This window comes from Lytechinus variegatus, chromosome 10 (assembly GCF_018143015.1).
Source record: "Lytechinus variegatus isolate NC3 chromosome 10, Lvar_3.0, whole genome shotgun sequence".
Taxonomy (NCBI): domain Eukaryota; kingdom Metazoa; phylum Echinodermata; class Echinoidea; order Temnopleuroida; family Toxopneustidae; genus Lytechinus; species Lytechinus variegatus.
The window spans coordinates 4571457-4689352 of record NC_054749.1 but is presented as its reverse complement, the minus strand read 5'-3'; the positions used below and the strand labels follow the sequence as shown (position 1 = coordinate 4689352).

The following is a 117896-nucleotide window of genomic DNA, read 5'->3' as shown; positions in this document are numbered from 1 at the left end:
CTTCGTTCATTTGTCGTTATGCCGTTTTTGCCTCCCTTCTCTACCTCTCCCCGTCCATACTCCAGCTTGTTCTAAAGTCATCAGTCTCCCCCTCTCTTTCTTCCATTTCTACATCTCCTATTCCCGACTCTTTTTTTTCTTAACACCCTCTCTCTCACCATAAGCGCATAGGCGGCGGAAGCGGGGGGACATGCCCCCCCCCCTAAATTTGAGGCGGGGGAGGGGGGGGGACGGTCACCCCTAAATTTTTGTTGTAAACCTTTTTTCTTTTCTTTTCATTTTTCGCTTATCAATTTTGTTTCCTGCGTCCCCCCCTAAATTCAGGTGGACCTCCCTAAACGCCCCCCCCCCTTCTCTCTCACATACCCTCCTTCCCCCCCCCATTCCCTGCCACTGTATTGTCCTTTCCCATATAATAAATACACACTGGGTATATCATCCATTCCATCTCTTGATTTTACACATTTATAAAAATATATAGAATTACAAGTCTACTTGGCGTGTGTAAACAGGCCCTAGCACTCGACCCCCCCCTCCCAATCCCTAGGCCCTCCCAACACACATTCATGTACGTCCAGCCACACCGGCGAATCCGACTTCAAATCGACCAAAGGTATGTCATTGGTAATAGTGTACTAGCTTTGATCGGTCTGGAGCCGGTTTCGTTGGCATGACTGTAGCAAAAAAAATCAGGGCCTCGTAACCAGAGCTGCCAACCTGAAAAAGATCATTTCAGTATTTTCAAAGCTGAAAATCAGTATTTTGATGATGACATCAGTATTTTCAATGAAATACCATGAGACAACACATAAAACAAAAACTTTAGAAATCAGTATTTTGCATGAAACCATCAGTATTCTTATTTTTCAGTACTGAATACTGAAAATCCGTACTACTTGGCAGCTCGTAACGCAAACGTTAGCGACTACTAGTAATCGCTTTATTTGAAAGGCCAATCCTGATTGGTTCCCAGTCAGTCTGCTGAGCAAAATACACATGCAACGATTGTCTTGATTGGCCATTTCATTTAGCGATTAATCGCTGACCTTGGTGTTACGGGACCCAGATCCTACTCAGGGAAATGTTTTAAAAATAATAAGAAGTGAATTATTTTGAAAAAAATGAGACGAAATTTTGTTATTATTATTAGCTCAGTCATTTTATTTTGCCATTTTTGCACTGCAAGCATTACACAATTCAGTCATCACTGGAAACAATAGGAATCATAAGAAACAGTAGAATTGGGAAATATTACATCGAGCGTCAGGTTATGTTTCACATATAAAGAGAATTGCACTTCAAGTTTTCTTTTAGACTTTGTAACAACGTTGTTTTTCATATATAAATAGCCAAACAAACGAAAAAAACGTTATAATCATGTGATTACTTCAAGACATGCATACCACAAAATATTAATCTCGACAATACAAGAAAAAAGTGGAGAAAAAACTGAAAAATAATATTTTTGATAACGTCACTGTTCTGAGATCAGTACAAATATTTTGACCCATTTGTCGTGACATCTGCAAAGTTTGACTTCTGCACAAGAGCTTCATTTCAATGCCTGTTCACTGCAGCCAATTTCAATTTTCGTCATGATTATATAGCTTTTATTTTTAGATCATCAGCATACATCGAGTCTGATTAATGATCTTTGTTTCTATTTCATTTGTATCAATCCACGTTTGAAATTTTAAAAACACATTTCCTGAATATATCAACGATTAAGATGATTGTATTTGTTATAAATAGTCGAGGTAATACAGGAATAGACAGAATTATAATTGCATATCGCAAAATTCACAAAAGTGGATGGAATAGTTGTGGCATAGAATATACAGTACTAAAACGCACTTCAAGGCATTAATTGCAAGGTGAGAAAACCACCCATTGAAAATCTAAAGTAAACATGGTAACATAATGGCAACTGTTTCAAATGCAAAATGTGTTTATGAATACGTCCACCTGCGGGATGCTGGATGAACTATGGAATACAAGAACGACAGGTATATAAGTACTGGGAGTTGACGCACAGAGTGAAATGGAATTTATGAATGCCTTCAACCAAGTGGACTGTGAAATCATAGAGTGGTTTTTAATCAAATTTGATGTGGGTTGGTGGTGTGAGGGCGTCACTCGGTGATGGGGTCGGGGACGAGACGCAGGGGGGTTGCTGACTTGGGAGAAAAGTTCTGCAGTGCTGCAAAATATATGTGAACTCGTTCGGAATTGTGCCATCGCTGGAATACTGCAGTAATAATGAGTGTAGAGTATCGATATCCAGATGAAGAAAAAAACACTACAGCACAGCAAGCGGGAAATAAGTTGGATGGAATTCACTGATAGGCGGTTTTGTAGATACGGTAGATAGTTATTACAAAAATAGTTGATGCGTGTGGTCACAGAGCCAGCCTTAGTCCATAACACGACATCCAGTTTAATTGAGAAAAGCTGATCTCACTGTACATGATTAGTTATAAACTCTATTATATAAGCTTTCTCACATCAATCTATTTATATAGTATATAGGGTGACTTCACTAGCCAGCGTGAGATAAAATCTTTGATAGTTCTAACTTTCATGATTACTGTTTGACAAGCTGAAAAGGTTCTGTTCATGGAGATGGCATGGGGTTCTCTTGCCAAGGCATGGCGCCCTCTGCCAGCTGACCAAAGTCAAAAAGATCCCCGAAGGTACCGCTTTCGTCAAGGTTAATGTTCCTGGTTTCCGCCCAAGGATGGGCCTGTCTTTCGGTGAGGGATCCAGCCGGAGAGGGTGGCAGATCAAATGCAGCAAAGATATCCTCAAGCTGGACGTCAGCTGGGTGCAGATCAATCTCCTTGAGTTGCTCTTCGAACCAAACCGGACGAGGGATCTTCGTCCCGGTTATCGAAAGATCCAGGACACTGTCATTGATGTTGGTCTCATGCTCGGACGGAGGCGGTGTGTCCATTTCAAAGGAATCAGACGTGTCCGACTCCTGGCCATCAAGAATGTCCTCCGTCTTGATGCGTGTACCTTCGATCTCAATCTCGGATTCGAAGATGGAGTTCCAGCTGAAGTCTTCCTTGAGGATGCTGCTTGGCATGCTATCATCCAGAAGTGACGGCGGTTTGTAGCTCTGGGAGCGCACCACCTTCACCTTCTTCGACGACGAATGCGAGCCACCGTGTTCAGAGGCCGACCTCTTCTTTGGCATGGTCTGCTTGCGGCTGTGGTGTTTAGAGTCCTCAAAAGGAGGGCACTCGTCCTCGCTCTCCGGCTCTGTCTTAATTTTGATGGGGAGCTCCCGGAAGGAGGCATGCCGTCGCTTTTTGAAGACACCGTTCTCAAGTTCGTCGGCATGGGCGGGGTCGATGCGCCAGAAACCGCCTTTGCCCGGCTCGTCCTTCTTGCGTGGCACCTTCTGGAAGCACTTGTTGAGCGAGAGATTGTGACGAATGGAATTCTGGAGAAAAGATCAAAACAGAACAAGCACATGGTAAATATACTATTGAAATATCACTTGCAACTGATGTGGCTGTGGCACATAACATGAACAATGACGTTTCACTCAATAGCATTTTCAGAGCGAAGCTGTTACGTCTGGAAGAAGTGAACTTCTCCCTTTGGAGGGCTGTGTTCTATACAACAACAACAAAATAAGTGATCAGATTCACAATGGCCACACATAATTATTGGCGGTCATGATGGTCAAAATTGTATTGATATCTATATTTTGAAAATGAATTATTCAATTCAATTCACTATAAGACAACATTCAACATCTTTTTTTTCTAATCTTATGATTTAATGTCAGGTGATGATATTGATTTCATGGTTGCCGTGCATGGTTAAAATATTCATAGCTTCTCGGGTTCATGTTTCACCGTCATCATGGGAAGAGATATCCATCAATTTCAACACAAGAGTCTCCTATCTTGTATACATATTTGTTGACGAAAAGCTACAAATATGCACGCCTCAATCACAACGATTAAGAACGAACAACATGCTTCTTGGTCAATTCATACTCCATTATGCCCCCAGCACACGCCGAATACTTCTGGCATATTGACAAAGACCTCATAAAAGTATCGTAAAACGAAAGCTATCAAGCGCTGATATGACAAATGCCAAACAATAGTGAATGAAAAAAATCCTACTACCCAAAGGAAATACATACAGGTGATAAACAGGCATTGGTTTGTTTACAGCGGTTGCTAGGGCAACCTTAGAATGACTTGACAGTGATGGGGACATGTGGATCGACTACGTAGTGTGGGCACGCTTTAGTGGCGTACGTGACCCAATCCCCAAATACGGGTCATGTGATATTGTCTGGGGGATGGGAGGGGTGGAGGTCAGTGGGGAGGTGCTTGGGGTGGGGGTAACCAGTATAGAAGGTGGGACGCAATGAACGCACTCTGCATGGGGGCTGCGTCCTTTTCTCTAAAACCACCCAACTCTTGCCACAAAAACGATATCCTGCCACAAGGGGGGTAAATCTGCATTCAACCACACAAATACCAGGACCCCCAAAGCCATTGTCATCCCAAGGTTGCCCCATCTCTCTTTCATCCCCGTGATGACGTTGGTTTTGATCAAAATAATGATCATAATGTAAACAAAAAATTGCTGAATTGTTCAACTTGTCGATATAGTGCAGAGGTCACGGTTTGAAAAAAAATATTGATGGACCCCGGTAATATACACAGGCCTGAGTCACACGTAACCATTACAGTTGAGTTGGAGATTTATCCATTTTTACTAACGAAGACAGGAAATTAAACCTGACCCCGCCCCTCCTCCCCACACGCGACCAATTATGAACACACATTTTGATCATCTTTGGATGAAAATAAAATTCCGCGAGCTTATTGAGGAAGCATAAGTATTCTCCAATCAAGCGACCACTGCCCACTAGCCAAATAAATAGACCCTAGCCCGCGTCTTAATGAGAACTTGTCAACACTGGACGATATGATTCTATTCAGGGTTTGTTTGCAAGGAACACAGCTGATTTTTTGCCAATCATCCGGGCCAATCATCCACCAAGTGGATGAATAAATATTAATTTAGGGAGCATGATTAAATTATGCCTCCCCAATTTAGTCAGCTGATATGGATACCGTCCCCGGCATAGTTCGGGCATGGAGAGTTTTTAATTTGGTTGGATTACGAACAAGGCCTAAAATTGCAACACCATGGACACAGGAGGGGATGCAATATTTAGACTATTAGATGAAAGTGATATTGTCAGCATTCAATCAAATTTCATTTTACTATGCGGCGAGTGTCATGTACCATGTGACGAAGCAGAAGCCCAGGACAGTAACAGAATACAGACCAAAAGGTTCCATGTACTCCATCGTTCCTTTTTCACTTGATTTGCGAAATGTTTTATGATTGTGAAAAATATGAAGAAAAAAATGTTGTTGAGGCCTAATGCCTTGAAATTATTTCAGGGTGACTGATTTTTTTTTTCATTTGTATGCATTAAAAATGATGTAACACGTTTTATCCTAATCTATGAAATCATTTATCTTTCTTTTTCCTATACGATGCACTTATATGCAGACGCGAAAATTGTTTCCATGACAACAATCATTGAGATCGTGTTTCTCTCAACTTTTTATTTTTGTAATAAATATATAATTGTATCCGTAAATGACTGCGCTGTAGCATGTAAATAATGACTTAATGTCATTTCTTTCAGTAACCTGTATATACTTTTTTTCAAAAGTGCATAAAATAATGTCTTTCATATTCTGCCCAAAAGCACGTAATGTGGACTGACAGACAGGATGAAACCGATGAAACCATATGCCTATACTGTCATTGGAAACGACCACTGGCAGACGAGTCCCAATGGATTATAAGATAGAGTATATACTCATAAATCATCTCCGTATAGCGACGCAGAAACATCACAATAGAATCTCATCATCCAAGCAAAAAACGATGAATGTATCAGATAATGGCACAATCATTAAACTATGTTATACCACAGTAATCAAGTTAGCATTATATGGAGAAAAAAAACCGAAGGGAAGGAGGGGGAGAGCTAGGAGGGGGGGGGCTAGGCAGAGAGAAGAAGAAATATCCTAATAATAATATCGTAATAATAATTTAAAGAGCAAACATTCAAATCTGAATGAAAATTCCAAATAAAATTAATTGAATTCAAGGAAAGAGGAGAGAGGTGGGCATTTCCTAAATGATCCTATTAATGAGTGGATTACTGAATGAGAGTTACAAAATAATCGAATAAATTGGATTAAATGGAAAAGAGAAGGGTGGAACATTTTCCCACTTAATCCTTTTTTGAGTGAATTATCATATTAAAAATTGAAAAAAAGATTACTATATCGGTTAAAAAATAACTAGAAAGAAACACAACATCTCTCCCTTCTAGTGAGTACATTTGCTTCTCGTGATTGCATTGCAGGAGAGACGAGTAAAGTAAAAATCCTTTATACAACCTACCTAGAAACCTCCAACCATTGTGTGAAAAGCAAATTTGTATCATATTAATTTCACACACAATACTAAGCCGTGTACATAAGGATGATATTGCATTAAAGGGATCCCATACAAGTTATTTGATTAATTGCCTCAGTTTCCAGTTATTTTTCTGAGCCCTTTCGCCTTCGTTGCAATATTCCAAATTGACAATTTGTTAAAAATTCATCTAATCGAAGCACGTGAAGGTCATCGAGGGGCCTCCAATGTATATTAAATGAGTGATCCAAGAGCGACTACGTGCTTAAATTGTAGTGGAATTTGGGACACTTTATTATGATAAAATGTTGTTATCTTATTACATCATCGCTCAACACATATATAAATATCATTCAGCCCTCTCCATTTCTTGCACATTTACCCACCCCACCCCCCGCTCCCCTGGCGCACAGATGACCTATGGGTGGCCTACCCGCTTGGGGCAATGGACCCCCCCCCCTCCAAAAAAAGGGGAGGGAAAGACAAGAGGTGGAATACGATAGTATTTTCAGAATATCATGTCAAAGCTATCACAAGATTAATTTTTTTTAAATACGTCCATAACCCAACGTAACGTTTATCTTGGGTACATACAATAAAAACTCAATATAATTTTTAAAAAATATCATAAATATGGCATGACATTTTTTTTTAGTTTCAAATTTAATTTCCATACCTTCGACCTATCACCGGATATCAAATGCCAAAAACAGTACACGAGGCTGGCCTTCTATTTGCCTTTAGGAGGCCTTTGAATAAATAATGATCTAAAATTATATTTGCTCGGGCTCGGGGCTACATTATATCCTAAATAATATGATTGAAACAATTGGTTGCAAATGCAAGCTATGAGGGCAGACTAATCCAAGAAAGGCATAACAAAAGGAAAACAAAATGTTTGTCGTTGAGTGCACTGAATAATACATAAATTCCAAGAAAATTAAATAACATATCATTTTCAGAGAAATATCGAGGATATAGGCTTCACTGCCAACAATGAAAAATGTATGATTGATCCTGATCCTCTGTATGAGAAAAATCGTTTAAGTTTAGCAAACTTCAGATAACATCTCATACGGAATGACAAATTGTCTAGTTGACTTATTTTCCAGTGGCTGAACTATTTTCCAGTGGCTAAACGAGTTCTTTATCACTTGTAAAAATTACGTAATTATTTTGATATGTTTTCCAAATCAAGCCAATGTTATATCTTTAGGACGGTAGCAGTCACAAATTTGTCAACAGTGTTTAAAAGGACTGCGTACACCTTAAGACGTGTACACAGTAGCATTACAACAATCACAATAACATTGTACGGTGTCAAGCAATTTAACAAAAGAGTATCTTGGATCGATGGATGGAGAGGGCATTCCAATAGAGGTATGGCTCCTGATAACAATAGGCCTGGCCCTCCACGGACCATCAACCAATCAATAGGATCTACGCTAGTCCATTTAAACCCGACAAGACCAGGCCTTGGTCAAACAATAGAGCTTTCCCATCGACGCATCTTCTGTTCATAACAATGATGCAGCCTTTATTCGACGCATCTTCGTACATCGACAATCACCAAGAGTTTCTGTTTCAGCAATGTCTGCTTTTGTTATTTGCATTCGATGCAAAGCTTTTTCTTGTATTTCTGAAAGGCTCAATTGATGAAGTGAGTGTGTGTGTGTGAGGGGGAGGGGTACTTTTGGATGCTTCGTTGGGGTTCCAATTCGAGTTAGAACATGCCCATAGTGTTTTCTTTCTATTGACCGATATTTCCAGCCATCTCAAAGGATATTTCATCATGCACCATTACTGCAATGTAGTGTAAACACGGATTACCCAAAAGATTAAAGCCTTACAACTGTGCAAAACTCGTTATTTTCAGTAAGAAGACCCCATCTCTTTTCCTACACGCAATTACCGATGCGGGGATTGATGCAGCAAAAAGATGAATTTATCCTTTCCAAATGCACTGAAAAGGGCGAACCGTTGTTTCATTCCAAGTTCTTCCATTTCATTGGAAATTGGCATCATAATATTGCATTGGACTCCCCTAATCCATAAAACAATACCAATACACAACCTTTCCTTTTCAGGTATCACTCTTGTTATTACGAGACATTTATATTGATAGACCATTGGAAATAATCTAGATTCATAAATGCCGAGCATGCTCCTATTCACGGTATTTATTGCCCCTTTGTTTTCAAAATGTCAGGGATATTAATATTTCACGACACACTTACGAGTCCTTTATAACCACGCGCTCACTCTCTTGTGCATAATATATATACAAAATATTGAACATGCAATCAATAATTTTGTATTAATATAGACCCCCTTTTCAGCCATTGTCAAGTCCTTTCGATTCATAGTAAGGAATAGAATAGCGAATGATTTGCAATGAGAAGTGGTTCGAATCGATACAGGTTCGTATACAGAGCTAGTGTGAGCGAGATGACAAAGGATAACTTTGTGCCAGTCAATAATACATTGCTCATCAATTTCATCTCCGGCTACACCCTTCAGATCAACGTCAAAATTAATGAAGCTAAGGATTGCCTTTAACCTGATCGAAGCCCAACCATTTTTCCATGCTTCATCGGTGATCGAAATTCATCGGGTAAGTGAACACACTCACTCTAATTATATTTGTAAAAGACAATTTAAATCATATTAACAGTAATTGATATTGCACTAAATCATTAACCTGCCGGCAAAAAATGCTCCAAAATAGAATATTCACAATGGCCTGCATGTGCCACGATAGAATGATTTCTTTTTCCAGGAAGGATGATCATTTTGAAACCGATTTCAAACTCATTATATCAGACATATACCAGGGCCTTATTAATGTTCGCGCTCAAATTGAACTATAAATTCCACTGCTTTACAATGATATGTAATGGCCAAGCAAATATCTAGGTCAGTCCACGTCGAAGGTCAGTTTTAACAAAAAATGACCCCGAGCGCCTTTTATGGAATATAACTTCTATTTCCCTCGCCCGTTGCTTTCACCTGCCATCTCCAGTAATAGTGTTTGATAAATCATTATAGACTCCCATTTCTGACGTCAACTGTCATATTTTATTCACTTTTATTTCAAAGCCAGCCACCCCTGTAGCTATTTGAACTGTAGATGTGTGAGTACACAATGAGAGTCGTCCATTCCAAAAGCTTTTCGCTTCCGCACGAGAGCTTGAATTATAGATATGTATGTTTCTGTTGAAAAGCACCATAAAATTATTGCATCTATTGTCCAATATTGTGTACAAATGCAATTTCTTGTGACAATAAAAAATTTCCACTGATGAATATTTGTGAAAAAATTCTCATATTGAAACCAATATCCCCAATATCTGAAGAATATAACCTGCATGTCCAAACTTATATTCATTATTCATTAATGTAGGGCTACAAGTAAAACCTCTGATTATATGGTCAAGTAGTTTTATAGTTTTACAATGGAAGATTCAGTTGTAGTTTTTGGGCATACACGCAAGATTGACAGTAGGCCTACATCACACGATTAAACGGCACTCTCCAAGCAGAAATTCTCCCTGGTGACCTTAAAGTGACCTAAGACTGACCCACCATTGACCTTGAGCTGACCAGACCTTGATGGAAGGGTGGATGGATGGAGGTTGGTGTGGTATTACACCCTGGAGGCCCGAGACAGATAAACCCGCCATCAAAAGTCTGCATTCCTTGGCTGTGACCCCAAGAGGTCAAACTTGCCAGGGCTCACTGCAGGGGACTAGCGTGGCGGTTTCAGTCAGGCTTTTTGGAGTTAGCGGGTAAAAACCAAAAACTACAAGTTTTGCCACATCTTGATTTGTAGGAAGGGGGTTGATGGGGGGGGGCACGGAGTGACGGAGGTTCTCCCTTAAAGGAACTTTTCAAACTTTGTTCAGGATATATTATTTATCTCGTAGCTAATGCGGTACATGGTGTTCATAACCAAAATCTGAAATTGACCACCTTTCTTTCATTTTCAATGTACATGTGCCCCATCTTTCAACTCAACTCTACTATCTAGATACATCCTGTATGTCTATTATTCCCCTTCTTCTCCCGAATTCCTCCATCCACAGCCCGAATTCCAAGAAATTTTCAGGGTATTGACAAGATCAAGACAGTAATCATGAACTCCAGGATGTGTTTTGTTAAGCGGTTGAGTGGTATTTAAAAAATGCTATTCACACATGCATCAATGCTAAATACCAGTCTTCACAGAGGACAGAGTCCTTCTAGGTATATTTACGCTTGAGATTTAAGAGTTCAGATAACAAATGTGTTGTCTCAAGAGCTCCAAAGTCAAATGTAAAAAAAGACTCATCTAAATAAAGGACTCATTTGCCAAAGACTAAATAGATTAAGTCCTTTATTTGACTCTTTAAACCATAATTGAATACTATACCTCACAAATGAAATAGAACAAGCTTGTTCGGACGGGTTATTTTGTATGGACAAGACGCCAATGTTTAGGAATTTTGCGATCAATATTTCATAACTCCATTGAAAGAAAATCGAATATTAAAAAGATGTTGAAGTTGGAGAAAATCCAGAGCAGAACATGATGTTTTTATCTGCCTAATTGTCCGGGCATCGCCCCCTACCCATCCTATAAGAAATAAAAGAAACACTCTTTTCCACAATATTTACCTGCCAACTGGGGTCTGCAACTTGGTAGTACTTGAAGTTCTCCGTAATCCATTTGTAGATCGATGACAGAGTGATCTTGTGTTTCTTGGACTCCTTCATGGCCATCCATATCAGGGTGGAGTAGGAGTATGGAGGCTTAATGCTCGAGTTCGTCTTGTAGTCTGTCTTTTGGTCCAATTGGAGGTGACTTTGATGGAGATGGTGGTTGTGATGGAGATGGTTGAGTGACGACGAAACCTTCGAGATCTTGATCTCGGAATGCGAGTGCTTGTGAGAGTTCGAGCTTTTGACGACGCCATTGCCACCCTTGTGGATCTGCAGGGCACTCTTGATGCTGTTCTGGATGGAGAGCGGGGTGGGGCTACTGGGAGGGGTGGGATGCTGGATGCGCATGATGCGGAGGTTCTGCAGCCAGTTCAGACTCGTGAGACTGTCGTCGAGATTGTCTTCTTTGGGTTCTGTCTTTGGGGTTTCGACGGGCTGGCTCTTGGTGATCCAGTTTTGTTTGAATTTCACAGCAGCCTCCTTGGAGCTGAGCAAGGGGATGGTGATGGTTGCAACTTTGGCAGCCGCCATCTTGGATTGGGGCTGTGACCTCTTGTTGAAGCGAGTCGAACTATTTTCAATTTAATTCCAACAAATTCCTGTAAAAAATGAAAATAAAAGAAGAGAAATTTGATGAGTCACTTTATACAAATCAAGAATAAAGCAAATGTTTTACGAAAGTGAATTAATACTTAACCAAAGTTAGAATTCCGAGTTATGCCCCGTCGGCCCTTGAACAGCAACAATTAAGACGTTAAGATTTCAAAACTTTATATACCCCAACCTTGTGTTTGGTTGACTTAAAGAGGGAATAAATGTCAACATCATGAATATTGATGATCATTGATAAAAAATTGGATTTGATTTCAGAATGAAAATAAAATAAATTACTTAGATCAAAGACGGAGTTGAGTCATTCATTCAGAACAGAAACCCATGCCATCATGCCCATCATTGCCAACCAAATGCAAAGCTTGATGCGCGCACGTGTAGTTTGTTTACATTTTGAGCGCGTACGATAAAGCGGAAGTTTTTGCGCGTACACGCATTTTTTGCGCGAAGTACGCGCATGACAGGCCCCATATTAGGCCAGGCAGTGACGTCACAATGAAGCCAATGGAAACGGGGGCTTCCCCTAAAAATATAAATCACGAAATTATCCAGCTATCGACGAAACTTTTGACTTCTGTCATGGTTTAATGTGAAATTTAATATAAACTTTCAAACCCCACATATAAAGAAATAAAAGGGCAATACACATTAAATGTAGCTGAAAAACATCGATATCAATATAAAAATGGGTGGATTGATATTTAGTCTGAGAAACAATTGATTAAATAAGTAAACACATGTAAACAAAAATGAATATAAAATGTGTTAACGCATGTTGTGTGTCAATATAATAAATATTACATAAAAACACAGTCATAAAAGAACTCACCGAAATGAAGTAGAGTCAAGTGAAGTAATGAAATGAAATAGTTTCCTTTTATTGGTATGATACAAAAATCCAGGCACATTGACAGATGAGGAACGATGAATATAAAAAAAAAAAACTTGGTATCAAAACAACAACAACTTGTTATGATGGTTGCCCCGATGGTGCAACAGGTTGTATGGAATACAGGCGAGGCGAGTCTGTTGCACGTCAAGCTATGGCCAGAGAGAGACTTTACGAGAAGCGCCCTATTGCGAACGCAGACAGCTGATCGACTGAAGTCCGCCGGATCAAAATACACATCAACATGTGAATGAGCATCGCGTCGCCACGTAGCAACAGAGTAAATCGTGATCAACAACCGAAAGAGCGCTTCTGATTGGTCGGCTCGCCGTGGTATAGCACAGAATATGGCTTCGCTGGGTGGATCGCCTAGTCTTGCATGGGCAACCTCTACTCCTGAAAACAACGATAAACAAATCACTTTTCGCACGAAATAATGATGGATATAGTCAATTGAATGAGGTATCTCATATTTTCAGTATGATGAAACATTCATAATTTGATTAAAATCTAAGGTGGGATTAAAACCTCTGTTAGATATCTGACTGCGGTCAAATATTTGATGGAATCAGAGGGGTTTGAAAAAATAGAATAGCGTTGATGGTGGTTCACCGCATCTCAACCTGTACCGTATTTTATAGCACCGGGAGAGATAATTTCATATATAATATTACATTTTCGTCGAAACTACATCTCATCATCATCGCAGTATTTATACACTGAGGAGTGAAATTAAAATATTAATGCGATTTTTCGTAGGCTGTAGCTTTTAATGGTGAAAAAATTCCTCCTAATATTTTCATCTTCGAAAAGAAACTTGCTGACTCCGTTTGACAGATTTCACGCGAAGAACAAATCAAGGAAGTCCATAAGATCTGTGTTTGGTATAGGGCTACTTTAATTCGTGCATGCGGTGTAAATAGCAGCATGCTGATTCATTTGGACCTTGCTTTTTTATGAAAAAGGCGAACAAATAAAAGAAAATGCGGACCCTTAAGTCTATTTCAATTTTAAGATCAGGTGGCAGATATTCAGTTATTTCCTCTTGATATTAATGAGAAGATTTTATCGGCTCTTATCCTCTGGTATTTTGTCTGCGTTGAAGTATATTCTGGTTTGTCAGAATGCTAGAATGTGTGATAAAAAAAATATTGCGTTGATTGCTAAGGCAAATCGATCTATTTCGGAGGCCTATGTTCTACACGTTTTTTTTTAATAATATCACTATTTCAAATTCATTAACTGTGTTACTTCAATAGGCTCAACAATGATGCGTCTTTATAGAAGCAGAAATGCGATTATCATCATTTTATCATAACGGTTGTATCATCTAGTATCATTATTATTTTATCATCATTATTATTATTAATCATTATGATTATGACCACTATGATCATTATCATTATTATAATCATCGTCACTATTATTATCATTATTTCCACTTTGCATGAACTGTTTGTGGACCAAATTTTTCCTTTGACCAAGTAAATGAAAACGTATGAGCGGATGAAATAGAAATTTGACCAATTTGGCTTTAGATCGACTAATTAAGAATTAGACCATGTGGTTTTAGACCAGGTGTAGTGTAGACCAAAACGGCAATTAGAGCAAAATTGAAAGTAGACCAAATGCACGTTTTGCCATATGTGGTATTAGACTATCTGCGAATTAGACCAACATGGTAGTACGGACCATACGAATATAAACCAAGATTACCGGTTATACGTGTTTAATCCGTTATCTTATTCTGCACGATCTGCACCCATTCAGACTGAAAACTTTGACCTAATTAACAAACCAATATTACCTGCGTATACGTGTTACATCCGTCGTCGTCTTCTTCTTCACCCAGGCTCCTTTTGAGACCGATTACTCTGACCTTAATTATCATCGGTTGACTGACCTCACAGTCCCGGGTCAATGCCGGGGGTATTATCAATGTCAATCGATGCGATTCCTCTTATCCTTTCTCATCAGTGAATTGGCATTGTTCAATACTTTTAGCCAGGAATCCATCTCGATTGATTGGGTTTCGACAGGCAAATAAGAAGGTCAAGTTCGCGCAGGTATTAACTCTGGGATAGAGTACCCGGATGTAATGGTGTGCTGTTGAATTTTATCCTAAAACTAGGCTTCATTCCTTTCATAGATTTCGTTGTGCATGATTATACGGTCTCCTTCCTAACGTTTATTCATAAGTTAAAATGAAAATTCGAGAACTTCAAGGCACCATTTTCTACCACCACCCCTGCCCCTCGGATCATCCGCGGTTTCACTTCTATATGCACTTTTTATAGATTATTTTATCTCAATGAGATGTGAGCCTCAAGGTAAATTCAACTCCTCAAATCGTACAATAGTCAATTCATAGCCGGTGTATAGATGGGGGGGGGGCTTAATTGGGACCATGGCCCCCAAAAAGTGTCACCCCAAGAAAAAGGAATGAGAAAATCAAAGAGAAGCAAAACGGTAAAAGAGATTTAAATATGGTATTATTCTCTAAATTTATTATCTAAATCAAATATTTTGCTCGCTCGCTTCGCTTTCCCGTGACCTTTAAGAAATTTTGCTCCATACCTCATACACATTTTACTCATTACGCTACTGACATTTTATCCGGGCACTCATTCCTTTTCAATTTCCCAATGACTCCTCCCCAACATTAATGTGTAATTGATATTTTTTTAATACACTTTTTAGATTTCGGGAGATGAAACGATTTATAATAAAAGGCTCTTTCTGTCCGCCTTTTTCATATTAGGTAATCTCAATACTTAATATCAGACGATAAGGTGCTAACCATGTTCACAATACTTTAACACATCTTTAATTGGTAAAATAAAATAAAAAGTGGCGAGGAGATACAGCGTTTTGCACTCTTTAAAAAAAAACCGGGAGTCCCTTCTCGGACCTTGTAAGGCGTACTCCTCGAGGACTATTAACGACTACATACTTGCAACACGTCAATTTTAATTGCATAGTCTTTGATCCATGCAGGTGAGAAAATAAAGGATTAAAGAGCTTCTGAGGAAAATCAATGGCGTATTAATGAAAACTGACACCTTCTTCGAAATCAAAACATAATGTAACAATAACGGAGCCACTTAAAAGTTAAAACCTCTAAAATATAAAGGAGTCCACAGCGTGTTAACTTTAAATCTCTCCATTATCTTCATTCTTTTCGAACGTATAAAATAGAAGACAGGGCAGTGTCTGGATTTTTCCTTTTAAGCTCATATAGAAGGGCATTTTAATGGACACCCCGTTTCTTTTGGCTGGCTTCAACATAGCGGATCAAGTCAGCCTATTGATTATTAAATGATCTTGAACGTGTTGAAAATGCTTTTAAGTATATTGTTTAGAGGGATTTTCTGTCTCTCAATATGTTTCTCCTTACCCATCGACCTGTTGAGGTTAAGAAGAGGGTGTTATGAATGAGGGGATTAGTGACGTCCAGATTATTTCGTTTCATTTCGATTCAGACCAGTGAATTTGAACGGAGCTCTTTATCCATGATTCATGCATTTTTTTACACAAAGAAGAATGTTATGAAATTCATGATAAAGTGAAATGTACCAGATGGTGATTGGTGATGCTTGAGGCGGATCCGGATTGAAAGGGGAACTTGCCGCGCTCCCTTTTTACAGTTCCTTATTCTTGTTGCCTATCGTTTCTTGGGGTCAATAGCTTCTCTTGGCATTTAAGCTCTTTTTCTTATTTTTTTTTTCTTTTTTTTTGGGGGGGGGGGGCTCATCACTCGGCCTCCCCACTGAATCGATTGGCCACTTGGAGAAGCTTTGTCTGGGGCTCTTGACTCAATTCATCGTGTACTGACGGGATTTGGAGGCTATTTTTTGTATGTTTCTTTCTTTCTTAATTTGGAGCTTTGTCTTTACTCCATGTCTTGTTCAATTATCCAAATCATTGCCAAACCCCCTCCAAGTTGTATATATCGCCGTATAGTGGACAGAAAGGTCAGACAAAGAAATGGTCCATGTCCAAACTTCGAAGTGGATCTTTGGTAGAGGTATCCGTGGACCATGGTCCACCACATAGGATGTTTCTCTTGATCCTGCAGGTCCCAGGTAGGTTTAAACATGAAAACATCCCAAACGTCTACCGTCACATCGCCAGAACCAGGACGGACACCACATCTGTTATTGAACACACCATCAGGGGCGGCTTCACAGGTGGGGGCAGGGGGTGATCGCCCTGATTACTCGCCCCCCCCCCTGTGATTTTTTAGTATTCAAGAAAAAGGAGGAAATTCAGAGAGCAAGATATGAGCAGTGTGAGCCGTGTAACTATAAGACGCCTCACTGTGGAAGTCTTGCCCCCTATAACGAACAATTATTATTCTTGCGCTGCCCCCAGGCGCGGATCCAGGGGGGCACGTGTCCCCTTTTGAGAAGAAAAATTAAAATTTGTAATGTAAAAATGACATTGAAACCGAGATGTGTCCCCCTTTTGAAATTGAGGACCTATTTTTTAGCTTGTCAACATTTTCCTCCGAAATACTTGCCCCCCCCCCCTGATCACCATTATCACCTTTAACAATCCCCTTGCTCCCTACACTCATTCAAATCTAAAGTTAAGGTCATAATTATGCAAGGTAAACTTTCTGTGTTATAATCGTGTTCTATTCCCTTTCCACCATCGTCAACATTATTACCATCACCACCACCATCATCATCATCATCGTCGTCGTCATTATCTTCATTTTTCATTATCATTGTTTTTCTTCTTGATTACATATTATAGCAAGTGTTTGCTTTTTCATTTTCTTTCTTATGTATAATATATTTAATTGATACTTTCATAATTCATATAATAATAATAAAATGCAACATTTATATAGCGCTTAATACAAATGTTTCTAAGCGCTGCATACTATTACCCCGGCTTTAGCACGGCTACCTTAATCGGGCGCATCGAGCATTCCAAGGAATTTCTTCTTACCGGGTACCCATTTACTACACCTGGGTCGAGAGTGGCAAATGTAGATAAACGCCTTGCCGAAGGACGCTAGGACGCTAGTGCTGCGGTGGGATTTGAACCCCGGTCCTTGTGGTTCACAGTCCGGAGACTTATCCACTGAGCCACAACACATCCATTCTGCTCATGAGATGATTACATAATGAATATATATTTCGGTTTGTCATATTTTCAAGCATTTTTTTTGCTCACAATGGCAATCCATCTACTGCTACTGATTTTATTTTCAGTGATATATGCCTGATTTACTGTCAGTATGTTTGTTATATTTATGTTATACTGTATTTTTATGTCGAAGAAAAATAAGTCAAATAAAAAATCAAAATAAAAAACAAGTGAATCCACAAACTGTATTTTACCAATTCAAACATGTTTACGGATACTATAACAGTTGAATTCTCGATGGTTCCAAGAACACAATTATACGAAGAAAGATCGTCTGGTATCCTGTTTGTCACTACTCTGACATCATAGATTGATAGTCGTAAAAAGGTACTAAACAATACTTTCGGAAAGTATAGGCGAAATACATGAATAAGGATCAAGATAGCGCGGTTTGCTTAAGAGGCAATGACCTCTTAAATATTCTCGATCCGGTTGGGGGTGGGAAGGGGGCGGTCGCACCCATGGAAATATGGGGGGCGAACATAACGATTTGTGACCGAAAATGGCCTAGATGACGAAAGGGCGATCGATAATATTGACAACTTGAAATACGTATGATATGCAATGTATTTAAGTTTTAAACGACATTTGGAAAGTATTTAAAACCATAAAACTGGCACAGAGCTACTATATTGAAAAAACAAAATTGACAGTATTTCTGTCAAATTTTGTATTACGACCATGCGTTTTGTAGTAGGTCCGTGATGAACACTCCTACGATTTTTTTATGTAATTCTGCAGAAGCATTAGCGAGTTTTAGCAATTCTAACGGGGACGGATTCTACAGCGTAGTAAATCTATTGAAATGCCTGTCAAATTACAATGACCAGCTAAGAGGTCTTTGTCGAAAATTGATGAACCGGGACAGTTGATTGTCGTAAGTGACGAACAACAAATACAAATATGTCGTTTGTCCAGAGTGAGGCCTATACTGTTGTTTAGATTCACCGACTTTCGACAATGACTGCTTTGTCACGGAGGGCTTTCGACAATAAATTCTCTATGTTCCAGATAGCGTCTATGTGGCATCTGCGAAATTCCGAAAAATGGGTCATTACGTTCGATTCCACATCAAGCGTAAATCACAAATTAAGCGAAAGTCTTTTGATTAAATTGTAATTGGTTTGCACTCATTTACAACTTAATATTCTTGCAACGCTCCAGTAGTGCCCAAACTACCCAAAGGAGATAAGTGGTGGATCGAGGGTCTTAATTGCAGCCTACTCATGCCTTATGTACTGAAGGCCCTATCGCTCATAAAGTCCGAACATGTCCCTGAGTTGAAACAGCAAGTTTTGTATGGCTAGTCTTTGCGTGGAGACACACTTGTTGATCAAAGTTTCAATCAGGGTCTGTATCTGCAGACTAGATCTAAGGGGGAGGGGTTAGGGGTTTAACCCCCCCCCCCGGGCTCCCTAACGGGGTGTTGCAAGAAACTTGCGATCAATCGCAAGTCTATTTTCGTTCCCGAAGTCGCGCAAACAGAAAAGTGACATATCTATAGAGGGGGGGGGGGGGTGCTGTACCCACAAATGTAATAACGCCCACAAATGTAAGAACACTTTATCCACAAATGTAATTAAACTTTACCCACAAATGTAATAATTTCACCCTACAAATGTAATAATGCACTTTACCTACAAATGTAATAATTTTTGATCGCCCACAAATGTAATAATGACTTTACCCACAAATGTAATAAAATTGAAGGGATTTTCGGCGAATCCGTTCTAAACTTAAATCCTATAGTAATGCGTTCATATAGCACAAAAATGCAAAGTATTTTTTTCCAAAGTATTTCAAAGTTCTGCGCAAATCATTTTCACTAACTTTTCAAAAGTAAGTGGTGCTCACTCAAACGGAAATATTTTCCGACAGTTTTTATCGTCATTTGCTTAAATGGACCTGTACCAATGTTAAAATGTGGAAAAATCTTCAGGATATTACAAATGTATAATTTTACAGGATTTTAAGTGTAAACTTTTTTATACGCACTGTATAAAGAAAGATCATCTGGTATCCTGTTTGTCACAACTCTGACATCAAAGATTGATAGTCGTAAAAAGGTACTAAACAATATTTTCGGAAAGCATAGGCGAAATGCATGAACAAGGATCAAGATAGCGCGGTTCGCTTAAGGGGCAATGGCCTCTTAAATATTCTCGATCCAGGGGTGGGAAGGGGGTGATCGCACCCATGAAAATATGGAGGGGGCGAACATATCGATTTGTGACCGAAAATGGCCTAAATTACGAAAGGGCGGTCGATAATGTTGACAACTTGAAATACGTTTGATATGCAAATGTATTAAAAATGTTTTAAAAGACATTGGAAAGTATTTAAAACCATAAAACTGGCATAAAGCTACTATATTGAACAAACAAATTTGACAGTATTTCTGCGCGCACAATTTTGTATTACGACCATGACAGTGTTCTGTAGTAGGTCCTTGATGAAATACTCGTGAAGTTTTGGATACACTACGATTTTTTAAATGTAATTCTGCAGATGCTGAGACATTAGCGAGTTTTCGCAATTGAAACGGAAATGGATTCTACAACACAGTAAATCTATTGAAATGCCCGTCGAATTACAATGAACAGCTGAGAGGTCTTTGTCGAAAATTAGTGAACCTGGATAGCTGATTGTCGTAAGTGACGAACAAAAAGTGCAAATACATGTATTTCGTTTGTCCAGAGGCAGGACGACACTGTTGTTTTGATTCACCGACTTTCGACAATGACTGCTTTGTCACGAAGGGCTTTTTACAATAGATTCTCTTCCTTCCAGAAAGCGTGTGCGTAGCGTTGCGAAAACTTCCTATTAATGGGTTGTTACAAAAACATTAGGGCCTACGTTCAATTCCCTATTAAGCGTAAATCATAAATTAAGCGCAAGTCTTTTAATTAGATTGTAATTTGTTTGCAACTTAATTTTCTTGTAACGCTCCAGTAATGCTCAAACTACCAAAGGAGACCAGTGGCGGATCGAGGGGGGGTAGGAGTTTAACCCCCCACCTCGGGGTCCTAAGTCGCGCAAACAGAATAGTGACAAATCTACGGGAAATGGGGGGGGGATGGGGGAGGACGCAGCTCATCGTAATTGGGTCAAACCAACATGTGAAACCTCCCTCTTATAGCAAAAATTTATATCCGCCACTGGAGACATTCTGAAATATTGCATTCCGCATTGTCGTCTATATAATTTTCTGGTGATGGACCAAATGCATTGCATTTTATTTTCTCAAATGTAAATTCTTCTTGATTCAATCTTTTCGTTGATTTCATTTAATTCAAACTTTATTCGATTAATTACGTACAAAGATATGCGAGGCATATGACATGGCCATTTGACTCCCTCTTTCTATTCATCACAATTTCTTGTTAAATTTCCCGTGAACATGAGACATAATGATGATTTATTGCAAATTTATTGAAAATTTCTAATAATTTACTTTTTTCATATTCATTCTATAGTAAGTGATCTTGGTTTTAAATTGAAATTTCTTATGGCAGGGTAGGGTAAAGAAACACGACACATGGCAGTTAATGACTGCACAGGCAGGTATATATTAAAAAATAATCGTAGATCATTATTGAGGTTGACCTCTCGATGAGCTAAATGGACTGTCTATTGTGACGTTTCATCTTCTGCCATCCTACGTCACAATGGCCCCTGCAAACCAATCGATTTTAATCTCGACGGCCTTTTGATTTGGTAATTCCAGGCTCTTAATTATACTGTCTTGCTCAGTTTCAATTTGTGTAATAGAGCTACACGTTCTTTCCATTTATGGCTCGAAACTACAGGCTTTTCTTTTTTTTATTATTCAACTCCCATCACGTGAAGAAACATAATTATATAGGGCATATAACTGCCTAGTCCTTTGTATGAAATTGTCGCTCAGTTTTCATATTGAATGGGAATTGAATAACAATTCATTTAATTTAAGTTCGGAGCATACTTATTAGGGAATGAAAAGTATTTGACCGACGATAAATAAATGAAAAGAAAACTCACATTTCAAATATTTATTGTAAATAGGAATTTAATCTCACTGAATTAAACTATTTTTTCTTCAGATAAACAGATATGTTGAACTAAATATGGAAATAGCAAGACATATACACATATTATTTATTTAGGCTTTTGAATATGCACTGTCATCAGGAGGATTCTGAAAGCATGACAAAACAAAGGAGAGGAATTTTTGGAAATACAATAAATCAATAACGAAGATTCTATCAACTGCTTCAACTTCTAATCATATTTTGATCAGTTCTCCTTTTGAAAAGGAAATATTTCGAATGCATGACTGTAAAAAGGCACTATTGTGGTAATCGCACATTTTCCTGTTTAAAGACCATGGAAGACAAAATGAATAAAAAAAAGTATATCAACATACAACGTTGCCTCACTTGGAAACATAAACAATGATAATGAATCCAAACAAATTTTTATTAATCTATTTTACTGATCCAAATCGACAGAGATACACAATTTACACAATGCGAAAAACAATCTTTAAACATGTGATTTATCATGGTTTCACATGAGTATAGAATATTTAGGAAGAAACGCATTTCAAACATGCACCGTCTCACATTTACAAAGAATTGCGATTGACCAGAATATCCAAAATTGTGAAAAGCCAGCAACACCAACAATAATTTAAAATGCATGTCTGTTCCACATATTTTCTAGATATGATGTAAAGTTCATTTATTCAGTGATTTTGTTTTTTTGACAATTCAGTGTTGTCCCTCTTTGTCTACAAATTACATTGTGCAAATTTATGTTGCAAAATTATGGCAACATAATGGATTTCCACTTTAGTTGAAATTGATTGGATCAATCATATCTCTTTGTCTTAGGCATGGCAAGTGTCAGTTTGAGCAAGCTGAGACAGATCCTTTGTTCATCTTGCGTAGCTATTTCAGTATGACCAGTGGGCCCCATCCCTAATATACCCCTGAAAAAATTTGATATATACATATCGGACCCACAAAACAGTCAATTTATTGGTTAAAATCTACCAGAATTTGATTAATATTGCCAATTTGTATCGGTTAGACGCATTTTTACCAAAATATTTGTTAATTTGATTAATTTTTCATTGTATGCAGTAAAATATAAAGTGGACGGTCGTTTTATCTGAGGTTGTGGCCTGACAACATTCCATTCATTGCACAAGAAGTCGGGTCGTGTGGTCCAGTGGTTAGAGCATTTGGACTCATAATCGCAAGGTTGTGAGTTCGAATCCCCACGCTGCCATTATCTCCATTTTGTCTATAACAGCAGCCAGACGTAAAATGTTTCCTAAATAATTGGCTACTATATATACCAGCTTGGCGTTTACTCCTGTCGAGTTCCAACGGGAGTTAAACAGAAACAAACAAAAACAGAAAGTGTAACCTCTGAGTTATGTCCATGGCAATAGCGGTAAATCTCGGAAGGGTGCTTTTCCAATGTAGAAAATGTGAAAATGGCCATTTTTTTATAAATGTGATTTTATGTATGTTCATCCCCCAACACACACGCACTTTGAATGTCGTCCCGCGGCCCCTGTATACGGCGTGTATCCGAGTTTGTATCTGATTCCCGTCTGCAAGCCTCATCATAATATACCTAATATTCTGTTCGAAGCATACAAAAGAGCGACATCTACGGCATGCCAAGTTCCAATGATTGCAAAGATCTGCACCCCCCCCCCCAAAAAAAGGGAACTGATACAAGGCCATGATACAATGCGAATGCAATTCAAATATAGAGTGTATATCGTTGTTTATAGAAGTACTTTTATTTCAAGCTAAAAATCATGTGAAGAGTATGATAGCTATATAAACGCGCTGCGAATTTATACGGATCCGGGTGGAAATACGAGTTGAATCCGGATGGTAGGAGGATAGGAATGGCTGGAAATGCAAGGTTTGTTTTTGTTTAAATAGTAAACTTTAAGACTCCTGCCCCTGCCATGACATTTTTTGAGCCTCTTTGAGATAGCAACATAAAGATAATAAGTTTTGTTCGGAGCTGACGAAAAATTGCAAATCTTGATGTTGTTTGTCCAGACTCAAGGACACTGTCTTACAAAGAGTTGATCCAATGTACAATAAATAAAATTTGAAAACTGTTCTTTGTAAACATAAAGAAGCACACTGAATTTTCAAGAAAACCATGCATGTATAAATGTACATTAAAGTTAGAAAATATTTTGAACAAACATGCATTTAGAATGTTGGCGTTGCTTGCTTTATGTAGTTGTGGTTGATTGGACCAGTTGTAACTCTTTGTAAGATAGGGGCCCAGGGCACAGTATATCACAAAGCTTACCAATCACCGTCGAACATTCTTTTACGATTGATTGCATTGACTACAATGTATAATCCCGCGTGAAAATCAAGCTTACGATTAATCGCCAAACATTGTGTTACGGGACTCAGGACGAAACTGCTGTTTCGACAAAGACTTCTTGGTTGTTCATTGTAATAAACGGCATTTGACAATACATTTTCTATGTTCTTGGATCCGTCGTGGGTCGATCGTTAGAGCCAAAACCCCCTTATAAGATCCATTCAAATCATCTGATTGGCAACAGTTAAGAAATGAAACATTAATCTGTGGAAAAACTCTCGGATCGAAAGCTTCTTGATTATCTTGTCATTGCTGCAGATGAATCGTACAGGATCATCGTCAGACTGAATGTCCTCATTGCTATGGCATTTGCCCGACGTAGTTCCCCGGTATCATCGCCCGGTAGCCATTACACACCCCCTCCAACCATCCATCCTTGAAGTCATGAGTCAAGTACATGACGTCACCCTCCTCGAATGTCATCTCGTCCTCGTTCATCGCCGTGTAGTCAAAGAGCGCCACACCTGAAAAAAAAGGTAAAGACAATTAAAAAAAAAATCAGTAATTAGAATGTAAGAGTATCTGAACACTGACTTTATTGTTAAGAAATGTATCCTTGATTTCCGAATTCGATCGTAGAAAAATACAAGAAAATGTCAAACTCTACCGGATACTTATTTTGCACATGATGCGTATGCGAAAAATGCTATTGCACTCCGCCCCTCTTGGTTTTGATGACATGATTAAGCCAGGTACGTTTGTCCTGCGAAAAGAGCTGGGTGGCAAATCGTAGAGTCTTTTTATAATGTAAGACAATGGAGAGAGAGCCTGGGCTGAGGAGAAGGAGGAAAGCGGGAAGAAACGCTGACCCCCCCCCAAAAAAAAAAAAAAATAAATAAATAACTTGATAATGTAAGAGGTAAAGAGGGAAAATATTATTGTAGAAGAGAGAAACGGAAAATACATAAGATGTTCTTGGTGTAGATTAGGGTTAGGGAGAAGTGAAGATTTCTAATTAAAAAAACCCAAAGAAATAATGAAGAAAATTGGGAAAGAGGGAGAAGAGTGAGACAGACATATCAACGATACCTTTCCATAAGAACTCGGATGGCGCCCATTTCGGGGTTTCTTGGGAGATGAATACAGTCCTGTCTGCATTCAGTACTTCACCATCTGCCGAGCTAAAATCTGTAGCAGGGCCACGACCTAAGAGTACCATATAAGAATAAAATGTGAATTTGATTTGATTGATTTGATTTATTTATTTTCACATTCCAATAACAGAAGTATATACAAGTGTAATCATTTTAGTTGGCATAACATAACAATAAACTAATGACATAATTAATAACATATGCATAATATAAAATCTAATAATCTAATTAAAATTTATTCATACCTGATAAATTTCTTGTTTTAATTATTAAAATATAGCAGAAAAAAAAATATATATATATATATACATATCGACATAATACATCTTGAAATGTGGGAGACCTTCGTCTTAAGCTTAGAGCTTGAAATTGATAAAGGCCTCAAAAGGAAAGGGGGAGGAAAATCAGACAAACAGTGCAATAAAAGAGACTTATCTTTTATTGCACCAAATAATAGGAATATTATCAAAGAAGTAGATAGGGAAAGAAAAATTAAATTGAGGAAGTTATAATCATGTTGATAAAAATGAAAGTGCAAGTGTGCGAGAGTGCAGGTTCTAAAACAATTGATATTTTTCAGAACTCGTAAGGCTTTTTTTAGGGATAGGGCAAGCAAATCAAAATCGAGTTCGATCACGTTAGTGGCCTCGAGGTCTAGCGGTTCTGACCTTAGTCTTTCAATTAGAGTATCATGCATGGGCTCGAGCCAAGCTCTAGTTTCGTTTAAGAGCAAGAACTTGACCCACATTGTGCTGCACTTAACCCAGGTCAGGTGAATATGTCCCCGGTAAAAATAATTCATCGAATGCATTGAGTGCTGGAAGCGGCAGCTCGAGCTAAAATGACAGGGCGATAACAGGGTATTTTGAATGGGGGCTCCAAGACGACCTAAACGTGACATATTTTTCACATTGAATAACAAGTGTAATAAAAAATCACACAACTCAAGCCTCTCATTTCTTTGGTCTTTTTTCTGTTTTTTTTACCCAATCACCTCTTTTTCTTTTTACTACAGCTGAGTAGAATTTAAAAAAAATGTCATAGCATCGGTAACCCCTTGTAGCACCACCCCTGATAAACACATTCATGAACAAACTGAAAAAGTCAATGCGTGCTTTCTCTCAGACGGAAATTTGTGTGGGCAAAATAAGATCGACTCTTACCAACTGCTGTCGTAGATGGCGGTTGACTGTAGACTGCACGATTGTTGTTTGGCTCATCTCGTTTCTTGCTCGTTTCAAGGGTTTGATCTCCTCCAGCCTCCTTGCCCGATTCAAGCTTCACCAACCGTTGCTTGAGTTGATCTGCAAAGTTCATGGTTGCCTGGGCTGGTGGTTTCTTTTCCGCCGACGGGATGGATTGCTGTTGTTGACGGTTGCTACTGGATGGTGACTTTACACCACCAATGGGTGGCGGTGGAGGTGGTGGTGGTGGCGCTCCACCAATTATTGGTGGAGACGTTGGGCCATCGCTTGGTGTCGGAGCCGGAGCAGGAGGTGGGTAACTGGCACCTGATTCCGAGAAGTAGAGGGGGTTCGATGCCTCTGATGACATGATATGACCCGACGCTGATGGTGGTGCCGTTGGTGGTGCTTCTGATGGTGGCGGTGGTGGTCTACTGGTTGGTCGGGGAGATCGGCTGGCCTTCCGACTCAGCGTGGCCTTCCGCGTTTTACCGGGGCTCCTCGAGGACCTTTCGTCACCAGGAACGTTCAGCATATGGCTCGAATTATTAGCAGAACCTGAACTTGGTGAACGGGGAGATGGGGTTTGGGACAGCATCAGCGACGTTGGTCTCGGTGGCTGTTGTGACGCCAGCTTGATGTCTTGTTCTGCAGGATTCATACCCGAATCTTGGCCATCGGATACTTGGTGGGGAGATGGAGGGAAGGAAGATGGAGGTGGCGGTGGCGATGGTGGCGGAGGTAAACGATCAGAGTTGTCAGAATTAAAGCTGTTGTCCAGATACATCTCTTGGGTGAATACTGGCGGTTGCAGCGAGTTTGTGGAAGGTGTTGGCGATGGGATTGAAATTGGTGATCGTATGCTCTTTTTGGCCGAACTCTGAAATGAAAACAAAAACATAATCGTAACCAACCTTTATTTTAAATGTTTATTAAACATATCACTGTTAAAAGGAATCCCCTTGACATCCCAGTACCCTCCCCTCCCCCAAAAAAAATCTGATCGAAAAATAGAAAAAGCTCGATCGAAAGAAATCTATCAGCCCTTATCGTCACCTCTCCTTTTCTTCTTCTTCTTCTTTTTCTTCAACTTCTTCTTTTTCCCTCTTTCTTCTACTTTTTCCCATTTTCTTCTACTTCTTCAACTTCTCCTTTTTCTTCTTCTTTTTATCCTTCTTTTTTTTTCTTTTTCTTCTTCCTCTATTACGTCTATTTCTTGTTGTTCTTCTTGTTCTATTTCGTCTGCTCCTTCATCTCATCCTTTTCTTCTTGCTCTTTTGCCCCCGTCATGCCCGTTTTGTCCACTAAATGTGTCGTTCGCTCCTTTATTACCTTCTGTCTTAAGCTGTTCTTCCCCGATCCGACACTTGATACACTCCGCAACGAGCCCGATCTCGACCCCCTGGGTGACGAGGAAGGCTGCCCGAATTTCAAACCATGCCCGACGTCATCGAGGCTTCCGTAGTCGACTGGTGTGGACACGTATTTGACCACCTGTTTGAAAGACGGCGGGTTGTCAGGTTTGGTGAGCTTCCGGGTTCGGGTGTGGTCCTTCGGTGTCAACAGGGAGCTCCTGAAAGTCTGTCGAGCGATTCGCTCATTGTTTAAGTCTATTGCCTGAAAAGATAATTAGAAAAATGTTCATGAAACGTATTAAGTAAGCAGTATTATGACTGCTATTATGGCAACTTTTGTCTAATGACGACCTGTCAGATCTGACGGTTTTCATGAAATGGTCCCCGGATGTCCGGATCATTCCAGAGGCGTATCAGACAGTAAAATGCAGGACTCTATAGGGTTGAATGATTGATTGATTGATTTGATATGTCTATAGCCGTTTCTTGGTACTCTTCTCTGTGAGATCATCGGTTGCCGAAATGACGACATCTTTAGCCGGTTTCATAAAACTTGTTATGATAACATAAATAAATAATAGTTACAAGCTACTGAAAGCCTTCATTCTAAATGGCTGAGAGTAATTGTGCTATGGAAATTGTGCACTCTGTTATTATAACAAGTCTTTTTGAAACGGGCTCCACCGTTGTCAAGTCGATGGTACTTAAAATATTTGGTACATACCAGGTTGATTTGATTCATGTTCGAATCCATGTCGCCGATCTTAGTGGCCGTGCAATCTAGCATCTGAAGCATACTCGTCGCGAGGGTGTTTATCTGGTAGGCCACGCTGGCTAGTGACTGAGTCGTAAAGTTCTTCGTCTCCTGCAGAGCCACCTTTTTGTCCTTTGCCTGAAAAATTATATTTTAGAAGAAAGAGAATCAAAGTGCATGATGAGGCAGCCAAGAATGATATGAACTTTAAAAAAATATTTAGTGAGGTTTGCCTTCATCGAATTCTTAACGCTTGTAAAAAAAAGATAAAAGAGGCGTTTTGTGATTTTTTATTTAAGACTTGTCATTTGGCTAGTTGTCAATACGAAAACTATATTCCTTAATTTTGATTGGTTGAGAACATGGGCGGAAATCCCAGGGGACAGGGGGGACGTGTCCCCCCTACTCAAAATAGTAGGGGGACACAATATCAAATGTCCCCCCTACTATTTTTGGTCTTTGGTGATGCTAAGAAATATATCACTCAAAATGTGAATCAAACGTGCGTTTTCGGACGAGATGACCTTTTTTTTAATTTTATTTTTGCTTGTCAAATATATTTTCGTCGAAATGACAATAAATTTTAGGTAAGAGCCTTTTTTTTTGCTTCTCAAATTTTCCAGACCCTTGTCCCCCCTACCTTTTGGGAGATATTTCCGCCCCTGGTTGAGAAGCACAGGTGTCCCACTGTTACCATGGTAACTGTAGGATAATTAAAACTTGTCAATGCTGACAACTTTCTTGAAACGGTCTTCTGATGCTCATGTTCCAATCATTTATTAACGAGTCTTCATAAAGTCCCTGATTTGACAAGCTCAATAGTCAACCAATTTTGAAGAATGCTTCTAAAATTCTTCTTAGTTTTTTTTCTGCTGCTGTATATAAATGTTGCAAGTAAATGTTAATTTTCCTCATTAAAGGGTGTGTTTGGGGGTGTGAGATTTGGTTTTGACATACCTACATCAATCGCATATGATTATTTACGTCTGTGTTCGACCTCATCGATGTCATCATTCGAAAGACGTGACCAGGGCTCGAACTTCTTCATCAACTTGGGACTGCAGGCGTACTCCACAACTCCCAGGGTTGTTGCACTTGGACATTTTAGCCAGCGTTTATGACCGCGAATGGCACTCAATTTTTTTTATATCAAACATTCCATTCTTGATAAAGAATAACACTTTTTTAACAAGACAAAGTATCAAGGTTTCAGATTCTTAATATGAAGAATCGTTTGTATGGTAACGTAAGAAAATTAATGAGATCGAGAAACTGCGTATAATTCATTAAGGATATTCAGATGTCAAATCTGAGCATTGGACCATTAACAACATTAAGAAAATTCAAATTAAATATCAACGTTCTAAATTACACCGAGTGTTAAAGTCACGACAGCAACTTATGTAAATATAGACCTATAATATTTATAGGCTTAAGCAAAATTATATTTCAAATCAAACGCAATGTCACCTGACTTTATCTATCCAAAGCTCGTTCTTAGTAAACAAAAAAATTGTTGATATTAGATCACGATAAGAACCGTTGTAGCAATTAGGGGGACGAGAATTGCAAATATTATCTCCCTTATTTAACAGGTCATATACTTGTCGCATAGAAGGTGGTGATACTTCATGCCCTTTCAAAGTACTTGAGAAGTATAGGCTACTATGGATATTCGATTTATTATTTATTATTTTGATAAATAACTAAAAACACATCCTATTGCCATGATTCTTTCTTTCTGTATTTTTTTTTGCCATGTCTTGCTACTATTATACCGATGGAAAGCAAATTTCTTTGCGATTATGTTGCCAAGACAAATAAAATATCTTGTATTAGAAATTCAACGAAGCCTCCGGAAAGAATGTCTACATCTCACTTACCCCCCCCCCGCAAAAATAAATAAGTAAAAAAATGAAATAAATAAATAAACAAATAAATGAATAAATAAATGAATCAAATAAAAAAAATTATGAATAACACTGAAAATAAATAAATAGAATAAAAAATAAATAATAATAATAATAATAGAAATAAAAAACACCGGGCTACTTTCAATTTGGTTATACCACAAAGGCAACGCAAACATATTTTGATATCTGAAAAGGGGGGGGGGAGACAATTGATGACGTAATATTTCTTCTTCATTTAAATAATAGGAGAAATATAAAGTTACATGACCCAGATTCGTCTCATTGAGTAATCTGGGAATGTTATACTGCATAGCCAAACATTTTTTTTCGAAATTTCATCGTGGTCATGAATTATTGTGTGTATACTTCCTTATTTTTTGACATTTTCTTTAATCAAATTTTCCCTTACAATTTACCCTTTACATTTATTCCCAATATTTATTTCCATCCTGCTGATCTGCATCAATAAAATCTGTAATAAAATTGTAGATAAGGAAGAAATAAAATCATTCAACGTTCCATTTAGTATTAGAAAATAAATTGTATATCCCCCAAAGTTCACTTTGAAAAAAAAAACATGTTTGTTGTATATTCCGAGGCTGATTTCGATTGTAAAACATACATGTAGCTAGCTAATTATTTCCTTGTATGTGAGTTTATTACAGGGAGAGAAAAAGGAGAAACAAAGGTCAATCGTCTCAAAATGGTCATCTCTGAAATTAAAAAGAATTCACAATAATGCACAATGGCCTCTTACAATGACATATTATATGAGCCATAGATAGATTTTGAGGGGACATAGCGCGGCGTATGGGGCAAAATTTTAATCTAAGAAAGGTCTTTATATGGCATAGCGAGTGAGTGGAAATTTGCCTTATTAAAACGAAAATCTAATCATCATTACGATAAATTTTGACATATTTTATCATATAAATTTTTTGATATATTAAAACCCATAGGATCGTACTTCATCCTTTTCTTGTCCTTTTCTCCATCTTTTTATTTTATTCTTGGTCTTGGAACTTTTGGGGTCGGGTGCCCAAGTGATCTCTGATGACGAGAATCGAATTAAAACCTTTGTAACAAGAGTGTGTTTGGAGAAAGGCAATCTTTCAACCTTTGGACTAAGGTATATCACTTTGGAAATATGAGGGATTCGGCCATTCGGGGCATATAACTCTGAGAACGAAAACTTCAAGTATTTAGAGCTCACACCACCAGCAATCTAGTCGATACGTATCTCAATGATATACGATCATTATCATTGTTACATGGCGCATGTTTGGCGACAAGAGCTAACAAAATAACATCTTACCCTTACTACTTATATAGCGCCATATGTATATCATACAAGGGCGCCGGAAGCGGGGGGCACTTGCCCCCCCAAATAAAATTTTTGGGGGGCAAAACGAGATTTTGCCCCCCCCCCCCAATGTGCCCCCCTGAAAGAAGAAAAAGGATAAATTATTTAAGGACAAAAGCAAACGAAGGCACTTTTCTGCCTGAAAATTGTCATTTCCATTGTCAAATATGAAAAAAATTTGCCCCTGACGGGGCAAATACATTATCATAGTAAGCCTCGCGTCTTCGACGAACAGTTCCTCTGTGAAACATATCTTTAATAAGCCCCTTTTCCATCTTATTACAGTGTCATAACATGTAACCTTTTAATGAATACATTTCAGACTAAAAGCGAATGGCAAATTGATAGTGGTCCACCAATGATTAAGTTTATAACTCTATGAACATGATGAAGCTGGCTGTGTCGTCTAACAAACGCGCGGTCGCCCAGAAACGCTCAGACCGGACCCGATATCAATAACCCGCGTGAACAATAGTTACTCGAGCAACATATGGAATCTATGTCATAGCTCTCAAGCCCAGAAACCATAACATCTCGAGAAACTTGTTTCAATTATTTAATTTTCAACTAAATATACATTGAGTTAATAAAGTGCTAACAAGTCAGTGCCCTAAAGAAATTAAATACCAAGGTCATTTCAACTCAATATAGACATGTCATCAGAAAATTACACGCAGAATAATCATGTGTAGAGGATTATAATTTACGATTTGTGAAAATGTTGAATCCCACTCGAAAGCAACTTGAGATAATGTTAAGACATGAAAAAATAAATTCATCTGTGAAAGTGTCTTCTTGACCGGACTCATATTATCCGAGATATGAATAAAAATGTAAATAAAGAATATAAAAGAAAAAAATAAGCGTTACAATACTGCTCTACTATAAAAAAAATCTTAAGATATTTTCACAGCTCCGTATTTTCCTCTATTCCTTTTCATTGGCATGATTGGAAGGCGTTTTGTCTGATACAATTTCAGCTCATATGATATAGCACTTATGCATTTTAGATTCCAAAACTTCTTCCCATTACCTGTTACTAATCAGATCGAGATGGCAGCTATGTTCTCTGGTTCATCCCAGCTTTTGTTATTCATGGACGTTTACAAAAATATTAAAAAAAAAAACAATCCGGGAGTGGGTGGGGCTGCAAGACCTAAATTTTCGAAGAAACTTATGAGCGGGGGGTCGGGGAGCTTAAAAAATTTCTAGAATAAAATTGAAGGATTTCGTGCACACTTTTGGTGAATTTTGCCCTCTCGATCGGCGGCCCCCGGCTGCATACGGTCATGTTTGCCATCTTAAAGTCTTTAAAAGGCCTATATTACATTGGTTTGAAACAATTTCGTTTGCAATAAGGCTCGTAATTTGCTGGGACTGCGACCCTGATCATGAAGAAACACCAGTCTGGGTCAGAAGGGAGGAAAAAGAAGGAGCAAAAAGAACTCCAAGACTGTTCAATTCTCAATTAGAAATTTATTTTTGAATGCTCTTAGAAACGCAGCTTTTATACTCCATTTTTACACAAAGTCCTTACCGTGGGGGGGGGGGGAGGGTCCCACAGCCTCTCCTGCTCGATCGCTTCGGTATCTCACACTGTCAAAAATATTGTGCCCCTTCGGGATTTTGCCCCCCCAAAACTGAAAGTGTTCCGGCGTGCCTGATATCATATCATATTTGTTATAGTTTATTATAGCTGTAATATCTCATGCAAACTGTAGAAAACCTGATTTGTCGTTAGCTCGTGTTTGATTGGTTGCGGTGGCGTATCTAGGGGTTGGGGTAGGAGGGCGTGTGCCCTAGTCTGCTTTGCCCTCATTCGAGTTAAGGGTCTGAATGTGCAGTCTATAATGCCTCGTGTACTGCATGAATAGAAGGACCATGTGCTAGTCTTTGCATGGAGACCCACTCATTGATCAAGGTTTCATTCAGGGTCTGTGCCTGAAGACTACACGTGCCCCGGGCACCACCTTCAGGGGCATAATGCAGGAAAAATGAGCCCCATAATTACATCCAATAAGAAAAGGAAAAGAAAAACAAAGAAAAAAAGGGGAAACACCCGTAAAAAAATAACAAAAGTAACTGTCGGTGTAAAAAAAGGGGGGGGGGTGCCATTTCAGTGACAACCCCAAGGCCATCAGATGCTAAAAGGGCAGGGCCCTGAGAACGATTTTTTCACAGGGGGATGCTGGTTGGATGAAAAATATGAACTGAAAAAGGGTTTTTATTCCAAGATGAAGGTATTTGGGTCATTTTTTTTCTAGCATACCCACTCAAATTCCAGGGGGTGCTACCTATGGCGAATAACACCCCGCACCCCCGCTTCCCAGGACCATGTGGAAGAGGTGCACTTTTGGCACATGCCATGGACGCATATTTTTTCTCAATTACGTATTTTTCCCCCCATCATTAATCTCAAAGTCCTCAACATTCATGAAATTAATATTTGATTTTAGGGCGGAGTTCACCTATACGAGCAGTGTTATGTCTTGGTCTGATCCAGATGTAAAATGTAAACCCAATATTTTCCCACTATTAAAATATATTGAAATACGTCACAATAAATAATAAGTAAAATCTAAATGTCGGCATATTCAAATTATTTATTCCAAATTTTGAACAGCGGTTCCTGAAATACCTGTTTACCAAGTTTATTTTATAAAAAAAAATATTTAAAAAGTTTACCAAGTTTATATTATAGGAAATTACAAAATGTTATATTCTGAAATCGTTGATTTTTTTTGCATTTTTATTTATCCCGAATCACAAATGATTCCTTATACACATGATATATGTATACAACACAAGGGTAAAATAACCCAAAAAACAAACATGCAGCGTTGTGATTCATTGATTACTGTAAATAATTAACTAAGATTTAATAGATTGGTGTCGCTCATGCGTGGTTGTTTAATTTGCTGCTTTATGTGCCAATCTAATGTAATTAAAATGTGTGAGTAAACACTAAAGGTAAATCAATTCCAGACAAAGCTGGATACAAATCGTATAAATAATTGGTGTACAGGCATATTAGTGATTAGAGCACCGACATAAATCCAACACAACAAAACTGCGGTGTTAACCGGTGTACATAGAGGACCACACCAGTTAATTTATACCGGTGTTAAATTGGTGTGTTAGTTTTACACCTATAGGTGTTATTACAACACCTATGGTTGTTACATTTACACTCTTGGTGTTATGTTAAATCTCTAGGGTGTTATTTTAACACCTCAGGGTGTGGTCCTCTATTAACACCAATTGGTGTCAGTTTCAACACCACAGTTTTTACAGTGAAGTCAATGGTGGTTTATGCACCTCATTTCGCCTCTTTTCGTCAGGGCCGCGACCTGCCTGAAAATGCCCATCACTTTTCGAGAAAGAAGTAATAACCTTTCATAAATATGATTGGTAGCTGCAGCGATCGGGTCGTTTAGCTAGTAAGGATTCAAAAATTTCCCATTTAATCTCGATCGCCATGGCGATTGAATTAGCTCAAAATCTCGCTTGCTCATTCTTCTCTCTTGTTTTAAGTTTACTTCAATAGCAACATAATGTAACAAATTTTTCATGTTCACACTTCAATACTATATCACCATGACACATCAAAACTGTTGTATCCAATGCTGGTATTAATCAATCATTCTGAAGTTGTGCAATATTGCAAAGACAGCATGCTTAATAGCAGCTTATGCCTTAACATAAGTACTATATATCCATATCATCCAAACAAGCTTTTTACTTACTAGTAAATTAGTGGAGCCAATTGGTGATTGGGAAATGGGAATGGATGGCCTTTAAGGGACCCCCTAACTTTTATGGACAAATAACCACTATTTCTTTAGGAGCTATTCCCATATTATGTCCTAAATTCGGACCAGATATCAGTCGATTATAGTTATGATTATTATTATACTAGCGCCAGCTAATTATTGGCCAAATTGAGACCAATTGACCCTACAATAGGAACTCGACTGGTGTCTAATTTGGACCCATTGGACCTAGTGAAACCTATTGATACCAACTGAATCCAAATTGAAACCAATTATTGAAACCAATTGAATCCAAATTGAAACCAATTGAAAATCCAATGGGTATATTGGTCTTTAATTGGTCTCCAAATTGAATTCTAATGGGGCGAGTTGGCCAAATTGAGACCAATTGACCCTAAAGTAGGACCTCACTAGCTCTAATTTGGACCCATTAAACCTATTGAAACCCATTGATACCAATTAAATTCAAATTGAAACAATTGAATCCAATTGAAAATTCAATGGATGGGTTTCAATGGTAATTTTGTCCTGGGATACAGATGTTGCAAACTATGTCTTGTTTGCAATTTATTATATAGCATTCCCGCCGTGAGTATTTGGTGGTGGTTCATACCAGCTAAGGCACACATGTTGCATGGTATATACCACAATACAGGTTTAGATGTAGGCATATCTCTGTTGCTTAATGTCATCAATTATCCAATTATCGGTAGACCTTCGATGTATTGAATGAAGACATGGAAGAGAGAGGCCAGATATAGATAAAGAGGAAGGGGGGATGGAGAGCGAGAGACAGAGAGTCGCTGGGGTATACTCATCATGGTGATACGACCATAGATCTCTGTTAGCTCCATGATACGACTGTATCTTATATTCCAGGCCTTCCAGGTTATAGGAATTTTAAGCAGATGCCGGTATAGCTTCATAATACAGTCATACGTGTAGATTAAGTAAATCATATCATCGTATAATCGTGTAATTATATGTGTCATTGGCTTATGCCTGAATGAGGCAACTATAATTATGTTAGCACATGCACAACGTAATATATACACTCACCTTCACATAGTTGTCCTCGCAGTAGTTCGCTATCTGCTCCAAATTATCACAGTTCTCCAACAAAGTTTTCCTCCCGCTCTCAATCTCCTCTGCAAATGTCACCTCCATTATGTCTAGATCTATACTCAAACCAGTAGAAGAATTATTTTCGAACACTTAATACCCCCACGACGCCTCGCTGAAAATGGTGGAGATATTCCAAAGTTTCCCAAAATATATATATTGGTGTCAGGCGTCAGGCAGTGGTAGTCCCCGGGTGGTCTGTAGCTCAGCTCATCAGTGTTCCAAATTTTAAATCGAATAGGAGTCCTCATACGGGAATGATTTGGCTCCGAGTACTTCACTCTATGCAAGCAATGTCCAAAGTGCACAATTCAAAAGATTTGTTACAAAAATAAATCCAATTTCTAGAGTCTGGTGGTGGTGATGACTTTCAGTTTCTAGAGTGCGCGCTTAACTTAACCTCTCTCTCTCTCTTTCTCCACTTATTTGATGTTGTGTGCTGCCCTTGGTGGACCGGAGGATTGAATGAGCAATGGTGGTATTTGCTCGGGAAGAAAGGGCAATGTACACACTGGCACAAATACTTCAAATCCCATGACAAAGCACGGCAGGTGAACTCTACTCCTCGCGATCTCACGTGTGATAGACAGACAGCACGATTAAAGTTCTCCACCTTGCAAGTTGGAGTTCGCTTTAATAGTCGTCTTTTTTTCATTGAAGGTAGACAAAGAGGATTATAATGTCATTAAATTAGTTTAAGTTCCATCCAAATGGATGGCCGGGGGGTTGCCATGGAAATCTTTTGGCAAAATTATTATACGACTTGCCAGTTCCTATATGGGCATGATCGGTGAGACACACGTACCCCTCCCCGCCCCCTCCCTCCCTGAATGTGATGTTTCGAAATATATAAGCCGAGATATAAGCTTACCTGCATGGGCAGAGAGATGGATTGACACCAAGACCTATTCAAGAAGATATCACCTCTAATATCTCCTTGATTGTATCATCTTCATCTTCATATTTCCAGATACCTTTCTTCTATCTCAAATATATATTATAATTTGTCTACTAAATGTTTTGTATCATCTTTATATGTTAATTATCATTAATGTTTTGTATCGTAAATATTTGTTATATTTTATATAAAAAATGATTTGTATCAACATTTATGTCATTTCTGTTGGAAAAATTCTGAATCTGAATCTTCATCTATCTAATGCCAGACGTTTGACTGTAGACGTGTATTTGTTCAAATGATTTCCTCCTCCCTCGTACCCCTATGGAAGCTTAAAAGTGCCACCGAGATGTTGAGATAATTATCTCGGGAAGTCGACATCTTGATAGCAAAAGTTAAGATGACGAGATCCTGGATCTCATCATGTCAACATCTTTTAGAAGAGATGATGAGATGACAAGATCCCGGATCTCATCATGTCAACATCTTTTAGAAGAGATGTTGAGATGACAAGATCCCGGATCTCATCATGTTGACATCTTTTAGAAGAGATGATGAGATGACAAGATCCTGGATCTCATCATGTTGACATCTTTTGGAAGAGATGATGAGATTACAAGATCCCGGATCTCATCATGTTGACATCTTGTAGAAGAGATGATGAGATGACAAGATCCTGGATCTCATCATGTTGACATCTTGTAGAAGAGATGATGAGATGACAAGATCCTGGATCTCATCATGTTGACATCTTGTAGAAGAGATGATGAGATGACAAGATCCCGGATCTCATCATGTTGACATCTTGTAGAAGAGATGATGAGATGACAAGATCCTGGATCTCATCATGTTGACATCTTTTAGAAGAGATGATGAGATGACAAGATCCCGGATCTCATCATGTCGACATCTTTAGAAGAGATGATGAGATGACAAGATCCCGGATCTCGTCATGTCGACATCTTTTAGATGAGATAATCTGACAAGATGCTTGCACCTGCACGCATTAACACCGACAGGAATTTGGTTGATATTCGATTTTCGATATTCAAACTGTGAAGTTGGTTCGATATTCAAACGCGTGTCAGTGAATTTGGTTAATTTTCGATATTCAAAATTAGGGGCTTTCAAAGCTAAATAGGGGGTTTAACAGGTGCAGCACATCTCGGGCAACCATAAATACACTGGCTTGCCCTATTACGAGGACATTTAGGGGACAAGGTCAGTGAATAAAAGGGCATGAAATTTTTAATTTTTGATTTTTTTTTCGAGGGACCCCTAGAGATATCCCGACGGCTTAGCCAGGGTAACCACGTATCTGAACTTGTAGAACTCGACTCGGGCAACCAGATAAACACTACCTTGACCCGGTGCATGCACATTTAGGGGGCTCAAATTAACAAAATTAAAGGGAATAAAGGGCTATTTAGAGCATTTTTTAACTCAAAAAGTATTTTTTCAAGAGGCCGGCCCCAGGGATATCCCGACGGCCTAGCCATGGTAGCCACGTATCCTAACTTGTAGAATTCGACTCGGGCAACCAGATAAACACTAGCTTGACTAGCTTGACCCGGTGCATGCACATTAAGGGGGCAACTCGGTAAAGCATCTCATGAGCAGATCTTAATCTATTATACTCAGTCCTCATTCCTCCGCCAATAAAATATTCCGAAAGCTGAGTGACACATGTATTTTTCTTTTATTTGCACAAAATATGTTTAGTGGTTGCCCATTCTTTGTTTTTAGAATCAGTCTAATCATTACACATACTCTTCATTGTAATCAGTTTACAAACTTAAAAAAAATGAGAATTGGTTGGGTCGAATGAATATATTTAACCTTTTGTTGTAGATCGTCACATCTTGGAGAAAAGATGTCGACGTATATCGATAGAAAACGTATTGTCAAAATATAAAATATGAGTATAAAGCTCCTCTAATCTTTGAATGATTGTCATGAGACATTTTATTTTGCATATGTATCTTTCAATTCAATTAACCAGCAAGGAGTAATACCCCTCCAATAAAACTTTCATGAACGAAAATGTCTCTTTTAGACAATATCGCGTGACTAATTTCAAAGCTCTTGATTGATTGATCGACTAAATTTCCAAAGCGACTATCACATAATTAGAATTTAATTTCAAAATCATTTTAAAAGGCCAAAATTTTCTAGCTCACTTCGCTCGCTTGCGACTTTTTCAAATTATTCCACATTTGCTATGTTGTCGTGCCTTAGCATATTTCGTTTATTATCCGCAACTGCGTTGAACTTAATATAATTGTGGTGTATGTACCCGCGATATGATAAAAAAATTGGTCATCTGCAATATTGAAAAATATCACGAGGTTCCGGGGGCTCCGCCCCAGACCAGTGGCGCCACCGAATGGGGAGGCCCCAGTGAGTCCCCCCCCGAAATTTGAAGAAAAAAGTGTGTTGTAAACGTCATAATTCTCCAAAAATGTTTTTTGTTCTTTAAATTTTAATTTTTTTTCCTCCATTCAAAATGTTGCTCGCGCTACACGCTCGCAGTTATTAATGATTGAGATAAGTAAATTATCTGTTCACATGGGGCTTAAAAATCATATGTTATTTGAGTTTTCATTATTCGTTTTAGCGAGATACATATCCTGCGTATTCATAATTTTCATAAATGAAATATTTTCAGCTAATTAGATAGCCATTCAGTTCATGATAAGTATTACAAAAAGTGCTTAGAACGTCCAGGTATCATCCCGGATATCAAAAATTTTCAGCTCGCGCTTCGCGCTTGCATTATTTTTTTGGTGAGATATCATCTTTATGACCCGATCAATGCAAACAGCTAATCCTTAACAGGTCCCTTTTCAATTCAGTATAGAGACTACATTTTCGAGCTCCTCACTCGATTTTTAAAAAATTGTGTGTCACCACCCCCGGCCCCAAAATGTTTGTTTTTCCTCCTCCTAGGTTAAAAAACTTGGTGCCATCATTGCCCCGGACCCGATCCGCATAGCACTCCCCCTTTAACAAAAAATGATGTCATTTTCTGCATACACTGTGAAAAAAAAGAGTAAATTTACGTTGGTCATTTTTTTGTTGGGTAATATATACGTTGGTTATTGTTTTGTTGGGCATTATGTGCCCAATACTTAGGCAAATTTTTACTCTGCCGCTGCCAAAATACAGATGTCCAATTGTTGGGCTAGTAATTGCCCTGCTGAGTGGTAAATGTTGCGAAACTTTACGATCACGAGTTGCGCTTGCAGCATGCTACTCACACGGTCGATAAGATATGGAGGAGCTTCTAGATGACTGGGGGCTGGGGAGCCTCGCTGAATCTTTCACAGATGAGTTGCTTAAACGTTTTTTTAATTTTTTTATTTTGGACTTTACGTTAAGCATATTTGTAAGGAATTTGTCAGAATAGGCCTACATACATGACATATATCTGACGCTGTTTTGTTTTTGCTTCACTCACTTGAGATATGCACTTGCACTTGTATGCAGCGTTATTGTGCATGCAAAGCACTTTCGGATAAGGTCTCCGGATCGACACGGACCAGGTACACGAAGTGAGTGTAGGCCTTGTAGTGTGGTACGGTATGTCACTGACACAGCTCCCGTAGGACTAGCGTGCCAAAATTGATTTTTATGTTGTTTTGGCTTCAATAGGGTCCCCTTAGACCAAAAACGATGGGGGTCAAATTTTCAGACCCCTCCTTCCCTTTATGGGGGGTCCTTTTTGGCGCCATAATGGCCTGTACAAAGCCCAATAGGATAATCCATTGTTTTCAACCTTATTTCTCACTTTTCTTTGCCAATTATATTTTAAAGTTGTCTGAGGTGTATGAGAATGAATATTTGATGATGTTGTGATGTCAATGTTTTTTAACTTTTACCATACGGGGGCGGACTTTATGAAAAATGCCCAAAAATTTTAAAATATTGCCCCCAAAATATTATTTTTCCCTTTTTTGGCACTAAAATTAGGACAAAAGGATTACAAAATGAAATGAATATGTCTTGTTATACAATCCAACAACAGAGGAATATATCACATGTAATGTATATCATTATTTTTGGTCAATTGATGTAAAAATCATCCCCATTTCAGGATTTTATGCAGTGAAAAACCCTACTACAACACTAGAGGGCGCCATAACTTATGATAAGCACTTCCCTAAAAAAATCAAATTCTAGGCACTGTAATTTTATCAATAAATTTGAAAGCTGACACATTTCAAGAGCAATTATTTCCAATGCCGATTCATAGTATGGGCATCTAATTTGTTTTGATTCTCGCCCCCCACGTGGGGGGGGGGCAAAATGGCTGCATTGGGCTAAAATAAAAAATAATGGATTTTTTTAACTTATAAAGTGACCTTAATTTGGTTTCTATTCAAAGACTTTTAAGGGTGAAGAAGTATATCGGGAAAAGTTACGAGGACCCAGAAATCCAAGATGGCTTCCAAAAATGGAGTTTAAAATGGCTGTTGATACTTTAAATGGACATAGCACATTTTATATACCTGAGATAGATGGAATCGGTGTCTAGATCACGGTTTCAACGATCATAATTGGGACAAGAATACCGTTTCCTTTCTTTATTTATTTAACTTTTGGAGGCCATCTTGGACTCAACATACCGGGACCACCGACGGTCCGGTATGTTGAAAAAATCCAAGATGGCTTCCAAAAATGGAGTTTGAAATTGCTGTTGCTGCTTGAAAAACCGATAAAGTTTGTTCAATATCCGGGAATATGAATGTGTGTGACTACCATGGAAAAGTGAGTCTAATAATACATTAGAATAAGTTACAAGGAGAGTCGTTGGTCGAGTATGTTAAACAATAGAGTATAAAATAGCCACCGTTATTTACAAGTGGACATGTAATATCCATCAAGAATATGGTTTCATGTTTAAACCATGATTTTTAAAGTCAGAAAATTAGTTAAAACCGTTCGAGTGTTGTGGCCCCAGTGGATTGGTCTTTTGACTTTGAAAGGGTCGTGGGTTCGAATCCCAGCCATGGCATAGTTTCATTCTGCAAGAAATTTATCAACATTGTGATGCACTCAACCCAGGTGTGGTAAATGGGTACCCGGTAGAAATTCCCTGAATGCGCGAAGGAATTCAATGAATGCTAAAGCGCCTAGGCAGCCCATCTAAGGCAGGGGTAATAATAATGGCAAGGCCTGCTGGGAGAACAGTTTTTAGAACTGAAGTGGCTTCCCTAGGTAAATATACCTATATTATTAATATTACCATATCATAACAAGGACAGTCATTGGTCTATGTCGGAAAATCCAAGATATCGTGAAGAAATCTGAGTCTAAAGTGAATGCTGTTACTTAAAAATGGACATCGTTCATTTAAAATTCACCAAGGACATATGATTTTGGTGTCCACTCAATGGTTTCATGATTATAATAATAATTTCGATTAGTTACAAAGATATGCACTTGTCCATTTTGCCTAAAAATCCAAGAAAGTTTTCAAAATGGCATCTAAAATGATTCTCAAAACTTATCAATAATGTTCAGAGTTTATACAATATTAATATGTGAGGAATAATTTGGATGTCTACATGGTGGTATAAAGGGTTAGATATTACATTCAACAAATAACAAGGATATATAGTTTTCCATTTTGTCTAAAATCCATGGTATATTAAAAAAATCATCAAGTGGGTGCTATTAAAATCTCATGAATCAATATGATAACTTATCCCATACATATAAGTGTAGGCAACAAAATATTTCTCACAGGTTGGTATTGTCTGAATAATGTCTCCACTTTTAAGTAACAGTAGTCATTTTGGAACACATTTTTTTAAAGCCCACTTGGATTTTAAGGCAAAATGGATAACTGCATAGTCATTGTAGCTAGTCCTTAATATGTATTTTTAATTTCAACTCTTGAAATACTAGTGTAGACACCAAAATAATATCCCCAGGTGTATGTTTAATGTTCTATATCCACTTTTAAAGTAATAGCAGTCATTAAGCAATCTTGGATTTTTGATAAACTTGACATCCGACTGTTCTTTCAACTTGAAACAATACTTGATCCTTTAAACTCTAGTGTAGACACCAAAATCAAATCCACGATGTGCATTTCTAATGAACTATGTCTACTTTTAAGAACCACAGTCAATTTAGACCCTGCATTTTGGAGGCCATATCGCATTTTTTGACATAGCAGACCACTGACAGCCCTTATTTACTTATCCAAATGTTTTATTTGACCCTTGAAACCATTGGTTTAGACACCAAACTGGGGGCCGTTTCATAAAGCTGTTCGTAAGTTAGAGTGACTTTAAGAACGATGGTGATCCTTTCTTACGCGCTAAACCATCCCCTATGGTGTATACCATTTACCAAAAGAAAGGATCACCAGTCGTTCTTAAAGTCGTCTTATCTTATAACAGCTTTATGAAACACCCACCTGTATCTCCTAGGCCGATATGAAATGAACTTTGTCCGCTTTAAGTATCAGCAGCCATTTTAAGATCATTTTTTGGAATTCATCTTTGATTTTTGGACATACCAGACCACTGACTGTCCTTGTAACTTATCCTATATTACACTCTAAAAAATTAAGTGCTAATTTGGCTCTTAAAGAGCGTGTATAGTGACTGCACTTCCGACTAGACAAATCGGCACTCCGAAGTGCAGTCACTATACACGCTCTTTAAGAGCTAACTTAGCACTTCATTTTTTAGAGTGTACTTAACCCAAACTAGTGGTTTAAAATTGAACATCGAAATCACATTTCCATGGACGATATGAAATCAGCTATATCTGCTTTAATTTTAGCAGCCATTTCAGAATAATTTTTTTGAAGCCATCATGGATTTTTGGACCAACCAGACCACTCACTGTCCTTGTAACTTTTTTCCAATTTACTACTTCACCCTTAAAATCATTGAATCAAAACCAAATTGCGGATTTTTAGCACACGGCAGGCTTTTTTGATGTCATCTTATATTTCCAAGGTATGCTGGGGTCCTCATATTCACTCTACCCTGTGTCAACAGATTATTTTAACTCCTCGACCATGGAGTATGAAACTAACTAGGATTCTAGGGTGGATAATGAGTGAGTCGTATTCATTAATTTTAAGGGAATGGTGGCCATCTTGGATACTATCTTGAAAATAACCACTTTGCCTGATGCAGATTTTGGTAGATTTTTAGTATATTATTCCTGAGGTCAATTAGTACTAACAACTGCTGAAAAACAATGTAAGTTCGGAAGTTCTCTAAACATCACATTTTATTTCAATAATGAATATGTGCATATGTGCGCGCGTGTGTGTGTGTGTGTGTGGGGGGGGGGGGGCTAAAATTATATTTTATGTGTTTTTTCTGTCTATCAGTAATTGGAAATTAGCCGAGAAGTACATAATTGACAATTCGAATAGAAGTCCTTTAATCGTAAATTCTACTCTAGAACGAGTGGCCGAATGGTGAAAGTTGTATGCCAGTCAGTGGGGGGGGGGGTAGGGAATATGGTTGGTAGGATGCTTGTCCAACTTGAAGCCTTCAGATATAGGCATTTTAGCTGTCTAGGGATGATAAAATACCATAAAATAATTAATTGTTTAACCGGGCGCAAAATTACTAATACTCCTGATTTTAGTGGGTCTCGATATAGGTGACCCCACCCTCAGGCAGTGGGTGAGGGTGGGGAAAATTGGAACCCTATCATTTCGTGATAGATTGGACCCAAGTGAATAAAAAAAACTGTGTCATGATATACCGTACCACACTAATATCATCATGATAAGTTATGGCGCCCTCTAGTGTTGTAGTTAGGTTTTCACTGCATAAAATCCTGAAATGGGGGTGACTTTTACATTAATTTACCAATAATAATCATATAAATTACATGTGATGTATTCCTCTGTTATTGGACTGTACAACAAGACATATGCACTTCATTTTGTAGTCTTTTTGTCCTAATTCTAGTGCCAAAAAGGGGGAAAATTACATTTTTGGGGTAATAGTTTACAATTTTGGGGCATTTTTCGCAAAATCCGCCCCCCGTATGGCAAAAGTGAAAAAATATTGACTTCACAACATCATCAAATATTCATTCTTGTACACCTCAGACAACTTAAAAATAAAATTGGCGAAGAAAAGTGAGAAATAAGGTTGAAAACAATGGATTATCCTATTGGGCTTTGTACAGGCCAATATGGCGCCAAAAAGGACCCCCCACAAAGGGAAGGAGGGGTCTGAAAATTTGACCCCCATCGTTTTTGGTCTAAGGGGACCCTATTGAAGCCAAAACAACCAAAAAATCAATTTTGGCACGCTAGTCCTACGGGATGACACACCATACCACACTATTGCCCAGATGTTGGGTTAATAACTTTATTAAAAAGTTGGGCAAATTAATGTCCCCCAAAATGTAGTTCAAAATATTACCCAACAGTTGGGCACATTAATGCCCCAACAACGTTGGGTAAAATATTGCCCAGTAGTTGGTAGGGTTGACTATCGGCCCAACGTTGGGCAAAATATTGGGTAAAATATTGCCCAATTTTTTCACAGTGTACCATGTCAAAATCAATCTCAAAGTTAAAGGTGATTTTTTTGTCTCGCTCACTTCGCTCGCCTGAGATTTATTATGAAGCAAATTTTTGCTGCGTGCGCCATGGTGTGTCCTCTTTTTTGTCCTTATCACGCATTGAGCTTCGCCCTTATGCTCGGGGCATGATTATAAAATATCCTGTTCATACAATGATACGATCAACTCATCAGTTCTCCCTTTCCTTTCTCTCCCTCCCCCCCTTTCTTTCCTATTTCCCCCTTTCGCTTCTTTCTCTTTTTTTCTATCTTTCCTTGTTTTTTTACTGTACCCATTGGCGGTACCAAGGGATGGGGAAAAAGTCAGGACCGTGGTTCCCCATGCTTGAAATAGCCCTATATTCCTTTAATTTTGTTAATTTGAGCCCCCAAAATTTGCATGCGTCAGATGAAGCTAGTGCAAATCTGGTTGCCCGGGTCAAGATCTACAAGTTAGGATACCTGGTTGTCCCGGCTATAGGCCGTTTGGATATCTTGGGGGGCCACTTTAAAAAAATCACTTTATTAATATAAAAAATGCTTGATATAGCCCAATATTCCTTTATTTTAGTTAATTTTAGCCCTCAAAATGCACATGCACCTGATCAAGCTAGTGTTTATCTGGTTGCACGGGTCACGTTCAACAAGTTAGGATGCCTGTTTGCCCTGGCTAGGCCGTTGGATATCTCTGGGGGCCCCTTGAAAAAAATATACTTTTTTTAAATTAAAAAAGATGCTCTAAATAGCCCTTTATTCCCTTTAATTTTGTTAATTTGAGCCCCCTAAATGTGCATGCGCCGGGTCAAGCTAGTGTTTATCTGGTTGCCCGAGTCGAGTTCTACAAGTCAAGATACGTGGTTACCCTGGCTAAGCCGTCGGGATATCCCTAGGGGTCCCTCGAAAAAAAAATTAAAAATCTCATGCACTTTTCTTCACTGACCTTGTCCCCTAAATGTCCTCGTACTAGGGCAAGCCAGTGTATTTATGGTTGCCCGAGATGTGCTGCACCTGTTAAACTCCCCTATTTAGCTTTGAAAGCCCCTAATTTTGAATATCAAAAATTAACCAAATTCACACTCGTTTGAATATCGACCCAACTTCACAGTTTGAATATCGAAAATCGAATATCAACCAACTTCTTGTCGGTGTTAATGCGTGCAGGTGCAAGCATCTTGTCATCTCTTCATCTCTTCTAAAAGATGTCGTCATGACGAGATCCGGGATCTTGTCATCTCATCATCTCTTCTACAAGATGTCAACATGATGAGATCCGGGATCTTGTCATCTCATCATCTCTTCTACAAGATGTCAACATGATGAGATCCGGGATCTTGTCATCTCATCATCTCTTCTACAAGATGTCAACATGATGAGATCCGGGATCTTGTCATCTCATCATCTCTTCTACAAGATGTCAACATGATGAGATCCAGGATCTTGTCATCTCATCATCTCTTCTAAAAGATGTCAACATGATGAGATCCAGGATCTTGTCATCTCATCATCTCTTCTAAAAGATGTTGACATGATGAGATCCGGGATCTTGTCATCTCACCATCTCTTCTACAAGATGTCAACATGATGAGATCCAGGATCTTGTCATCTCATCATCTCTTCTACAAGATGTTGACATGACGAGATCCGGGATCTTGTCATCTCATCATCTCTTCTAAAAGATGTTGACATGACGAGATCCGGGATCTTGTCATCTCATCATCTCTTCTAAAAGATGTCGACATGATGAGATCCGGTATCTCGTCATCTCATCTTTTTGCTATCAAGATGTCGACTTCCCGAGATAATTATCTCAACATCTCGGTGGCACTTTTAAGCTTCCATATACCCCTTCTCTATACGTCTCTCCATCGTTTTTTTTTCTCTGTCTTTCAGTTAAAAACTCTTAACCTTATTTCTCCCTCTAATAAAAACTGTCTTCCTCAAATTCTGCTTTCGACCAAACTTCGCTCAAACCTATCTTTCTCCCGGCATGCGCTCTCTCTCTCTCGATCACTCTGCTGCCCCCCTCCTCCCCTCCATCTCTTGATAATCTCGTGGGGGAGGGGGGTAATTCATCTACATTTTCGATCAACAAGCTGTTGGATCTAACAACTTTCTTACGATTTTGCAAGTTGATTTCAGATTTTCTCGATCAATGGTCAAACAAAAAATTGATTTGAATAAAAAAAGAGAAAAAAAAAAGCCTGAGATACTCGAGCATTTAATGAATTTCGTCCTGTCGGGCACCTTTACTACACCAAGATAAACGCCCTGCAAGAGGACGTGACTGCTGCAGTGGGATTCGATCCCGGGACCTTATGGTTCGAAGTCCGATGGCTTATCCACTGCATAAGCCACACCACCTCTACCATGTCTACTTGAAACATATAGGGCAACCCCCCCCCCCCCGTGGCGTCGTCCCTGCTTATGAACGTTTTGTATTAAAGTTGATTTGTACTCCAAGTCTGCCTGACAGGCCGAATCATTATAGTTATTGATTATTAAACAGATGTTCAAAGCAAACATACTGGTATTTACTTTGCTGTATTTTCGACCCTGATTAGTCACCTGTCGACTTTGATATTGATCTTAATAATCCGCAAAACAAAATTCATTATTTGCGTTGAAAAATCGCTGGAGTGGTATAGGCATATAAAATTAAAGACAAAATTATCCCATTTTCCCCTCATTCTAGCTCCATGTATCTAATTAAAATCACTACATCCTAGCATACCGTGACATATCCATTTTCCCTGATATTTTTGGCCTCTTTTATTTTTGTCACTCTCCTGAACTATTTTTAAAATTATTCTCCTCAATGATTCTATATGTCGCCCCTGCTGCGAAATACACGACTATTCTCTTAAAAAATGCATGATTACGCTGAGATTGCTCTGCTATGCTATTTTCCAATTACGTTCAAATTATTGTGCTCTTCATATGAATAGTCTATTATCTATTGTTGGTGTAATGTAAATGTCACGTTTGTAATTTGTTCGATGATTTGCATTTCGTTTTTTAACATTATTGTGAACTTGTATTCATTATTTATCAATGAATGCAGAAACACCATAACTTACAATGAAAATAAGTAACAAAATGGCTCTTTCCGTAAATACATGTATATTATTTGTGTGTATTGTAGAAGCATTTACTGCTAACATTAATGCATTAATGGAAAATACTATATTCTAACAGTCACGTGTTTAATCGGTGTGTCTCCCAGTGGGTCATTTGCCATCAAGAAGATTTAACATTGTGTTCAATGACCTTCAGAACATTGTCGATTCTCTTTCATAGAAAAAATCCTTTGTATGTAGGCATTGGGAAACCTCTCTCCCTTGGCCTACTTTCGTCATCTTTTCTACTTCCTTTTATTTATAGACCATCCTTACAATACAAGAAATAGAGAAAAGCGAAATGTTAATCTTGACAAAAATAATACCGTATTGGGAAAACAATCAATTTCATTTTCTGGTCCTACTTTATGGAATCTTCTGCCAAGTAATATTAGAAACACCCTCGTCGTAAGATATTTAGCAAATCGTTAAAATTAATGCTACTGGAAGATTATAATTAATTTGGTATGGCAAAAAACTGCCTCAAAACAAATAATTCTATATAAACATTTTGTGAATAATTAAGATATTTTTTTTGTAAATAGTGTAAATATGTTCACTGAAAATGATCAAAATTTTCTGCAACAGTAATAAGTAGAATTAGTATTGAATTCGATGTACAATATTGAGATTTAGTTACATTTATTGTGTAAACTATGATAATTACATTATTTGGGGCTAACCTCGATTAGCATCTTGCTATTATGTTAGCTCCAATTACCAAATATTTTGTTTATATGTGATGTACTATTCCTTGTAATTGTACCCGACAGTGATATTTGGTAATAAATTCAATTCAATTCTATTTTTATCTCCAAATTCTCTCTTTTCCCCCTCCTCATTCCTCTTTCGTTATTCTTCCCTTCGTTGATCTATATATTCTCCTCCTCCTTTTTCTTCTTCCTCTTTTCATTCCTTTTTTTACACTTCTCCTTTCTCCTCTTCACCCTTTTCTATTCTTCTTCGTCAAATCATTCTCTCTCTCTCTCCCACACACACACCCACCTTTTCTCTCCTATTCTCCCCTTTCTCCTTAATTGGAAAAAAAGTTTCCTTCTTCTCCCCCTCCTTCTTCTTTCTCTTCTCCCCCTTCCTTCTTCTTCACCTTAATCAATCATCTCTCTCACACACACTCACTACCTTTCTCTCCCCTCCCCCCTTCTCTTTCTCTCTCCTCATTTCACAAAAGATGTGAAAGATTAATCAATTTAGACATTGTTCGTCTTTATGCATGATCTTAATACTATTCTTGGTAAGTCAGTAGCATGACGCCATCTACAGAACACCATGCCACTTCAATCATATTAACAAACAAGACATACAGACAGAAATTGTAAATAACATTTGTATTTTTTTTTACATATATCATACATGTTTATTCCTCACAACAATACTCATTGGAAAATGCATACATCAATTATTCCTATCAATATATATATGCATGCATTTAATGCAAATTTTATCCTGCACATTTCTGTACACTTTAATATTTTGAAAAAAAGTATATGTATAATATATAATGTAGTGAAAAAATAATCACATGATATATTAAAAAGGCCAAGCACATTCAGTTATAATGGAAAATCAATATAGAAAGAAAGCATAGAACTAATATAACTTTCTTATTGGTATAATGAGGTTCATGGGCATTTTAGTAGGTGGAGAAAAAAATGAGGAAGTACTACTTCCCTCCACAAGATTTGTACAACTTATTGCCATGATAAGCAATTAATAATAATAATAGTCAGTTGTTGTATGGTGCCTAACACATAATGAATAACGTCTCTATGTGCTTCCAAAGGACTTGGATATTATTACCCCAGCTTTAGCTCAAGCAGCCTTTCCAGCGCTCGGTATTTCAAGGAATGAATTCCTGCCAGGTACCCATTTACCTCACCTGGGTTGAGTGCAGCACAATGTGGATAAATTTCTTGAAGGAAACTACGCCATGGCTGGGATTTGAACCCACGACCCTGTTTCAATGTCCGAAGACTAATCCACTGGTCCACAACGCTCCACAAGACAAGATTAATACAAGAAAATGCAGTAACTGACACTTTCCAAACTGTGAGAGTCGTTTGGTACACTAAATTTGCAACAGACCAAAAAGTCGTCAGCCAAACCACCCAACTCTAGAAAAATTTGTATACAAGAATAAATGTATTTAAAAAAAAAGAAAAGTCACATTGTCCAATCCAAAGCAATGATTTCAATATTTTGAACAGTTTAACTTCTGGATTTGAACCTTTTTATGTAGCTTTTAGCAGATATAAAAAAAAAACACAAACAGAACTTGAACCAGATACACTATGAAAATAGAACAATGCAATGGCGTATCCAGGGGACACATCTGACCCATGCAACCCCCCCCCCCCCCCATTTGAACTTTTAGAATTTTTTTCCATTTTTATTTTTTGTCTTGTCAAATTTGTCATGACATAAACCTCCTTCACTCGGGAATGAAGACCTTTTCCTGGCTTGTCAGGATTTCTGAACAAAAAAAAACCCTTTCAGGAGATACTGGATCTGCCCCTGGAACCATAACATCAAACTTATAGTACTACCGGTACATGGATACAGGAGAACAAACATAAATACATAAAAACTAAATTCACTAAATCAATCTCAATACTATTTTAAGTTATATCTTTCTCCCCGCAATGCTAAGTAAGAGTCACACACAGAAAAACCGCTCCAACCCAAATGATGATATGTCATTGGATAGAACACGACAGATATGGTCGGCCTGGAGTAGGTATCATTGGACTCAGTGAAACTGTCGAATAACTCTTCATCAGGAGTACTACACGGCCAAGGCGTATGTGAATTAAATTATAATTCACTCGAAATTATGTTATTGTGGAGGTCTCATTTGTGTTAATAGAACAGGGTCACATGGCAGAAGACTAGTAGATATAAAACTTTTATAAGATATTAAACATATGCTTGATTTTCCAAATATCTAACATATAACAAGAGTTGATACAATAGCATCTCAGACATAATGTTTTAAATCTGAAACTAAATGGACTCAAATCCTACTACCGTGGGGCTGAAATATCTATAATAATTATATAGGATTTGTATAGCCAACGCATCCAACTTGCTAGGTGCTCAAAGCTAAGCTAGTCTACCGATTCTGGTGCGCACAGCTTTTTGAGGAATTACTTCCTGCCGGTACCCATTTACCTCACCTGGGTCAAGTGCAGCAAAGCATGGATAAATTTCTTGCTGAAGGAAAACACGCCATGGCTAGGAATCGAACCCACGACCCTCTGTTTGAAAGGCAAGAGTCAGAACCTCTAGACCACAATGCACCCACTATAGGGCTATAAGGTATTAAAGAGTTAGGCATGGGCCTCATTTTACCCTGTCAAAATCTATTAAGGTTTGAGAAATTTTTATGCTCTGACTCATTCTCAATAATTCAAACTTTTGGTGTAGCAAACCAGGGCCCCATCTTACAAAGAGTTGCGAGTGATCCGATCAACCGCAACTATGGAAAGCCAGCAACATCAACATCTATTATGCATGTCTTTTTCAAAAAAAATTCTGACTATGATGTACATTCATATATTCATTGTTTTCTTGAAAATTCAGTGTGTGCTTCTCTTTGTTTATAACTTAGGACATTGTGCAAATTTTCTGTGAGAAAAATTATGAAAGCGATGGATTTCCATAGATTTGGGATTGATTGGATCAATTGTAACTCTTTGTAAGATGGGACCGAGTTTACACTCCTCATTGCAAGTATCATATCAGCAATCATTTGTAAAGTCGTAATTGCAAGACATGAAATTGATTTAGGGAACCCAAATACATTTGCAATGGTAAATTGCCAATATGTCTACTGCCAACTCGTCCTCTTACCGTATATGGTCTCCTTTCATTTAGTCTAATGCCATTCAGTCCATCAACATTTCGTTTTAACAACCACTTGGTCCAATAATCATCAGGGGGGCATTTCATCAATATTTTTGTCCGACAAGTTGTCAGATCTGACAACTTTCCTGGATTCTGATTGGCTGAGAGGCACTATTACTATAGTAACTGTCGGATAAAACGTCTGACAAGTCCTTTCATGAAACGCTCCCCTGGTCCAATCATCACTTCGTCCAATCACCATTTCGTCTATGACCATTTTGTCCAATAACCAGTTGGTCTAATATCCATTTCATTTCATTCATTTTGCACAATTAACACTTAGTCCAATTTGACCAAATGGTATATGGCATAAATAGCTATTGGACCAACTGGTTATTAGACAAAATAGTGAGTGGATGAATTGGCAATTAGACCATGTGGATAGTGGACGAACTGATAGACCAAATGATATTAGACGAGTTGGCAATTGGATGAATTGGCATTAGACGGATTTGAAATAAACCCTTGCAACTGAGTGACTTGCAATGTTCACTTTAGTAAGACATGGGTGTCGCCACATATTGGAAGTTTCTTCCATATATATATATAGCAAACAAGATAGCAGCCATAAAAAACATGTATGGCTGCAATCCTGACAAAAGATGACAATATTGAGATTATATGAGATAAATTTTATCACTGTCACTAAAAAATAGCTTTATCTAAGTATAATATTACAATTATTATACATACTACAAACACACACTATTTCAGCCCTTGGCTATGAAGATGCTACAGTCTGTAACGGTTCCTGAAGATATTCTGCTAACGATGTGATCTGGAAATGGAATAATTGAGAAGAAGAGGTAAAGCCATAAGAGACGTAAGATGATAAAAATGAAATGCACTACACCGAAACATCATGATTACATCTACATTTGTTTCTGTTTCAAATGTTTGTATTAATGCATCATGCATGTCTCTTGTTTGAGCACATTAACATACATTGTCCAAATGCCGTAGAGATTTTGAAGTAATTTATTTAAGTGTTTTAGAGTATTCATTATCAATAACATACGAGATATTTGTTGTAAGCTACTCAAATGGTAATGGTTAATTGGTTGAAAGAAAATGTTGTAACATTTGATATTTTGACAAGTACATGAAACAAGACTTTGAAGGTAAAAAGTTCACAATTTTCAAAAATATGGAATAAAAAGCACGGAGGGGGGGGGGGGGGAGAAAGTTTACCTTTCAGTTGTTAGAAGAGTGCCTTGTGATTTATCCACTTAACACTCAAATGCATGATTTTGCTAGCTTTTGTGAAGTTTGAATTTCGAAAATTTATTAAGAAATCTATATTATCAGATATGCCCTTTCCATCTTATATTGAAATCCATTCGACTGCTCATTTCTCATTAATGACAATCATTAATGACAATCATGACACATATACAGTCAAATGATAACATCATTGATTGAAAAAAATTAATAAATTCCTTACCTTTTTCTTTAACATTCCAAAGCCTACCGATGATTCTGCATGGATGCATAGGAGCAAATTGGCAACCTTAGCGATGGCAACTCGTCCATTCTGAGAGAAAATATAACAGAAATAGAAATTCCTCACAGATTCAATTCTGGTTATTTGTCTAAATTACTTCTAATTCTAAAAAAAAATCAAAATTGAATAAAATTCTCTCTAATAAACACCCCCAAAAGAAGAGAGGAAGTGAGAAATATATTAGATCAGACAATTCATAGGTCTCTTTTTTGAAAAATGTCTTTTACTTCGAGATATTCTGTTACTGAAAATTGGCTGAACGTTATTTTGCGGGGGAGGGGAAGGGGGCACTTTCATTATGAAGTTGACAACATTACCTTTTGAAACTATCCAGATTTACCTGCCCCTATATACCGTAAGGGCACAAGTATTCAACCCGGCATAATTCAAAGATTTTGACATATTCCCCCAAAAAATTTAGAAATATGGAATCTCTCTTCATTTCATACCTATGTTATTTCCAGGGTAATCTGTTGTCAGTATTTTCTTTATCAATCTGTTGACTGTAAGTGCGGAGGATCGATTATGCGGCGATGGCCTTTTGCACTGAATGGCACTAGTATTCAACTTAGTGAGGATAGATAGCAAATCTCAAAAGGGTTTCGATTGCTAAATTAGATCTAGATCTATGTAAGTCTCTGGCTTTGATTAATTCCCCGTTTGGTCTTTTCTCAAATGGTCTAGTCCATAGTCGGATGGGACAAGGGCAGATTGAGAAACAGGGCCATCTTTCATCGCTAGGTTGAATACTAGTGCCGACGGATTGAATACTAGTGCCAAAAACCGTCGCCGTATAATTTGATCGTCCGCGCACACAGTCGACTGGTTGAAAGAAAAAAATAAAGGAAAAAGAATAACCAGCATTTGCTCTTGGAAATAAGAAGGGTCTGAAATTAAGGTAAATTCTATAATTTTATATATTTGAGGAAACTCTCCAAACAGGTTGAATACTAGTGCCCTTACGGTACTTTCTATTCTGTATATGTACTACCAGTGGAGGACAAATTACTGATTTTAATAAGTACTAATTAATGAATCTATATCTGATTTTTTGGGGTTACTCAAACATTTGATTCTAATTATAGGGGAGAAGAGTACCCATTTTTTTCTCCTGAATACATCAATTTTGATACCCTTTTCACCTTCTCTGTTTGATCAGCAGCCAAGAGAAACAACCCTTTTCATGTGCTTTACATGACTTTTTAGAAGCTGCTCTTGCCAAGTTGAACAAGTAAATTTTTAAATAGTTGGAACATACTTGCCCGAAAAATTTCTTGGAAAAAAAGTTTTACCTCTTCAAAAGAAATTTTTGCATTTTTATTAACCATTGACCTTTTCTCTCTTTTTGACATAAAGTGATCTTCCTTAATATTGCATTTCTTTTCCAAAGTGATTTTATCTTGCCTGTCATGACCAAAATTAGGGTCATATCAGGCAATCGGGCAAGCGCTTATGTAGCACCATGTTTTATGTACAAGCATTGTGAAGCCTACACCTTGTAATGGCAGTGGCCCGGGATTGTTTCTAAATTTGACAGCTGTCTGAGGCAAGATTTAACCCTTTTTTAACAGAAAACAAATTACCATCTCATCTGGGCCCCGTCTTCAAAGAGTTACAATTGATCCAATTAGTCGTAACTCTATGGAAATCCATCAGTGTCATAATTTTTTTCTCCAGGAAATTTGCACAATGCCCTTTGTAAACAAAGAGAAGCATAGTGAGTTTTCAAGACAACAAAGAATGCATGAATATACATCACAGTTTGAAAATATTTTGAACCAACATGCATAATTGATGTTGACGTTGCTGGCCGTCCATAGTTGCGATTAATTGGATCAATTGCAACTCTTTGTAAGATGGGGCCCTGAAGTATTTACAGAAGTAATTTTCCAGACCCTTTCAAAAATCTACTTACCTCACAGTCCATGAGCACTAGTTTGAGGTCATCCTCTGTAAAAGCCACCTTGCCATTCTTCTCATACGCTGCCCAAATATTGCTAGCAATGGCTGCTGTCACCCGAGCATCTTTGTCTCCGTAACCAGAATAGGCTAGAAGGGAGCCCTCATTGTTGAGCAATCTGGAGAAAAAAAGGAAAATGTACAATCTCATCTGTAGAGATTCCACCGACGAGTGGATACCAGGCGCGACAATGGGGTTTCAAAAAGCACCATAAATAAGTATTTTCCTTAAATTCTGAAAATGCACCCTAGTATAACAAGTATTGGCACGTGAAACCCTACCCTTAACAAGTACTAGTATTGGAAACAAAACAGTACCCTTGTCTAGTATTTCCTGAATTGACGCCATAAACAAATATGATGGTGGTCACCAAGTCTGCGCACCTAACAATTTGAGTTCAGATTTAACCCTATCTAGGCCATGCAAAATTACTTTTAAGTCTTGCGCAACTTTTGAGACCAATTTTGAGTCACCCGTTAAGGGGTTCCAAAATTACGCAACATTATGTAAGTGCATGTCAGACCGAAAATTGCTCAAAAACGTGATTTCATGTACAAAGTCAATGCAAATTGTGTTTTCAACCAAAATTCCTAAATGTATGATTATTTTTAGTTTTGCTATTCTAAATGTATTCATTTTATGCTTTTTATGATCACAGAAGAGTCCCCAACAAATTTCATTGAAAAAACAATGAAAAAAAGGTAAAAAAACAAAGAAATACATAAGAAATTGCAAAAAACAATAGAATACATAAGAAAATGATTTGATATCACAATTTTTTTCATGTACACTTGCTAAGGGCACCACAAAAAGTTTCTAAACCAAAAATTAGTACATTTGGAGCTTTATTTAGGGAGTTAGAGGAAAAAGTATGATTTCGCATACTAATTACGCATAAATTAGCATAATCACTTTATAGCGATTTGCATGAAATAAATTACTATACAATCTTGTAGATTATGTCCCAGGCAACCCGCGTGCTAATTTTCGGCACGATTGCGCGGTCGACGGCCGAGATCTTGGGGGGGCCTCCCAGGCCCCCCCGGCCATAGGAACTCCCAAAATACCCCGGCCTAGATAGGGTTAACATGAATTTCTTTTCATTTCACAAAATCTTCCAGATAATAATGTTCCTTATATTATTATTAGTAAGTATACCAAATATCTCATTAAAGTTTGAAAGAAATATATACGATTTTCTTAGAAAAAATCTTGGGCAGTCATTTTCGGAATGAAAAAAAAAGTGGTACCCCATGTCTGCGCATCCATTCACTTTGCAAAATGCACACGATTCAGATGATGACAAAGGCTGTATTTTGAAGCTGTCTTATGAAATGCCCAAAATTCATTATTTTTCCACTTTTTTGAGGCAGATTTTTTAATGAATATCTGTCTATGTATTGCATGACTAAAGTCTGTGTTTGTCGCGTATCTTCTTTTACTAGAATCGCGCAGATACGCGTATGCAGACAAGGGGGACTGCGCAGACTAGGGGGAACTGCACTGGCCACCGGGGGGGGGGGCACTCAACCAAAAAAGTGGTGGGGGTGTGCCGTGGGCGAGACAAAAAACAAGGGCCTTGGAGCTGGCTTATTATAAATAGGAGGGTCCTCGGAACGGCTTTGGAACTACAAATGTTTGTGAAAACACGGGTCCTTGGAACGGATTGCCAGCGTGTGTGTGCGTATGCATCCCTATGGAATGGGCCGGGCATGCGTGTATGATGCAGCTAGCCGCTGGGTGTGCTCGGGCAGAGGCGATGGTCGGACAGTGTTCTGCAGCCGCTTTTCACCAAAATTGCAGCTCATTGTAGCAGATCAATGCGAGCGGAACGGCATAACAAAAAATATGCGAAGCTTTGGAGTGGACTTTTTTTTCTCGATAAGAAGAAAATGTTATGCTTTGGAGCAGCTTTCTTTGTTCTTTTTCTCAATAAGACAAATATGCAATGCCTTGGAACAGAAATTTGAGTGTAAAAAAACCCACTATGCATTATATACTGAGTGCCCCCCCCCCCCCGAGACTGGTCATACAGTAGGCCTAGTAATATTTTAATTGTTAAATAAATCTCCAGAAACAATGTCAATGGTTATTCCTGTCTATTGACATTGTTTGATTATTTATCACAATACATTTCAAAGACAAATGATTTCTGCATTTTTCCCACTCATTGAATGAACAAGTATTACTTCTACTTGTACCGTACTATGAATCAGTATGAACAGTGTCAAAGTTTTATCCACTCATTCAATGAATAATCAATGAATAATGATGTGTGTGTGATTTGAGTGTGAAAACAAATCAACAAACATGATAAAATTCCGGGTAAAAATGATGACATAAAAATAAATTACTTACAGCGAACTCTGAACTCCTCCAGTATTTGCCTGGCTTAGGACTTGTGTGAGAGCCTTGGGTTTAAGCATTTTTAGTGACGAGATTAATTATTCTCAGGAATTAAACTTAAAGACCTTTCCAATTCCAAGTGCAGTTTGTGCAGCCCAACCAGCTTCAGCATCAGTGCATCATACACCACACATAGCAGCTGAAACTGATCATGTGATTTTACAGACTGTGCTCCTTTCTTTTAACATAGCTTTATCGTTTCAACCACAACGAACATATGCAAATAACGCTTTGAATCTTAGCGCATTCTCATATTTTGACTGCGAAATGGAGGGGACTAATCACGTGCAAAACGTTGTAGAATACGATTTGTTTACAAACAACAACTTTGAGGGAAAGAGCTGTAAAGAAATCGAGATATGTTTGCAGGACTTTTTGGACACATGTATGGTTCACTTATCACCACTTCTAGTGGACTACATTTGGCAGCGTGGATCGTTTAAACTGACTCCTGTCAGTTCAGTTTCAGGTTAGTCCCACCCATTGACTTGCTTGTTTTATTTCAGTGCTGAAGTCATAACAAAACTTGTTTTAGATTTCTGACATGTCTGAATTGCTCGGTTCAGTTTTCACAATGCTGCATGGTAATTCACTTCATAAACAGAATATATTAAGGATACATTGAAATAAATAGCACTAAATGTAAGAGTATTTATGGCAATGAAAATTAATATGGGTCTTGAGGACGCAATGAATTAATTATTCATTCTTCCACCTATCAATCTCTATCACCTTTCCTTTATTATTTTCTCTATCCCTCCTAGTCCCTTCTTACCACTCTTCCCTTTTTCTTTGCTTATTTTTGTTCTGTTTGTTTTAATGTTTGTCTAACGCTACTTAGATCTAAACATTTGTAGAGTAAAACTGTATTATGTGTATTGTAAAATTTGTAGATAGAGTTAACTCAGATTTATGAAAATTTTGTATTTTTTTTTAAATGAATGCAATTTTTCAGATTCTCCACCACACCTGCATGGTGCAACAGACTTTGGTGATAATATTGATGATGAGTGGTTCATTGTCTACCTTCTACATCAGCTCACACTTGTCATGCCGGAGCTGGTCATAAGGTGAGAGAAAAAAATGACAATCCTTCCTATGAAATGGACTAAACTTTCAAGTCCATATTTGCAGGATCATTTTATAGTCAGCTATCTTTTTTGAAATGGTATGGAAATATAGTGATGATGATGTATGATGATGATGATGGTGATGGTGATTATGATGATGTGGTGGTGGTGGTTGATACTAATGATGGAGGTAACTTCAGGTAAGGATGATGATGGTGATGGTGGTAGTGGTGATGATGAGGGTGAGGGTGAAGTCGAGGATGGTGATGATAAAGGATGATGATGATAATGATGATGATGATGATGATGATGGTGATGATGATGAAGTTGATTGTGGTGAACTGGTGATGGTGATGATGATAATGATGATGATGGTTTTGATGATAGTGATGTTGATGATGATGGTGAGGGTGGTGATGATGAGGATGATGATGATGATGATGTTGATGATGATGATGATGAAGAAGTTGATGATGATAATGGTACTCAGTATTGTCCCAAAAATTTGTTTAATATATTATGGTTATCCTTCAGAGTGCAGGTACAAGTGAGTACAAAACAATTTCAATAGAATGAAGATATCGCTACAGATCTTGGAAAAGTTCTGTAAAGTAGAAAGTCAAATTCTATTCTTTCAGTACTATTGTTTTAAATAGTCAAAGGTCTTCATAGATCAAAGATTTAATAGACAAATCACATGGTATATTACTTCCAGAAGGCATTTAAATTGTTCTTTATTAAGTGGCTTAGGAATTATATCTGTTACTACTTATCAGTTATCACGTTACTTTGGGCTTTATATTTTCTGATGATTTGACAATACTCTTGAATCTAATTATACCTCTTTTTTTTATCAGTGTTCATGATAATGATGGTGAATTCCTACTGATTGAGGCTGCGTATCATTTACCAAAGTGGCTGGAACCGGAGACTAGCATCAACAGGGTAAGTGATATATGGCGATTTGCTTGCTTAAGTAGACCTATTTTAATTTGGGCACTTAAATTTTCAAGTTTTGCAAGGTAAGGTCTCTTTGCACATCTGTAATAGAGAATTGAAATGTGATGTAGAGCATCACCCTAGTGTGTGAGTTGACGATGTTGGTAAAAAAAGGTCACAGAATACTTTTTCATAAAGCTGTCTTTAACTGGTGAACCTTTCTTGGGTACGTATTCAGATGTTTAATTACATATTATTCCCTCTTTCAGCTAAAATTGAAATGTGATCTAAGTAGATTGAAATTCTTGCCATTGGCAAGTATCTCAATTCCAAATGCATTGTTTGCCTGAAAACTCAAGTCTGTGTTGAAGAACCAGTGAACATTTCAAGTAATTTATTCAGCACAAAAAAAGGTAACCATTTGTGTGTCAAGTCATTTGTAACTTACAGAGGGCATTGTCAAGCAAGCCCCTGGTTGAAATCGGTTTAATATCGATGATATATGTGAAACTCCACTCAGAAACACACAATAAGTCACCCAAAATGACTTTTGAATTGTCATAAATGTTGAAAAAGCAAATTTTAAGCTAATTGATCAAATAAATAATAGTAAACTACGCAAGTACTTGCTCGAACGAAGTAGAGTTTCAGTGAGAGCTTCAAAGCATAGGAGAAATCATGGTTTGAAGTTTGGGATTCACTCAACCATGCATGCTATGTAATCTTGTTGAAGGTTCCAAGCAGTTCTGCAAAAAAAATTGATGTCGAAGAAACTCTTCTATGATTTTCACACTGCACTTTTTTTCCTTAACCCCAGGAAATTGGTCTGGTAAAGGGGGGGGTCTTAGACCCACCAATTTTCCGGGATTATAAGCTTAGCCCAGTTCGTTTTCACACTACGTTCTATGAAAGTGGGCTTGCATGGTAAATAGTACGGTACTATCTGGCCCTGCAAAAAAGCAGGGTTAGCCTTCTTATTTTGGTGCTAGCACCACAATAGCGGTGCTAAGAGATGCAGTGTGAAAACGAAACAGGGCTAAGGAAAGTGGGGCTAAGCATCAGCCAATCACAGAAGTCGAATTGCATGTTAATCACGCTCTGTATGGTAAAATCATCATTATTCATGAGCTGAGGGATAGTCTGGGGTTAAGGCATTAACCCCGGCTGAGCAGATAGTATGGGGTTAAGAAAGACAGTGTGAATCAAAAAAAAAACAGTATGGGGTTAAGGATAGTCTGGGGTTAGGGATAGTATGGGGTTAAGGAAATGCAGTGTGAAAAGCATATTTGTATCTCATTTTTATATACCAGTAACTTTGCAACTTCAAATTGACAGTAATGAAGGAAAAGAAGAATTACTCTATCAGGTAAGATAAAAAATTTTACTTTTTGAAGACCAATTACTATTTTGGCTTATCAAAGATAATCTTACTTGGCAACTTATTCTCAGTTTTGAGGTGGAGGATCACATATTAAGTTTTGCAACTTTTTCTTAGTATTATATGATTTTCTTGATACTATTACTAAACTTTAAATCTTTTCAGGTCTTTATATACAGAGGGGATCTGCACATCATTCCCAAGCCAAGCAACCCTGCAGAGCTAGCCTTCCTACCAGCCGGTATTCCTTCTAAATCACATGCCATAGACGTAGTCCGCAGTCATTCTCAGAACACGCTTGCCAAGTTGACCATCAGAGAAGCAGTCAGAGCAAGAGTTGATGAGTAAGCACTGCTTGTCGATGTTTGGCCATCTCCCATCTCCTTAACCAAAATGGCTTTTCTTTATGAAGTATAACAGCTAGTTAAAGCCAAAATTTAGCTTTGGTGACCCCCCCCCCCCACGATGCATCTTTCGCTCGTCTGACTCTTTACTAGATAATAATGAATGTGTATGCCCTAAAACAGTTACTATGTCAAGGATATTTAATGAAAATTTAGGAAATTATGTCCCGAGAAGCATCAAATCCAACTGATTTTACAATGACAATTTAGTTTATCGCTTGCCCGATGCATGTAATTTGGTTAATATAATTCTGAAAAGCACATATCAATTTCATGATTTTCAACAACCATTCTAAAAGTCAGTTTGATGAAACATTTTTAGAATTCAAGAGAGGGTGATTTCAAATACAGTGTTGAAACCTTTCTGGTATCGCAGAAGTATCAACTCCTGCCATTACACCGTATGCGAAGTGAGGTTACCAAGTTTTACTCCAGTTTTACTTTCATCGCCTAGACTTCTCGGATGCTATAGATGATCGGCAGATGTGTGACATCGTGAGCCATCCATATCTTTCTCTGTTCAGCAGTCTTTGTGTGACATTTTTAACCCCAACTCTAATCTTAAAGCCACTCAGTCAGTGTTTAACTATCAACCTTGTGTGGATTGATCTTTGCAGATTCCCTTCTAAAGTGCAATCCAATTTTCATCATACCCATTGCCTGATGCCAGCCAAGCTAGCTGCTATACTGAAACACCAGCCAAGCTTGGTCTCACCGGCAGTTGAAGCGTTCTATCACAGAGACCCACTTGATTTGAAGGTGAGAAGGTGGAAGATGAAAAATGATGATGACGATGATGATTATGATGATGATAATAATTATAAAAATGATAATAATGATGATGAAAATGATAATAATAATAATTATAATGATAATGATAATTATGATAATAGAAATTTTACTGATAATAATCATTAAGAAAGTATTAATATGAAGATGATGGTGATGATGATAATGATGGTGATGATGATGATTATGAAGATGATTGTGATGATGGAGATGATGATAATGATGAAGATGATAATGATAATTATGATGATGTTGATAATGATGATGATGATAATGATGATGATGGAGATGATGATAATGATGGTGATGATGATGAAGATGATGGTGATGATGAAGATGATGATTATCATGATATTGATGATGATGAAGATGATGATAATGATTGTGATGATGATGATGGAGATTATGAAGATGATAGTGATGGTGATGATGGAGATGATAATTATGATGATAGTGATGATGATGATGATGGTGATGATGATGATGATGGTGATGATGATGATTATGAAGATGATTGTGATGATGGAGATGATGATGATGATGATGATAATGATGATAATGGTGATGATGATTGTGGTGATGGTGATGATGATGATGATGATGATTTTGATGATGGTGATGATGATGATGATGATGGTGATGATGATGATGATAATGGTGATTATGGTGATGATAGTAATGATTAGGAGGAGGAGGATGGTGATGATGATGATGATGACGAAGAAGGTAATGGTGATGATGATGATGAAGAAGACAATGATATTGGTGTAGTTCCATCTATCCAATCCGTCTAACCATCAAACAATAGAGAGATAAGGATTTGAGCACTCTTCATCAGTTCTGCAGTACGAGAGATTTGATGTAAGATTCATTTTATTTGATGCCACTAACATATTTTGGGGATATGAAATGGAAAATTTCAGTCATGGAACATTAATTTTTGTATATAAAATACTCTTTCAGGCCTGCAGGATCATGAAACATTTTGGTCCAGAGGATCTAGTGACATCTCAGGTTAGTATTTACATTTGTACCTTTTTTTTGTTTTCATTTGTCTATGTGTATGCTGTTTGAATCTATAAGTGAACTTCTAATCTGTTTGTAAAACATTTATAATAAAAGTAGTGATTATCTATACAGTAAACCATGATTAAGGGAATTATCAGTGAGCCTACATTTTGTGAAAATACATATGCAAATAATCATAATTAGTCATTGATATTTTATTCTAAACCCCTTAAGGGAAAATTGGAGTTCTCAAAGCATTTTAGGGTAAAAGCTGGAAACTGGTCTATTTCACATTATTCCTACGTGCTGAATAAAGTTAAATAGGTTTGTAAGCTGATTTCTCCTGTTTTAACCACCTTATTTGCATACATAAAATGGCAGCCAAAATTTACCACTTTCAATCTAATACCTTGGTCACATTTGCTCTACGACGGCCGTATGGCAAGTAAAAAACAACTGTTTTATTCATGTTTATTCAAACCACCTATGTATAGCTGGTACAAAGTAAATGTTAAAGTGGCTGTTTTTGACTCTCCGTAGAGCAAATGTGACCGAGGTATTATTTCTACAATATTCTTTATAATGTTTGCATAACACACATGGATAAAGCAAAATCCTGCATAAATAATGCAAGAAAGTAAGTTTTTGCATGAATACAGACTTCGTAACGTATTTTCATTTTCAGGTTAAGTTCACTCGCTGCTTGTACGCTCAGCTGGTTCAGCAGTCATTTCAACCTGATCGGAGGAGTGGCTGGAAGCTCCCATCGCCCTCAAGTTCAAAGTTCAAGTCCGCTGATCTTGGCATGAAACTGGTATGTTTTTGTAAAGAGAGGTATTTGTCTACTCATGAGTTATTGAATAGTCTTCTTAAGCTTTAAAAACACCGAAAACATTACTGTTCAATTCCTCTCAATTTTCTTCAAAATTTCTTGGAAAGTGCCTTGGGCACTGTACAGAGTGGATTTGGTGCGAAATAAGTCCAATTATTATTATCCGAGATATGCATCAAAATAATTTATATTTTGATAATGGTTGCATGCTTTGGAAAAAAAATTGACCTGTGTTTTAACTGTATGAGAAGCAATTGGTTCATGTTTTGTGTCATGTTTCATGCTTTTATTTGGCAAGTAATTTTCTTTGATATCTTATTCTCTGGAAGGAATTCTGTAATGTGCCTGGAACAATAAGGTTGGATGATTTTCCATGATTTTCTTTTAATGACTGAAAAACATGTTTTTTTCTAAATTTTTTATTGTTTCATCACCAAGGCCCATGGTTTCGAGATTCTTTGCTCTCATTGCCATGGCAACAAGAAAGATGCTGACACTAATAGCACCACTCCACCGGAGCCTGAAGATCTAGCAACCGGAGCGAGATGGGAGAAATTTCTCCACAGTCTGACAGAGAAAGGCTTCTTTAGGGTAAGCGAATAAAACAGTGGTTTTATTAACTACGATGCTTTGATAAGGGCTGGGGCCAAAAGACTTGATTTGGGTGATTCTTTTCTCCTCAATTGAATAATATTGATGTGATAGAGTTAAATGGCTCAAAAATTTACTTTATAATTCTTTTATATGTATCCCCTTTATCTATTTTGAAACTTGATTTTCTCCTTGTTTTTTTTTACACTACTTGTAGAATTTAAGGGGCAGTTGCCACCTCCCCTCCCTCCCCCTTTATGTGGTGCCCTCCCCCTTCTTGGATACTGCTACTGTGGGGTGAATAACTATAGTAGTTGATGGTTGGTTCAAGATTGAACACTCTTTTATACAAATTAGTAAACAGACATGTTGATGTGCCTTAATGTTTTTCATATCAAACCAACTTTATATATCCTGTATTTCTTTTTTATATCCTTTTTCATTCCATTTTCATCACATTTAAATTGTATGAAACATATGCTGTTGCTATTCTAGTAATTTACTGGTGCAATATTATAATAATAATAATATGTCCATTTATATAGCGCAGTTACTATGTGCATATACTCAACTGCGCTTTGATACTTGGTATCATATTATTACCCCGGCTGTAGCTGAGCTGCCATATCATTAGGCGCTAAAGTGTTCAAGGAATGAATCCTACCGGGTACTCATTCACCTCACCTGGGTCGAGTGCAGCACAATGTGGATAAATTTCTTGCCGAAGGAAATTACGCCATGGCTGGGATTCGAACCCACGACCCTCTGTTTCAAAGCCCGAAGACTAGTCCACTTGGCCACAACGCTCCACATTGATGTTGCCTTGCATTTGAATTGCAAACTTTCCCAATCTCCAAGAATGAATGAATAAATAAAATATTGATCATATTTTCCAACTTTTTTCAGGGTGAGCTGAAAGGTTCCAAGCTGTACAAGGAGTTATTAAAGTCTGCCAAACAGTTTTATGCCGACATGGTCAATGGAAATGAACAGTGAGTGGATATTTTATTATTACTATTATTATTGTTATTATAATTATTATTATTATTATCATTATTATTATTATTATTATCATTATTATTATTATCATTTCCATTGTCCACAACTTGATGTTCTGTTGGTATATTAAACAGCAACCGGACTTCTTCCAGAAATCTAGGGTTATTGTTCTCTATTCTATCAAATGGGTCTTCTCTATTATTATTATTATTATTATTATTATTGTTCATTAGTTTGGCATCACCTTTCCCTTGGAGGCAAAGAGCAAACTAAATCACTGTGACCGCAGGACTCTCTTCCACGATATAACTGATTGGGGGAGTGTAGGTGGACCACTACACACCGGGTTTTCCCCCTACTCTTATACGAATAGTGCAGTGGGTTCTTAAAGAGAAATTCCAGTAGTTGCAGTAAACACTGATTTCATGAGAAAGTCTGTGAAACAAGGCTTAATTGTCAGTATATCATCGAGGATCTAGATCTGGTACAGGGACATTAACTGAACTTTGTGAAATCTTGAAATCTACGCTGAAAAATGTTCACACCAAAGATCCCCAACACAGATAAGCGCACGTGGGACAATGTATAATTATTACTTAGAGCGTCGGGCCCGACGCTCTACCCCAATCCTGTTCTTATTTGCTGATTTCTCAGCAATTGCACAATTTCTTCCAGGTTCCTTTGGCACATGCGTTTTATTTATACAAACAGACACATTGGTGGTCATTTCATTGGATTCTGTACGAACTTATTTTGATATCGTTACCAAAACTGGCATTTACCTTTAATGTGCAAGGCTGGTGACTCCCCTCTGCACTGGACCTCCTTTTAACATCCTATTAGAGGGACAAATTTATTGGCATACAGCCAGCAAGTTGTAATTAATTGGAACTTGTGGTATTTTTGAAGATAAATGTAGTCCAGGGGCCCGTTTTATAAAGAGTTACAATGTTTGGAATTTAGCCATTTGTTGTCAAAAGCGGGGGAAGGGGGGGGGGGCTTCAGGCCCTCCACTTTTTAAAAAACCATGCACAAAAACGTGAAAATGACCATATGATTGTGATTTTCTGCATGGTCAGCCCCCCGCCCCACTTTGAAAACCGTTCCACGGCCCCTGCAAGGCTTAGTAACCCATTACAATTAAGGTTTCCATGGTAGTTACCAATAATGGCAAAATTACCATATATTTAGACTATATGAAACGTGGCACAGACAGGCGGCTGTTAACAAAAAGAGTTTCAAAGAGTTAGGGTAGGTTATGGAATCTGGACTGTGGATAAAAATCAGGTTGTAGTTGAATGGGGGCAGAGGTATATGTTAACGATTACAAATTTATATACCTCATATGGTATCTTATTCATTTACTCAAATCAACAAAATTTTCTTGATTGTTCACATCTTTGTATGTATAATACAATGTATAATACAGGTCAGTTAAGTGTCAACTTGCTTGTAAAAAATACAGTGTCTTAGCTTTCAAGTTCTGTGGGGTCATCATGAGCATAGTTTTCTTCTGTTCTCTTAAAATTAAAAATTCATTGTTTGACACATACTTTCTTTATTGAAAGAGTTTCATCAGCTTATGTCTTCAGAAAGTTTTGAGAACTTTCCTTGATTTTGATTGGCTGAGGAGCACTGTTCCTATGGTAATTATTAGATCAAACAGATAGATGGCGCTGTATAAATTCATGTTGTCATTACTTTTTATTATTTATAGAGTAGTTTTAGACGATGTCACATTAGAGGGCATGACATTGGAAACCTGTGCCTCAGATCATGAAATCAATGATTGATTGCAGTCTGATGCAAAGGTTTGTATTGTTTGTCCTCCAACATTTCTGCCTGTGGGAACACTCTTTACTTTTGATTGATTGAGAAACACGGGCCGGTACTCTTAAGTTGGGTTTAATTTAAACTCTGGTCTAAAGTTGTGATAGCCAACTGTTACATAAAGCACTGGCAGTAGAGGCTCAGTGAATCAGCTCAATTTGCTCCCAAATCTTTCTTAACTGGAAAGGATGAATAAGATAAGTTCTCTTCACCATTATAAACTTAGGAAAAAGAATAGTAAACATAATCAGCATCCAATGTAAACAATTTTTCTTGGCATGTTTGGCTTCCCATAATTTTAGAACAGTATGGATAGCCAATTGTTACATAAATCACTAACAGTATAGATATATTTCAGCTCATTTGGCTCTCAAATCATTCATAATTGTCTAGGAAGTATAAATAGATGACTGTCTTCACCATCGATAAATCAGTAAAGAGCAAAGTAAACATAAGAAACATACAACTTAATACAAATTATGATACTTTTGGCTTCTCATAATTTTAGCACAGACTTAGACCATGGTCGAAGTTAAACCTGACTTCAGAATACTGTTTCTGTTTCAGTTGATGGTATCTCCCAACGAACGTAGAGGGCAGCAACACACAAGCGTGTTGCTATTAGGAAGGTCCACTCGATACGCGCATACAAATGAAGTGCGCGAACAATTTGGTAGTCATGCCAACGTAACCATGATCCGATACAATACACTCACGGAGTGACAGCAAAATAGAAGTAAACAAATGAATAATGACAATAGTAGATTGAAACAATAAAAACAAAAAATATATAAAGCATTTAATAATAATGTATCACATTTCGAAAATAATATATCACTAAATTATTGTCACAAATTTTTGTACATTTTCAGTAAACCGGGATTAAATTCTGTCATGAATAAACCAGTCTGCTAATTTCACCCGGATTTAGACAAGCTCATTTTGTGACCACCGAAATCCTCTCAGAGCACTTTTTTAGTAGATTGTAGAGTTGATTTATTTTCATTTCCTCTTTATCATTATTTTTGCTTGAAAAGTTTTTACATCAAATATCATGTTTAAAAATATGAAAAATTTATTCCTGCATTTTCCATAAAATATTACTTAGTAGTGACAACGGTTTGATGACTTTGCATATCAATATGATAACAAGTATACGTGACGTTGATACGTCTTTATTTAAATTTCGCTGCACCGTAATGCGCCTACACAATCCAGTACGCTATATACCGGCGCCATGGCTGGCACGGCCGCTCCGGCGCCCCGGGCCGGTCGGTGCTGAGGTAGGGTACGGTTGGCTGCATGCATATATGCTAACACAGTTTTTGTAAAATTATGGAATGAAAATAGTAGATGTGACATAGAGCTTCGCCCATTGATAGTTCTCAAGTCAAGACCCATCGGAATATACATAGGTCGATACTGAACCAGATAATTTCTGTCTAATACAGTTAGACTAGGACTTGGCTTTGCTAGTTCAGTAGTGGCCGTATTCGATTTTGCCTGATGGACTGCAAAATGTTGGTTGGATTTGTGGATTTATCATAATTATTTCAGATTTTCAGACTACAATCTACATTGTAAGTTAAAATTGAAATTCTAACCTTGAATATTTATCGTTGCTCATCCGCCATAGTGCCACATCAATGACAGACCAAGTCTATATCTTTCAAGTCCATATCTAGCCAAAGTCGAGTCGTGCGTCGAGATTATCCTGCCGGTGCAGTGCAGCCAGCACATCATTCGCGCAGCGCAGTACGCGCACCGAGGTACAGGTGACCGGGAAAGTTTCGGCGCGGCCAGACCAGAACATCACGGTCTTTGCTCTGGCGTTAGCTTGTGTAGATTGGTAGGGGCAGCGAAATTAAGCAGAAGAGCGGTAACACAAATGTCATCAGTCTATGTATTTTTATTGCTCCGTAAACTACAAGAATCATGATTACATTTTGTCTTACAATTTTTAAAAAATACAAATATACAAAAATAATATTATTTAACATATTTCCTTGGAGGCTTTGATATCAATATGAAATAATAAAATTGAACAAACGAAAAAAAATCAACTCTACAATCTTCCAAAAAAGTGCTCTGGGAGAAGGTGGTCACAAAATCTGAGCGAAGTGGACCTTCCTAAAAGCAACACGCTTGTGTGTTGCTGCCCTCTACGTTCGTTGGTAACTCCCTTAGGAACTTGGCAGGACAGCGTTTGCTGGTAAACGCCAAGTTGGTATGCAACCAATTACGTAGGAAACATGTCAACTGACCATGGTATATTCACCATTTTCATTCACAGAGAATTGTATTTAACTCTTTCTTGCTCTTTAACCCTTTTGATTCTGAAAGGACCTGCCAGTCATGGTTTGGTGAACCAGGTCAACAGATCATGAGTCTTCTTGACAGGGTCCATTGTGACATCACTCAGCTGAAGAAGGAAGAAAAGAATCTACCACCGCCTGACAGTATGTATTAAGGGATTATTTGACATATAAATCAGGGGCGGATCCAGGGGTGGTATTCTGTAACTCTGTCATAACTTTTGTCATAAATTTTGTCATTTCTCTCCGAGATATGACACCGCTATGATTGTCACAAATCGGTATTCTGAACATTGTCTTTTCCCTGTCATATCTCTCAAAGTTCCCACCCATCTTTTCGGAAGCGAGCCAATCAAAATCATCGTTAGTTCCCAGTTGGAGCCCTTCTAGCCAATAGGAAAGCCCCGTGGCAGGTAGGGCGTATCCCCCAAACAGTTGCTGGCATCGCGCAACTACGCGTATATTGATGCGCTTAATTAAAAAGAGAGACAGGGAGCTGTGAAGAATTTTAGAGGAGAAGTATAAAAGTAAGGAAAACAGAGAAAAAAAGGAGGAATAAATATGTAGGGCCTAACTAATTGTAGCATGAAAAAATAATTTTGAAAATTGTCATGGAAGATGAGTGAAACTAATACCACAATCTAATCTAAATAATATAATTGTTTGCTTGACATTCAGTCGGCAGGGTATCGGGATATTTGGTACTAAAAGATATGACAAAATTTATGACTGCTACCCCCCCTGTCATAACTTTTGTCATATCTTTTGCTTGTATAAAAGGATTACGCGCATTTAAAGCCGCATATTTTTGCTGCGCGCTAAAGAGAAGAGACAAAATTTATGACAATTTTTGTGACAAAAGTTATGACATCCACCAGAATACCGATTTTGTCATATCTCTGAGATAAGATAAAATATGGAGAAAAGACAATGTTCAGAATACCGCCCCAGGATTTTCCAAAGGGGGGGCATTTTTCAGAGGAAAAATTCAACAAGCAAAAAAAGGGGGGAAGGGTCTTCACTTTCAAGGGGGGGCACACTTCTGTTTTAATGGAACTTTTACATTACAAATTTTGATTCTGCTTCGCAAAAGGGGGGGGTGTTCAGGATAGCTGTGCCCCCCCCCCAGATCCATAAGTGATGTAAATAGTACATCATTGAACGCATTAATAAGAATGACACACACACACAAGGTACGGATCTAAGATGTTTGGGCTGTTTCATAGATTAGATAACAAGTTTGTGTAATTTGTTCTGATAGATTTCAGCTAGTCATTTGATTAGAAATCTTATCACACTGAGTTGATTTTAGTTCAAGCTATTCCCAAACAACTTTGGAAAAACATTAATTTGTCAACCAACTCTGCTCTTAGCATCACATCAGCCCATATTTTGGAAAGAGGTTTCAATTGTACCATGGTACAAAACCATGGTCTGTGCAGATTCTTGTAAATAATTATGATTATTTTGTTGCGTACAATAAGAAAATTCCAAATAAATATGCGCTTTTTGATGCAAGATATCTGCATAAACCATGGTTTTGTACCATGGTAGAATTCAAACCTCTTTTGAAATTACGGGCCATTGAGTCAGTTAGCAAGCCGTATCTTAGTGTTATGTAATCTTACATAAACAAATAAGATCTTACTTCTCAGATTTTTAAAGTCAAATCTGTGTTAACCAATGCCTTTGATTGCTTGATTCATTGATTCATTCATTCATTTCCACTCTCTAGGTGATGGTTGGATGGAACTCGGCATCGAGGAACTGGACGACATGATCGCCAAGGCTGCTGGGAAGGCTCCACGATCAGCTCCAGCAGGTAGCAAGCCCAAAGCTGACAGAGGTCAAAGGTCAGAAGGTCATCCCGACGAGGTGAACTTTGACCCAGGTCAGGTGACAGAGTCTCTGAAGTCCTTCGTGGATGCGATCTCGGGACTGAAAGGGGTGGAGTTCCCAGCAGACGGGGGCAGGATGGGAGATATAGATTTCAACCCGGATGAGTTTGAGCAGGCCATGAGAAACATCCTAGGTGAGTTGACTCTCTCAGTTGCTCAGTAAAAATGAAGGTGCAATACACGTATAGCCTGCTGGCTAAATGCGGAGTGCTGCCCTAGGTCATGTGCGCTTGTGGGATTTTGCTTTTCGCTTCAATATTTTTGCTCCCTTGTCATAGATTACTGCAGGGAAAAACTCTTGTTTTGTTCATATTTTCGCTAGATTCCGAGGTGTTGTACAACACAAACAGCGAATATTCTTATTTGTGCAATGGTGCGAGATTTCGCATTCGGTGAAAGAAAGATGCCGAGTTGAATAGAGCATCTTTTCTTCACCTCATGCGAAATCTTGCACCATCGCACTCATGCCTATTCGCTATTTGTATAATGAAAAGCTGCTTGCATGATCCTTATCATGGCTGTAACTTATGGCAAGGCGACTAAAACGGTTATTAATTGTTCATTTATTTAAAAAAAGGAGTTTAAAAGCATTGTTTGTGGTTTTGCTTTGTTTTTTCATCAATAGATTTCCGCGAGCCGAACACAGCCGATGACTCTGACTCGGATTCTGATTTAATGAGAGACAGAGATTACCAATCAGGAGGTATGTAATCGTATCAAATACAGAGTTACCCACCATTAAAAACAAATCCATACTTGTTTAATGAGTTTGAGACTGCTTTACAAAATTGCAAATGCACCTGCAATGATTTTGGATGTGAGTATGCACTCATTGAATTCACACATATAACACATTGCACATTAGGGAACTCAGACACATCCTTATACATAAGGGCCCCGTCTTACAAAGAGGAAATCCATCGGTGTCATAATTTTTTTCTATAGGAAATTTGCAAAATGTCCTTTGTTAACAAAAAAGAACACACCAAATTGTCAAGAAATCAATGAATTTATGGATATACATTCATATCTAGAAACTTTTTTGAACAAACATTTTGCTGGCTTTCCAAAGTTGTGATTGATCAGATCAATCGCAAATCTTTGTAAGACAGGGCGGTGAGGTCTTCTCTATCTGTTGATTTACATCTTATGTGCTTCATATTGGTAAACTTGCATAAATCATTTCTTCAATAACTCAAATATTCACCTATGTCAAACTCTAAGCAATTATTGATAAGATCAAGCAAAACATGTGTTATAACCTCTTCTCTTAAGTCAAATCTTTGTTGTCCTGATTAAACTTCAGCAAAGCTACCTGTATTTGCAAATGATACTGCACAGAGCTTTTTGAGACACTTTATAATACCACATGAAAAATCACAAGTAGTACATCAAAATTATGAGTTGTGGGCTAATGGATTACTTTATTTGTACTCCCAAAGGTTGGTAGCTTTGCATATGAATCATCCTCAAAGACTATGCTTGAATCTTCCTTTCTTATTTTGAAATGTGGCTTACAGTTGAGTTTCTAAAATACCCATTTGATTTGATAGTTTGATTTTTATTTTTTTACCTGAAAATCGTGAGGCAGATATCATTAATTTATGTTTTTATTAATTCTTTGTATTGTATTTTATGTTCAGTTATTTCAACATTTTATTATCTGTTGTTAAAGGACAAGTCCATCCCAACAAAAACTTGATTTGCATAAGAATAGAAAAATCCAACAAGCATAACGCTGAAAAATTCATCAAAATCAGAGGTAAAATAAGAAAGTTATGACATTTTAAAGTTTCGCTTCATTTCACAAAACAGTTACATGCATTTCTCGGTCGGTATGCAAATGAGGGAACTGATGACATCACTCACTATTTCTTTTCTATTTTAGTATAGGAAATATGAAATATTTTGATTTTCTCGTCATTGTCATGTGAAATGAAGTTTCATTCCTTCCTGAACATGTGGAATTCCATTATTTTAACATTTTGTGGTCCAGGCAAGGAGGTCCTAATAGTCAAATTCGTAAAAATTGAAATATTGTATAATTCAAACAATAAAAACAAAAGAAATAGTGAGTGAGTGACATCATCGACTCTCTCATTTGGATGTAACTGACTCATTCATATAACTATTTTGTGAGAAATAAGCGAAACTTTGAAATGTCATAACTCTCTTATTTTACATCCGATTTTGGTGAAATTTTCAGCATTGTGCTTGTCTGATTTTTCTTTATTGATTCATATCAAAAATTTTTCTGAGGTGGACTTGACCTTTAACAGTAAGAGAGTTAATGTGCAAATAATCCCTGTGGGTTCCATTTCTTACATTTCATTTCAAAATTTCTAGAAGATGATATTGCCAATTTAATTAGATTTGTAACAATGATATAAATATTAACTTTGACAGATGACACAGATGATGATGAGGAGGCTGCTGAAGAATCAGGTAGTTGCCATGATGATGAACAGATACGAGAGCTCATGGATCAGATGGATCGAGAGCTTGCTAGGACAGAGGTCGGCAAGAGCTTTGAGAGAGAAGGCGTGGTGGAGGATGATACTGAGGTAAATATTATACCATCATCACTGATTAGTCCAGTAGATGAAACGTCGAGATTGGGTGGTCCTTTTCAGGACCAACACTTGCCCAAGAAAGATACATGGTGTATTATGAAACCTACTACACTAAAGCTACCTGTATTTGCAAATGATACTGCACAGTGCTTTTTTAGACACTTTATAATACCGCATGAAAAATCACAAGTAGTATAGTGAGTGATTGTATTTCCGACCGGCCTTGTATTACCGAACGCACACATCGTACGCGTCAGAAAATAATTTCATAAGCTCAAAACACTGCAATATCCTTCCAAAGGGAACTTGAATAGAAAGATGATGAAAAATGGTCAAAAACACATTTTCAAGTCTTAATATTCTAAAAATAATAAAATATGGTCAAAATAGCTCATCAGTGATTTTGTTGATTTCTCAACTTTTCCCATAGAAAACACACGTTCGGTAATACGATACCTTCTTCAAGTGACCAAACTATTTCACATCCGAAGAGGGGTCCGATTGGAAGCTAATATCATCAAAAGGAAAAACGATTTTGGCAAATTTTTACATATTTATATTTTGTAGGTAATTGTGTATTTATGGTGAAAATTTGGTGAATTTTATGAGAATAATATTTTTAAAATGATTGAATTCATGAAAAGTTTTTTTGGTAATACGATCCACTACCATACATCAAAATTTTTGAGTTGTGGGCTAATGGATTACTTTATTTGTACTCCCAAATGTAAGTCCAGTAGATGATAAGGTAAATTGCCAATTTGTCTAATGCCAACTCTTCCACTCCGACCATCCACAAATAGTCCAACTGCCATTTGGTCCAATAATCACTTCGTCTATAACCATTTCGTCTCATAACCAGTTGATTTAATATCCATTTTATTTTCTTTCATTTCGCCCAATTAACACTTAGTTCAATTAGACCAAATGATATATGGATTAAATGGCCATTGGACTAATTGGTTATTGGACAAAATAGTGAGTGGATGAATTGGCAATTACCGGTAGGCCATGTGAATAGTTGACGAACTGATGGTAGACCAAATGATAGTAGACGAGGTGATAATTGGACGAATTAGCTTTAGACCAAATCAAAATTACATTTAGAGCATCTCATGAAAGGACTTTTCAGATGTTTGAACCCACAGTCTGTTTTATCTGACAGTTACCATAAAGAAACTTTGCTTATCAGCCAATCAAAATCAAGAAAAGATGTCAGATCCGACAACTTGTCTGACAAAAATTTCGATCAAACGCTCCACAAGAGAGCATTTCATGAAAAAATAGTGCTTTTCAATGATGATGGTTAAAAGGTACTGAAATTATTCCATCTAATTTGCTCAGAGTAAATTTCAGTGAAAATTATTGACAAAGTGTTCATGAAACACTCCTCAAGTCACTATTTCGTAAAATGTATATTTACCAAATACGTGTTAGAAGCCACTGAAATCATGCGATTGGACGGGCTGAGAAATTTGATTGTGTAAGGAGGGACCTGGGGGTACTCTTTTGTTCAGGTTTGTTTAGTTTTGTACTTGGGTCCAAAGTCAATCCATTGTAAAGAAATTGATAAATGTTTTATTTTCAATTCAAAATGAATCCATTTGTGAATAGAGGAAGTGAATAGATCCATTTTTGTATTCTTACTCTTTTTCCCCTGTTTTTTAAATAATTGATATGACATTTAAATGCATTTCACTGGTTTTTAAAAAGTCAAAGCATGTCTTTAAAAGTGCAATATGTCACAGGCATTTGTTTTGTGTTCAGTGTCTCAGTGTTTACTTCTTGTCTTTCTTTGTCAAATTTTAGGACTTAAAACTTTTACCATTCAATAAGAAACAAGGATGTCACAATAATTAAAATTTTGTGATCATTCTAACTAGATAAATGAATGAACTCTCCAAAAATATTTTTTATTCTTAGTGTAGTAGGTTTCACTGTATACCATGTACCTTTCTCGGGCAAGTGTTGATCCGAAAAGGACCACCCAATCTCGATGTTTCGACAAGTGTGTTCTTGTCGTCCTCAGGAGAATGAGCAAAGATTGTAAAAGCAGGCCTTACATACTCTGTCAAAGTGCTGTATGCACGTACCTGGCAGGGTACACGTCTCTGATTGGCTGGATAATTCACATGACATCCACATACATATATGTGGGTGACAGCACACCCCCAAAAAATATGTTATTCTTTCTACACCTCTTCTCTCTGCTTGATATTCAGTGTTTGTCTCCTTTTCTTCGTATTTTTTCTCTTCATGCCAAATTAATTCGTAACATCTCTGCTTACACCCCTTTCTAACCAGACTCGCCCAACAATAGAACAGCCCAGCAATCAGAATGGCACGGCCACCCATGGACCATCCCACTCCACAAGAGGGGGAAATGATGAAGAGCTGAGGGAAGATGATGAGTACAAACCAGTAGAAGTGGATGTAAATCTTTTGAAGAACATTCTAGAGTCCTACAGCTCACAGCAGGGACTAGCTGGACCGGCATCTAACATCCTTCATTCTATGGGGGTCCATGTTCCCATCAATGCTGATGATGATGAAAACAGATGACCCTAGTTCTTGATCAGAACACTTTGAAGAACATTCTAGAGTCCTACAGCTCACAGCAGGGACTACCTGGACCGGCATCCAACATCCGTCATTCCATGGGTTCAGCGTTCCTGTCGATGCTGAAGATGATAATGGAGACAGATGACCCTCGTTCTTGGTCAGAACATTGTATGTTAGTATCAGGCTGCTGGAAATATACTAGGAGGAATGAATTTCTATCTGTATTTGAGGATTTTATACCTTGACAGCTGTACTTCCCATTTGTTGAACCAGGGGCCCGTTGCATAAAAGTTTTTACCTGAGAAAACTCAGGTTGTTTTTACCGGAGTTATTGCCCCGTGTTAAAGTCAATGGCAGAAATCAGACCAACCTTAGTTTTCAGTATTTACCAGAGTTTTCTCAGGTAAAAAGTTTTATGCAACAGGCCCCAGGAGGGTGTTTCATGAAAAGACTTGTCAGATATTTTATACAGCAAGGTCTGTTTTATCTGATGATTTCCATGGTAAAAATCAGATACCTGTGCTGCTCAGCCAATCAAACTCAAGAAAAGGATCCAGATCTGAAAGCTTTGTGTCATCAAAAACCTACATGAGCATATAGGAGACTTTGGAATTAACTTGATTACTGTGCAGTTGCCCTTGCGTGTCTTCAACAGGGTTGTATTATGTGTACTAAAGTTTCCATGGAGGTTACCAACATTGCTGGACCCTGTCGAGTGGCGGACCGTGATCCCGGAGGAGACAAAGCATTGGAGGGGCACTGTATTGTTTGTGAACAATGCTGTGCCCCTCCAATGCTTTGTTTCCTCCGGGTCACAGTCCACCACTGACCCTGTCTTACAAAGATTAGTTATTGATCTGATAAAAAGCCAGCAATCCTAATACCGTATCTAGAATGGATATTTCAATTCTAGTGTTTTCTCTATGTGATACATATTCATGCAAGAATTGTGCATTTCGAATGGGACTGTAAGAAGAATTACAAGAATTATGACATGTGGCAATGGATCAGATTAATCACAACTCTGTAAAAAAAAGGTTCCGGGAGGTGTTTCACAAAGATTTAAGTATGACTTAGAATTGCAATTAAATGCCTAGTTGAGCGCAGCATAAAAGGCATGATCGCATTGATCAGATCATGCAGAAGCATAGGCAGCGGAGGGGGGGGGGGGCCAGATGGTCCAGTTCCCCCCCCCTAAAATAAAATTTTGGTTGATAACCTTTTTTTTTAACCTGTGTCCATCCCAAAATATTAGATGGACCCCCTAAATTTCTTGGCTTCCACCGCCAATGGCGAAGAGGACGCACAATCAATAAGATTGCCGTGTATATCATATACATGTGAGCATTTAAGTGCGACTCCAAGTCATACTTAAATCTTTGTGAAACACCCTCCTAGGTCCACCTATCCTTGTGATACATTTTGTTTCATGCTGGGCTCTTATGTTATCAAATAAATGAAGATAACAAAAATTTACAGTTTCTTTATGGGTATTTATTTGTGTTATTAACACTCTTATGTGCATGTACATAAAGTACCTTGAATCGGCCTGCAATTTGACAAAAAATATAACCAATAAAAATCGGTAAAAAGTACTGCATTGCAAAAGAAATCATTCAAAACCCTCTATTTCCAGTCATATGTAATACTTTTTTAAGAAACTTATTTCATATTAACTTTGCGACTTCAAATTAGCCTTACACATTCTATAATTAAAATCGTGTTATAATCAGAATTTTGATGATGAATTATCATTGATTTCCTTAAGTATATTATTACAAAATAGGTCTTACAGGGAGGGGGTAAATAGCCTAGAATAGCATTGGAACCTCTGATAGTTGATCTTTTCTCCAAAGTGTAAAAGAAAACTTTGATTGTAAAGTGGAGATTTGAAGAAGTCGTATATTTCAGCTATGAAGCTCCCTCATCACTTATCCAGCATGGCATCTGCTGTTGCATACTGCCACGTCTCGAAACCTTCCCTTGGGATTTTATTGATGGTCAAGCTGGTCACAGTGACAAATGGCTCGGACGTAGTGACCTGTTCCTTCCTGATGATGAATTGCTTGGTGCTCCTGTAGCATCCGTTCCTGAACTCTTCGACAGTGTCAGCATACCCTGATGGTCGCGGAATGGCCGAGGAAACACCGGCTTGCTTCTCCGATCCTACGGAACTGAACCGCAGTTTTCTGATGTTACTGTGGTTGGTGATGATGGTGAGAGGTCTTGGTTCCTGGGACCCATGTCTCAGACACTTCTCACATTGGATGTCTTCCTGCTCCACATGAAGTGGACAGTTATCGTTACCTTCGCCATCTGCTCTTGTCACTTTCAGTGGATGGTCGGCAAGGAACTTTCCAAGGACGTAATCTTTATCCGTCTCCTGCTTCTGGAGTTTCTTGAATAGAGCTTTCTGAGAAGGTCCGGTCTTCCGACGGTACTTTCCTATCCGCCGCTCTCTTCTCATCTTGTCCAGACTCCAGTTGATGTAGAGCTTACTGGTGTCGAAAGTGGCATTTCCTTGTGGTTTGGTGGGGCTGATGGGTTCGGGTGTGACGCGTCGTACAACATTGATGTATTCCAGGTTTGGCGAAAACGTTAGTGTCCGTTTGGAGTCCGGCCGCATTGAGGTAGGACTTTCTTGATCCGGGCTATTCCTCTCTTTGTCCTTTGTCCGATGATTGGGAGTAGCCAGGCAACTATGCAATGGGGAGGAGCTCTTTCTACGTGTCTCTGGTGTGCTCTTCTCTGCATCTTTCCTTGTCGGTGATGGCGTTAGTGACGGAAGACGCACTGACTGCGACTGTGGACAGTAGGAGGCACGTACTGCTTGCAGCGATGATTTGTAACCTTGTGTCCTGTTGGACTCCCTTGTGAAATACACCTGGCTACAAGGTGAATACTGTCCATTGTCCTCCTGATGGCATTGCAGGTGCTTGCCCTCGATGGCCATCCCATCATCGCCTTTCTGTTTCAATCCTAGCGTGAACCGGTTGCGCAGCACCAGAGGCAGACTGTAGTAGCTTGATGGGTACTTGACGATAGGATTCCGAAGACCACCGAGCAACGATTCGTCCTTTCGCTTCTTGAGCATCATCTCCGTTGGTGAACGTGATGGTGTGGGAGAGTTAGGAGGGTTGATCGGTGTTGCATGAATTATACTGGCATTGCTCTCTTTGGGCTCCGCTGACCATGCAAAGTCAAGAGAGCCATTGGGAGAAGCGGGTGGCTGTTTCTCGGGACTTTCATTCTGCTGAGCCAAGGTTTCTAGGCTGACCTTTGAACCTTGATGATGATATATAATCTCACTTAGAGCCTGCAAACTTGGAGCGTAGTAGGTAAAAGTAATCTTCATTGGTGCACCGTCATTCTGAAAAGATAATGAAGCAGAAGGAATGCAAGTTTATCTTTTGTGTTGTGTTTGTATGTATTGGGATAAGCTTCTTACAGGGGCCGCGGAACGGTTTTCAAAGTGGGGGGGTTGGGGCTGAGCCAAAAGTGGGGGGCTGACCATGCTAAAAATTACAATCATATGGTCATTTTTACGTTTTTGTACAGGGTTTTGGAAAAAAGTGGGTGGGGGGCTGAACCCCCCCCCCCCCGGTTCCGTGGCCCCTGTCTTAATACATAGATGATAATTGTTATGAGCATATTTAGGCAGCACCAGTCTTCTTTGGGGAAAAAGGCATACATGGAAATTACAGAGAGCATGTAAACTTATTATGATTAGTGCTCTACAGCGAACTGTAATAGTAGTTTAATTTATGAGTAAAGGTTATTCTAACTTTGGGGAATAGAACAATTCTGTATTAACAGAACATTCTTTATTCAGTACAAGATGTTTCTTATATATAGTTTAGTATATCTCTTTTTTGGTATTTGTTTCATTTCATTTGTTTTTTGTAATCTTTGATTACAAGTGTTCATTCAATTATTGGGGTAGAGAAGAAAAAGTGATTTTGCTTGTGAGGAGTTATCACTTTTATTATGTTTGCTTGTCAGAACCTGCCCATTTTATGGACACCCCCCCCCCCCCATTTTCTAATACATTCTGTATTTGCCACTTTGGCTAAGAGTGAACTATCCATCTGAAGAAGAAAAAAATTACTTATAAAAAACAACACTACAACATGATACAATACATTACGGCCTGTGCACCTGCCATGTTTCCTCTTTTCATTTGCACTTTTTATTTGCACCTCCCTTATCTCCCTCTTTCCTTTGCCACTTTACCCTCCCTATTATAATTTTGTAAGTCCTTTTTTTGTGTGTGTGTTACCACTGTAATTATTATCATTTGAACTACTTTCTCTTTTTTTTATTTTGACAATTTGTGGATAACTTGTTTTAAGTTTGTCTTCTGCGTCCGTCTCGATTTTTGTATATAGTTGTATATATAGTTTGTTTATAATTAGCAATGAAACTAAGTTTAGGGGCTTGCTTTCTTTACAAGCTTTTGCTTTTCTTGGCAAGTCCCTCCGTTCATTTCTTGTTTCTTTTCATTTATAAAATTACTGCAACAAATTGTAGTTTTGTTTAATTTATATTCAACATTTGTTACGAAATGTCATTGTTTTGTCTGTAATATATATTATATTGAATATGTATTGTTACTTTGATTGTATTTTGAAAAAAAAAATTGTTGAACGGAAATAAATCTAAATCTAAAAATGTGGGGGAGGGTGAGATTCCAGACAAAATAGGCCAGTACCTTCTTGTCGGCCATTCTCTGATGTACCGTTGGGTCATTCTTTTGAAAGACTTCGGTCGTGAAAGAATAGAGTTTCCCATCTTGAACAAGAGAGTAGTATGAGTATAGGAGACTGTCTAGGAGAGCTCCATGTGTCACGCGAATGGAGCTGAACTTCCGCCACGCCACGGAATGAACGAACGTCCAAAAGTTATCTGAAGAAAGAAAGTAATGTGAATCAATGTCCAAGTAAATTATATTTGAAGATATTTTATGTATTCACTATTTCATCTGTTCCTCATCATTCTTCCGCTACGCCACATAATGAACGTAAATCTAAAAGTTATCTACAGAAAGAGATGAAAGATTCTAAAACTAAATTCTATTTCAAGACATTATATGCATTCAACATTTCACATGTTTTCCATGCTTCCGCCATGCTACAAAATGAACGAAAGTCCAAATGTCATCGACAAAAAGAAATGTCAAAAAAGTTATCTAGATAATAGAGTGTCCAAAGTTATCTAAATAAATGTCCAAACGTTATCTAGTTAAATGTCCAAATATCTAATAATGAAACATCAAAAAGTTAGCTAAAGGGAGAAAAGAACAAGTGAATAATTTAATTTTCAAAGTAAAATCTTATCTATTGGACAGGGGCGGATCCAGGATTTTTCGAAAGGGGAGCACATTTTCCCGAGGAAAAAATTGAAAAGCAGTAAAAAAAAGTTTCAACCAAATTTCGTCCACGAAAAAAAAAAAAAAAAAATTCTTCACTTTCAAATGGGGGGGGGGCACACTCATTGGCGGCGGAAGCCAATAAATTTAGGGGGTGTCCACCTGAAATTTTGGGATGGACACATGTAAAAAATAGGAAAAAGAGCCCAAAAAATTTTTGAGAAGCAAAAAAAAAAAAAAAAAAAAAAAAAAAAAAGGTCATCAACCTAAATTTTAGGGGGGGACAACACACGTGTCAAGGGGGTCCACGTGAATTTAGGGGGGGACGCAGGAAAAAAAATTGACAAGCAAAAAAAAAAAAAAAAAAAAAAAAAAAAAAAAAAAAAGGTTATCAAGACAAAATTTAGGGGGGGACACGTCCCCCCCGCTTCCGCCGCCTATGGGCACACTTCTGTTTTAAATGCTAAAGATAATACACGAGATTTGTATAGCGCACTTTCCATCTTGATTAGATGTTCAATGCATTTTTATGTCACAGATTTTAATTGTGCTGTGCCCCCCCCCCTTTCCTTGGATCCGCTAGTGATTGGGAGACATATTATGAACTGGACAGTTCACATCATATTTCCGCCTTAAAAAAATGAATTGTAGGCTAATTGGTAAGTACTTAACGCTGGTTTTATGCAGTTTTACACCATGAAAAATTTATAGACGCTCTTTCGATCTTCTTTTTTTTTCTTTGTAAGGTCCAAGGCCTACCCCAGCCCGTGCACATCTCAGAATCTTATGTTTTGCACTTTTTTATACAAAGTCTCCATTTTGTTCTCAGAAATCTTATAAGCTTGCCCGATACAACAATACCAATATAGGACCAATATAAAATCATCCAAATTAATGCGTTATGCGTTTAATCGCCAATTTATTCAGTAACTTAACAGGAATTAATTCAGTTGACCAATACGTAACTAAGTGTAGTTGGTTATTGATGGGGTACCAGCCGTACCAGCAATTCTATTTCAGATCTGGCATCTTGTCGGACAAAAATGTTGGTGAAACACTGAGCTCAATTTTTGATATGGGAAATGTATTCGACACAAAGAAGAGAATGATTCTTTAAAATTAATTGACAGGAAATCTCTCCCCGAAGGTAAGGGGAAAAGGTTATCACCCAAAAAGTAGGGTCATCTCGTCCAAAATACATGTTTTATTTCGATTTTGAATGATATATTTTTTTCAATCATAAAATACCAAAATCTCTCCCTGGGAGATCCGCCCATGACTGAGTACTTTGCCAACTTTCGTATAACCGATTTTTGATGGAAGTTCCTTTAATCGATTTGCTTGATCTACCCTATCTTTTCTTTAGAATATATTCCCCTGGGTTTTTATTCTCTTCTTTAATGATTGATGTGCTTGTTGATGGTTATTGGACTGAACTCTCTGCCGCCCCTCTTCGGATATTTTTCTTCTGTTCATTTGATTTCTTTAAACAACCACAAGGACACTGGGAATGCTTTATAATCATCTCACACTTTATTCGTTTGATTGAACAAGTTTAAAGAAGAGTCTAGGCCTAGATCTATATGGCCGTCCCAGCTCCAAGTTCAGTTCGATTATAAAGCGAATTTAATCATTCTTCGGTCATAATTAATCCAAATTACCCGGGAAAATTACCTTCATTGAGTGACTTGCTCGACTGCAAGACATCCTGATCAAATCTTTCTCCCCAAATCAACGAAGCGGGCGGAACAGCCCCCTCATAATGATCACACTTCAGCTGTTTGACGTCTTCCTCCAAATTTCCCGACTGATAAAGTTGATGACTGATGTTAAAAAGTACTTGCTTGATCTGGGGGCGACACTTCATGAAAACGCGCGCTTTCTTGAACAATATTTTGTCGGCCTCGGCAGCTGAGCGGACCGCCGATGCCGCGCTTTGTAATCCAGTTATCAAACGCCTTTCTCGGTCGTTTGGAATAGTTTGCGTTTGTTGTAAAGATTTTTCGACTAAATATGCCATTTAAACAGGCCGAAATGTAGCCCCCGATTTCAAAGGACTTAAGACGTTTACATTTTTAATACTTTGCGTGCATCATATTAGATGGGTTTCCTCTATTCTTGGCTAATTAGCTTTGAAATATCCTTTTGTTGATGCGGCAGCTCTACATCGAGCTAGAAACAGGTGCATTTTTGTGACGTCACAATGCCGTGCGCCTATCATTAGGCTTTTTTAAAACGCGCAAAATCCACGTCATATTACACACGTCACAATAAGTGAAGCTCGGCAATATGGTAAAAAGTTAGTTTTCGCAAAGGTAGTAGAGTTAAAAAATAAAAGTAGAAAATATGGCTCCTTTATCAGCCTTTCTACTTTGAAAATGACAAATTTTGTTCCTCTATATACTTGGTCTATGTTCCTTTATCCCAGAAAGCTTTTACTACCACGAGTAACTTTGTGGGGCGACTAGAATCGTCACTGTAAAAAAAATATGACAAGGGGTTATTTTATAATTTTATCCAAAAAATATGTTCATTTCTGCTCCCTTATCTCAAGGGGACGATTACATAAAAGGGGGTTTATGTCCTAGAATCGGCACTTTAAAACAGTTGTAGGCCTACATAGATTAGTTCATGATTTTACAAATTTCCTTCATCTTTATCCTTTGTCCTACACCCGGAGTATGGCCTAACTTTGTAGAAGTGACTTAATTGAGTCATCATTTTTAAAGCCCCGAAATCGTCAGCTTTTTAAAGAAAATGGCAAGGTATGGGTTTGTGGGGCACTTAAGAAATGTAAAAAATCACGTTTTTGTTATCAAAATGGCAAAGGGTTAGTTCGTGATATTTTTTTAAAGAGGGATTATTTTATTGAAACGACATGCAGTGGCAGAGGCAATCACCATGAATCCACGAATGTTCACCCATAGCTCCTTTGTAGTATGTCACTGGGGCGAAAAGGGGGATCGCATAATGGCGGGAAATTTGAATTTGAATAGCGGTCGGGCAGACGATATCGAGAGTGAATGTATTTTGCCGAAAGGAATGCCGTGAATAAATTACGGCAACAATAGCAAAGACGTGACCTCTGAGAGAAAGGGACCGCATGGATTTAAAGATGGCTGATTTCGAAACTACTTGATATCGACAGATTTTCTTTTCCTGATATTACTGCGTATGAGATTGAAACATACAGGGTACAAAATAATGATGCAGGTGTAGAAAGCAGAAAATCATTTGGATATTCACTTTATTCAGCTTTTAACTTTTTATGGTCTTCAGAATTCACAAATACTCAGCTCTCAGACAAACTACATGTACATGTACAAGGTTGAAGAGCATGAAGAGTCAACTGCCAGGTTTCTTAGCATGGTGAAAAATGTTGTCTACTCTCTCAATAATACATGTATCAATGGTCCTGTTCATGCAGGACACACCCTAGCAACCAAACCAAAAATTGTTTCTATTCATTCTAAGCACCTTGCCTACAAGGTGCAGGCATACAGGTGCAGGCATACAATACAGGCTGACCTGTAACTTTCCATCATTCACTTCAGGCTCTATTTCCAAGAGTTATGCCTGCACCTGTTATTCATATCACTACAATTCTCCCCTACTTTATAATAATCTCCTCCTGGAGATTACAAGAAATATGATTCATAATAATCTACAATATTTAATAGTACATACACTTTCAATATTGTAGCATGGTTTGATTATTTTTCACAGGTATTATGACCTCTTTTTTTGGTAAAATTAGAAAAGTAATCTATTAATCTATAAATGTTTGGAATAGTGAAAAACTGAGTGACATTTTTTTTTTTTTTTTTTTTCAACTTTACAAAGCTTCAACTTCAAATATAGACACTGCTTCCTATAACTTCAAAATGGAATAATGGTGAAGTCAAACATGCAAACAAATAATGTTGATCAATAAATTTCAGGAATTTTTTCTTCTCTTTTTTTTGACAATTACAAATTGATATGCATTTTTTTTTCTTCTTCAATGTATAGGCATACTGGCACATGGTTGCATGGGAATAAAGTCACCATTTTCACATTCTATTTCCAATCAAACATTTATAAAAAAAATAATCAAATACATAAATTACCTATCTCAAAACAATTGAAATGCAGGTAAAGTTTTGTATGTCTTTAGCAAATTTCAAATGCTAGACTTTGGAAGTCTAAATGGATTCTGATGTTTACCCCGTGTGACTCGTGTACTTCTACGGAGCACAGGGGCAACAGGCGACTGAATTACAGGCATGGGGGCAGTGGAAGGAATCTCCCCTACATTGTAAACACTTGGCTTGTCAATCCCTTGTTTACACCCCCTAATTAACACTTCATCTGTGTCTGACTCTGAATCATCTGATTGATCAAAGTTTTGGGAAAAATGGGTCTCCCCTACTTTTTGTTTGTCAACATGGGCCTTAGAATTATGTCTATCTGACATCGATACCTCCTCAGAACCAACATCATCATGTTTATCATCATATTGCATTACTGGGGATATTCTCAACAGTCGGCGGTGTACCACCTTTTCATTTCCTCCTCTGACAGGCCTGATAGCGTAAACATCTTCTTCTCTATTATGCCATAAGACAACATACTGATCCCTCTCATATACATCTTTGATTTTGTGTCTACCAGGGAAAGCACATTTTTTCAAGAGTACTTGGGTACCAATAGGAATGCCCTTACCAAATGCTGGGGCCTTAGCATCATGCAGCCCTTTATTATGTGCAGCAGATTGCTTAACTCTTTCTTGCACAATCTGATTAGTCTGCTCCAGGAGTTCAGATTGTTGACTAACAAAATCTTGATTCCAATCACAATCTGTACGGCCCAAAATCTGATCAAGTGGTATGAGTGGCTCTCGACCGAACATTAGAGTATATGGAGCTATTCCAGTCGTGCAATGAGGGGTTGTGTTGTACACAAACACTAAATGAGACAACATATCTGGCCACCTATGCCTTGCCTTGGGATCTAAGGATTTAATCAATCCAAATAATGTACGATTAAATCTTTCTGTTTGACCATTTCCTTCTGGATGATATGGGGACGTGTGAGTCTTTCTTATCCCATACAATTTGCAAAGCTCCTTAACCACCTCCCCTTCAAAATTTCTGCCTTGGTCACTGTGTATTCTGTTAGGAATACCAAACTTTGTAAACCAATGATCTCTAAGTACCTTTGCAACTGTTACAGCATGTTGGTCCCTACAAGCCACTGCTTGGGTAAATTTGGTATACACATCAGTGATTACCAACACATCTTCTACACCGCCTAGTCCTTTATCAATTTTCACAAAGTCAATTGCCACTACCTCTAGTGGTCGAAAAGCTATTAGATGTCTCATTGGCGTTCTGGTGCGTGGTTGGGAGGCCTTAGCTATTACACACCGTGTGCAATTACTAACATGCTTATGCACTGATGCTGACATCCTTGGCCAATAAACACGCCTTCTAAGAAGAGAAAAGGTCCTAGTGACCCCTTGATGACCCCAACCATCATGGGCTCCTTCTAAAACCCTTACACGAAGACACTCTGGTAGTAAGTACTGAAAGATTTCACCGTGTATAGGATCATTTACATGCCTACAGAGAACACCATCCTTCTCAACAATCCTTGACCACTGCCACAACCATCGTCTAACTTCTGGTGGCTCTCTGATACCACTAACTACATCTGTTGGCTCTAAGCCTTTATCCCAACGTTTCCAAACATACTTAAGGACGGGGTCTGACCTTTGTAATGCTGTCACCTGACTTGGAGATAGAGATGGGAAAATCCCTGGAGAAGATTTGTCTGGAGGAATGTTACAAGTTCCTTGATTCCCCGGGGGGGCCACTTACATTGACGAGTGGATACCATGCGCGACCAAAAAAACACGTAAAAAGGATGTCTTTTTCACGATAGGGCACGTTACGTACGTAACGTGATAAGGGTGTCAAAAACACAAAAATAATGAAAAAGGGTATCTATTTCGCTAGGAAAATTACGTGTTTAGGGTCGAATTTGCCGGGATGATAAAACAAAATTAAAATGTTTTATAAAGGATGTCCTTTTTGCCCCGACACTTCGTGTTTAGAGTCCGATCTGCGCGAAGTGTAGAAGATGGGGTCTTACTAAACCACATAAGGTAAAGCCGACGACCGAAGGACACCTAACAAACATTCCTGTACTTGTTTAGGGGTTCATTTCAAGGAATATTTGCCAAGAGTATCGTTCTGTTTCCAATACTTGTTAAGGGTAGGGTTTCACACGCCATTACTTGTTAAGGGGTGCATTTTCAGAATATGGAAATTACGTGTTTAGGGTGCTTTTCAAGACCCCATGGTCGCGCATGGTATCCAATCGTGAATGGAAGTGGCCCCCCCGGGCTTGATTCACAGCTGCAACACAAGGTTCAGCTCTAGTAATACCTGTTCCTGTGGTACCAAGTACTGCACACATTACCTGCTCTACTTCTACTGCACAGAAATGTTCGGGATACCTGCTCAAGGCATCCGCACATTTGTTATTCTTACCAGAACGAAATTTAATATCAAAATTAAACGCTGCTAACTGGGCAACCCATCTCATTGCGCAAGCATCTAACTTAGCAGTGTGAATATGGGCAAGCGGGTTATTATCTGTCAGAACCGTGAACGAACCTCCGATCAAATAGTCGCGAAACTTATCAACAACTGCCCATTTCAATGCGAGGAGTTCAAGTTTAAAGGAACTGTAATCGGGATAATTCTTCTCAGCCCCTCTCAATCCTCGACTTGCATAAGCTATGGGATGTGGGGCACCTTGATTATCTTCTTGTAACAAACATGCACCTAGTCCCTTCAAAGAGGCATCAATCTCTAAAATAAATGGCCTTGAAAAATCTGGGTATTTCAACACTGGAACATTTGCCAGTCTTACTTTCAACTCATCAAATGCTCTTTGAGCCTCTTTCGTCCAACAGAAGGATTGTTTAGGTTTGTTAGACTTTCCTTTCACAGTTGGAGGTAATATATCATGAAGTGGTGCTGCTATGGACGAAAAATCTCTAACGAAACGCCTATAATAACTTGCAAGGCCTAAAAATGACCTTAACTCATCAGAATTTCTTGGAACTGGCCAGTCCAACACCTTTTGAACTTTATCTTTATCTAGAGAAATGCCTTCAGCATTCACCACATGGCCTAAATATGTAGCTTCCCTTTGAAACAAACTACATTTTTTTTCCTTTGACCTTTAAACCAAACTCACCTAGTCTTGTGAGAACTTTATCTAAAGTATCTAAGTGGACATCAATTGAAGGAGAAAATAAAAGAATGTCATCTAAATAAATTAACAACTCTGTCAAGTTCATGTCACCTAGACATCGCTCCATCACTCTTTGAAACGTACTCGGGGCATTGGTCAAACCAAAGGGCATCCTATTGTATTGAAATAAACCAAATGGAACGCGAAAAGCTGACTTCTTTCTAGAGTCAGCATCCATTACAACCTGATGATAACCGTGAGCTAAATCAAGAGATGAAAAATAAACTGCACCATTAAGGGCCTCTAGAGATTCTTCTATACGTGGCAATGGAAAAGCATCTTTCAATGTTTTCTTATTAAGTTGACGATAATCAACACATATGCGCAAACTACCATCTTTTTTCTTGACAAGAACTACAGGGCTTGCATAAGGACTATTACTTGGCTCTATTATCCCCTGATCTAACAATTGCCTTAAAGTGTCTTTCACTTCTTTGACATAATGTGGGGGAATTCTACGATATGGTTGATTAACCGGTATATCATCAGTTGTCTTTATTTCATGTGGTACTTCCGAACAAAAACCAACATCGAAATCTCCCTTAGAAAAAACAGCATCATGTTTTTGAATGAGGCGTACCACTCTTTCCTTTTCATCCCTAGAAACCCTACAAGATTCCAGATTTAATCCTGGTGGCAAAATATATTGACTTCCATCAATGAAAGTATACACATCTTTTGGATTACTTTCCTTTTCCTGCTCATTCTGCAATCTATGAGGAACCTTACTGGGTGACTCTACTAGTACATTTAAGATGGAAACACTGAGATGTTGATCTTGAGGTTCTACAATAATTTCATTTGAATCTAACACTTCAGTCACATTCACCAATTTGCTAAATGGGGGAATAACCAAGGGTTGGGAGCCAAGATTCCCAATCAAAACTGTAACTGACTTGCCATTACTCTTTTCACAAGTATCATAAATTACACAAGTCTCACCAATATCATGGTTTCCTTCTACTACAACCATTTTATCCTTCAAAGCATTTGGCGGGGTTCTCAATTGACACACTACATGTACATGTACAAGGTTGAAGAGCATGAAGAGTCAACTGCCAGGTTTCTTAGCATGGTGAAAAATGTTGTCTACTCTCTCAATAATACATGTATCAATGGTCCTGTTCATGCAGGACACACCCTAGCAACCAAACCAAAAATTGTTTCTATTCATTCTAAACACCTTGCCTACAAGGTGCAGGCATACAGGTGCAGGCATACAATACAGGCTGACCTGTAACTTTCCATCATTCACTTCAGGCTCTATTTCCAAGAGTTATGCCTGCACCTGTTATTCATATCACTACAAGAGAAAAGGCGGGTTCTTCATGGAGAGGTTTTTTAACATCAGTTTGGTGCTAACCAGGTAAGTAAATAATTATCTTAATGTTCAAAAATAGTTGATGTGATACTACTTGCAGTCTGTTTAATCAACATGTCTTTGTGACAGTGTTGAGTCTATGCAGGGAATTGTTCCCTTTGCCAGGTGATCCATGCATGCAAACACATAGATCATTTGAAAAGTTAATTAATTGAAAAGTTTTTGAAAAACATGAAATTTCATTTAATCTTAATCATTGTTATCAAATTTTATAAATCTTTCAGGAAGCTTTTCTTTTCAAGTATATCGCTTACATCTAAATACATTACAGCCTTTTTATGGACTTCCAATTCGGGAGAATATCCAATACTGTAATCAATATTGGGTATCAATCATAAAATCAAATATATGTTTGATTCTCTTACTTGGCACACCAAATTACAAGGAAGTTTGATTCAATTTCATTGTACTATTGTTGAACGTTGGTCTTTTTAGGACAATCATGAATTATATTTTTATTTTGACGTCAATAAAGCTACATTTTTCTGCTGACATTAATTATGTCCAGCGTGCTCACACGCTGAATGAACCATCCAAATTTTGACTCTCAAGAGCTGTCATGAAAAATATTTTGGACGATGAGTATTTGAACATCACTATTTTCGAAGAAACGGGCTGAAGGAAAGAAGAGAGAGAGAGAAAGGTGGAAAGATGGAAATTTCAGTTTAATCGTGTAGGTTTTTCTTTAAAAAAAAACAGTATAAATCTAGAAGCCCAGACGTTCTTGCCTTGTTTTGCATCAAATAGTTTAGGATGGGGAAAAAGTGGAGGGGAAAAGAGGAATCCAAGAAGCCGAAGAGGGTTGCAGCCCCCTATCAGTGGCATAAAAAGGGGAGGGATGTGAAAAGGAACAAAATTGACAAATAAAGGAAGGGATAAAGAAAATGTTTTAAAGTTAAAAAAAAAAATAATTCGTGCCCGTGTTTTCTTTTTGGTTTTATATTTGTTCAGGCATATACTCATTGTAAGTTTGTCATTGGTGGTTGTTTCATGAACCATGACCTTTACCCTGTTTTCACCGTCTAATACAAGTTTAAAAACAATTCTAGACCTGTAGCAATTTTGTCAACAGCGAAGTATTTTATTTTTTCTCATTACAGCATTACATTCTCAGCGGAATTGACCATCTGATGGTCAGATTTTTGCATGTTATAGGCACGGAAGCGGGGGGGGGGGGCATGGGGGGCACTTGCCCCCAAAAAATAAAATTTTGGGGGGCAAAACGAGATTTTGCCCCCCCCCATGTGCCCCCCTGAAAGTAGAAAAATGATAAATTATTTAAGGACAAAAGTACATGAAGGCACTTTTCCGCCTGAAAATTGTCATTTCCATTGTCAAAAATGAAAAAAATTTGCCCCTGACGGGGCAAATACATTATCATAGTAAGCCTAGCGTCTTTTGACGAACAGTTCCACTGTGAAACATACCTTTGATAAGCCCATTTTCCATCTTATTACAGTGTGATAACGTTTAACCTTTTAATGAATACATTTCAGATTAAAAGCGAATGGCAAATTGATAGTGGTCCACCAATGATTAGGTTTATAATTCTATGATGCTGGCTGTGTCTTCTAACAAACGCGCGGTCGCCCAGAAACGCTCAGACCGGACCCGACATCACTCGAGCAACATAATTATGGAATCTATGTCATAGCTGTCAAGCCCAGAAACCATAACATCTCGAGAAACTTGTTTCAATTATTTCATTTTCAACTAAATATAAATTGAGTTAATACAGTGATAACAAGTCAGTGCCCTAAAGAAAATACCAAGGTCATTTCAACTTAATATAGACATGTTATCAGAAAATTACACACAGAATAATCGTGTGTAGAGGATTATAATTTATAATTTGTGAAAATGGTGAATCCCACTCGAAAGCAACTTAGAGATAATGTTTAGACATGAAAAAAATAAAATCATCTGTGAAAGTGTCTTCTTGACCGGACTCATATTATCCGAGATATGAATAAAAATGTAAATAAAGAATATAAAAGGAAAAAAAGCGTTACAGTACTGCTCTACTATAAAAAAAAGTCTTAAGATATTTTCACAGCCCCGTATTTTCCTCTATTCCTTTTCATTGGCATGATTGGAAGGCGTTTTGTCTGATACTATTTCAGCTCATATGATATAGCACTTATGTATTTTAGATTCCAAAACTTCTTCCCATTACCTGTTACTAATCAGATCGAGATGGCAGCTATGTTCTCTGGTTCATCCCAGCTTTTGTTATTCATGGACGTTTGCAAAAATAAAAAAATAATCCGGGAGTGGGTGGGGCTGCAAGACCTAAATTTTCGAAGAAACTTAAGAGCGAGGGGGTTTGTGATGGGGGAGCTTTTGCATTTTCTAGAATAAAATTGAAGGATTTCGTGCACACTTTTGGTGAATTTTGTGAATTTTGCCCTCTCGATCGGCGGCCCCCGGCTGCGTACGGTCATGTTTGTCATCTTAAAGTCTTTAAAAGGCTTATATTACATTGGTTTGTTTGAAACAATTTCGTTTGCAATAAGGCTCGTAATTTGCTGGAACTGCGACCCTGATCATGAAGAAACACCAGTCTGGGTCAGAAGGGAGGAAACGGAAGGAGCAAAGAGAACTTCAAGTCTGATTAATTCTCAAGAAATTTATTTTTGAATGCTTTTCGAAACGCATGCACTTTTCCATTTTTACACAAAGTCCTTACCGTGGGGGGGGGGTCCCACAGCCTCTCCCGCTCGATCGCTTCGGTATCTCACGCTGTCAAAAATATTGTGCCCCCTTTGGGATTTTTCCCCGCCCCCCCCCAAAAAAAAAAATTAGTGTTCCGGCGCGCCTGGTTATAGGGAGTGTGATTATGTTAACAGAATAATTGTAACTTCAAAAAGTGATATGTTAAGGCAAGAGGCTTGTGAATGTTACTAGTATGTGTGGAGAGAAGATACCACACGGAACTTAATCGAGTGTCATCGCATTGGATGGATGGCTCACTGGCGTACAGATGGGGACTTGAAGGCCATTGCCGCAAAAGGTTCCATGACAAAGTAAAAAAAAGGGGGGAGAAAACAAAACTAAGCGAAATGAAAAGAGTGCCATCATCTTCTGAATATTATGTCAAAAACCAAGACAAGGCTAGTAGATTTTCCTATAAAATAGTCTTTTTTTTAATAGAAATTTTGCTTCTGACGTCATGTCTGGCCCCCTTATTTTTCTCTCTTTTTTTGAGGGGGGGGGGTTGTAATGGCGCCACTGGAATGCCTAACATTGGTTCACGCAATTATTCAATGAACAAGGTTATGGTGTAACCTTGTTCTCTATACTCCATGTGTGGGGAAATAAGGTTGGATCATATTCTCTTGCTGGGGAACAAATGCAATTTTTTTTAACTGTCAGTTTTCATTACAACTATTCATTATCTAACTTGGCTCTTAAGTAATAGATTTTTTTATTGAAAATAGAAATTGAAAAATTACAATTTTCTTGAAATTTTCACTTTCCTCAATAGAAAACCTACACAAAAATATACCAAAAATTTCAAGTTTTTGATTGCTATAGTGAATGGAAAAAATAATGATCCTAAATTACTAATGAAAAAGAAATTGCAACTTTGATGGAAATGGGTATTTTTTGGTCTACAAAAGTGAGTGATTTTTAAAAATGGGAGGTTGCGGTGAAGAAGTGGTTTCACGGTCTGTTTGATTTGTTTAGTTCTCATGATCAAGGTGGTGCTATTCAAACTTGATTCCAAATGGGTTGAGATGTAAATAAATTTATATGGTTTGAAATAGAACACTATTATACCGCGATTCTTATGGACAATGACCATGAGATTAGCCATGTATTGTAGAATTTTGGACTATTAATTTGGATACTATACTAATCTTGTGAATAACGGCTTTGTTTATTTTTGCAATAATTGCAAAAATAAACAAACGCCATCGGTGGTGCCATAAATCAGTCCAACAATTATTGTTGGACTGATTTATGGCACCACCGATGGCGTGATCCGGTCCAAACAGTTGGGGGTGCTTACAAAAATATTGAGGTGAAATTCAAAAGTTTGGGGTACCCATATATCAAGGGCTATGCATACGGAGGTACATAACAAAGGGGATTTAATGGTTTATTGTGATATGCATTGCGAAATTACAGTTCAGCTGATCATGCAGCAAGCGAGTAAAGCGAGAGAGCAATTTTTCAGTAGTTGGAAGAATGAATGGTCTCAAAAAGGGTCTATTGTTGGTTGTGTACGTGAGCCCCTTTAAATGCTTTAAATGTCCCCGTTTCATGTGTAGTATAGACCCCAAATTCTGCTCGCACATCTCAGCGCTTGTTGTTATTCGATCCCATTCGGCTTAGAATGATTCGTTTTTAGATCACAAAAATGAAAAATAGCTCTCAATTCGCGCTCGAAATATTTATTCTATATATAGGTTTACCTGTTATGATTATGATAATGAGTCATGTAAAGAATATAAACACTGCTTGAAAATGTTCTGTTGTCAGTTCAATATCTAAAAAAAGGGGGGGGGGGAAGAAATGCTCGCGCTTCTCGCTCGTATTATTAATTTTGTTTGTATATTATCCTGTGCGTTAGTTAGGAGTATCTTGTAATCTTTCTTTTCAGGATACACCATATACTGTATGCTTTATAAAAAAAAAAGTGTTCATGATTCGCGCTCACATAGTTTCTGTAGTCATAACAGGTCACCTTTTTTTTTTTTAGCTCAATCGCAATGTCAGATATGAAGAACCAACACCAGCAAGATAAATGATAATTGTATTCAAGAAATAGAAATTTTCGGTTTAGTTAAATGTAATTGTCTAAAATTAAATGTTAATGACATTGATTCTGATTGACATTTGTTAATTGTCATGAGATCTGGATACTTTATACGGGATATGGAGTTCATTTAGCAAGTTGAAGATTCCACAATATCTATGGAATATGATGAAAATTTTCAAACAAATTATAAAAACAACAGAATCATAAGTTTGTTTAATCATTAGATAACAATGCAGATGTACAGCTGTTGTAAGCATAATTGACTTCTTTATATTTCTGTAAAATGAATTGTTTTTCGGGTTTGATTTTGAAAGAAAAACAAAATAACATAGGGCTATTTAGCGTTTGAGAGCGTTGTGCAATTAACTTTGTGTTGCGGGCTTTTTTTGTGATACAAGATACACCAGGGAGAAAAGAGATCAAAGTGTTACAACTTTTTTTGATTTGTGAATATTGATATTTCCATGGTAACCATATGATTGGATGGTTAGCCCCGTTACCATGGTAGTTATGATAATCATGAATGATAACGGATACTGGGTCTTTTTTGGGGGGTGATATAGTAATAGTAAAACGGAACATGTATGGATAGGACTGATTCACTGTTGTCTGTTCTGTTTTAATTTTTCCATCAGCACAACTTTGCGTCGACCAGGATTTTTGCCCCATCAATACAAAGAAAATATTGAATACATCCTGCCTGAGTCACAATAAGAATTGTCCTACGCTCGAGTCAACGTGGAGTCGAGTACAGGTTTTCATCAGGAGATGTCAGCTGGACAAGAGAATGTTGCTTGCTTGGAAGGCATCAGCATAATGGTCATTCAATCGCTGTTTAAAATGCCACGTTTTCAGGTTCGTATATCATTTAATAAATAATTCGCGCTTCGCGCTGGCTTCATTTTCTTCGATGATAAACTTGTAAAATTTTTTGCTCGTCACGAATTTGCACAACAGGCGATTGAAATGTAACTTTTTTTAGGTCAGTATGTAAAAAAGAAAAATCAACTAGCGCTTCGCGCTCGCATTGTTTGATTAGGGATATGCATATCCTGGCCATGAATTCAAATGCTGCTTAAAACGGTCCCATTTTCAGGTCAGTGATATACTTATTCCCTTCAATAATTTAAATGTCCTTTTGTTCAGATCAGTTTGGTTTCCTTTGTGGTTTCTTTAAGGATATTAAAAATTGTTCTCCCGGAATCTGGTGCCTCAGTATATGTTGAATGACATCGAATAAAAACTGTAAAAGACTGCTCATTACTTTTCTGTTTTCTTTTTCCATCAGTGCAAGGTGTTGACCAAAACCTATACCTCATCGATACGCCCTGATTCACAGTTGAAGTGGAGTAGGTCTACGCTAGAGTACCCATCACCATCCATCCAGGCGGACTGGTCAACCGAACGAGGAGAGACGCAGGTTTTCATCAGGAGGTGATGGCAGGTCAGGTGCATAGGAGAATGTTCTTTGGAAGGCAACCCTGTATGACTGTCTTTTGGAGAGATGAGATCTGATCTGATGTCGATTTCCCACTTGATAGACCCCCAAAAAAGTGTGGACGGGGGGACGAATGTCCAAATCCGACACGTCGACACACCGTGGTTTAAAAGTTCACCCGATGCAGTCATCTTTTTGCATGTGCAAAAATAAAATAAGATTGTAATATTACATAGAAATCAGCAAGCGAGATTGAATTTCACAACTTGTTATTTATTTCAAATCGTGCTCAAAATGTCCGCTTTTCAGATTGGAATATAAAAAGTTTCAGCTCGCGACTGGCGCTCGCATCATTTCTGTAGCGAAAAATCCCATACTTTTCATGATTAAATAGGTGAATAGAATGTCCTGTTTTCAGTTATAAGCCAAAAAAATCCCACTTCGATTTGCAATAAACTTTTGTTGGATATATCTTGTTCTAAATTTATTAAAAAGTCCATAAAACTATCATTTTTTTTTCAGATTGAAATATCAAAATTTTCAGCTTGCGCTTCTCGCTCGCATCTATTGTTCTTTTAAATACTTGTCTTAATTAATCATTGGTACCAAAATGCTTAGAATATCAAGCTTTCAGGTCAGAATATAGAGAAATTTCAGCTCGCTCTTGGTACTCGCATTATCTGTGAAGTGAGATATGTATCCTCGTGAGTTACTACCTTTTTCCTGCTTTTAGGTCAGTATACTACCATAAATACCATTGACAATATGCGTGCCAATTTTTGACACGATTGTGCCAAAATACAGTGCATCCCGCAAAAAAGAAATCCCGTTTTTAGAGGTAGATTTCACAATTAATAAATATGTTTTTATTATAATTTGATACTCATGGCAAGAGTGGAATCTCATCTCTAATTTGAAACCAACAGCTTAGCAAATCGTTCACACAACGCAGATTACAAACACTAAATACTGAGGGATATTAGTAACTATTTGCGCTGATTCCTAACAAATTAAAAGAATACAGAAGAAATGCTAATGAAAAATAATGAGCCAATCGTCGAAGAAGCACGTTCGTCGGATCATGAACCAATCTTGTCCTAAATTAAAATTTCAAACCCATTTTGCTCATTAATGCGTGAAGTGTTCGTCACATATTAGGTATCAGACTAAAGAAAAATAATTGAATTATATGAAATATGTAAATTAGATATCATGATTAATTTGTCTTTGAAGAAAAGACATGGGAATCCCGGTTTATTTTTTTTTCTTGGACGTCCTGTATAGTCCGGCTTGTGGTTACGAGTTGTTTTACAATCAGGGTATACTGTATAAGGCCTATAAAAAAAAAACAAGTTAAAAAAGGATTATATTATAAAATGAAATATGTGTACTGTTATCTCAAATCTTCAATAGCAAGTTACTTGGGCATTTTTAAAGCAACCTGGAATAGGAAAGAAAATACTAAAATATATGTTTGCATCTAAAATTTACCATATCTGAATTAGGGCCAAAATTACTGCATTCCCTTTTTTCAATTTTGAGCCAGAGTATCTATTATAAGGGAATGAATTACAAATTAAATAGATTATTGAAATGCATTTGTTTAAAAGATCAAACTCCCAGAAGCTATTGACAAGTCAATTTGTGTGACTATAAGCCTAAAATGTGCCAATTCTTTCAAAAAACGTCCTCTCAGAATTTCAAATTTTTACGCATAGTTTGCCATTAACAACGTTTTTTTTTTAATAAAGAACATTTGTATACATGCAACATACTTTTTTACTTTTCCCACATCCATTCATTTTTTTCAGAAAGTTCACATTCCAATGTTGTCAAATCTATTTTGTCCAAAGGAGTCTCCTCCGAAAAAAATATAGCAGTTGACCGCACATGTAATTACGAGATTGAACAGCTATATAAAACAATAATAAAGTGTTCCACAATAATATGCCTAATTTTTTAAGGAAATTATTTCACTTGTTTATAACACAAAAATAGGAAAGACGAGACAACTTTTTGTGTTGGGTCAAATGAGACGGTTGAATGTACCTGTTTGTAAAACTACCCTTGAGGTTAATTTGGATATACCCAAGGTGGACGAAGCAAAGAATTGTCATACATTTGAATGTTTAGTTCATACATGTTGTACCTGCCCAAGACTGTGTGTGTCATTAATTTTCACTCCTTTTCGAGTCTGTGTATTACTTTTGCTTGAACTTGCAATCACCTAGGCAAAATTGATTCGTTCATTTATATGAATGAATGGTATGAATTCATTCATTCACTTATTCGATGATTCATATAGGAATGAATGAATTGATTCATTCATTCATATATATTTATGAATGAATGGATTTTGCCTGATTATTAAATAAGCGTGTTACATCTCCTTTTGGCTCCTTGTATTTATTATCGAACTGGTTTCATATAGAACTCGTCCCACTCTCACCCCCTTTCTCCCCCCCCCCTCTTTCTCACCCACTGTTTCTTCCTTCAAATCTATTGTGTTTTCATCACTTAAGTTTGTAATTCCTCATTTTCTTTTTTTGGTGCTAAGATTTCTATTGAATTGTATTTCTTCATCTCTCTAGTTAATATTCCTGGCTTACTATTTTAATTTGCATTCATCATTCAACACTTTCCTTGTTTGCATTAAAATCTCCCCAAATTTCTTTCTTGACCCATTACAACAGCCCCCCCCCCCTTCTTAACATTGGCGACCTTTCCTCCAAACCACCTCCTTCAGTTACTAGTCATTCTCTTTTCAATCTTATGAATTGCGAATTCAAAACTTTTTCATTTACCCCTTTCCAAAAAAATATTTCCCCTCCACCCTGTTTCGACTCCCGGGTTATCTGGAACACCAACTCGCATCATCTCCCTTTTCATTCATTCTTAATTCTTTCTCATTGCATTTTTACTTCATAAATCTGTTACCTCTCCTTGATCGCATTCATAAATTTTAATTCTCACCCTATTGATGTTGGTCTCTAACTCTAGTTCTATCACATCTAACTCCACTCCACCCCTCCCCCTTGTCAAATGATCTCATCTTCACTCCTACCTTCTCTATGACACTTTCTATTTCCCTTTTTCCTCTTATTTTCTCTCTCCTCACTCCCACCTCTTTCTATCTCTTCCCTCTTTTTTCCCCTTCCTTTGTCTCTCCCTCTTCTGTCCCCTCTCTTCTACCATCCTATCTACCTTCTCCACGATGAATTATTTCTCTTTTTTCTCCCACCCACTTCTTTCTCATTTAACTCTCTCTTTCTGTCTCTATCTTTTTTTTCTTCCTTTGTCTCTCTCCCTCTTCTAACATCCTGTCTACCTTTTCCATTTTCTCTCTCACACTCCCACTTCTTTCTCATTTAACTCTCATCTATTTCTTTCAGTCACCCTTTCGTCTCATTTTCTTCCTTTGTCACTCATTTTCCCCAACTCCCTCTCTCTTCAAGCCCGACCCTCTCCTTGTCATTTTCTTTGCGCATGCACGAAGAAGATGAGCTGCATCTCTGAAGGGACTTTCACACTTGGTTGTGCGACCGTTTGATAATATATTTTGCACACGAGAGCAATGATCCCAAACGATAGAGCGACCAATTTTGAAAGCCCCTTTATATGCATCCCCTTTGCCTTGTTTTCGCGCAGCCCCTGAAAACAAGAGTGAACTTCATTAAAAAAAGGCATATTCACATTTAATAAACCTGATCAAACGATCATTTCAGCAAAATAACTGAATGAACTTCAATCTAATCTTCAGATCCAAAACTCTTTATGATAGATGTAAAAAAATTGTTAAGTGACCTTTATACACACCATTGCCCAATATGAAGTATTTTTTCTTCTGTAAAGAGTATTATTCAAGAATACAAATCATGCAAATGCATGAAAAAAGATAAGTACAGCAAACTGTTTGAAAATACTCTTTAAAACAAATCTAAAGTATGTTACCAAATTTGAAATCCATTTCATACTTTGAACATATATAAAATATTGAATATCTTCAATTTTTGAAGTTCGCTCTAGTAGAATAAAGCAAAGATGAAGATCCCTGTGCTATATTTATATTTACCTGGGATGTCGCAAAATGGATTGTTATTGAGATGTTCATCTGACTCTTAACTTAATGGTTTTTTGTTTGCAAAAGGAAAGTACTTTGTGGTTGACCATGCTTCCATTTGGATGGATATTTAAGTTTTCAATATTTCCTCTCAAAAAAAAAAGAAAATGCAGTATTGGCCGACTTGGCATAGGAAACTACAATTTTGAAAGTAAGAAGAATTTGCCATTGATTTCAATCCATTTTGCAACATTTTACCAGGTTTAGAATCTGGATGGGAGGTGGGGGCGGGATAGAATGGCTGAGGGTTGCACATTCTATAATGGAATCATTTTTAGTACCAGTGGATAACATTTTATTTGTTTGGCATCACCTGTGCCTGGGAGGAATCACTACGACCCGCAGGTCTCCTACTGATAATGCAATTTCATTCAAAAGAATAGACTGGCAATGAGATTATTGTCAATGTGCAATGCTCAGTTTTTTCCCTTTTTTTGGGGGGGGGGAATCTAAAATAAAGTTACCCTTACTACCCCCAAATCGGCAGTAGGATTATTTTTTTTTTTAAATACCTTTGCTAGCTGCACACAAAAATTACCCCCAGGTAAACAAACCTGTCAAAATGCAGAATAAAATGAGACTACCAATTAAATACACATTTGAGCAAATTCTTCTAAAATCTCAAAAACAAGATTGCATATATATATATATTTTGGTTCGGGCAACGATTTATTTTAGGCCTTACTTGCTGCAAGCCAAAATGTGACAGAATTCTTGGAAGTAATGTACAATTTTCCAATTCGCCAATTTTGCATTTTAACTTATATGCATGCTTAAATATTGCAATTCTTGCGTGCAAGAACAAAAAGGGTCATCCAAATCATAAGGGTTGATAAATTAAACTGAAAAACAAAATGGCATCTAGCAAAAAAATTCATTTTGGTCAAAACTTGGTCAAAATTGAAATTTTTATACAGGAACTATGTCACTTTTGGCTTGCATTACTTGATAAGATGGGGATGGGTGGAGGTTCACAATGGATAAGGGGGAAGGGAGGGGATCACAATGGATAAGGGGGAGGGGTCAAAGGGATCATAAGGGGAAGGGAGGGGGTCACAATGGATAAGGGGAGGGGAGATCACAAAAAGTAAAAAAAAATAGTACGAAAGGCAAGAATTCATTTTCATGAGGCTTTATTAGGCATCTTATAAAAAAATATATAAAAAAAAAATGACCAGCAGCACAGGAGATTCATTCAAGTTTTCGTACCATAGCAGCTAACCTCTTGATTCAATGGAGCGAACCCCTTCCCTCACAAAGTGACCTACAGCCTGATCCGAGCTGGGGTCTCCCAAACAAAACCACTCAATATGTGACATCCTTACCAATAGTCCTATTTTGAAGCATGCAGGGTGGGGCACTGAACACTACCATGCATGACCATGGAGCTAGCAGAGATGGCATGACATACCGCATCCGGAATGTAGGTGCTTTATCTGCAATTTCAATGATACTTTGTGTAGCCACGAATTGTAGACAATGCACTGACTGTTGCTAAGGGAAACAATTGTATTTTCTTATTTTGAATACATTAAATTCTTTTCTTTATGTACCAAATCAATCTGTTGATCTCCTTTGTAGTCTCTTTATTCATCCTCGAACAAAGCCGACACCCCACTTCCTTTGATCTGCTCCCTTTCTCAATACCATCTCCCCTTCCCCTCTTCTCCTCCTTTCTACAGGTTTACCAGTTAATCCATTGACTGTAATCTGTCTCTCCATATCTCCCTGTACTATATATCCCTTTACTGTCAATCTTCCATCATTTCACATAATTTCAACATTTATCACCCATGACTGATATTAAATTGTGCTAAATAATTGCATTATATCAATTATTTTGTGTTGTGGTTCTATTTTCTTTCTTTTTGTTATTTCTTTTCTTTTTTGTTTATTCATTTTTTTTTTTTTTTTGGGGGGGCTGTTTTGTTTATTTTTTGTTGGAGGGGAAGAATTTTCTTTTTAATTTTGCAAATAGAATCCATTTCAATTTTTGGGGGGTCTGTTTTTTTAAATATATTTTTCTTTACTTTTTGTTGGGGGAGGGGAAAAACTTTCTTTTTAATTTTGCAAAGAGAATTGATTACAATTTTGCAAATCAATACACCTCTTTCTGTACATAATGCAATGTATTTCTATGAACCTCATATGAACACTGCATTTTGAAATGGATATTTACAAAGAAGCAAAGTGTTTTTTTCGGTTTTCTATTTTTCTTTGTTTTGTTTTCCCATCATTTTATTCACCATCTCGTACAGGACAGGGACGTAGTCACGGCCGGTACTTCCGAGTCCCGAGGCCGTTGGAGAAATCTTCTCCCATAGATTTTGTACGCGGGATTGAGGCCAAGGCCGGCAAAAAGTGGCCTCGAGGCCGGCCTTGACAATATCCCTGGTAAAGGATCAAATGTGTTGTGTTTGCATACTGTACCCATCACTTATTTTCACACAACTCTGAGAGACAAGGCAAGGCAGTTGAACTGATAAGATATGAGAATCAGGACCTCAACATAGGCCTGTCCTGAGGAAGTGCACTTTATATCCCACAAATGGTTTATAATCCCCTATCAACCATCAACAGTACAATGCATGTATCCTAGTCATGAAGTGCAATGTCAAATTTCAGAGATAGAACCCCTAAAAGTTCTAAAACCTATTCAAGACTGGAAGTAGGAGACCATTTCTTTAGACAAAGAGTCACTGAGAACCATTGTCAAACTTTTGAAACTGTATCCAAGTAAATTTCCAAAACTTGTTCCAGATTGGATGGAAGTAACCATAGGGTCATTAACAGTTGGAACAATCTACTCCTTATGTTCAAACAGAAATTCAAATCTTGGTTGCTAATAAGCTAGAGCACACAATCGTCATCACCACACTTGTTGCTGAGGCTATTCAAGGTATGACAAGACTCTTTCATTGATCACCATGGTCAGGACTCGAAGGATCATTCCGCTCTTGCTCCTTCTGTAATAGGCTACAGCACACAATTGTCCCTGCAACACTCAGATGATGTAAATGAGGCTATTCAAGGTATTCCTTGATCACCATGGTCAGGTCTCGAAGAGTCACTCCGCTCTGGCTCCTTCTCTTAGGATCTGTCACCATCCTTAATGACCACAAATGGTGAATCCCTTACTAGAACCAATTTTATTAGGTATGTCCATGGAGTGAATTAAGCCCAGTAGAGAGCAAACATGAATGTGAAAGACAACAGGATCTACCTAATCAGATATGACAAGTTCCATCAAATGCCTTCCCAAACCTAGCAACCCCTATAACATTCATCCTGCCAAATGCAATTCTCGTTCACTCTGTCCCCTGAGCCTGAGGAAAAACTACCAGACTATGCAATGATTGGAGAGTTGACAATCTGGTTGATGACTACCCCGCCTGACAGACCGGAAGGTGGATGAAAAGTCTGGTATCACCTCATGTCAAGCCTCGGGACCTGGTTGAGAAAATCCAACTTCCCTAGCCTTCCAATTTCTTTTCATTTGCATCAAAATCAAATAAATCTGAGGAAATCGATGGAAAAGACGAGAAATTATCAACTGGACTTCTGGAACTATATCCATCGACAAACAATCAAAGGTGCAGGAGCCTCATAAAGTATAAGCATTTGAATACCCAACCGTTAATGTGCCACTTGTAGATGTTTTGAAGAGTTCCAGATATCATGCCAATGCGTAAGCTGAAAAGAACACCATTCTTCTTTGTCCGACAGTACCTAGGGATTGTCACATTACCACATTCCTTGATGTACAAACATCAAATACAGAGATGTCAATGTAAGCGAAACAAATTTCTGGAAGTGAGCAGCACTTTATATATAGGTCAACAGTTCCTTTCTTCTTTGTGCAGATACACATGGGGAAAAGAATTTGAAGTGCAAACCTGTTCTTGATCGACCATGATCAATGCCACGAGCCCCACAGCCGTCCTTGCCAATAGGAAATTGACAAACGTGAAAGATTCCCATTACAAAAATTGATAAAGGTCAACCAGAAATATTGCAATGGCAAGACCATTGTATAAATAGCTTGGAAAGCAAATCACAACTGCTGGCCAAAAATAAATTTAAATTTGACATTGCACTTCTAAGACTAGATTCAAGACTTACATGTATTGCTGTGACTGAAGAAGCATTTTTCTCTTTGTTTACACATTGTGGGAAAAAAAAATTGAAGCACACAATCCTCATGTTTTTTTATATCTGAAGATGAGTATTGAAAAATAAATTGGGGGCAGACGAACCGATGATGACAGTGAACCTTCATCACATATCTTATCATTCCAACGCGGGCAACTTAAATCTCTACACGTTCTGCGATTACATGATGCATACGCATATACAGTTTTGCACAAACATGAGTTTTATGGTGAATGGGAAATATATTGACTCAAATAGCCTCCAAAATTGACAAGTACAGAAAATGGAATAAATTAATTGCAAAATTCATAATGCTCTAAATGGTTCTGAAATCAATCAAAAAATTAGATCAAAGTCTCTAAATACATATACATTTTCTTGTAAAATAATAGTTTCTTTGTGTTTTTAGCACATTTTTATACCAGTCATGGTAAATATCCTGTTGCAAAGATGTGAAACAAAGATGAATTTAGAGCAGCAGCAAGAGCAGATAGTACAGGGAGATACATAAAGAAAGAAGACAATCAATGGATCAACAGATAATGCAAGTATTGTTGAGGTGAAAAGAGAGAAGTGGAAGCCGAGGGGTAGAGGGTGGGTAATGAGAAAGACATGAGATTATGGAATACGAAAGGGAATGGCTAAATGTACAAGAATAGAGACTACAATAAATATCAACAGATGGGGATTTCATATAATTCCCAACATACTTATCAGATTGCCTATTGGTAGATGGTTTTGAAAGATTTTCATTAAAAGAATTTTGTCCCAAAGATTTAAAATGTCCTGAATTCAAAAAGTGTGAATGAGGCAAAATGTAGATTAAAAGCAACATGTGGGTGAAATTGCTATTTATTTTCAAATTCTTACCCTCATAGTGATAATTGCTGGAAAACCTAATTGCATTGTCTTGCATACTCTAGGCTACACAAAATATCATGGAAATCATCAATAAAGCACTTACATTATGGAAGCTGTATACCATGCACAACTGTGTCCAGTGCCCTCTTCTGCACACAAAACAATAGATCTCTTGGTAATGATGTCACTAATTGAATGATTCTGGAAGGAAGACCCCAACTGAAACCAGACAGAAAGTAATCTTTGTGAGTTCAAGGGCCTACTCCATCAATTAATGAGGTCAACTGCTATGGTCTTCCAACTCGAATGAATCTCCTGTGCTGCTGGTCTTACATTCTTTTCAAGAAAAAAATACAATCATTATTCAAAGTAAGTACATAGTACATACAATCAAACTAAATAGGGCAGGTCCAAGCTATCAGATATTACACACAATATAAGAGACAAATTAAAGGGGTGTTTCACAGAGATTTAAGAGTGACTGAAAATTGCTCTTAATTCCGAGTTGCGTGTCCAATTCAATAGATTACCATATAGGTTGGATCACGCTCATGTCGTATTCTCCGCTGCATATCAATAACACAGTAAACAAAAGATCATGTGTGCATTCACACTGTCTTAACTTAAAACAGTTAGCATGACTTTTAGTTAGATTTACTGTTTGTGAAACACCCCATTCCCAAATTGATTTGCTTCTGTCATAAACTTATGAATTAAAAAAAAACTAATATAGAAATGCTTTCCCAACAGTAAATATTGCTGGGTTTTTTTTTCTTCCTGAGTAATAAAATTCATATGGCTGGCACCATATTACAGAGTCAACAGAAAAGCAAAATCAATGAAAAAAAATATTCGAAAATTTCCAAGTATAGTCATACATACATCATTACACCTATAAATTCTTTGGCTTTGTTTAGTTTTGTGCAACTTCTAAGAAAAACTTGCATTGTCCCCATACAGAGATACAAAGTCACAGAACATTTTGTAAGTACATGTCAGACCTAAAAATACTTCCATCTATAAATTTGATGCAAATTGGGTTAAGAGCCAAAACTTTAATTGATTGGAATAAATTAGTCTGATGTCAATGACCTGATATTCTGACCATACCATGCCGCGTCCTGCAAGGAAGTACAGTTGGGCATTTATTAATTTAAGTTAAATAAAAAATCATTAATTTCCCTAAAATTAGAAATTTAATTCTGTTATGCAGATGATAGTAAAATAATTTTCTATTCTCTAAATTTCGAGATTAGAATAGATATCAAAATTAAAAATTTTAATTTCATGAAATTTCTTGGTGTATAAATGACATAATTATAAAGGACATATCAAAGATATTAATGGAAAAATGAATATTTATATAGGTATTATGTGAAAAATTAGGGGGAGGGGATGTTCCGCGTTAGAGGGGAAATTCATTCTGATAATAAATTGATTTAATTAAAGCAAAATAATGTAAAAATAATTTTCTTTTGGAAGGAGGTATGAAATGATGTGTCCAGAGATATATCTCCCACATGAATGAAATCACTTTATTTTTTTTCAAATGACAATTTTTGGAATGTTTACCACAAGACATATGGGCCCCGTCTTACAAAGATTTGCGATTGATCAAATCAATCACAACTATGGACCACCAGCAAAATCAACATATAAAATGTATATTTATTTTTTTTTAATCCAGATATGAATGTATATCCATAAATTCATTTATTTCTTGACAATTTGGTGTGATCTCCTTTGTTTACAAAGGACATTTTGCAAATACATGTATCCTGAAGAAAAAAATTATGACACTGATGGAACAATCGTAACTCTTTCTAAGACGGCGTCATGGTCTGCGACATCACAAAATCAAAGCTTCAAAAATTCATAATTTTGCAATTTTTTGATAGATTTTAATCAACCTTCATTAATATTTTCCAGTAATTTTCCTTCTTTTGTTAAAACCAACTTATTATCAGAATGAACTTCCCCTCTAACAATTCTACGACAAGTAGATCCAGGGTAAAAAACCAGAGATAAAACACAACAGAGAAAAACTCTGGAAAACCTTTGGATCCACTTTTGCAGAATGAACGAAACATAATAAACACAAATACTAACTTCATTGAGATAAAATTGGAAGGTGACTTAAATTCACACATAACTACTAGGATTGATTACCAAACCATCTAATTCTAAAAACCTAAGCTTCATAAAACTCATTTCCAATCTTGTTGAGACTTAAAGCCTGTGTATAGCTTTGGTAAAGGGTCAATAATGTGATTGATAATCGAATATCATCTAATATGACAGTCTTACTAAAGCGTAGAGACCGTAAGATATTTTTCCAACTGCACTTCTCTGAGAAAATTTCAAATATTCAAATCTTGGATATATAGCGCCCTCTCTCGGCGATGCTTGTTTTAAATTTTAAAAATGAGCATTCAAGCACTTATCTTATAAATTTAGTGATTAGATATCCAAATATTACAGACAAAGAACATATCTTGAAAGTTTCATCCCATTCCATTATTTGGAATAGGATTTGATTGAAAGACAAAAACACACAGATATTTTAATTTGATCGGGTGACCCGATCAAGTTAAATTTCCATGTAAAATCGCAAAATTTATCCTGTAAAACACATTTTCATTTCATATCCTCCACATCATAACTGTTATAGGGCATATCCATTCATATTAGCTAGCAATGAATTGGAATAGTGATAGGTGCATTTTGGTGGATTTACCAAAACTATACACAAGCTTTAATGTAATCCTGCCTTACAGAAACAAAGAGATGTATAGCTTGGACCTGCTCCTTTCACAAAGAAAATCATCATAAAATACTTAAATGGGATCATGATTAACAGTGCATAGGCATGTCAAATATTTGAAACTCAAAGTCTTAGGATAAACTGACATAAAGTTTAAACTGATGCTTGTTCATTAATTTCAATATATGTGACAGCAATCCCCTGTATTATAAAATAGTCAAGAGGAATGCCTATGATGGCAGTCTTGTCTGCATTATGCAAATTAATTTGTGGCAGCAGAGTAGACTTTTGAAAAAAGTTAGAAGCATGAAGTTTTACAAAAGGAGAAAATTCATCTGAGAATACTAAATTTGTTACCTCAAATGACAGTCCCTAGAATAATTTCTATACCATGATTTAGGCTTCAATAACCATGTTTTTACTTGACAATAAGATTGGAAAGCTTTGATCAATCCATTGACTTCTTGGTTCATCTTGGATCAGCTTGCTCCCAGCTGACAGTGAAATCTTTGTGGTACGAGTCCAACTGTAAGAGAAAAATCAATAAAGGAACTTCATAAATTAAAGTTCCTATGTATATACTATTACCATAGACTTATAACAAAATAAAAGAGTGAGAGAAAGGGGGTGGGCAAAACAAATGTTTTTACAGTCTCGAAGAAAACAATTCAAATCATTACAGGACTTTCTATTGATTTAGATTATTCCTACATGTATTTTGTATTGTACCAGACAAAACATGATATAAATAGAGGTAGATGAACACAAATAGATTTGCAAAAAATCATTGTAAATGGAAAAATACTTGTACAAGAAATTTGACTTCACATAAAAGAAATTTGACTTAACTATATATGCAAATGCAATGTTGTAGTATTGTTTGACTTTCAAAAGTTCAGTTTGTCTTATGCAAATATTACGTTGACTTATGAAAGACGTAAAGGGGAACTTCAGGCTGAACATTGTGTGATTTGAACAGAGTAGGTTATTTATTGTAAATCTCATCAAAATCAGACAAATGATAAAATTATGACATTCCAAAGTTTTGGAATATTCAGTGAAATATGCTCATGAATATTGAATAGGTGAGCTGATGATATCCACAGTTTTGATTTTGTTATTTTATGATCATTTTAATCATTTTTTTTTCTTATTTTAATCAAATTTTCATTTCATTTAGATACCATTTTATGCCTGGGGTATCCCTTTAAGATTGACTTAAAGAATTAGGACTTATGTATAAATTTTACTTACAGCTAATAGGTGTCCATAGTTCATCCTTCTTTCTCCTCAATTCTCCAAGGCTTTTCTCCTCATCATTCATCTAAGATACACAAACAAACAAAAAATAGACAAATTGCTTAATGGAATTTCTTTTCTCAAAGTTACCATCATGGTTTATAGAATGGAGAGGGAAATGGCCATAAAAACAAGATTCATTGTCTGGCATTGTATTATTTCAGAAGTTAAGTTTCAAGCCACTCTCAAAATCTAACAATTTTTTAAAACTTTGTGAAGAGCCTAGGGCTGCGTTTATGCGACCACAAGCCAGAATCATCATTTGAATCATGATTCAAACACGAACATGAATCACAATACCATAGGATCATGGTTTAGACGACCTTCATTCCAATGCTATTTCTCCTCGGACTTTGGCCAATCCAGTATTCATCACAATGCGCAGTTTGTCAAAGGAAGTATAAGTCAACGTTTTCGCGCTTGTTTTGACTCTCAAAAAATTGATCTTTTGCTTCCTGAATTCAGTCTATTATACCTTATTTTTCTACTTCCATTCATCTTGTCTGTTTATCAAATTATGGTGCTCAGAAGTCAATTTCAGTGGAGATCCAATTTGATATTCACACCAACTGAGATCATTGTCTGTCCCGTTTGAAGTTATAGACGTGACAAAAAAATGAAAAGTATTCCGGTGGTTTCGGGAGTATTCTGTTCTCCCTCTGATAATGCAAGAAAATATAGAAAGGATTGGGAACATTCAAATCCACCGAAACCATCGTATTAGGCCGGGTTCGGCTAGAATCGGTCCGGTTTGGGTGTCTAGGCAAATCAAAGATGAATGCAATATTGAGCTTAACAATGGAATATCTCTGGTACCCTATGAAGAAAGGTCATCCACTATTGTACAACGCCTACTTAGCTTGTTGTACGCGAGCAAATGGGAGACTGAATGTCAAAAATTTGTACCGTTGCACAAAAGACGTACCATCCAAAATGTACCGTTGCACGGCTATAGGAGATGACGTCACAATACGATTTAATTCACTGCGCTCAGTGAAAATGAAGGTGCAATAAACGTATAAGCCTGCTGGCTAGATGCGCAATGCTGCCCAAGATCATGTGCGCTTGTTGGATTTTGCTTTTTGATTTCAATATTTTTGCTCCCTTTTCATAGATTTACTGCAGGGAAAAACTCTTGTTTTTTCATATTTTCGCTAGATTCCAAAGGGTTGTACAACACAAATAGCAAATATTCTTATTTGTGCAATGGTGCTACATTTCGCATTCGATGAAAGAAACGCTATATTCAATAGAGCATCTTTCTTTCACCTCGTGCGAAATCTCGCACAATTGCACTCATGCCTATTCGCTATTTGTATATTATTACTTTATCTTTAATGACCATTATTCATTAGAAAATTCAATATGGTATGATATTGCACTGCAAGTATTGTACATACATCTTTGGGACTTTGTCAGATTTCAGCACATTGTACACTACAGACTAAAACTGCCTCTTTTAATTGCACACTATGCTTTTCTTTTAGTGCACCACTAAACAACCTGTTTTAAATTGATAATAATTCTAAAAATATTGAATTGAATACATAGTAGCAAGGATAATCTGAACATGGAGGGCATCTGTGTGTGGCTGTGTGATTGCTCCAGTCATTTGAAATTTCAATGTTGATAATCAAACTTCTTATAGCTTCTTTGTGATTAATGGACATGTGTAATAATAATATATGGTATTTATATTGTGCACATATCCACCTTGTTAGGTGTTCAAGGCGCTCCTATATTACCCGGCTAAGCTAGGTGTTCATAGCGCACACAGCTTTTTAAGGAATTACTTCCTACGGATACCCATTTACCTCACCTGGGTTGAGTGTAGCACATTGTGGATCAGTTTCTTGCTGAAGGAAATTATGCCATAGCTGGGATTCGAACCCACGACCCTCTGTTCAAAGTCCGAAGACTAATCCACTGGGTCACAACGCTCAACGAACAGGGAAGTTTGTTCAATCCCATCTCACTTTCATTTGTCTTCCTTTTGCCATTTGGTTCAGATTATTATTAGTGCTCCAGGAAAAATTATACTCGAATTAATCAAAACTGACCTTTATTTCCTCCATTCATTCTCTCACAGTCCTAAGTGGTGGGTCGATGCTGTACACGTTGCTGTAGTTTGATCAGTTCCTCTTGCAGAGATAGAATCCCTCCGTCACTGTGTAGCTGTAGCTTGAATAATTCCTCTTGCTAAGAATCCCTCTGTCCGTTGCGATGGCCCTCCAGGGGCCCATTTCATAAAGACAACTATCGCAAAGTTGCCTTAACTAAACATGGTAACCTTGATTATGATTGGCCGCTCAGCCATGTTGCCATAATGACAAAGTTACGATAGTTCTTGGTTTTTATGAAACGGGTCCCTGGGCTGTAGAGTCCCTCAGCTGGTCTTTCTCCACCTGAATGTGATCCTTCACACCTAATGCAGCCTGACCTTCCCTGTAATATGCAAATGATGCAAACACAAATTACACTTTAAAGTCTTTATAACTTCAACCTTCTTCTGGTATCAAGTTGAATATTCACCTCAGTATAATGGAAGCAGTTTTCAGACCATGGGGGTGTTTCACAAAGATTTAAGTATGACTTAAGTTGCACTTAAAAGCTGACACGTACAGAATATGCAACGCGCAACCTCATTGATCAACACGCAGTAGTGCGCGTCCTCTTCGCATGATCTGACCAATGTGGTGATACCTTTCATACTTCATGCAACTAGATATTTAAGTGCAGCTCTAAGTCATACTTATATCTTTGTGAAACACCCCCCAGAATGCAAGAAACATGTGTTATTTACATCTTCCGAGGTAAATTACACCAAAGAGGAACAACTTCTGTTATCTCAAAAGATATGACTGAGGCAGACGTGCCTGTATTATGCAAATGATGGAAATTAACAGTTTAATACGGAATATATTCAAAGTAAATCATTTCAAAATTTTCAGTTCAATTCAAATTTTATTTCAATCATTCAATCATAAAAATACAGGTATTTACAAATTTGATAATAACATGCCATTGAGAGCCCCTGGAAGTTTTTATTTAAACAAGTGGAATGCCTCTGGCCGTCTCACCTGCATCACGCGATTCAACATAGCAGCATTGCTGACTTTGAAAACTACTATAACTCGCACAAGATGTTCAGTGATACTTGGTTACTCTTATTTCCACGTTTTATGAACTAGACCAATGCACTTACAGAGATAGGATGGTAATTCAACAAATACCCCCAATGTGGCCAAAATTCACTGACCTCACATGACCTTTGACCTTGATCATGTGACCTGAAACTTGCACAGGATATTCAGTGATACTTTATTACTCTTATGTCCAAGTTTCAAAAGTCAGATCAATAAACTTGCAAAGTTATGATGGTAATTCAACAGATACCCCCATTATGGCCAAAGTTCATTGACCTAAAATGCGCACAGGATGTTCAGCTATACTTGATTACTTGATGTCCAAGTTTTATGAACTAGACCAACATACTTTCAAAGTTATGATGGTAATTCAACAAATACCCCCAATTCTGCCAAAGTTTATTGACCCTAAATGACCTTTGACCTTGATCATGTGACCTGAAACTTGCACAGGATGTTCAGTGATACTTGATTACTATTATGTCCAAGTTTCATGAATGAGATCCAAAAACTTTTAAAGTTTTGATTGTAATTCAATAGATACCCCCAAATCGGCCAAAGTTCATTGACCCCAAATGACCTTTGACCTTGGTCATGTGACGTGAAACTCATGCAGGATGTTTGGTGATACTTGATTAACCTTTTGTCCAAGTTTAATGACCTAGGTCCATATATTTCCTAAGTTATGATGACATTTCAAAAACTTAACCTCAGGTTAAGATTTTGATGTTGATTCCCCCAACATGGTCTAAGTTCATTGACCCTAAATGACCTTTGACCTTGGTCATGTGACATGAAACTCTAAGAGGATGTTCAGTAATACTTGATTAACCTTATGGCCAAGTTTCATAAACTAGGTCCATATACTGTAAGTTAAGATGTCATTTCAAAAACTTAACCTCAGGTTAAGATTTGATGTTGACGCCGCCGCCGCCGTCAGAAAAGCGCCTACAGTCTCACTCTGCTACGCAGGTGAGACAAAAACTTGTGGGTCGGGCACCATCCACCAGTAAATTGCAATACAGTCTGTAATTTGCATATTAAAATTGAATATTCATCTTAGTGGAAGGAATTTTCGGACCAGTTTGCTCAAAACATGTGCTATTTACATGTTCCTCAGTGTCTGCTATTAAAGTTGAACATATTTCTTGGGTCTCAACAGATTTGACATCTAGATTTATTTGTATTTCTCTCATGAATCACTGAAAGACTTTATGCAATTAGGACATTTCAAAGTGAAGGTGCTGATGGTACAAAATTTTGATATTATTTGCAATGATGGTTATGATTGATGGCTCTATAAAGCCAACTGCCAAGAAAGGATGGTTGTTTGGCAGCTCCTTGAATACATGTACCTTACACCAAGACACTAATTTCTGCATCATCTTAGTTTAGAACCTTGGCTGCTGTATCACAAGTCACTACAAAGTCAACCCAGTTAATAAAGATACATTGTTCATCTTCCTGGCTATCTATCGTTGGACAGTAAATCCTAAACACTAACTGCACACCTTACCAATAGGTCTATGACCCCAGTTTGAAAATTACACCATGAGCATCTTTTAAGATGGATCCCGGGATAGCTTTGAAGCTACTGAAAAGCTTTGAAGCTACTGAAAGGGCTTACTCTTCAAGGTTCAAGATACTGGCGCATTACAAATGTTCATTTTATTATTATTATCATTATTATTATAGAAATAAGAACATTTCAAATATTCTCAATATTGATCTTATTTGAGGTTCAAGATAAATATAAGAATACCAATACAAAGATACTAATATCTACACATTTTTGTTTAGTTTGCAATTATGTCCATAATTGACTAAAAATTGTTGCTAATCATACCATTACGAGACATCATGATTCTGAACTGAATTAAATTTTGTCTATGAATAGAAATGAAATAGCAATAAATTTCAATCTTTTAGTATTCTTATAACCATATAGAGCTTTGCACTTAAGTTTTCTCCATGATTTAATCTTTCCGTTAATTGTTATAATGCATGTGTATTGATATGCGGTGCACTCACCTCTGTCCTTCTACCTCACGGTTGATAGATGTAATCATACCTTCCCGTATATTAAGCAATGGATAGGTAACAGTAAGTTGAGAAAACTTCCACCCACCTCTGTTCATCCAGCTCTGAATTGATAGCTGTAATCATCGCATCCCCTTGATCACTAGACTTGAATAGCTCCTGCACGCTCTGTCCCTTCTCCTTCTTAGTCTCCTTACATGAGGCTAAGGTGGAATGCATGCGATTTCTCTGCTTCATCTGCGCTGGGAACTGGACTACCTGCGCTTGCATCTTGCTCACTGTATCTTCCTTATTCAGGCTAGACAGCTTAAGCTTGTCCTGGAGAAAAGAAAGAGAGAAAGTCAGAAAAATGGCTTTTATTGCTACAATATCCTGGTCCTAGAGACAGTTTGCCAATTTCTAAAAGAAACCAACATTCTTCCCTCCACCTATCCCCTTTATCAAGCAATGGATAGTCAACAGTTAAGTTGAAAGCATAGACAACTGCTCAGAAATTAAAAAGATTTCAGGAGAAGGTATCTTTATAGGCCTACTTGCATACAGAGGCATTTGCATTTGTATCATGACTTAATTGGCCACTTAACTCAAAAGGACATTCTGAAAGGCAAGATTTTGTATCTTTTTGTAGATTCAACATTCCTTCTTTATCTCAGGACTTCAATGTCGGGCATTTCTCTTTCGGATGTGGAGCCGATATTCTAACGCATGTCAACTAAGTTAGACATTCCCAACAGACACACAATTGTGTACAATTATGCCTTGTTTGTTTAAATTGATAGGCATTCATCAAGTTGGAAGATTCTTTTATATCGGCCATTATTGATAAATACTTGGAATATTTTAACCATTACTTCAGCAACAACCAACCCCCGGTAGGTGG

General features: G+C 37.5%; 5 protein-coding genes and 2 long non-coding RNA genes across 8 annotated transcripts; 2 read left to right on the top strand and 5 right to left on the bottom strand.

Annotated features, from left to right (window-relative positions):
* Nucleotides 1–1155: 1155 nt before the first annotated feature.
* LOC121422253 (forkhead box protein J1-B-like) lies at nt 1156–14555 on the bottom strand. Of its 2 annotated transcripts, none has more exons than XM_041617164.1 (3): nt 14493–14555; nt 11140–11783; nt 1156–3448 (listed from the first exon to the last, which is right to left on the bottom strand). In XM_041617164.1, the coding sequence occupies exons 2-3, from the start codon at nt 11713–11715 to the stop codon at nt 2615–2617; spliced, it is 1410 nt and encodes a 469-aa protein (XP_041473098.1). In that variant the 5' UTR covers nt 11716–11783; nt 14493–14555; the 3' UTR covers nt 1156–2614. The 2 variants fall into 2 exon arrangements, with proteins under 2 accessions (XP_041473098.1, XP_041473097.1); XM_041617163.1 differs by lacking the exon at nt 14493–14555 and adding an exon at nt 12626–13040.
* A 9446-nt stretch (nt 14556–24001) lies between these two features.
* LOC121422782 (abl interactor 1-like) lies at nt 24002–37399 on the bottom strand. The gene is made up of 6 exons (XM_041617970.1): nt 36755–37399; nt 28617–28784; nt 27870–28154; nt 26517–27417; nt 25289–25405; nt 24002–24723 (listed from the first exon to the last, which is right to left on the bottom strand). The coding sequence occupies exons 1-6, from the start codon at nt 36860–36862 to the stop codon at nt 24560–24562; spliced, it is 1743 nt and encodes a 580-aa protein (XP_041473904.1). The 5' UTR covers nt 36863–37399; the 3' UTR covers nt 24002–24559.
* Nucleotides 37400–53685: 16286 nt separating this feature from the next.
* On the bottom strand, nt 53686–59298 carry LOC121422618 (ragulator complex protein LAMTOR2-like). Its single transcript, XM_041617776.1, has 4 exons — nt 59136–59298; nt 56733–56895; nt 54758–54847; nt 53686–54091 (listed from the first exon to the last, which is right to left on the bottom strand). Exons 1-4 carry the CDS (start codon nt 59201–59203, stop codon nt 54035–54037), a joined length of 378 nt encoding a protein of 125 aa, XP_041473710.1. The 5' UTR covers nt 59204–59298; the 3' UTR covers nt 53686–54034.
* Nucleotides 59299–59343: 45 nt separating this feature from the next.
* Nucleotides 59344–78641, top strand: LOC121422616 (protein ecdysoneless homolog). The gene is made up of 14 exons (XM_041617773.1): nt 59344–59652; nt 60139–60253; nt 61111–61198; nt 62736–62914; nt 63592–63733; nt 64727–64777; nt 65457–65585; nt 66042–66194; nt 67101–67186; nt 71367–71482; nt 73074–73370; nt 73862–73939; nt 75643–75800; nt 78114–78641. The coding sequence occupies exons 1-14, from the start codon at nt 59451–59453 to the stop codon at nt 78369–78371; spliced, it is 2052 nt and encodes a 683-aa protein (XP_041473707.1). The 5' UTR covers nt 59344–59450; the 3' UTR covers nt 78372–78641.
* A 163-nt stretch (nt 78642–78804) lies between these two features.
* LOC121422617 lies at nt 78805–85801 on the bottom strand. The gene is made up of 3 exons (XM_041617774.1): nt 85414–85801; nt 83083–83276; nt 78805–81741 (listed from the first exon to the last, which is right to left on the bottom strand). The coding sequence occupies exons 1-3, from the start codon at nt 85757–85759 to the stop codon at nt 80299–80301; spliced, it is 1983 nt and encodes a 660-aa protein (XP_041473708.1). The 5' UTR covers nt 85760–85801; the 3' UTR covers nt 78805–80298.
* A 6553-nt stretch (nt 85802–92354) lies between these two features.
* LOC121423272 lies at nt 92355–98907 on the top strand. Its single transcript, XR_005971254.1, has 3 exons — nt 92355–92413; nt 97832–98051; nt 98485–98907. It is a non-coding gene; the product is annotated as an uncharacterized LOC121423272 (long non-coding RNA).
* An 11705-nt stretch (nt 98908–110612) lies between these two features.
* Nucleotides 110613–117046, bottom strand: LOC121423117. Its single transcript, XR_005971236.1, has 4 exons — nt 117008–117046; nt 113891–114275; nt 111786–111855; nt 110613–111057 (listed from the first exon to the last, which is right to left on the bottom strand). It is a non-coding gene; the product is annotated as an uncharacterized LOC121423117 (long non-coding RNA).
* Between the last annotated feature and the right edge of the window lie 850 nt (nt 117047–117896).

Excerpts from the sequence above, each read along its gene's own strand:
- LOC121422253 (XM_041617164.1), bottom strand. The coding sequence starts at position 11,715 with ATGGCGGCTGCCAAAGTTGCAACCATCACCATCCCCTTGCTCAGCTCC. Across the intron at positions 3,449-11,139 it reads TTGCAGACCCCAGTTGGCAG|AATTCCATTCGTCACAATCT; the intron begins GTAAATATTGTG and ends TCTTTTCTCCAG.
- LOC121422616 (XM_041617773.1), top strand. The coding sequence starts at position 59,451 with ATGGAGGGGACTAATCACGTGCAAAACGTTGTAGAATACGATTTGTTT. Across the intron at positions 60,254-61,110 it reads ATGCCGGAGCTGGTCATAAG|TGTTCATGATAATGATGGTG; the intron begins GTGAGAGAAAAA and ends TTTTTTTATCAG. Across the intron at positions 75,801-78,113 it reads TGGTGGAGGATGATACTGAG|ACTCGCCCAACAATAGAACA; the intron begins GTAAATATTATA and ends CTTTCTAACCAG.
- LOC121422618 (XM_041617776.1), bottom strand. The coding sequence starts at position 59,203 with ATGCTTAAACCCAAGGCTCTCACACAAGTCCTAAGCCAGGCAAATACT. Across the intron at positions 56,896-59,135 it reads GGAGGAGTTCAGAGTTCGCT|ATTGCTCAACAATGAGGGCT; the intron begins GTAAGTAATTTA and ends TTTTTTCTCCAG. Across the intron at positions 54,848-56,732 it reads TAGTGCTCATGGACTGTGAG|AATGGACGAGTTGCCATCGC; the intron begins GTAAGTAGATTT and ends ATTTTCTCTCAG.
- LOC121422617 (XM_041617774.1), bottom strand. The coding sequence starts at position 85,759 with ATGGCATATTTAGTCGAAAAATCTTTACAACAAACGCAAACTATTCCA. Across the intron at positions 83,277-85,413 it reads GAGCAAGTCACTCAATGAAG|ATAACTTTTGGACGTTCGTT; the intron begins GTAATTTTCCCG and ends TTCTTTCTTCAG. Across the intron at positions 81,742-83,082 it reads AGAGAATGGCCGACAAGAAG|AATGACGGTGCACCAATGAA; the intron begins GTACTGGCCTAT and ends TTATCTTTTCAG.
- LOC121422782 (XM_041617970.1), bottom strand. The coding sequence starts at position 36,862 with ATGGAGGTGACATTTGCAGAGGAGATTGAGAGCGGGAGGAAAACTTTG. Across the intron at positions 28,785-36,754 it reads GCGAGGACAACTATGTGAAG|GCAAAGGACAAAAAGGTGGC; the intron begins GTGAGTGTATAT and ends ATAATTTTTCAG. Across the intron at positions 25,406-26,516 it reads GCCATCTACGACAGCAGTTG|GTCGTGGCCCTGCTACAGAT; the intron begins GTAAGAGTCGAT and ends TGGTACTCTTAG.